At 52.7% G+C, this 109,340-nt stretch overlaps 21 non-coding genes across 21 annotated transcripts; 13 read left to right on the top strand and 8 right to left on the bottom strand.

The window, feature by feature from the left end:
• Positions 1-9,785: 9,785 nt before the first annotated feature.
• On the bottom strand, positions 9,786-9,867 carry TRNAS-AGA (transfer RNA serine (anticodon AGA)). Its single transcript has one exon. It is a non-coding gene; the product is annotated as a tRNA-Ser (tRNA).
• A 12,906-nt stretch (positions 9,868-22,773) lies between these two features.
• On the bottom strand, positions 22,774-22,847 carry TRNAN-AUU (transfer RNA asparagine (anticodon AUU)). The gene has a single exon. It is a non-coding gene; the product is annotated as a tRNA-Asn (tRNA).
• Positions 22,848-24,220: 1,373 nt separating this feature from the next.
• On the top strand, positions 24,221-24,410 carry LOC135889689 (U2 spliceosomal RNA). The gene has a single exon (XR_010562026.1). It is a non-coding gene; the product is annotated as a U2 spliceosomal RNA (small nuclear RNA).
• A 651-nt stretch (positions 24,411-25,061) lies between these two features.
• TRNAM-CAU (transfer RNA methionine (anticodon CAU)) lies at positions 25,062-25,133 on the top strand. The gene has a single exon. It is a non-coding gene; the product is annotated as a tRNA-Met (tRNA).
• Positions 25,134-25,907: 774 nt separating this feature from the next.
• Positions 25,908-25,981, bottom strand: TRNAN-GUU (transfer RNA asparagine (anticodon GUU)). Its single transcript has one exon. It is a non-coding gene; the product is annotated as a tRNA-Asn (tRNA).
• Positions 25,982-27,320: 1,339 nt separating this feature from the next.
• LOC135889688 (U2 spliceosomal RNA) lies at positions 27,321-27,510 on the top strand. The gene has a single exon (XR_010562025.1). It is a non-coding gene; the product is annotated as a U2 spliceosomal RNA (small nuclear RNA).
• Positions 27,511-28,157: 647 nt separating this feature from the next.
• Positions 28,158-28,229, top strand: TRNAM-CAU (transfer RNA methionine (anticodon CAU)). Its single transcript has one exon. It is a non-coding gene; the product is annotated as a tRNA-Met (tRNA).
• Positions 28,230-29,003: 774 nt separating this feature from the next.
• On the bottom strand, positions 29,004-29,077 carry TRNAN-GUU (transfer RNA asparagine (anticodon GUU)). The gene has a single exon. It is a non-coding gene; the product is annotated as a tRNA-Asn (tRNA).
• Positions 29,078-33,437: 4,360 nt separating this feature from the next.
• LOC135889687 (U2 spliceosomal RNA) lies at positions 33,438-33,627 on the top strand. The gene has a single exon (XR_010562024.1). It is a non-coding gene; the product is annotated as a U2 spliceosomal RNA (small nuclear RNA).
• A 655-nt stretch (positions 33,628-34,282) lies between these two features.
• Positions 34,283-34,354, top strand: TRNAM-CAU (transfer RNA methionine (anticodon CAU)). The gene has a single exon. It is a non-coding gene; the product is annotated as a tRNA-Met (tRNA).
• Positions 34,355-35,128: 774 nt separating this feature from the next.
• TRNAN-GUU (transfer RNA asparagine (anticodon GUU)) lies at positions 35,129-35,202 on the bottom strand. Its single transcript has one exon. It is a non-coding gene; the product is annotated as a tRNA-Asn (tRNA).
• A 1,354-nt stretch (positions 35,203-36,556) lies between these two features.
• LOC135889685 (U2 spliceosomal RNA) lies at positions 36,557-36,746 on the top strand. Its single transcript, XR_010562022.1, has one exon. It is a non-coding gene; the product is annotated as a U2 spliceosomal RNA (small nuclear RNA).
• Positions 36,747-37,393: 647 nt separating this feature from the next.
• Positions 37,394-37,465, top strand: TRNAM-CAU (transfer RNA methionine (anticodon CAU)). The gene has a single exon. It is a non-coding gene; the product is annotated as a tRNA-Met (tRNA).
• Positions 37,466-38,239: 774 nt separating this feature from the next.
• On the bottom strand, positions 38,240-38,313 carry TRNAN-GUU (transfer RNA asparagine (anticodon GUU)). The gene has a single exon. It is a non-coding gene; the product is annotated as a tRNA-Asn (tRNA).
• Positions 38,314-40,575: 2,262 nt separating this feature from the next.
• TRNAF-GAA (transfer RNA phenylalanine (anticodon GAA)) lies at positions 40,576-40,648 on the top strand. The gene has a single exon. It is a non-coding gene; the product is annotated as a tRNA-Phe (tRNA).
• A 3,045-nt stretch (positions 40,649-43,693) lies between these two features.
• On the top strand, positions 43,694-43,789 carry TRNAI-UAU (transfer RNA isoleucine (anticodon UAU)). Its single transcript has 2 exons — positions 43,694-43,731; positions 43,752-43,789. It is a non-coding gene; the product is annotated as a tRNA-Ile (tRNA).
• A 6,311-nt stretch (positions 43,790-50,100) lies between these two features.
• Positions 50,101-50,173, bottom strand: TRNAF-GAA (transfer RNA phenylalanine (anticodon GAA)). The gene has a single exon. It is a non-coding gene; the product is annotated as a tRNA-Phe (tRNA).
• Positions 50,174-51,946: 1,773 nt separating this feature from the next.
• On the bottom strand, positions 51,947-52,028 carry TRNAS-UGA (transfer RNA serine (anticodon UGA)). Its single transcript has one exon. It is a non-coding gene; the product is annotated as a tRNA-Ser (tRNA).
• Positions 52,029-55,668: 3,640 nt separating this feature from the next.
• Positions 55,669-55,741, top strand: TRNAF-GAA (transfer RNA phenylalanine (anticodon GAA)). Its single transcript has one exon. It is a non-coding gene; the product is annotated as a tRNA-Phe (tRNA).
• A 4,569-nt stretch (positions 55,742-60,310) lies between these two features.
• TRNAQ-CUG (transfer RNA glutamine (anticodon CUG)) lies at positions 60,311-60,382 on the top strand. Its single transcript has one exon. It is a non-coding gene; the product is annotated as a tRNA-Gln (tRNA).
• An 8,220-nt stretch (positions 60,383-68,602) lies between these two features.
• TRNAI-UAU (transfer RNA isoleucine (anticodon UAU)) lies at positions 68,603-68,696 on the top strand. The gene is made up of 2 exons: positions 68,603-68,640; positions 68,661-68,696. It is a non-coding gene; the product is annotated as a tRNA-Ile (tRNA).
• The last annotated feature ends 40,644 nt before the right edge of the window (positions 68,697-109,340 follow it).

The following is a 109,340-nucleotide window of genomic DNA, read 5'->3' as shown; positions in this document are numbered from 1 at the left end:
TATCCTCTCCAGTTACCAACCCCCTTCCCCCCCTTCCAACACACCTTTAAAAATAAAATAAATGAAATTTTGTTCATTAACACCGTTTTCTTTATTAAGGATTTCGCGGTAAAGGGTTGAAACTGGGATGCAGACTGTGGTGGGGAGCGGGTGTAGTGACGGAAAGGACGCTTCTAAACTCGAGGAATGACAGGCTCCTGCTCCTAGAGCGGTCCGCAGTGGTGGACTGGTTGTTTCAACGGAGCCTGCCACCCCTCCTTTTCGGGACTTTGTGTGTGGGGGCTATGTGACTTTGTGGCGGGGGAGGGCGGTTACAGATCCCCTGCTGCGTGGCTCTGTCATCCAGGCTAAGGACTGCTGCATAAGATCTGTAAGCGCCCTCCCCCGCCACAAACTCACATAGCCCCCCCACACAGAACATGAAAACCACCTCTCAGACTGACCAGGGTGCCTAGTGACTGCAATGTGTGTGTGACCTTCTGCTGAACCTGCCCCCGTGTCTGTACCCTGGTAAAGGTGACTGTCCTCTCCAATTACCAACCCCCTTCCCCCCCTTCAAACACACTCTCCTCTAAAAGAACATGACAGAAACAGTAATTAACAGAAACATATTTTTTATTAAGAACTACACAGTTAGGGGATGAAACTGGGATGGGGGCTTGGGTGAGGTGCATTTGGAGGGAAGGAAAGGATGTATCAAATCTTTGGGAATGAGAGCCTTCTGCAATTTGAGCAGTCTGCAGGGGTGGAGTGACTGTTTTCACAGCCCCTGCCGCCCCTCCTTCTTGGGACTTTGGGTGAGGGGGGGGTACTTTGTGGCGGGGGAGGGCGGTTAGAGATAGAATGCAGCAGGGCTCTGTCCTCCTGCCTCCGGTCCTGCAGAACATCTACAAGGCGCCGGAGCGTGTCCGTTTGCTCCCTCATTAGTCCAAGCAGCGTTTGAGTCGCCTGCTGGTCTTCCTGCCGCCACCTGTCCTCCCGTTTGCTGTGTGATCGCTGGTATTGCAACATGTTCTCCCTCCACTGGGTCTGCTGTGCCGCCTCGGCTCGGGAACAGACCATAAGTTCTGAGAACATCTCGTCCCATTTCCTTTTCTTTCACCGCCTGATCTGCGCCAGCCTCTGGGAGGGGGATGCCGGGGTAGCTTGGGAGACACTCGCAGCTGTGGGATGGGAAAAAGGGAATGAATTCCTCAAAAAGATACATTTTTGCAAACAATGAATATAGTCTTTCTCTGTGAACAAGACCATGCACAGTACCTATCACATGTGCACTCAGTACAAGGTCGAATTTTCTGTCTTCACATTGAGTGCCTGGGGTCTTGCTGTACAGATCACACAAGTGGGGCGGGACAACGGAATTCTGCTAGCAGGCGGCGATGGTAAGCCGTAGACTTTTGGCTGCTTAAAGCTTAATTTACAGCAGTGCCGTCCTTTCACGTTCCAAGCAATGCTCCTAGCGTTGGCCAGTTCCTGCTGCCGGCGATCCGGCCAGCATGAACTCTGCCCCTGTCCCACCCCTGTCGCGGCTGTCCCCGGGAAAGATCCCTGCATGCTGCCGGCGAATCGTTCAGCAGGAATGGTTCGCCTCCCCGCCCCCACCGCGTGGCTGTCCCCGGGAAAGATCCCTGCACGCTGCCGGAGAACTGCTCAGCATGAACGGTTTGCCTCCCCGCCCCCACCGCGTGGCTGTAAACCGCCGGTTACAGTTATTTAAAGGAACAGGCAATCAGTCCCCATACTAAAATTCCCTTAATTCAAAGCAGGTCACCATGAGTGATATCACTCTGATGAGGATTACGGAGACAGAGAAAGACCGCATGCTTCGTGAATGCCAGCAAACACCAGGGCCGTATGCCGCCATGCTTTGCCAGGCAATGATACCGGATTACCTGCTGCTAGCCTGGCGCGGAAAAGTTTCCTACCATGGAGGAGGCAATAAGGCCGCTCTCCCCAGGAACCTGATGCAAAGGCTTTCACATTACCTCCAGGAGAGCTTCATGGAGATGTCCCAGGAGGATTTCTACTCTATCCCCAGACATGTTAACAGACTTTTCCAGTAGCTGCACTGGCAAGGACTAAAAAGTTAAGCGCCTAGGGCAAACTAATCATTAAAAACCCATTGCTAACATACCATGCCTATTCTATTCAAAATAAATGTTTAAAACACTTACCTACTGATCCTTCCCCTGATTCACGGTCCGGGTTACCACCTTGGGAGGGTTGGTAGGGGATCTCCGTGAGGGTGATGAAGAGATCCTGGCTGTCGGGGAAATCAGCTTTGAAAGCACTGTCGACTGCCTCGTCCTCCTCATCTCCTTCCTCATCTTCCCCGTCCGTGAACAGCTCCGAGGAAGCGGCCGTCGACAATACCCCATCGTCAGAGTCCACGGACAGTGGTGGGGTAGTGGTGGCGGCCACACCTAGAATGGAATGCAGTGCCTCGTAGAAACAGCACGTCTGGGGCTGGGATCTGGAGCATCCGTTTGACTCTTCGGTCTTCTGGTACGCTTGTCTCAGCTCCTTGATTTTCACGTGGCACTGCGTTGCATCCCGGCTGTATCCTCTCTCCGTCATGGCTTTTGAGAACTTGTCGTAGATCTTCACATTCCGTCTTTTCGATCGCAGCTCCGAAAACACGGACTCATCTCCCCACACAGATCAGATCCAAGACTTCCCGATCAGTCCATGCTGGAGCCCTCTTTCTATTCTGCGATTCCATGGTCACCTCTGCTGGAGAGCTCTGCATCGTTGCCAGTGCTGCTGAGCTCGCCACGATGTCCAAACAGGAAATGAGATTCAAACTGGCCAGACAGGAAAAGGAATTCAAATTTTCCCGGGGATTTTCCTATGTGACTGGTCAGAGCATCCGAGCTTGGACTGTTGTCCAGAGCGTCAACAGAGTGGTGCACTGTGGGATAGCTCCCGGAGCTATTAGCATCGAATTCCGTCCACACTAACCCTAATTCGACATGGCCATGTCGAATTTAGCGCTACTCCCCTCGTCGGGGAGGAGTACAGAAATCGATTTAAAGAGACCTCTATGTCGAAATAAATAGCTTCGTTGTGTGGACGGGTGCAGGGTTAATTCGAATTAACGCTGCTAAATTCGACATAACCTCCTAGTGTAGACCAGGCCTGATATATTGTGTGGTTGGTGAAGAATTCTACGCCAGAGAAGCATAAAATTACTCCAAGAAAGGTCAAAGATTGGACAAGAACTCAGGTAGAAATTGCAGGTACTAGTGGTTGATTTTCACTCCAGAGATGGAAGCTATGGTGACCTGTGGCCCAGGTAAACTATTTTTAGAACACTGCTCCCTAGTTAAGTGGCATTGGTCACACTCCTAAAGGATGCCATGATTAAATTGGGAACAACTGTCTTTTACCATTTGGATCCAAAGTTTCATGAAGCAGAGAGAGAAACAGCTGATTCCTTCAGAGCCATTCCATGAATATGGGTCCCAATCTGGCTGACTTGCTGGACAAGAAGTACTTCCATGCTGGGCAAATGATGGTAGCCAATGAGGGAATGTATCAGATTCCAAGTTCAGACTGCAGGATACATGAATGTTGAGTCCAGAGTCTGTGGTTTGGTCTCTTAGCTTTGCTATTAAGTCTTATGCATTTGTATCACTTCTCCACCTGCTGCTACTTTGAAAGATTAGAAAGTGTGAAAATAGAGCACAGGTGCTTTTTCTCATGATGCAACCTTCCCACATAGTGTGAGACCCCTTCCACCCACACTTCTGGGAGAAGAGCCAGGGCGAAATGAACTCACAGAAATGGAAGGCTCCTAGGTTACTGTAGAATGTGACTTCACACAAAGTTGACTGGATGGAAATGGGAATTAAGAGAAAACTGCCCTATCGGTTTATATTTTGTAATCTTTGAATAAGTTGTTACCACCAACAATGAAATTAAACATGAAGTTAATTAGTGTAAAGTAAGAGGCTGATTATGTGATAACTTTCAGTGTTACAATATAATTCAGGTTTTCTTCTAGTTCTCTCCCCGCCCCCTCCTACTATATCGGCAATGGTGGATAATCCTGAAAAGTAAAACCTCACTCCAAAGGAATTCGAGTGGGGGAACATGTGAGAGAAATAGCATTTATGAAAATGGAGACCCAGTGTAGACTGTAATTATTTCTATTTCAAAAGGAATTTATTTTGATTAACTTTAAAATAAATTTTCTGTTAAGAGGAAAATTGCTTGAAACAAGATGGGTAACCTTTTACTCAGTTAGAGGGTAACAGCCACAGAGTTCCCCAATCCGCTTGTTTGCTAAAAAAGACACATCAAGCAGGAGAGGTCAGAATTCAAAATGGTGATGGATGCATGATGATTGATTTTTGCAACCAGTTATTTTTATGGGTGCTGAGGCCCCTTTTCCTTTTGAGGCGGCCAGCTGTTTAATCCTCAGACCTGGCCATGGAAACCTCCCCATAACTGGCCTTATGTTTCTTTCATGTTTGATACCTTTGGGGTTTGCACTCTACATGTGGTTTACGACAGCAGATACTTTGAGAAAACTGCTGGGTTAAGCAGGGCTATTCCAAACTGATGTTGGCCCAAACTCTGCCTCACTTCATCTAGAGTGGGATATGTCTGTGTTGTGGAAAATTGACCACATGGTTGATTTTGGATCAGACAGCCTGAGGCTCCTTTATTGATCAATCAAACATGCATGCATGGGGGAGTCAGCTAAGGCAGCCGAACACCCACCCGACAGATAAAATACGAGAACTTATATAGGATAAAACCACAATTAGTAATACATACTTTCTTATCAACATTATTGCCATATTTGGAATACAATATCCTTAAAAGGGAATATAGCATAGCAAGCTTTCCTGTTATTCTTAGTTCGCCCTGTGCGGTTTCTTGCTCTGTCACCTGACATCTATTACTCATAGTCTGTTACAAAGGTTAATTCTACTTCTATAATTTCTACAGTTAGTTCTGCTTTTATGATTTCTGTCTACCCTTCTCCTTTTTACCTCTCCCTTTCCCTCCAGGTCACACATACAGTTCACTTGACCCTACATACAGTTCACTTGACCAAAGTTTAGGCCTTAGTCCATTTTCCCTCCACATCTGTATCGAAGGATTAGTTCACACCTGATTTGCCCAGAGACTTCGCGGGAGGTGTGGTAAGGTGGGGTAAGCTGGAATCTACAACAATAAAGTCAAAGGTAAGGGTAGAAGTCCTTCAGCTTTCAGATCAACAAGCCTGTTCTGTTCATTCCCTCTGACGCCTCTGGCACTGGTCACTCTCAGCAGCATACTGGGCTAGATGGATCATTGGATTGACCTAGTATGACCAGTCTTGTGTTCTTATGTAAGTCATCTAAGAGAGACTCACTGCCAGGATCCCAGGACTGATCCCCTCTGGGGAATGAAGCACAACGGCGACAGGCTATGCAGCCTTCACTAGTCTCCTGTACCTGAAAAGCCTGCTAGCCCAAAGTGCTGGGCCATCTATGCCATTACCTGGTTCCTCAACTGCAGCTACAGTTCCTACTCCATGTGACTCCAAAGCCGAAGAGCTGCAGAGATCCAACCCCTTGTAATCTTTGACATTTATTTTCCTTTTTCTATTTTTGTCTATTTTTTTATGGACATGGAGTCTTGCAGCCTTTCTATTCGATTGGGGTGTAACAGTGTGGCTCAGTGGGTGTGTGTGTGTGTGAACACCTTTGAAATCTACACAGGGAAGATGCTAAGAATAGTTCCCCAAATCTTAATAGCCTTAAAACTCTGCCCTATGAAATGACTTCAGGCACGCTTCTTTCCCTATGAAAGCATTGCAAGGAATTGAGCTGTCAGATGTACATTGTTCAGCGAGAGCTGTTTGAACTTCTTTTACTGCTGTCTCTCTAAGGTCTGTATCTGTTTTGGGGCGAGAAAGTGAGAAATATTAGCGACGCAATAGTGAAATCTAAGGAGAAAACTAATTCGCTTTGAGGCTGTGGGCTAAATGTAAGCACTAATTTGGTTTCAGTATTGAAATATTCAGCTGGCTAAATCTGGGATGCACTGCCTGGGTAAAAATCTCTGATTGGAGTTTTGGCATCATTAAATATGCACCTGCCTCCTTGGGTTGCTGTTTTAGGATTTATAAGGGTTGATTTTTCTGCTGTATTCATCTGATGGTTTGACTAAATTGACGACTTGATTCCAACGCAATATCCTTGTTAACTCATCGATTTACTGATTTGCCCTGAACTTTCTCACGGTATTGTTTAACCCTTCGTTAGCTGAGTAGTATTTATAGTCATTTAGCCATAGTGATGTGTGTTCTTGGTTTTATTTGTTCATGTTAATAAAACATGTAACTGGGATATTGAGTCATTTCTTTCAATAAGCAACAGGGGCTGGAACTGTGGAGAATGTGAGCGGAGATCAGCCACTCCCCATCTGAGCCTTATCAGATTCCTCTAAATTAACACTGTTTCCCCCAAAGGGGAGCAATGGAGGGGGATCTATCTTAGCTCCAGCTGTGTCTGGGGGGGGGAGAGAAGAGCTCAGACCATCACAAGGGAAAATAAGCTCCCCTACCCAGGCTTTCAGGAATTCAGGAGGGGGATCAGTGTGTCTGAGTGAGGAGAGATCAGTGAGGTGGGGCTGATCTGAGTAGGGGTCAGGGGTCTTGCTCTGCAGTCACTGTCATGGCCATGCCCAATCCTTACCCCAGTCTGGTTTGGCCAGGGGTTGAGCCTCGCCAGGCCAAGACGGGGGTTGGAGCTCTGGTTGGAAGGGCTGTAAAAGGTAGTGAACAGCTTGTAGATTTCAGCCGGCAGGGTGTTGGCAGAGTAAATGTGTGTGTGTTAACGGGATGTTGCTGAAAGAGGACAGGATGAAGGTGGTGCTGGCAACTGTAACTGCATCTCCTGCTTTTCAGAAGTCTGAGGTTTGCAGCTGTAGAGGTTCTGCAAGGGACTGATATTGCACCAGACAATCTTAACTCTGCATTAAGGAAGTGTTTTGCCCGTTAATACTGCTCCCTGAGTACTAACTGGGCTGTGAGGCTGACTCCCGAGCTAAATGCTTAGAAAGAAAACAATGAAAATATCCACTGTCCATGACTCATTTAAAACAACTCATGTCCCTCCTGTCTGCACTGGCAATGGTGAGAGGAAACCAAACCAAGTGATTCTTTCCCTCGGGAGAAGTTTAACCACTTCCATTCTCTATATCTTCACTATAAGGGAAAGGAACAAGAAAAGCAAATTGAGTTCATAGGGAGAAAGTGGCAGATTTCTTTTCTTTCCAAGGTCCTGAGAGCAAACCCTGTTCTCCACATGGCCCTTTTCTTTATATTTAACTCCTGCCCATTTGGCTGGATTCCTGCTAGTAACAACCCCTCGCTCTACTCCCTTCAGCATCTCAATGTGGTTACGATTAGATGAGTAATGTCCGTCCTTTCCCCTTCAACCTGCCTCAGATCGAGATAAGAAAGTTCTCCCTCACCAGGTGCCCTAGCCATGTGTCTGTGTGTCCATCACCATCTGTCCTTCCACTGGCAATCTTCTCAGATCACTGCACAGAAAGAGAGCTGAGTGCCTGTAACCATGCCTCACTGGGCCACAGCTGAGAGAGCCAAATTCAGGACAAACTGCTGAGAAATGGGGCAGATACACCCCAAGACTGGTGCCTAATCCCCCATAGGACATACCAAAGCAGCAACAAAAGGAAACTTCTGCTTCACCGCACCGGCTAACAAGAAGTCATAAAAGCAGTTTCCTTGGTCATTCTGTCCTTGTATCACCACCAAGAACACCAGACTTAGAGATGAGTGGTTCTTTAAAACCAATCTCTTCAAATAAGAGGTTCTTCTGATCCCACAGGACCAGGCACCCACCCAGGTCAATATATAACTTAGATATTTCCCAAAAATCACATTGATGCCAATCCTTTAGTATCTAAATTCTAAAGGGTTATTTATAAAAAGAAAGAAAGAAAGGTGAGAATTAAAATTGGTGAAAGGAATCAAATACAATAATTGCAAAGTTCTTGGTTCAGGCTTATAGCAGTGATGCAATAAGCTGCTGGCTTGATAAGTCTGGCTGCTTCCAAATCACTGGAAGGTCCTCAGTCCCTTGGTTAGAGGCTCCCATTGGTATAAGTCCATAGTCCAGAGGTTTGAGCAGGAAAGAGGCTGGAGCAGGATAGAGGCACAGTGGAGATATTTCCGGGGCCTCTTATAGCTTCTGCCATGTGGAGGGAAACCCATGATTCAAAGTCCTCAGCACAACCAGTGGAAAATCACAGGTGAAAGATGGAAGCTTGGAGTCACATGGGCAAGTCCCAGTCCATTCCTGATTTTGCTCACTCATTGCAGGATTCATACTTTGCAGGACACTTCAAATGGAACGTTCACAGAAAAGTCCGTTCAGTGTAGATGGGCATCTCCCATGGTCCGTTGTGAGTTAAGTCACCTTTTGATGGGCCACTCACTGGCTAACTAACTTGTGGGTGTTACCTCAGGAGCAAACATATTTGAAATACAGGTATGGAGCCACTGCTCATAACTTCAAATACAAAAATGATACATGCATACAAATAGCATAATCATATTCAGCAAATTATAATCTTTTCATAGACATTTTACATGCCACATTTTGTACAAGATTTGTTGCAGATATATAACAGTGGTTGCAATAATGATCTATATGGTCATATTTTAATCAGATAATGTCACCTGATTTTTGATCTCCCTGTGAAAATACACCTGACATATGTGGCTTTCTTCAGGGTGTCATGATGTTAAGGTTGGGGAATTCAATCTCTGTACTTGTGGGGGGGGGTTGCTTCTTTACAGCTAACTCAGAGCTTCCAGCCTCGGGCTGCCCCTGCCTCACTGCCAGGCACACCGGGCTGTTAGCTGTACCCACTGTCCTTGCCAGGGGCCCTGCTGAACCCTGGGGGGCTGCACTACAGGGCTGGGGTGACTCTGCAGGGGGAGACGCTGCTGTGGAGCAATGTAGAGCAGGTGCAGGAAGGAGCCAGGGTCACTAGTCACATTCTGAACTGCCCAATGTTCCACATTTGGGAATGGCCGAGAACAATTTTAAGGGGAAGGGGAATGCAGAGCAGTGACACTGGAGGTGCCCAGACCTCCAATGGGGCCAGCGTGGAAATTAATAATCGGAAGATCATTTGCGAAATTAGTCGTCACTGACAAGATTTGTCTCTGTTCTTATTTCACGTTATGGTGTTATTTAGAGGAATCCGGACATAGTTTTTCTATATTAATTAAACACTTAATTTTATTTAACCAAGCCTAAAACTTAGTGTCGTTTATTTTTTCTCTGTCCTAGCAAGAATGAATTGAATTTTGTGACATTCTGGAAAGTGCAGAGAGATTAAATGTGGGGAATTCAGTCTCTGTGTTTGTGAGCTGATGTTTTCCTCGCACCGGTCAGTGCCTGCATTGAAATACCAAGAGGGATCTAAGGGCAGGTGTACGCTGGTCACTTAACTGGCAGAGCGACGTCTCTCAGGGTGTGAAAAATCCACCCCCTCAAACCAGTATAGTTAAGGTGACCTAAGACCTGCTTAGATAGTGCTAAATAAAAGAAAGAATTGTTCTGTCAATGCAGCTATTACAGGGATGGGAAAACCCCTCCAGTCACTGTAGTGACTGTCTACTCCAAAGTGCTATAGCAGTATCACAGTAGCGGTTTAAGTGTAGAGAGAGTTAAACTAGATCTCGCTCCAGTTCGCACTGTGGATGCTCAGGCACTAAGACTACAGTAATAATAACAGTCCAGTGCTTCCATAGTTGGCAGGATTTGAACCTGCGCAGGGCGACCCCAATGGATTTCTAGTCCATCGCCTTAACCACTTGGCCACAACTACTTGATATATTGCTGTTTTACTACATGATCATTCTGTTCTCACTGAATTGTCACTTCAGATTGTTTGCTCAGACCAGCTTCCCCAGCACACTCACGGCTGCACATCAGTGTAAGTGTGTCCTTGGCTGAACAGCGAGAATTCCTGCCCATTTCCCTTCCGGTTGGAGCAGGATGAGAGTGTGTTTGTGTTAACGACATTGCTGTAGATTGTTCTTCATTCCCCACTCTGACAATTCAGACAGTCCCTTTCCCATTCAACTCTCCAGCCCATCATCCCAATAGCAGGGGGCAGGATTTCTCTGGGGCACTGAAATATTTCAGGGGGTCGGTGCATGAACTCAGCCTTGAATTCCACCCTTGATGTTTCATGGACTAACAACAGCAGCATGAAGAAAGAGCCGAGCCAATATCTCCCTGTCAGGGATGCAGGTACCACGTCCCCTCTGTCTGACCATCGCCATTGCAGGAGAGAAGGATTCACTGGAATTGAACGCTCTGGCTCAGACCAGAGACACAGGGAGGTTTTGCTGTTCATGGATCTGTGCAAAGGAAATTGTGTCTCTGTGTGAAATTGAGGCGGGAAATGAAATGTCTACATGGTGGCCCAATGCCCTAAGGAATGTGGGTGAAGGACTCGGGCTGAGAAATGATTTAACAGGGATTTGTATCAATTTATTGGCCTGATTAAAAACTATGACTAAAATGCAGGCATTGTTGTTAGTACTTGTACCTGTGTAGGAACACCCCAGTGGGTGTCAAGTCCATTGCCTTCACCAAGGGTAGTCGATTATTTTATCAAGGTACAAATTTCTTGGCCAAGGTATAGTCCAGGTCTAGACTCCAGAGAAAACAATACACTGCTGATAAGAAGTATATACAAAGATTTTGCAATCACTATGAGCATAACTATGATGTGTCGTGTTTCACTCTATATCTGGCGCCACCTCCTTTCCCTTTGGCCTTGTAGTTGACCAAGGGTAAAACTAAACATCTCCTCAGATACCAGGGAGTGTTTGTGTTCATTCCTGCGAGCTACACAGGGGTTTGATTTTGCTGTTTTCAATCCTCCGGCTCTGCCGGGATAAGGAACAATTCAGGCTGCCACTGAACTGAAGGAGGGAGATCATTTTTTGACAGGGAGAGGGATGCCTCCTCTTAAAGGTGTTTGTCTGGCTGGCAGCCCTGGTTCCCAGGTCTCTCTTGAGGGAAGAAAGTTTCTATGCAAAATACCAAAACTTTTAAGGGAGAGGAGGGAAAGGCGATGGGCACAGGATGGGGCCAGCATGAACCTCAACATGGTTCTTTTATGTGGGATGACTCTGAACATTGACTGATCTCTGCTCCCTTGTGTTTGAAGAGATGTTTAGTTTTGCACTCGGGAAACTACAAGGCTGAAGCAATTTAATGGATGGTGACACTAGGATTCAAGGGTTATTTAGTGTTGTAAAAAATGTTAAAAACACTTAGCTTCAACTTGAACTGCCTGTTATTAATGGCTGGTTTCCCCAGGTCAGAAATGCCCTGGGTTCCCTCATGCCTCGGTGGGAACTAAAGGGAATCGTCCCGTGCTGCCCTTAGCTCCAGGCTGATTTTTCTGGGGAAGGGGGTGGAATTTATTGGTTTGCTGTTGAGAAGGGAGCCGGGCCAGTTCTGGGGGAACGAGACCTCCCAGCATCTTCCCAGCCCAACCCAGGCTGCTGCCCTGCCCCAGCCTCTGTCCCCTGGGGGCCCTGCAGGTTTGACTCTAGAGCATGGAGGGGGCAGCAGCTGAGGCCAGAGGACAGACTGGGCTGGGCAGATGCTAGGAGCAGACACCAGAGGCCTATACTGGCTCCCTCCTCAGCACCGAACAATCAGTCCCCTCCCCCACCCCGACGACAGCAGCCTGGGGCTAAGGGCAGCACCCACTGGGGGTTTCTTGTTTGCTCCCGCTGGGGTGAGCAGGGACCTGGGGGTGTTTCTAGCAGAGCCATTGGAACTGAACTGGGGAACCAGCTTTTAATAACAGGAAGCTCAAGTTCAGACAAATTTTCTTTATAATATAAAAGAATTCACAAGTAACCGGGCAGCAATTATTGGAACTCTTTTCTCCTGGTCTTCCCTGCCGTAGAAAGAAACGGCGTTTGGCTTTTCATGATACAGGAGTCTGGGTCCTTCACTGTCCAGAATCAATGTGCACAGAAGCAGCCTCTTGTGTTTCATTTCTATGCTTCTGGTGCCATCATGTGGCCATTTCCTTCCCCTACTTCCTGTCCAAAGCACAGAGCCCAATTCCTCCAGGGAGAGGAGGACATCTTCCTTCTTTCCTTCCTGACCAGCCCCCTTCCTTGGAGAGCCCTTTGCTGTGGTCTGGATGGGGAACAGTCATTTTGAGGATTAATTTAACCCCGTATTTGGAGTTGGTTCATAGATTTTACATCCAGACTAGATCACTATCTACATCCGCTCTGACCCGATTCATAACAGAGTCCAGAGAATTCCCCCAGTGACTCCTACATCCCCCCAACATCTTCTGGTTGAACGAGGACGGGCCATTCAGAAAGTCAGCGTGTTTGGATGTAAAGGGGTGAAATGATGGGGAAATTGACCCTTCTTCCGAGTTTAAATTCTGTAACTTCTACATTGGACAATAATACTCAGCTCTTCACTGGTCATGAATGAAAACCAGGTCTGCCGTATGAGAGACAATAATTCTACCGGAGAACCACAAATGTTCAAACTATAAAAATGTGGCCTCTGCATTATAGGCCACACTCACTGCTGGGGAGCTACACAGGGACAGGGCTGACGCTCAGAGGAGCTCTGCGTTTCTGGTCGAAATGGAATTATTTGGGCATTAATTCTATGGGGATGAAGGGGTTCTAGTTACCGGTGCCCTGTCCCTTTCAGGGATTGGAGCAATGCTGGAGAGGCTGACGGGCACGGAGCTGGGGAGCTGTGTGTGCGCCAAGGAGAGTTGTTGTGCTCTGGTGACACAGAGCGGGGGTGGGGATTTTGTGAGCTGTGGTGTTCGTATAGAGATAAAGTTTACTAACCCCCAGGTTAAAAACTGTTCCTGCTCTGGGCTGTACATGACACCCTTTGTTGAAAGAAATAGCTCAGTGGTTGACTGTTTCCCTGTAGGGTAATGGGCTCCTAGTTCAAATCCAAGTGATTCCCTTTAAAAACTTTTTTGAATGAAAATCGATTTCCAGACCCATCTCCAGTGTGTTCAGGAGTTTGCTGAATGGGAGGGCTTGGAATGAATTTAAATGTTCAGCATATTCCTATGCAAATGTATAAAAACCGAGCAGAGCTGTCCAGCAGCTGAAATCAGTTCCAGTCCTCGGCGTCTCTGAAGGCCTGGTCTACACTACGAGTTTAGGTCGACTTTAGCAGCTTTAAATCGAATTAAGCCTGGACACGTTCACACGACGAAGCCCTTTCTTTCGACTTAAAGGGCCCTTTAAACCGGTTTCTTTACTCCACCTCCCATGAGGGGATTAGCGATAAAATCGGCCTTAGCGGGTCGGAATTGGGGTAGTGTGGATGAAATTCGATGTTATTGGCCTCCGGGAGCTATCCCACAGTCTTCATTGTGACCGCTGTGGACAGCACTCTCAACTCAGATGCACTGACCAGGTAGACAGGAAAAGCCCCGTGAACGTTTGAATTTCATTTCCTGTTTGCCCAGCGTGGAGAGCACAGGTGACCACGCAGAGCTCATCAGCACAGATAACCGTGATGGAGTCCCAGGATAGCAAAAGAGCTCCATCATCGACCGAACGGGAGGTACGGGATCTGCTTGCCATATGGGGAGATGAATCAGTGCTAGCTGAACTCCGTAGCAGTAAACGAAATGGCAAAATATTAGAAAAGGTCTCCAAGGCCATGAAGGACAGAGGCCATAACAGGGACGCACAGCAGTGCCGCGTGAAAATTAAGGAGCTAAGGCAAGCCTACTACAAAGCCAGAGAGGCAAACGGAAGGTCCGGGGCAGAGCCGCAAACATGCTGCTTCTACGCGGAGCTGCATGCCATGCTAGGGGGTGCAGCCACCACTACCCCAACCGTGTGCTATGACTCCTTCACTGGAGAAACACGCAGGGAAGCGGGTTCGGGGTATGAGGAAGATGGGGATGAAGATAATTAGATAGCTCACAGCAGAAAGGAAGTGGAGAAACCGGTTTCCCCAACAGCCAGGATATGTTTATCACCCTGGACCTGGAACCAGTAACCCCCGAACTCACCCAAGGTGTGCTCCCAGACCCTGAGGCACACAGGGGACCTCTGGTGAGTGTACCTTTGTAAATATTACACATGGTTTAAAAGCAAGCGTGTTTAATGATTAATTTGCCCTGGCAATCGCGGCCAGTACAGCTACTGGAAAAGTCTGTTAACGTGTATGGGGATGGAGCGGAAATCCTCCAGGGACATCTCCAGAAAGCTCTCCTTCATGTACTCCCAAAGCCTTTGCAAAAGGTTTCTGGGGAGGGCTGCCTTATCCCATCCGCCATGGTAGGACACTTTACCACGCCAGGCCAGTAGCACGTAGTCTGGAATCATTGCATAACAAAGCATGGCAGCATATGGTCCCGGTGTTTGCTGGCATGCAGACAACATCCATTCCTTATCGCTCTTTGTTATGCTCAGGAGAGTGATATCATTCACGGTCACCTGGTTGAAATGGGGCGATTTTATTAAGGGGACATTTAGAGGTGCCCGTTCCTGCTCGGCTGAACAGAAATCTTCCCCGCTGTTAGCCATTCGGTGGGGGGGAGGGGTGAAGTGATCATCCCTGAGAATTGGGTGTGGGGGGGGAGGGAGGTCAGTTGGGTTTGTGCTGCATGTTAACCCAGAAACCGCAGCCCCTCCTTTTACATTGCAAACCCATTTTAAATGGCCAACCCAATGGGTGCTTGGTGTGGGAAATGAGGGTGTTACTGTTTGAAACCATTCCCACATGTTAAGAAGGTTAAAAAAGCCAAAAGACTGTGGCTTACCATGGCTGCCTCAAGCCGAAATCTGTTGCCTGGCACTGCGTGAGTGATCTCTCACACCAAACCAGCAGGCCCTCAATATAAGAGGAAAAATGCGACCTTGTAACGAAAGCACATGTGCTGTGTAATGTGAACAGCAAAATTTAACGTGAAAGAGTGTACCCATTGTTCTCTAAAATGTGTCTTTTTTAACCACCTCTCCCTTCTCCTCCACCAGCTGCAAATCTTTCTCCTTCACAGAGGCTAATGAAGAGTAGGAGGAGAAAACGGCTGACTCGGGATGATATGTTCACGGAGCTCCAGATGTCCTCCCACGCTGAGAGAGCACAGCAGAATGCGTGGAGGCAGTCAATGTCAGACTACAGAAAAGGACAATATGAACGAGAGGAGAGGTGGTGGGCTGAATCGCGGGATGAACAGAGCAAGTGGCAGGCTGAAGATGATAGGTGGCGTCAGCTTGGAGACAGAAGGCAAGAGTCGATGCTCCGGCTGCTGGAGCATCAAACTGATATGCTCCAGCGTATGGTTGAGGTGCAGGACAGACAGCAGGAGCAGAGACCGCCGCTACAGCCCCTGTGTAACCAACAGCCCTCCTCCCCAAGTTCCATAGCCTCCTCACCCAGACGCCCAAGAACACAGTGGGGGGGCCTCCGGCCACCCAGTCACTCCACCCCAGATGATTGCCCGAGCATCAGAAGGCTGGCCTTCAATAAGAGTTAAAGTTTTAAACTGCAGTGTGTCCTTTTCCTTCCCTCCTCCCCCACCCATCCCGGGCTACCTTGGCAATTATCCCCCTAGTTGTGTGATGAATTAATAAAGAATGCATGAATGTGAAGTAACAATGACTTTATTGCCTCTGGAAGCAGTGCTCGAGGGGGGGGAGGAGAGGGGAGGGTGGTTGGTTTACAGGGAAGTAGAGTGAACCGGGGGGGGGGGGGCAGAGGGTTCATCAAGGAGAAACATCAGAAGTTTCACACCGTAGCCTGGCCAGTCACAAAACTCGTTTTCAAAGCTTCTCTGATGCGCACCACGCCCTGCTATGCTCTTCTAACCGCCCTGGTGTCTGGCTGCGCGTAATCAGCGGCCAGGCGATTTGCCTCAACCTCCCACCCCGGCATAAATGTCTCCCCCTTACTCTCACAGATATTGTGGAGCGCACAGCAAGCAGCAATAACAATGGGGATATTCTTTTCGCTGAGCTCTGAGCGAGTCAGTAAGCTGCGCCAGCGCGCTTTTTAACGTCCAAATGCACATTCCACCACCATTCGGCACTTGTTCAGCCTGTAGTTGAACAGGTCCTGACTACTGTCCAGGCTGCCTGTGTACGGCTTCATGAGCCATGGCATTAAGGGGTAGGCTGGGTCCCCAAGGATCACGATAGGCATTTCAACATCCCCAAAGGTCATTTTCTGGTCCGGGAAGAAAGTCCCTTCCTCCAGCTTTCGAAACAGACCAGCGTGCCTGAAGACGCGAGCATCATGTAGCTTTCCCGGCCATCCCACGTTGATGTTGGTGAAATGTCCCTTGTGATCCACCAGGGCTTGCAGCAGCATTGAAAAGTACCCCTTGCGGTTTATGTACTCGGTGGCTTGGTGCTCCGGTGCCAAGATAGGGATATGGGTTCCGTCTATGGCCCCACCACAGTTTGGGAATCCCATTGCAGCAAAGCCATCCACTATGGCCTGCACGTTTCCCAGAGTCACTACCCTTGATATCACCAGGTCATTCATTGCCCTGGCAACTTGGATCACAGCAGCCCCCACAGTAGATTTGCCCACTCCAAATTGATTCCCGACTGACCGGTAGCTGTCTGGCGTTGCAAGCTTCCACAGGGCTATCGCCACTCGCTTCTCAACTGTGAGGGCTGCTCTCATCCTGGTATTCTGGCGCTTCAGGGCAGGGGAAAGCAAGTCACAAAGTTCCATGAAAGTGCCCTTACGCATGCGAAAGTTTCGAAGCCACTGGGAATCGTCTCACACCTGCAGCACGATGCGGTCCCACCAGTCTGTGCTTGTTTCCTGGGCCCAGAATCGGCGTTCCACGGCATGAACCTGCCCCAGTAACACCATGATTTGCACATTGCTGGGCCCTGTGCCTTGTGAGAGGTCTATGTCCATGTCAATTTCCTCATCACTCTCATCGCCGCGCTGCAATTGCCTCCTCGGCTGGTCCTGGTTTTGCTTTGGCATGTCCTGGCTCTGCATATACTCCAGGACAATGCGTGTGGTGTTCATAGTGCTCATAATTGCCGCAGTGATATGAGCGGGCTCCATGATCCCAGTGCTATGGCGTCTGGTCTGAAAAAAGGCGCGAAACTAGTATCTGACGGACGGAGGGAGGGAAGGGAGGGGCGAGTGACGACATGGCGTACAGGTACAGGGAATTAAAATCAACAAAGGTGGCTGTGCATCAGGGAGAAACACAAACAACTGTCACACACAATGGCCCCCCCAAAGATTGAACTCAAAACCCTGGGTTTAGCAGGGCGTTGATTTCCCGGAGGGAGGGGGAAGCAAATGAATACAGAACAAATCTATTTTTTACATCTTAAGCTGGCAGACGACGGTGCAGCATGACTGATAGCCCTCGGCATCTTCTGGGTGCTTAGCAGAAAATACTGGACGCTTGGCAGAAAATAGCATACTACAACTGATAGCCATCATCGTCAAGACAGTTCGATAGAACTGAGCATGTCTGCTCAGGTGCCCATGATTGACAGCCACTGCAGTACGATGACAACGGATACTAGTTGTAATATACCATCTTCTACCAAAAGGCAAGGGGCTGCTGCTGTGTGCAATGCAGCCCCACGTCTGCCAGCACCCAGATTGCCGATGAAGGCTACCAGTCATACTGCACCGTCTACTGCCAAAAGGCAATTAGCTGCTGCTGTGTAGCAATGCAGTACCACGTCTGCCGGCACCCAGAGGACATATGGTGACGGTGAGCTGAGCTGAGCAGGCTTCATGCTTGGCGTGGTATGTTGTCTGCACAGGTAACCCAGGTAAAAAGGCACGAACCGATTGTCTGCCATTGTTCTGACGGAGGGGAGGTGCCTGACGACATGTACCCAGAACCCCCCGCGACACTGTTTTGCATCATTCAGGCATTGGGATCTCAACCCAGAATTCCAATGGGCGGCGGAGACTGCGGGAACTGTGGGATAGCTACCCACAGTGCAACGCTCTGGAAGTCGACGCTAGCCTCGGTACTGTGGACGCGGTCTGCCGACTTAATGCACTTAGAGCATTTTATGTGGGGACACACACAATCGGCTGTATACAACCGATTTCTATAAAACCGGCTTCTATAAATTCAACCTAATTTCGTAGTGTAGACATACCCTAAGAGGGACACTCTGTATTTGAGGTGTGTGGGACACCTCTGTGGTGATGATAAGTGAAAAAATGTTGGATTCAATGAAAGATGAGACCATAGGAGGGGAAGGTGAATGGCAGCGCCACACAGGGGCATAACAGTCAGACACGGGGCTTCACTGTCACTACCCCTGTGTTTTCCATCATTTCTATCCTAAGAAACACACCCTCCCGCTCCCCCACACACTGTCATACAGAACCTTTTCCCCTTGAGCCAGGGCCGGCTCCAGGCACCAGCCCAGCAAGCAGGTGCTTGGGGTGGCCAACGGAGTGGAGCGGCACGTCCAGCTCTTCGGCGGCAATTCGGTGGTGAGTCCTTCACTCCCTCTCTGAGGGAAGGACCTGCTGCTGAATTGCTGCCAATGAATGAAGCGGCGCGGTGGAGCTGCTGCCGAAGTGCCACAGGTCGCGATCACGGCTTTTTTTTTTTCTTTTCTGCTTGGGGCGGCAAAAACCCTGGAGCCGGCCCTGCCTTGAGCCCAACCAACGCTACCCCTACCCCTACCCCCACACACTGCACTGGACACAGCCTCTCGGTGACTCACCCAGATGGGGGCTTGTCTCTGCATCTCCCCAGCAGGGGAGCAGAGAGCTGAAAGGGCCACAGGAGACCAATGGAGCTTGGCAGGAATAGAAAAGATTTCCCTTCTCTAGAGTCTCATTAATCTCACCCATGAGACGTTCCAGCACCGGATGGGCTCAAAGCACCAACCTTCCCCTTAGCAGCTGAAGGAGGGACCCAGCTCTATCACATGGAAGGAGGCTCCCCACCTCTGCTGCTGCCATCCTGCAGCCTTTAATATGGATTTGTTTTAGCTAATGCAACCCCCTCACCCCCTAATCCAGGCATGAAACAAGGAGACAAGCCACTAAGTGTGGGCCCCAGTGGTGCAATGGGTTAGTGCATGGTGCATATAGAGCAGTGTTGTGTAGAGTAATGCTGAGATTGTAAGTTCAAACCTTTCCTGGAACACTAGTTTTCTTTAAGCAAATGGTTTCTGCCAATCATTTTGTCCTGCAGAAAATACAATTCCAGCTCAGAAGACACCGAGGTCCCCTTGCTTTACAGAGAGCAGGGAAGAATCCACAGATCGACCAGGCTCTGCTCTCCACCAGCGCCTGTGTCAGGAGGGGTCATGCAGAGCCCAGAGCACGGCCCATCCTGTGATTCTTCACCCCCCGACTCCCCCTCAATCTTTGCTCCCAAAACCACCTTTGTGCCACCCTCTTCGCTGTGAGACTCAAACCCTGCCTGGCTTTCTGTATGTTGGTGTGTTTTTTGTCTGTCGTGTTGATGTGCATGTGGGTCCTGTGTGATTTTTGTGGATGTCTTGCATAGTTTTGTGTGCGTCTGTATGATTTTTGCATGAATATCGTTTTTTGCTTAAAAACAACAAGGAGTCCAGTGGCACTCCTTAGTATTCTTTTGGTATGTGGTTTTTGTGCTTTTGCTGTATTTTTTGGTGTGGATTTGTTCTTTCTATGTTTTGTGTGGCTTTCCCTTATGTGTATATGGCTCTGTGTGGGTTTGTTTGTGTGTGTGTGTGTGTGTGTGTGTCTGCTTTTTGTTTATGTCTGTGTGGGCCTGTGCAGTGTGTGAATTTCTCTTTCTCTCTGTGTTTGTCTCTCTGTTTGTATCTTCATGTGTAAATTCACTGGAACTTTTCAAAATCTCCACAGCTTTGCCAATTTTCACCAGGAATTTTTCTCCATCAGCAAATTCTCACTTGTTCCCTACTAGTTGGTGACCATTGCCGGAGGGGACTGTCAGTCTCAGGGTCCTGATGTCCCATTGGCCCTTCCCCCTTCTATTGGGACTGGGAACTAGCCAACCAAAAACCCCACTAAGTTTTAGTAAAGGGCCAACAATCCCTTACACGAGCCAGCCCCGTGAGGGTCATTGATGTCCAGAAAAAATAGCCCAAAGTGGTCCCATGGTGGAATGGTCAGCACTCAGGACTCTGAATTCTGCAATCTGAGTTCAAATCTCAGTGGGACCTTGTCTAAGGGTATGTCTACACTATGAAATTAGGTTGAATTTATAGAAACCGGTTTTATAGAAATCGGTTTTATACAGTTGATTGTGTGTGTCCCCACATAAAATGCTCTAAGTGCATTAAGTCGGCGGACCGCGTCCACAGTACCAAGGCTAGCGTCGACTTCCAGAGCATTGCACTGTGGGTAGCTATGCCGCAGTCTCCGCCGCCCTTTGGAATTCTGGGTTGAGATCCCAATGCCCGAATGATGCAAAACAGTGTCGCGGGGGGTTCTGGGTACATGTCGTCAGGCCCCTCCCCCTCCATCAGAGCAACGGCAGACAATAGATTTGCGCCTTTTTACCTGGGTTACCTGTGCAGACAACATACCACGCCAAGCATGGAGCCTGCTCAGCTCAGCTCAGCTCACCGTCACCATATGTCCTCTGGGTGCCGGCAGACGTGGTACTACATTGCTACACAGCAGCAGCCCCTTGCCTTTTGGTAGAAGATGGTATATTGTGACTAGTATCTGTAGTCGTCGTACTGCCTTCCCAATGACGATGATGGCTATCAGTCCTAGTATGCTATTTTCTGCCAAGCACCCAGAAGATGCCGAGGGCTATCAGTCATGCTGCACCATTGTCTGCCAGCTTAAAATATAAAAAATAGATTTGTTCTGTATTCATTTGCTTCCCCCCCCCCACCCCGTGAAATCAACGGCCTGCTAAACCCAGGGTTTTGAGTTCAATCTTTGGGGGGGCCATTCTGTGCGACAGTTGTTTGTGTTTCTCCCTGATGCACAGCCACCTTTGTTGATTTTAATTCCCTGTACCTGTATGCCATGTCATCACTCGCCTGCCCCTCCCTCCCTCTCTCCCTCCCTCTGTCCATCAGATACTAGTTTCACGCCTTTTTTCAGCCCAGACGCCATAGCACTGGGATCATGGAGCCCGCTCAGATCACCACGGCAATTATGAGCACTATGAACACCACGCGCATTGTCCTGGAGTATATGCAGAGCCAGGACATGCCAAAACAAAACCAGGACCAGCCGAGGAGGCGATTGCAGCGCGGCGACGAGAGTGATGAGGAAATTGACATGGACATAGACCTCTCACAAGGCACAGGCCCCAGCAATGTGCAAATCATGGTGTTACTGGGGCAGGTTCATGCCATGGAATGCCGATTCTGGGCCCGGGAAACAAGAACAGACTGGTGGGACCGCATCGTGTTGCAGGTGTGGGACAATTCCCAGTGGCTGCGAAACTTTTGCATGCATAAGGGCACTTTCATGGAACTTTGTGACTTGCTTTCCCCTGCCCTGAAGCGCCAGAATACCAGGATGAGAGCAGCCCTCACAGTTGAGAAGCGAGTGGCGATAGCCCTGTGAAAGCTTGCAACGCCAGACAGCTACCGGTCAGTCGGGAATCAATTTGGAGTGGGCAAATCTACTGTGGGGGCTGCTGTGATCCAAGTTGCCAGGGCAATCTAAGACCTGGTGATATCAAGGGTAGTGACTCTGGGAAACATGCAGGCCATAGTGGATGGCTTTGCTGCAATGGAATTCCCAAACTGCGGTGGGGCCATAGATGGAACCCATATCTCTATCTTGTCAACGGAGCACCAAGCCACCGAGTACAGAAACCGCAAGGGGTACTTTTCAATGCTGCTGCAAGCCCTGGTGGATCACAGATCCTGGAGCAGCCCCCTCCCCTTTCCCCTTTTCCCAGCCCCCTCTCTTGGCCTGGACCCTGGGAGCGCAAGAGGGTTTGGGGTGGGTTTTTTTTTCCCAATCATTTGCCTCTTGCACTGGGCCTAGGGAAGCGGCGGTCGGTGCGTGCAGGGGGGGGCCAGCTGCCTGGCCCCCCAGTGAATGCAATAAACAATAATCGTCCTTCCAGGGGGCAAGAGAGGCGTTTCCCTCGGAGCATGGGCAGACTGAGGCCGGGAGGCGGCGGCGGGGTCGGTGTTGCAAGAAGACCCCTTGGCAGCAGATGGGATTGGTGCCTTATTTGAGGGTCTCCTGTGCAGTCCCGCTCCCCAGTTGTGCTGGTGTCGGGGGGAGGCGGGGGGAGGAAATTGCATTGATTATTTTTCCTGCTACTTCGCTTTCCCGGATTCCCACACACCAAGGCGGTTTTTAAATCTGGAGGATTATGCATGGAAAATCGCCCCCTCCCTCTAAGGAACCAACCCGTGCGGGCAGCCAGCTCCCCCGGAGCCTGCCTGCAATTGTGCCTTAACTTGTGTGTGTGTGTGGGGAGGGGAGCTGAGCTGTTTTTCCTGTGTTTGATTCTCCACCCCCCCAACCCCCTTTGGAGGGGAATCAGTGATCATCTGGGATTTCCACCTCCAGCCGTTCACGGCTGAAGGTTTGCGCTCAGCCTTGAGGATTAAGCCCGAACCTCCGGCATGGCTGCTGGGAGATGGGTTTCTGAATGCCATCCAGCGTGCTCTTCGGGCCAGCAGCTGAAAGCACCGAGGCCAAGAGGGACAGTTTTGAGGCAGCAAAAGGGGGCCTTTGAGGCTCCCAGCAAGTCTCGAGGAGCGAGCAAGTAATACGGGCTTACCGCCGTCCCTGGGTGGGCTCAAACCACCATCCTTTCGGTTAATAGCCGAACGCGCTGACCTATTGCGCCACAGAGACACGGCTGGGTTGAGCGCAAAAGTCGGGAATCAGCTCAGGGTAGGGTATACCATCAGTGTGCAGTGGTTAGACAAGAAACAGCAAGGAAGTGGACTGGTATGGAGTGAAACTGTGTCTTATGTGTGCCTGATGACTGTACGTTTGAGATAGTTCTGTGGGAAGGAGCAGAAAAGAACATTGGGGCTGCGGTATAGCGCTTGCGTATGCTTTCTCTGACCTGTTTTGCTGTAAGAGTTAACAGGGAGAGGTTGTTAGTCGCAGGTCAGTGGGTGGGTATATGCAAATTAGGAGTGTACAGGGAAACCAGTGAGAGGAAGGAGGCTGAAAGACTTCTCTGTCTTTTGAACAGAATGGTGTGTTAACGGTTCTTGCTTTGAATTCCTCCGTTGAAGTCATTTCGGGGAAGTGACCCTCACTTAGAGTTACCTAGTTCTCAAAGTCACGTGAATGGTGTTTGGTGCGTGTCTGGGAGCTCGTCGTGGTGAGGTAGAAAGCGGTTGGGGACAGAGGGGCTGCGTAGCGTCCAAGGTCATTAGTCTTGTTTCTTTGTTCTCTGTGAGCTAAGATCCAGTGCAGCAGCAGCAGCAGCAGCAGCAGCAGCAGCAGCAGCAGCAGCGCACTTCACCGGTCCCCCGGCAGGACCAAGAGGTGTGAGCCAGAATGACATCGTTCTTTGACTACGAGAAAGGGACCAAGAGACTTTCTCCGTTGGATCACGTGAAGTGGAACCATAAACTCCCTGAACACTAAATATCACCCAACGTGGGTCAATCCATTCTCATGGTCATATCCACTTCTTATACGCCACACCCGAACACAGCCATTTTATGAACTTCATCTTCTCATATCTCAAGGTCTCTACTTTGACCCATCAACCTTTTCCCCCCAATGGGGGATATTGCAGATGATGTATTCCTTATGCCACCGGATTTTAAACCAAACTTTGCATCCTCGTTAATCTGTACGTTATTCCCTGATAACCAGAGACTTCTATGCTTAAACTCTGTACCGTTGACTTTTTTTTTTAACATCATCTTAATAGAGACATTTGTACGGAACGCATTACGGGACACCGTCAATACCACATTGAGTAATCGAGACCGCTGAGCAGGGAAATAACCCACTTCCTTCTCTGACACATACTCATTCGCTACACCGATACTGACTTGGACTCCTTATACATTCCATGGGTGGCGTACCCGAGCCCACTTATCCCCTGACACTTTAAAAACTCTTGCACCCCAATCTGGCTCTATGCTGGTTATGGGTGATATGTATGTATCTCTTCACCCTTGCAACCGATACCTGAAATGCCTCATAAATCAAGCCTGACCCCCAGAAGCACAGCACCTTCCCTCTTAACTCGTGTATATTTAATTTTAAACATTAACTTTAATAAAAATTGTAATACCTGTTCTTATCAGTTTCATATCTGATATGTCCTTTATTTGAGGACTGCATGTTAAATTGATTTTTGAAACAGGAGGCTGGAATAGGAGCTTGCTCTGTCCACCTCACGCATTGACCTGGTATTGCAGTGTCTCTGGGAACGGGGCATCTGCTTTTGGGGAGAGTCTCCTGGTTAGAAAAACAGGAAGAGTTTCACTGTGAAGATGCTGGTTTGATAAGGCGTTTTTTGTTTGTTTGTTTGTTTGTTTGTTTGTTTTTAAGACTAGCCTGGACTCATTGGCATTTTGATTTTTTTGTGACAAAAAATTGCTAAAACTTCTTGGGGGTGTTTTCTGAGTCTATAGCTGTGGGTTTCTTTGTCTTGCTGGAGGATTGTTTTAAAAGCCGGGTGTGACGGGTCGGGTCGCAGAAACCCCTTTGGGGCTGCCACCTGATGTGCCTAGACTACCTCCGAGTCCGTTTTCCCTGCCAGCTTGGGATTTTGGTACCTTGCCTGTTTGAGCCAGACGCGCTTTGCCTGCTGCAAACACGGATCCAAGTCTGAACCACGTCCCCCACAAGCTGCAGGCTTAACTGAAAACTGTTTAAGAAGTGCTCCCGTCTCCGGCACTCGGATACCCAGCTCCCAGTGGGGTCCAAACCCCAAATCAATCCGTTTTACCCTGTAGAAAGCTTATCCAGGGTAAACTGTCAAATCCTGTTACCGGGGCCGCTGCCCAGCAGCCTGTGCATCTGCCTGCCAGCCCTAGAGCTCGTAAAGCGCTAATCCAGATAGGGGCGGCTGGGAGCTCCCGGTGCAGAGCCAGCAGAGTGGCGCAGCGGAAGCGTGCTGGGCCCATAACCCAGAGGTCGATGGATCGAAACCATCCTCTGCTACGCCCGCGCTGGTTTCTTTTGGCTCTGGGCCTTCAAGCCAGGCGGCGACCAGCAGAGCGCCAAGAAGAGCCTAGGCCATGAGGCAAGAGGTGGCTGAGGCGGCAGCCTGCCAGGGAGCTCCCCGGCACCTCTGGCTGCCTGGGCTGAAGGCAAGAGGCAGGCCTGGGCGTACTGAGGGCCTCCTGTCCCAGAATGAGGCAGCAGTGCTTCCTTTCTGCCCCCTCCCTCCGCCCCACCGGCAGGCGGCTGCTGCGGGAGAACACGAGGGAGGCTCTCAGGACGCTAGGCAGCTCTGTGTGGCTGTCAGGGGAAAGAGCCGAGGCTCCCGACTCGACCTGCCGTTGACTCGTGTGGCTCTGCGCTCCGTCAGCCGGGGCGGGCCAGGCTGCGGACGTGACTCAGGCTTGGGCAGCATGGCCACGCTTTCCTGACGAGGCATGAGGCAGGCCAAGAGCTCTGCGCAGCCTACAGGGAAGTGGGAGGGAGGCAGTCTTCGAGCCGGCGTGTCTCGTCCGTTTCTCCCTTGCCGCTTGGGGGGAGGCGGGAAGGGAGCGAAACGTTCCCGGCTGAAGGTTTTGCGCTCGGCCTTGAGGATTAAGCCCGAACCTCCGGCATGGCTGCTGGGAGATGGGTTTCTGAATGCCATCCAGCGCGCTCTTCGGGCCAGCAGCTGAAAGCACCGAGGCCAAGAGGGACGGTTTTGAGGCGGCAAAAGGGGGCCTTTGAGGCTCCCAGCAAGTCTCGAGGAGCGAGCAAGTAGCACGGGCTTACCGCCGTCCCTGGGTGGGCTCGAACCACCATCCTTTCGGTTAACAGCCGAACGCGCTGACCCATTGCGCCACAGAGACACGGCTGAGTGGAGCACAAAAGTCGTGAATCAGCTCAGGGTAGGGTATACCATAGGTGTGCAGTGGTTAGACAAGAAACAGCAAGGAACTGGACTGGTATGGAGTGAAACTGTGTCTTATGTGTGCCTGATGACTGTACGTTTGAGATAGTTCTGTGGGAAGGAGCAGAAAAGAGCATTGGGGCTGCGGTATAGCGCTTGCGTATGCTTTCTCTGACCTATTTTGCTGTAAGAGTTAACAGGGAGAGGTTGTTAGTCGCAGGTCAGTGGGTGGGTATATGCAAATTAGGAGTGTACAGGGAAACCAGTGAGAGGAAGGAGGCTGAAAGACTTCTCTGTCTTTTGAACAGAATGGTGTGTTAACGGTTCTTGCTTTGAATTCCTCCGTTGAAGTCATTTCGGGGAAGTGACCCTCACTTAGAGTTACCTAGTTCTCAAAGTCACGTGAATGGTGTTTGGTGCGTGTCTGGGAGCTCGTCGTGGTGAGGTAGAAAGCGGTTGCGGGCAGAGGGGCTGCGTAGCGTCCAAGGTCATTAGTCTTGTTTCTTTGTTTTCTGTGAGTTAAGATCCAGTGCAGCAGCAGCGCACTTCACCGGCCACCCGCAGGATTAAGAGGCGTGAGCCAGAATGACATCGTTCTTTGACTACGAGAAAGGGACTAAGAGACTTTCTCCGTTGGATCATGTGAAGTGGAACAGTAAACTACCTGCACACTAAATATCACCCAATGTGGGTCAATCCATTCTCATGGTCATATCCACTCCTTATACGCCACACCTGAACATAGCCATTTTATGAACTTCATCTGCTCATATCTCAAGGTCTCTACTTTGACCCATCAACCTTTTCCCCCCAATGGGGGATATTGCAGATGATGTATTCCTTATGTCACCGGATTTTAAACCAAACTTTGCATCCTCGTTAATCTGTACGTTATTCCCTTATAACCAGAGACTTCTATGCTTAAACTCTGTACCGTTGACTTTTTTTTTTAACATCATCTTAATAGAGACATTTGTACGGAACGCATTACGGGACACCGTCAATACCACATTGAGTAATCGAGACCGCTGAGCAGGGAAATAACCCACTTCCTTCTCTGACACGTACTCATTCGCTACATGGATACTGACTTGGACTCCTTATACATTCCATGGGTGGCGTACCCGAGCCCACTTATCCCCTGACACTTTAAAAACTCTTGCACCCCAATCTGGCTCTATGCTGGTTATGGGTGATATGTATGTATCTCTTCACCCTTGCAACCGATACCTGAAATGCCTCATAAATCAAGCCTGACCCCCAGAAGCACAGCACCTTCCCTCTTAACTCGTGTATATTTAATTTTAAACATTAACTTTAATAAAAATTGTAATACCTGTTCTTATCAGTTTCATATCTGATATGTCCTTTATTTGAGGACTGCATGTTAAATTGATTTTTGAAACAGGAGGCTGGAATAGGAGCTTGCTCTGTCCACCTCACGCATTGACCTGGTATTGCAGTGTCTCTGGGAACGGGGCATCTGCTTTTGGGGAGAGTCTCCTGGTTAGAAAAACAGGAAGAGTTTCACTGTGAAGATGCTGATTTGATAAGGCGTTTTTTGTTTGTTTGTTTGTTTGTTTGTTTTTAAGACTAGCCTGGACTCATTGGCATTTTGATTTCTTTGTGACAAAATATTGCTAAAACTTCTTGGGGGTGTTTTCTGAGTCTATGGCTGTGGGTTTCTTTGTCTTGCTGGAGGATTGTTTTAAAAGCCGGGTGTGACGGGTCGGGTCGCAGAAACCCCTTTGGGGCTGCCACCTGATGTGCCTAGACTACCTCCGAGTCCATTTTCCCTGCCAGCTTGGGATTTCGGTACCTTGCCTGTTTGAGCCAGACGCGCTTTGCCTGCTGCAAACACGGATCCAAGTCTGAACCACGTCCCCCACAAGCTGCAGGCTTAACTGAAAACTGTTTAAGAAGTGCTCCCGTCTCCGGCACTCGGATACCCAGCTCCCAGTGGGGTCCAAACCCCAAATCAATCCGTTTTACCCTGTAGAAAGCTTATCCAGGGTAAACTGTCAAATCCTGTTACCGGGCCAGCTGCCCAGCAGCCTGCGCATCTGCCTGCCAGCCCTAGAGCTCGTAAAGCGCTAATCCAGATAGGGGCGGCTGGGAGCTCCAGTTGCAGAGCCAGCAGAGTGGTGCAGCGGAAGCGTGCTGGGCCCATAACCCAGAGGTCGATGGATCGAAACCATCCTCTGCTACGCCCGCGCTGGTTTCTTTTGGCTCTGGGCCTTCAAGCCAGGCGGCGACCAGCAGAGCGCCAAGAAGAGCCTAGGCCATGAGACAAGAGGTGGCTGAGGCGGCAGCCTGCCAGGGAGCTCCCCGGCACCTCTGGCTGCCTGGGCTGAAGGCAAGAGGCAGGCCTGGGCGTACTGAGGGCCTCCTGTCCCAGAATGAGGCAGCAGTGCTTCCTTTCTGCCCCCTCCCTCCGCCCCACCGGCAGGCGGCTGCTGCGGGAGAACACGAGGGAGGCTCTCAGGACGCTAGGCAGCTCTGTGTGGCTGTCAGGGGAAAGAGCCGAGGCTCCCGACTCGACCTGCCGTTGACTCGCGTGGCTCTGCGCTCCGTCAGCCGGGGCGGGCCAGGCTGCGGACGTGACTCAGGCTTGGGCAGCATGGCCACGCTTTCCTGACGAGGCATGAGGCAGGCCAAGAGCTCTGCGCAGCCTACAGGGAAGTGGGAGGGAGGCAGTCTTCGAGCCGGCGTGTCTCGTCCGTTTCTCCCTTGCCGCTTGGGGGGAGGCGGGAAGGGAGCGAAACGTTCCTGGCTGAAGGTTTTGCGCTCGGCCTTGAGGATTAAGCCCGAACCTCCGGCATGGCTGCTGGGAGATGGGTTTCTGAATGCCATCCAGCGCGCTCTTCGGGCCAGCAGCTGAAAGCACCGAGGCCAAGAGGGACGGTTTTGAGGCGGCAAAAGGGGGCCTTTGAGGCTCCCAGCAAGTCTCGAGGAGCGAGCAAGTAGCACGGGCTTACCGCCGTCCCTGGGTGGGCTCGAACCACCATCCTTTCGGTTAACAGCCGAACGCGCTGACCCATTGCGCCACAGAGACACAGCTGGGTTGAGCGCAAAAGTCGTGAATCAGCTCAGGGTAGGGTATACCATAGGTGTGCAGTGGTTAGACAAGAAACAGCAAGGAACTGGACTGGTATGGAGTGAAACTGTGTCTTATGTGTGCCTGATGACTGTACGTTTGAGATAGTTCTGTGGGAAGGAGCAGAAAAGAGCATTGGGGCTGCGGTATAGCGCTTGCGTATGCTTTCTCTGACCTATTTTGCTGTAAGAGTTAACAGGGAGAGGTTGTTAGTCGCAGGTCAGTGGGTGGGTATATGCAAATTAGGAGTGTACAGGGAAACCAGTGAGAGGAAGGAGGCTGAAAGACTTCTCTGTCTTTTGAACAGAATGGTGTGTTAACGGTTCTTGCTTTGAATTCCTCCGTTGAAGTCATTTCGGGGAAGTGACCCTCACTTAGAGTTACCTAGTTCTCAAAGTCACGTGAATGGTGTTTGGTGCGTGTCTGGGAGCTCGTCGTGGTGAGGTAGAAAGCGGTTGGGGACAGAGGGGCTGCGGAGCGTCCAAGGTCATTAGTCTTGTTTCTTTGTTCTTTGTGAGCTAAGATCCAGCAGCAGCAGTAGAGAATATTTAAAAATAAACGGTACAAAAGATTTGAAGAGTCAGTTGTTGATCATTGGGGGAACATACAGAGTATGGGGGGGATGTTGTTACGTTAGGGTTGGCAGCACACATAATACATACAGACTGTGATGTCTCCAATGGGGGGGTAAGCGGTGGGCGAGATCAAGACACAGTTGGTAAGCGGTGAGGGTCAATCATCCGCATAGGGGGTACAAATAGTCATGGGTACGAGTAGGTGGGTTGGGTAATGGTGATGGGGCGACCCTCACGTGGTGGGATTCGGTTAGGTTGGGTAGGTTCGGGGTTCAGCGAAAGAGGCCCAGCGGGGGGGAGGGGTTAATAGGTCCCTTCCCCCTTGTGGGTGGGTGAGGTCTCCCCGGCTCACTCTTGGCATTGGCGGTGGCCGGTGAGGTTGGGTGGGTTCAGGGCTCAAGGGATAAGGCCCATCGGGGGGGGTATATAGGCCCCTTTCCCCTTGCGGGTGGGCGAGGTCCCACCGGCTCACTCTCGTTATCGGCGGTGGCCGGTGGGGTTGGGCTGGTTCAGGGCTCGGGGGAGGGGGGGATATGGGTCCCTTCCCCCTTGCGGGTGGGCGAGGTCTCCCCGGCTCACTCTTGGCATTGGCGGTGGCCGGTGAGGTTGGGTGGGTTCAGGGCTCAAGGGATAAGGCCCATCGGGGGGGGGGTATATAGGCCCCTTTCCCCTTGCGGGTGGGCGAGGTCCCACCGGCTCACTCTCGTTATCGGCGGTGGCCGGTGGGGTTGGGCTGGTTCAGGGTTCGGGGGGGATATGGGTCCCTTCTCCCTTGCGGGTGGGCGAGGTCTCCCCGGCTCACTCACTGAGTTGTCGGTGGCCGGTGAGGTTGGGTGGGTTCGGGGCTCCGGGGGTAAGGTCCCGTAGGAGGGGGTTTAAGGGTCCCTTCCCCCTTGCGGGTGGGTGAAGTCTCCCTGGCTCGTTCTCGGTATTGGAACTGGCCGGTGGGGTTGGGGCTCAGGGGGTAAGGACCCTTCCCCCATGTAGGTGGGTGGGGTCTCCCCGGCTCGCTCTCGGAATTGGCGGTGGCCGGTGAGGTTGGGTGGGTTCGGGGCTCAGGCCCAGTGGGTGGAGGGGGGGGAGGGTTAGTGAGTCCCTTCTCCCTTGCAGGTGGGCGAGGTCTGGTCGGCTCACTCCTGGTATTGGCGGTGGCCGGTGATGTGTTCCGTGTAGATGTCCCGGGACCAACGGATAGTGTCTGAGACCATTAGGCGTCTCATGAGCCGTGCGTAGCGACGGCCCACTCCACAGGTCTTCAGCACTCGCTCATTGCACGGGTCCCAGGCACCCAGGGCCCCGACAAGCAGAGCGTCTGTGTGTACCTCGTAGCCCTTTGACCGCAGGGCGTCAGCCAGGGGGGCGTATTTTTCAAGCTTGCGGGCTCGGGCTACACGGAAGGCCGGGGTCCTGTTCTCGAACGGAATCGTTACGTCGACCAGGATGATCTTTTTACCGACCTCGTCCGTGACGACGATGTCTGGGCGCAGCGGGCTGTCGGTGCCGGGGACGGTGCGGTTAACGGTGACTTCCCCCAGGCGCGGGTCGATGGCCTTCACCAGGCGGTCCTGGACGGCGTTGTGTCGCAGTTGCCAGGCTCTGGCGTGGGGCTTGCAACTGCATAGGACGTGGGGCAGGGTTTCGGTGACATACCCGCACTTCCTGCAGCGCTTGTCCCGGTTCCCGTGGCGGATGGCACCGTTGAGGGGGACGCAATTCAGCCGGGCGCGGTGTATGAACCGCCAGTCGGCGAACCGGGTGAAGCTGCCCGTGGGGAGGAAGTGGTTGCTGGAGTCCCACTTGCTGGTTACTTCGAAGGCCTTACCCTGATCCGGTTTTTTCTTCAGGGTGTCCACGTAGAGCGCGTGGACGGCGGCCTTCAGGGATCTCTCCAGCACGCCTCTGGCTCCGGGGGCGACGATGGTGTTGTCCTCCGTTCCGATCCGCGGTATCAGGACTCCCAGCTCCTGACGTTCCTCGTTCCATTCCCAGCGGCAGCCCAGTCGCTTCCCCAGGCGGCGCGTGGCATTGCGGGCGCGGGACCATAGTGAAGCGAAGTCGCCCCTGTCCCGGGCGAAGTCGCCGTCCAGGGAGCCGCTTAGGAAGGTGGCCACATCTCGGTCGGAGGGAGGTCTGCCGATTCGTTTCTCGGTGGCGGCGTGCAGGGCGGTCGTTGCAACGTTCTTCACCTTGGTGTCCGGGCACGTCAGAAGGCGGAAGGCGTGCGTGATGACCGCGATGTCACATAGGTCTCCCATACGGGGGACGCCGGCACCACCGTGCCTGTGCTTAATGTAGATGAGCTCGTTGCTGGCTCTCCGGGGCAGGGACAGCCATTCCTTGACCAGCCGCCGGATAGTGCTGTCCGCCTTGTTGAGGGGCACCTTTGCCACGGCGGATCCTCTCAAGACGAAGGCGATGCGGGGGATCAGGAAGGTGTTGAGGGCGTTGATCTTCTGCCACGGCGCCAGCAGGGATGTGTCGATCTTAGTGGCGTCCTGCAGGATCTCCCGGATGGTGTCCTCGGGGGTCTGCCGGACGCGGAAGCCTGTTGGCGTGCCGAGGTGCTGGTACGCCTGCCCCTCCGCCAGGGGAACGACGGACTCGCCCTGGATGAGGAACTCATCAGTACCGGTTCCCTCTTGCTCCCGTCAACATGGAGGGACGCGCACTTCTTGGCATTGAAGCGGAGTCCCGTCCAGTCCGCGGCTCTCCCGATGGTGTCGAGCATGCCCTGGAGCCTCTCGGGGTCATCCGCGATCAGGACCAGGTCACCCGCGTACGCCAAGACGCTCACCCTCTCGCCGTGCAGGTCGAAGCCGTCGGTGCCGTCGGAGATCGCCCGCAGGAGCGGCTCCATGGCGAGGTTAAAGACGATCGGGCTGAGGGGGCAGCCCTGCTTCACGCCGCTGTGGATCGGTATCGGTATGAAGTGTGCTGCTGCTGCTGCTGCTGCTGCTGCTGCTGCTGCTGCTGCTGGATCTTAGCTCACAAAGAACACGCACTTCATCTGCCTCCCCGCAGGACCAAGAGGTGTGAGCCAGAATGACATCGTTCTTTGACTACGAGAAAGGGACCAAGAGACTTTCTCTGTTGGGTCATGTGAAGTGGAACCATAAACTCCCTGAACACTAAATATCACCCAATGTGGGTCAATCCATTCTCATGGTCATATCCACTCCTTATACGCCACACCCGAACATAGCCATTTTATGAACTTCATCTCCTCATATCTCAAGGTCTCTACTTTGACCCATCAACCTTTTCCCCCCAATGGGGGATATTGCAGATGATGTATTCCTTATGCCACCGGATTTAAAACCAAACTTTGCATCCTCGTTAATCTGTACGTTATTCCCTGATAACCAGAGACTTCTATGCTTAAACTCTGTACCGTTGACTTTTTTTTTTAACATCATCTTAATAGAGACATTTGTACGGAACGCATTACGGGACACCGTCAATACCACATTGAGTAATCGAGACCGCTGAGCAGGGAAATAACCCACTTCCTTCTCTGACACGTACTCATTCGCTACACCGATACTGACTTGGACTCCTTATACATTCCATGGGTGGCGTACCCGAGCCCACTCTTTAAAAACTCTTGCACCCCAATCTGGCTCTATGCTGGTTATGGGTGATATGTATGTATCTCTTCACCCTTGCAACCGATACCTGAAATGCCTCATAAATCAAGCCTGACCCCCAGAAGCACAGCACCTTCCCTCTTAACTCGTGTATATTTAATTTTAAACATTAACTTTAATAAAAATTGTAATACCTGTTCTTATCAGTTTCATATCTGATATGTCCTTTATTTGAGGACTGCATGTTAAATTGATTTTTGAAACAGGAGGCTGGAATAGGAGCTTGCTCTGTCCACCTCACGCATTGACCTGGTATTGCAGTGTCTCTGGGAACGGGGCATCTGCTTTTGGGGAGAGTCTCCTGGTTAGAAAAACAGGAAGAGTTTCACTGTGAAGATGCTGGTTTTATAAGGCGTTTTTTGTTTGTTTGTTTGTTTGTTTGTTTGTTTGTTTTTAAGACTAGCCTGGACTCATTGGCATTTTGATTTCTTTGTGACAAAAAATTGCTAAAACTTCTTGGGGGTGTTTTCTGAGTCTATAGCTGTGGGTTTCTTTGTCTTGCTGGAGGATTGTTTTAAAAGCCGGGTGTGACGGGTCGGGTCGCAGAAACCCCTTTGGGGCTGCCACCTGATGTGCCTAGACTACCTCCGAGTCCGTTTTCCCTGCCAGCTTGGGATTTCGGTACCTTGCCTGTTTGAGCCAGACGCGCTTTGCCTGCTGCAAACACGGATCCAAGTCTGAACCACGTCCCCCACAAGCTGCAGGCTTAACTGAAAACTGTTTAAGAAGTGCTCCCGTCTCCGGCACTCGGATACCCAGCTCCCAGTGGGGTCCAAACCCCAAATCAATCCGTTTTACCCTGTAGAAAGCTTATCCAGGGTAAACTGTCAAATCCTGTTACCGGGGCCGCTGCCCAGCAGCCTGCGCATCTGCCTGCCAGCCCTAGAGCTCGTAAAGCGCTAATCCAGATAGGGGCGGCTGGGAGCTCCCGGTGCAGAGCCAGCAGAGTGGCGCAGCGGAAGCGTGCTGGGCCCATAACCCAGAGGTCGATGGATCGAAACCATCCTCTGCTACGCCCGCGCTGGTTTCTTTTGGCTCTGGGCCTTCAAGCCAGGCGGCGACCAGCAGAGCGCCAAGAAGAGCCTAGGCCATGAGGCAAGAGGTGGCTGAGGCGGCAGCCTGCCAGGGAGCTCCCCGGCACCTCTGGCTGCCTGGGCTGAAGGCAAGAGGCAGGCCTGGGCGTACTGAGGGCCTCCTGTCCCAGAATGAGGCAGCAGTGCTTCCTTTCTGCCCCCTCCCTCCGCCCCACCGGCAGGCGGCTGCTGCGGGAGAACACGAGGGAGGCTCTCAGGACGCTAGGCAGCTCTGTGTGGCTGTCAGGGGAAAGAGCCGAGGCTCCCGACTCGACCTGCCGTTGACTCATGTGGCTCTGCGCTCCGTCAGCCGGGGCGGGCCAGGCTGCGGACGTGACTCAGGCTTGGGCAGCATGGCCACGCTTTCCTGACGAGGCATGAGGCAGGCCAAGAGCTCTGCGCAGCCTACAGGGAAGTGGGAGGGAGGCAGTCTTCGAGCCGGCGTGTCTCGTCCGTTTCTCCCTTGCCACTTGGGGGGAGACGGGAAGGGAGCGAAACGTTCCCGGCTGAAGGTTTTGCGCTCGGCCTTGAGGATTAAGCCCGAACCTCCGGCATGGCTGCTGGGAGATGGGTTTCTGAATGCCATCCAGCACGCTCTTCGGGCCAGCAGCTGAAAGCACCGAGGCCAAGAGGGACGGTTTTGAGGCGGCAAAAGGGGGCCTTTGAGGCTCCCAGCAAGTCTCGAGGAGCGAGCAAGTAGCACGGGCTTACCGCCGTCCCTGGGTGGGCTCGAACCACCATCCTTTCGGTTAACAGCCGAACGCGCTGACCCATTGCGCCACAGAGACACGGCTGAGTGGAGCCCAAAAGTCGTGAATCAGCTCAGGGTAGGGTATACCATAGGTGTGCAGTGGTTAGACAAGAAACAGCAAGGAACTGGACTGGTATGGAGTGAAACTGTGTCTTATGTGTGCCTGATGACTGTACGTTTGAGATAGTTCTGTGGGAAGGAGCAGAAAAGAGCATTGGGGCTGCGGTATAGCGCTTGCGTATGCTTTCTCTGACCTATTTTGCTGTAAGAGTTAACAGGGAGAGGTTGTTAGTCGCAGGTCAGTGGGTGGGTATATGCAAATTAGGAGTGTACAGGGAAACCAGTGAGAGGAAGGAGGCTGAAAGACTTCTCTGTCTTTTGAACAGAATGGTGTGTTAACGGTTCTTGCTTTGAATTCCTCCGTTGAAGTCATTTCGGGGAAGTGACCCTCACTTAGAGTTACCTAGTTCTCAAAGTCACGTGAATGGTGTTTGGTGCGTGTCTGGGAGCTCGTCGTGGTGAGGTAGAAAGCGGTTGGGGACAGAGGGGCTGCGTAGCGTCCAAGGTCATTAGTTTTGTTTCTTTGTTCTCTGTGAGGTAAGATTGCAGCAGCAGCAGGAGCAGCAGCAGCAGCGCACTTCACCGGTCCCCCCGCAGGACCAAGAGGTGTGAGCCAGAATGACATCGTTCTTTGACTACGAGAAAGGGACCAAGAGACTTTCTCCGTTGGATCATGTGAAGTGGAACCGTAAACTCCCTGAACACTAAATATCACCCAATGTGGGTCAATCCATTCTCATGGTCATATCCACTCCTTATACGCCACACCTGAACATAGCCATTTTATGAACTTTATCTCCTCATATCTCAAGGTCTCTACTTTAACCCATCAACCTTTTCCCCCCAATGGGGGATATTGCAGATGATGTATTCCTTATGCCACCGGATTTAAAACCAAACTTTGCATCCTCGTTAATCTGTACGTTATTCCCTTATAACCAGAGACTTCTATGCTTAAACTCTGTACCGTTGACTTTTTTTTTTAACATCATCTTAATAGAGACATTTGTACGGAACGCATTACGGGACACCGTCAATACCACATTGAGTAATCGAGACCGCTGAGCAGGGAAATAACCCACTTCCTTCTCTGACACGTACTCATTCGCTACACCGATACTGACTTGGACTCCTTATACATTCCATGGGTGGCGTACCCGAGCCCACTTATCCCCTGACACTTTAAAAACTCTTGCACCCCAATCTGGCTCTATGCTGGTTATGGGTGATATGTATGTATCTCTTCACCCTTGCAACCGATACCTGAAATGCCTCATAAATCAAGCCTGACCCCCAGAAGCACAGCACCTTCCCTCTTAACTCGTGTATATTTAATTTTAAACATTAACTTTAATAAAAATTGTAATACCTGTTCTTATCAGTTTCATATCTGATATGTCCTTTATTTGAGGACTGCATGTTAAATTGATTTTTGAAACAGGAGGCTGGAATAGGAGCTTGCTCTGTCCACCTCACGCATTGACCTGGTATTGCAGTGTCTCTGGGAACGGGGCATCTGCTTTTGGGGAGAGTCTCCTGGTTAGAAAAACAGGAAGAGTTTCACTGTGAAGATGCTGGTTTGATAAGGCGTTTTTTGTTTGTTTGTTTGTTTGTTTGTTTTTAAGACTAGCCTGGACTCATTGGCATTTTGATTTCTTTGTGACAAAATATTGCTAAAACTTCTTGGGGGTGTTTTCTGAGTCTATAGCTGTGGGTTTCTTTGTCTTGCTGGAGGATTGTTTTAAAAGCCGGGTGTGACGGGTCGGGTCGCAGAAACCCCTTTGGGGCTGCCACCTGATGTGCCTAGACTACCTCCGAGTCCGTTTTCCCTGCCAGCTTGGGATTTCGGTACCTTGCCTGTTTGAGCCACACGCGCTTTGCCTGCTGCAAACACGGATCCAAGTCTGAACCACGTCCCCCACAAGCTGCAGGCTTAACTGAAAACTGTTTAAGAAGTGCTCCCATCTCCGGCACTCAGATACCCAGCTCCCAATGGGGTCCAAACCCCAAATCAATCCGTTTTACCCTGTAGAAAGCTTATCCAGGGTAAACTGTCAAATCCTGTTACCGGGGCCGCTGCCCAGCAGCCTGCGCATCTGCCTGCCAGCCCTAGAGCTCGTAAAGCGCTAATCCAGATAGGGGCGGCTGGGAGCTCCCGGTGCAGAGCCAGCAGAGTGGCGCAGCGGAAGCGTGCTGGGCCCATAACCCAGAGGTCGATGGATCGAAACCATTCTCTGCTACGCCCGCGCTGGTTTCTTTTGGCTCTGGGCCTTCAAGCCAGGCGGCGACCAGCAGAGCGCCAAGAAGAGCCTAGGCCATGAGACAAGAGGTGGCTGAGGCGGCAGCCTGCCAGGGAGCTCCCCGGCACCTCTGGCTGCCTGGGCTGAAGGCAAGAGGCAGGCCTGGGCGTACTGAGGGCCTCCTGTCCCAGAATGAGGCAGCAGTGCTTCCTTTCTGCCCCCTCCCTCCGCCCCACCGGCAGGCGGCTGCTGCGGGAGAACACGAGGGAGGCTCTCAGGACGCTAGGCAGCTCTGTGTGGCTGTCAGGGGAAAGAGCCGAGGCTCCCGACTCGACCTGCCATTGACTCGCGTGGCTCTGCGCTCCGTCAGCCGGGGCGGGCCAGGCTGCGGACCGGACTCAGGCTTGGGCAGCATGGCCACGCTTTCCTGACGAGGCATGAGGCAGGCCAAGAGCTCTGCGCAGCCTACAGGGAAGTGGGAGGGAGGCAGTCTTCGAGCCGGCGTGTCTCGTCCGTTTCTCCCTTGCCGCTTGGGGGGAGGCGGGAAGGGAGCGAAACGTTCCCGGCTGAAGGTTTTGCGCTCGGCCTTGAGGATTAAGCCCGAACCTCCGGCATGGCTGCTGGGAGATGGGTTTCTGAATGCCATCCAGCGCGCTCTTCGGGCCAGCAGCTGAAAGCACCGAGGCCAAGAGGGATGGTTTTGAGGCGGCAAAAGGGGGCCTTTGAGGCTCCCAGCAAGTCTCGAGGAGCGAGCAAGTAGCACGGGCTTACCGCCGTCCCTGGGTGGGCTCGAACCACCATCCTTTCGGTTAACAGCCGAACGCGCTGACCCATTGCGCCACAGAGACACGGCTGAGTTGAGCGCAAAAGTCGTGAATCAGCTCAGGGTAGGGTATACCATAGGTGTGCAGTGGTTAGACAAGAAACAGCAAGGAACTGGAGTGGTATGGAGTGAAACTGTGTCTTATGTGTGCCTGATGACTGTACGTTTGAGATAGTTCTGTGGGAAGGAGCAGAAAAGAGCATTGGGGCTGCGGTATAGCGCTTGCGTATGCTTTCTCTGACCTATTTTGCTGTAAGAGTTAACAGGGAGAGGTTGTTAGTCGCAGGTCAGTGGGTGGGTATATGCAAATTAGGAGTGTACAGGGCAACCAGTGAGAGGAAGGAGGCTGAAAGACTTCTCTGTCTTTTGAACAGAATGGTGTGTTAACGGTTCTTGCTTTGAATTCCTCCGTTGAAGTCATTTCGGGGAAGTGACCCTCACTTAGAGTTACCTAGTTCTCAAAGTCACGTGAATGGTGTTTGGTGCGTGTCTGGGAGCTCGTCATGGTGAGGTAGAAAGCGGTTGGGGACAGAGGGGCTGCGTAGCGTCCAAGGTCATCAGCCTTGTTTCTTTGTTCTTCATGAGCTAAGATCAAGTGTAGTGGTGACAGAGCACTTCATTGACCACTTGAAGGACCAAGAGATGTAAGCCAGAATGACATCGTTTTTTGACTATGAGAAAAGGACCAAGAGACTTTCTCTGTTGGATCATGTGAAGTGGAACCATAAACTCTCTGAACACTAAATATCACCCAACGTGGGTCAATCCATTCTCATCGTTATATCCACTTCTTATACTCCACACCCGAAAGTAGCCACTTTATGAACTTGTTCTTATATCTCAAGAAAAAAGTCTCAGGGGTCTATATACTAATTCAAGTAAACCTTTTTACTTTCTCATTGAGAAGCAGAGGTATGTATAATAATTTTCTCTGGTTTCCATCAGGAGCCACTGTAATGTACAAGGGAAGCAGAGCTGTCCCTAGGGTATGGCGAGTTGGGGCGGCTGCCCTAGATCCTATGTTTTGTGCTTTCCCGTGGCAGTTTACTCAGTTGCTAGACTCTAGGGATGGCTCTGTGTGTGTGTAATGTGGGGGGCGCTAGGCAGGCCCGGGAGGGTGGGATTATGGTGGGGAGGGCCAGGCTGGCCCAGGGGGATAGCGGGGGTCTTGGCGCCGACAACGGGGGTCGGAGCCACACTCACCAGCGGAAAGCGGTATCAGCGACCCCAGCCTGCCAGCTTCTGGCATCACTCGGGAGAGGGGGCGGAAGGCGGAAAGAGGCAAACCAGAGGTGGGAAGTGGCAGGGTGGGGTGGGGACAGGACCTGGGGCTCAAAGGGGGGATTTGTCCCGGGCCCAGCACCCCTCTATGGACGGCCCTGAAGGAAAGCACTGACTATTACAGTGACAATAAAACTGACCAGCATTGCGGGGGAGACTGAAGGAGATCAGCACTCATCAGGTCTCTTCTCTCCATCAAGGTGAGCCAGACACTGCTCTCTCCTGGCTCTCATTCTAGCAGCTGGATGCCAAGGAGCGATTTCCCCAGAGGAAGTGCATTGAGGGCCCCAGTGTTGCTGGGGTGGCTAGCGCTGCTGCTGGCTGTGGGGGCTGTTAGGGGGGTTGATGTCTGCACAGACTCTCAGCTGCCAAGCCGGAGGGTCATGTGGGACCTTACCAGACTGGCTTGGTGAAGACGGGGGGTTGACAGAGCAATACAGACGCTCTCCAGAGCACGGAGCAGCATCCGCCCATGCAGCCAGGCAATGAGCATTTCCCACAGCCTGGAGTCTAGGGGGAGGCGGCAGCTGCTGTTCCAGGTCCTCGGGGACAGGCCCTGTTAGCCAACAGACACTTCGCACTCATCCACAGCTAAGGGCGTCGGGTACCTTCGGTGGGAGTGTGGAGCGGCCGTTCGTTTTTCTGTTTGCACTCCTCTGCGGAATGAAAATTGGGGAGGGGACGGAGAAGCCCCACTTCCCTCCCTAAATGACATCCAGTGGGGGAAGCCAGGACAACAGGCTCGGGCAGGAAGTGGTGGCCAGACTCTTGCCGCCAGGGTCCAGCTCAACTTCCTCCCTGTGCCACTGGCCCCCAGTCTCCTTCCACCACCAGGTAACCCAGGAGCTAAGGCAGGAACGGGGTGAGGAAGCAAGTCAAGCTGAGCAAGGCAGGCAAAAGCGAGTCTTGTCTTCATGGGCTGATCACAATGATGTCCTTTTTGTGTGCCACAGCTGCCAAAACATCCTGGACAGAGAAGTAGGAGGCAAAGAGGTGCCACATAACTGCTGAAGTAGCTCAGTTGGGAGAGCGTTAGACTGAAGTTTTAAAGGTACCCAGTTCAATCTTGGGCTTTGGCAGGCATTTTCATCCCTCTTTGTGTACAGGTGGCTTGTTTTCTGGGACCGCAGCAGCACCTTTTCCTCAGGCAAGTCCTTGATTTTGAGCTCCCCAGCAGGAGAGCAGAACGTGGGATTCTGCCCCTAGTTGGCCCACCTGACCTTTAACAATGAGGGACCGGAGCTGTCTTTCCCACATGACTTATTGGTCAACTCAATATGGCGGTAAGAGAGTGAGGCAGGGTGGCCCTCGGAGATGGTGCCAGAGGGCGCAGGGACTGGGGACGAAAGCTCCTCTGCACAGCTGAGCGAGGGCAGTACTAGGGAAGGGGCATCTGTGAAAGTGGCCACGTGGAACGTGGCAGGGATTCGGGGGCCCAGGAGGAGGCGCTTGCCCATTAATGACTTTAGGGTAGCTCAATGGGCAGAGGTGATTGGAGGAAGGGCCCGTCTTTCTGGTCCTCCAGGCCAGAGAAGAATGATGGAGCTGGAGTCTTGTTCTTCACATTCACGGTGTGAGTACAGAAGGTGGTGGAGCTCCAACCACGGAAGGCATTGCTCGTGGACTGTGTGGCTCCATGGCACTGGGTATAGCTATATTAGTTTGTATGGTCCCCAGTTAAGGTGTGAAAGGAAATATCAATGGAAGGAACCGGCTCCCTTCCTCTGGACCGCACGGTGTTTGGTGTTGGGGGGGATTTTAATTGTGTCAGCCGGCCTGAGGACCACTGTTCCCATTTTCCTGACCATCAGAGGAAACGTTTTTACAATGAGCACTCTCTGGCGCAGGTCTGTAGCGAGTTCGGCTTAAAGGATATGTTTCTCCATAGTGGAACCAGTGGAGGACGGGCAGTAGCCTCCTATTCTTCTGACCTGACCTCACACTAGCCACAGATGGGTTACACCTTTCTGTGGGGACAGGCCAGGAGTCACATTTTCCGGATTTACATGAAAGAGAGCACGTTGACAGCCCAGTGCAGGGTGGTGCCAATGGACGCAGCTCTCACCGTGTGCTCAATGTGGGCAATTCCCTGACCCATGGCACAGGATATTGGAAGATGAACATCCAGCGCTTGCAAGATAAAGGGGCAGGGAGTCGAGGCCTGGCGGTATTGGCAGAATGGGAAAGCATCAGAGGTTTCTATGGCAACCAGGGGGATTGGTGGGAGTCAGTGAGGGAGGAGTTGGCGGCTTTGTTCCAGCGGTCCGGCAAACACGGCAACATTAAAGAAACCAACGGTACCAAGTCCTGCAGTGTCGCCTGTGGGATTTCCACAAGAGCATCCAGGCAGGGGAGCCAGTCAGCATGTGACTGTACGACCGGTCAAGTGACAGCTGGCTCAGTTCTGGTAGATGAGACTGCAGCTGGCCGATATGAACAGGACCACTGAGTGAAGGGAGGGGCGGCCTCCCCTCACATTTTTGCGGCTTGCAGGGAATGGAGACAAGGCAGGGGGATGCGGGGACTCACGGCAGGACCCGTGGATCTGGTAGAGCAGGACTATAGTCAATGGACGAGGAGAGAGAGTCCTGCGAGAGGAAGCCCCTGGTGGGAAGCACTAAATGCAGAGTGGAAGCCAATCAGCCGAGAGTCACGGAGTCTAGACAAAGAAATGCTAGCAGGTCCCATGGTGTAATGGTCAGCACTCAGGACTTTGAATCCTGGAATCTGAGTTTAAACCGCAGTAGGATCTCCTGGTGATATGTTGATTTGCTGAGATGCCTTGGAGATCAGTGTGCTCAGTTTCCCTGTCTGAGTGTAGAAAAAACAAACTTTAATAAAAAGGAGGAAAATAACTTTGTATTAACTTGGGAAAACACCACAATCAGGATTCACAACACTATGAGCAAAACACCCGCCCCACAATGCGCTGAGCACCCACCCCTTTTGCCTTGGGCTCTTAAATCCAGACACCAATAGCTCTTTGGCTGTGCCCCTCCCTTCACAGCACCTCACCCACAGCTGCTGTCCTGGGTCAATGAAAACCCAAAGTTCCAGCTCCGCAGCTGGATTTTCATTGACCCAGGACAGCAGCTGTGGAGTTCACTGCTCACCTCCTGGGGGGAAAGCCCCTTTCGCCCTCCGCTGTCTGGCCACATTGCTGGTCACTTGCCGTTCCACTCTGTCACCGCTCTGCGGGCCACCCTCTCTCCTCCGGGATGTCTTGTGGTCCCACCAGGAGCCGCGCAGACTCCCTAAAGTAGCGGCCACCAGAGCCATTACAGTAACCCCAGCCTTTCCACTCACGGCCACGCCCCTGCACCACCCCTTCTCCCCAAGGCCCCGCTCCTACGCTGCCTCATCCCCCCAAGACCAGGGCCGGCTTTAAGCCGATTCACTCGATTCCCCGGAATCGGGCCCCGTGCCGAAGAGGGCCCTGTGCCCGCGCCTAAAGGGGCCCCGCTCCGGGGGTTTTCGGCGGCATTTCGGCGGCGGGGGGTGGGGTCCTTCAGTGCTGCGGAAAACCCGGAGCGGATCCCGCTGCCGAAGTGCTGCCGAAGCCCCGGACTGCCTCCGAGTATTCCAATTGGGCCCCGCGGGTCATAAAGCTGGCGCTGCCCAAGACCCTGCCTCCTGCTAACTGCTCTCCACCCCCTCCCTACCCTCACTTGCCCTTATGGTCATTACAAAGTGGTAAGGCAGAGCCCTCCCACTTTAAAAGTCATGGGGTGTTGTTCCCTCCTGCTCAAGCACCCCTGGGTCCCGGCACTTCACACAGCTCTCACTGATTTCAGCTGTTAGTGAGGGAGCCTCACTGCTAGCGCAGACTGGGCAGTTTCTTGCATGAGAGACACTGTCCCAAAGCAGGACTAATGCTTAGAGCTGGTTATCAGTGATTTCCGATCTGTTGGTCTGCAGCAAGACTCTACATTGAGTCTTAATCAGCTCTGTTATTACACAGAAACGAACAAAAGGGTGAAATGGTGCCTGGAAGCCTTAAGAAAAATCCACCCCACCAAGAATCAACACTTGTCGCTACCTGCTCACAACTCCACTGACAATGTTTTGGGGTCACTCCTTGCCTTTATCAACCTAGTGGCCTGGGACAATAGGTATTAACAGGTGCTCCAGTGGCGCAATTGGTTAGTGCACAGTATTTATAGGGCAGTGCTACGAGGAGCTATGCTGAGGTTGTGTGAGTTCAAGCCTCACCTGGAGCAATGGTTTTCATTAACCAAATGGCTTCACCCACTCGTTTGGCCCTGTGGAATGTAGAATTCCAGCCCAGGGGATGCTAAGGAGGGGAGGAGTCAAAAATGCCCCCTTCAATTATTAACCAGAGAGCAGGTCAGAATCTACAATACTTTCTCCCCCACCAGCCCCTGTGCCAGGATCCCTCAAGCAGAGCCTGGAGTCCTGCCCATCCTTTGACCCCTGAGCTGGGGGAGGGAGAGCAGCAAGGCAGCCATTGTTAGAGGGCTTTCCCTTCCCCCGCCCACTTCCCTGATTCTTGTCTCGCAGACAGCAAGCAGCAAAAGACCAGAAGTCGGAAGCGCAGACAATGTGATGTTTACTGGGGTTAGTTTCCAAGCAAGCAGATTTCAAAACCCTTCACACCAGTCGGGCTTATCTCTGTACGCTGATAGAGTCTGTTCCCCAGGGTTCCCTTCCCAGCTCTGACACCGCAGAGCCTTGCCTGTGTCCCTCATCCGTGTTCCCGTCTCCCCCCTTAACAAACATGATTCCAATTTCCCCTTCCACTTCCTGTTTGACCCCAGTTTATACAGTAATATTCTCAGCTATACCTTAACCAATCATTTTCCTGAAATTTAACTAACCAATTCTAACATATTGCAACATAATTCTCTAACCAATTATATCCCACTCCCCTAATTAACTTACACTTAGCAAAATTAATTCTGCAGCAGAGAGAAACAATTAGTAAACCAGACAGACTGACAATAGAAAAGTGGAGGCCATAAAGATAAAACCTACAGAAATGAGGGTTTTACAACCACAGCCATTGAGAAGGGATTTCTTGCCAGACCGGATGCTCTCTTAAGATCTGTTTCTTTATCTGGTGGCGATGGGCACTACCAGGACAGGATCGTCTTCCTGACAGCCCAATAGCACCTTATTTCAGTGTGACTGGTTTGGGATGTGAGGATGTTGCCGTTTGCTTCCCAGCTTCTGGCTGCCCCTGCTGCTTAGCCAAAGGCCTTAGCCTAAGAACAAGGCCTCAGACTCTCCTAGGGAGACAAGACCCAGACACAGGCAGACTGTGATTTTGATTCTTGGTTTTATATCCCTGTAAGTGATAAAAATTCACCTACGTTCTTAAAGTCTAGGCCTTTACAGGCAGCCTGAATATCTCTATTCTAACAGCCCTCAGTCCCTGGGGCAGGATGATCCATGTAGCTCACTGAGTGGGTGGTGGGCTGAGCTTCCCCCTGGCTGGAGCTTTTCAGGGATGAGATTTTAAAGAATTGTAACAGGAAGAAAATCTCTCCTGTTCCGGTTTGTCACCTTTTGCCCTTCTTGTGCCCCCTCTAGGGTGACCAGATGAGAGAGAGAAAATATCGGGATACATGGGGGGGAATGGTCCGCCGGCGGAGCCAAAAAAAATAAAATAAAGCCAAGTGCTGCCGGCAGAGCAAAATATCGGGACAAATTGCATCCCAACCATAGATCCGTCAGGATGTGGCACAAACACCTGAATATTGGGACGGTCCCGATTTTATCGGGACATCTGGTCACCCTAGCCCCCTTAGCCTCTGTTCTCCCTGATAGGGGAGATGCAGAGCCAAGCCCCAGTCTTCCTGAGTCATAGAGTCTGTATCCACCTCGGAAATATTGCCACTGGAGAGTATGGCTCCCACCTCTTCCGTAGAGGGACTGCAACAGCATCTACCCAGTTGGGTCTGGGGGCGTCAGAGATCCAGGCTATAGGGTGCAGGTGATATAGGGCCTATAAGTCCCCTGCCTGAGGGGAGGCCAATGCATGAGGTGGGACATAAGCACCACAGGTTTTAACCCTGTCCGCTTCCTTCCCCATGTCTCTCATTTAGATTATATTGAAGTACACCTGTGGCTGGGGATATGGATTTGTGGGCACAGCATTGTGCGGTGGGCTTCCAAGACAGCCTGTAATTCAGCCAGGGGTTTGCAGCTGGGCCTTGGGCTGGAGGTGATTTTCTCTCCACACAGCAGATGGGGGATGCGCTGGGACCAGCTCCTGCCTCTTTTTTGTGAGCTGGTTCACGTGAGGACACACCAGACATCACTGCTATCTACCTAGGGGAGAACCGCCTGGGAATGTGCTCCAGGCCAGGCTGATTTGGAAGTTAAACAGGATACTGGACAACACAGCAATGTGGGGCTAGGTCCCTGAGAAATCATCCCCATCCTCCCAAGCACATTTCAATTGCCTCCACCTCCCTTAGCCAGGCAATGTCCCTGAAGTGTGTGCTGTCTTCATAGGTCCTTTCTCTGTCTTTCTCATGTTTTGTTGGTCTCATTAACTCTCCTGTGTCTCTGCTTTCTAAGCACAGACTGACTCTGCATTTCTGGCTGCTCAGAGGAGGGGAGAACCATGCCTATGCGTGGCCAGCAGACAGCCACAAAGACTCCTGGTGGCCAGCCTGCTCCCTGCCATGCCAAACCCCCACTGAAGGCCACCCACAGACCAGCATGCAGGGCGGCTGCTGATGCTCTGTGGCCAACAATAGAAGCTGGTAGGAAAGCCGGGCCAACCCCACTGGTGGGGCCTCTGACTTTTCCCACTCAAGGTGCTCACTTTGGCAGTGGGGCAGGAGATTTTACCCCAAGAGGCTTTTCCCCAGCTGGCGAGAAGCAGAGAAACACCCAGGCTCCCAAGGCGCTATTTAGGAAGCCCCCTCAAGCACAGGGACAGGCGCACATTTGGAAGAGGGAAACTGCTCTACACACTAGCCTGGGCAGCCGCCCATTTTCTTTGGCAAGTCAGGAATTGCAAAGGCTAGACTGGAAGCACCTGGGGCTCATGCCAAACAGACTCCAGATACCAAATAATGGTGCTAATATGCTCCCCCTGCACCCTTCCCCCATTACCCCAGGAGCCGAAAATCTTCCTAATCCGCAGGGTAGTTCTCCTCCCAGGCTCGTGCGAGGGCGGGAAGTGCTACCAGCCCCATTTCCCGGACAGGAGAACTGAGAGCCAGAGAGGCTGAGTGATGTGCCCCAGGGCACCTGGGAAGTCTGTGGCAGAGCAGGAGGCTGGGACCGGAGGCTTTTCCTTAAGCATGTTTCTGTCTCCCGCCTCCGGGTCTGGCCTGCTCCTGGGTCGCTGGGTGGGGCAGGGGTGGGGCCTCAGGGCAAGGGGCAGTGTGAGGGGGGCCTCAGGTGAAGGGGTGGTGCCAGGGCGGGGCCTCGGATGAAGGGGCAATGCAGGGGCGGGGTCTTGGGGAAGGGACAGTGTGAGGGGGGGCCTCGGGTATAGGGGCGATGCAGGGGCGAGGACTCGGGGGAAGGGGCAGAGTGAGGGTGGGGTATTTGGGAAAAGGGGCAATGCGAGGGCGATGCCTTGGAGGAAGGGGTGGGGCGGGGCAGGGCAGGACTTTAGGAAAAGGGGCAGGGATTAGGGGGAACAGGCGATGTGAGGCCGGGATCTCGGGGGAGAGGCAGCGTGAAGGCAGGACCTCAGAGGAAGGGCCGGTGCCTCAGGGAAAGGGGTGGTGCAGGGGCAGGGCTTTGGGGGAATGGGCGGGGTGAGAGTGGGGGCTCAGGGAATGATTGAGGATTCAGTTCAGTGTCAGATTTGTCTTTGGGTGACAATGTTATTGAAAAAATAACAGGAGTACTTGTGGCACCTTAGAGACTAACAAATTTATTGTTATTGAAGTGAGGTAGGGAGGAAGGAGCTGTGTGTCTGAAGACAAACAAGAGTTAGAGGAGCTGACAAGTATCCGGTTGTAAAGCTCATCAAACACACACACACACACACACACACACACACACACACACACACACACAGAAAGAAACCAGCACAGATGTAGACATTTTTTTAAAGCACCAGCAAATAAGGGATCCTGGGAATATGCAAAAATAAATAAATAAATAAATAAATAAAGTCATCAGATAGAAACAGATGTGATAATAAACTGCACAGTACAAAACCTACCCTTCACTTCAGCCATAACGCACTAAAACCACAACACTTTCACCCACCAACACCACGCTGCCCTCTCACTCCCACCGCTTCCTAATCCACACGAGCTGCCCCCAGCCAGGCCCCACACCCCATTCACACATCTGTGGTCACTACGTAGCTCAGTGGCAATCACTGCCCTGAAGTGACTCTGGTGCCGGCACTCACAGCACGAACTCCCCACCCCGAATTCTGTTCACACACAGAGAATTCTCCCTGCCCGGCTCCTTCGGTTCATCTCGCTGCTCTCCATGCTGCCGCCAGACACTGCTCATCTTCATAGCCCCGCCCACGGCCACGTGACACCTTCTGTCCTTCTGGTCTCCAGTGAGTGAGTTGCCTGCGGTGAGTGAACACATCAGCAAACGTCACAGCCCCAGCACACGTCACCGCACATCACAGCCCCAGCGCACGCGGCTCCGCGCTACCGGCCATTGTTAGAACCTTCCATGAGATTCCATCTCCCAGCTCCCACCGGGGCCAGCAGCAGCCAGGCGGGGAGTGTCTGTGAGACCCAGCCCCATAGACCCATAGGGGCAGGTGGATATTGGGGGCAGGGGGGGGATGAGGGGAGGAGAGACCCAGCCCCATAGACCGGTAGGGGCAGGGGGATATTGGGGGCAGGAGGGGAGAAGGGGGTTGACAGAGATGCAGTCCAGGGTGCAGGGGAAATCGGGTGGTTTGGAGGGAACTGGGGAAGAGGAGAGACACGTGAGGGGGGCACACGTTGGGACAGGGAAACTGACTCACTCAAAGTACAGGTGGGGCGGGGTGGGGTGGAGGCAGATCGTGCTGGTCCTAGGGTAATTTTGGGTGGTTCTGATTCCCGACTGGGAGGGGGACGGAGCTGCCAGTGGGCTCACCTCTGGGCTGAGGAGACCTGTGGTGGGGTGGGTGCAGGGGCTGTGTGTGTGTGTGTCAGGCTGGGGGAGCTGCCTGGGCAGAGGTGCTGGAACTGGGGGTGCTGGGGGTGTTTCCATCACACCCAGGGGTTACGGTTGGTTCAGTGGCTCAGCACCCCTCCCCCCCACTATACAGATTGTTCTGGCACCACTGGCCGAGGGTCACCTTTGAGTGCACTTTGCCGCCCCGCTCAGGCCTGCCTGGCTCTCCTAGAGCAGGCGAGTGCCCAGCTCTCCTGTGGCAGGGCTGGCGAAAGCTCGGTACAGATACTGACAGCGCCGGGGAGCCTGGACGAATATTAGTTGGACAGAAGAGCCTGGGGCAGTTTTATCAGAGAGCAGAAATGAATCCCGAGCACAGCCCTGGAGCTGCAGTGCTCGGGGTGTGGGCCTGGGTCTCCTGAACCGTCTCCCTGCCCCCCTCGTGGCATAACAAGTTCCCTGCAGAGAACAGAGGTGCAGGAACGAGGGGTGCGGCGGGTGCTGCAGCACCCCCATGTCTCACTGTGAAAAACTCCAGGTGCGGTGGGAACAAAGCCGCATTATTGTGTGATTCTGGAGAACCCCGGACCTGTGCTGCCCCTGTGTAGTGTGAGCAGGAATTGCACATTTTCACACTGCTTGTGAACACACCTGGGTACAGTTCGCAGGCTTTCAGCTCCCCCGCTATAAAAAGTGAGAGAGCCCCATGGCCTAGAAGTGCCTGCTCAGCCTGCTGCAGACACTGCCCGGCCTCTGGCCTGCTCAGGGCCGGCTCCAGGCACCAGGCAACCAAGCACATGCTTGGGGCGGCACCTGGTAAGGGGCGGCCAAACTTGGGGTGGCGGGGGGCAGCGCGACGCAGCGCAGCATTCCGTGGGGGGGCACTCCGGCGGCGCAGCATCATGGGGGGGCGCTCGGCGGGGGGGGCGGGCTCCAGCGGCACGGCGCTTGGCGGGGGGGGCGGCACGGGGCGCGGCGCTCGGGGGGGGTTTCCGGCGGCGCAGCGCTCGGCGGGGGGGGGCTCGGGGGACGGTGCTTTTTTTTGCTGCTTGGGGCAGTAAAAAAGTTAGAGCCGGCCCTGGGCCTGCTGCCCTTTCTGTGCCACAAACCCCAGGCACTGAAGAGATGGATCAGAGCGTCGAATTCAGGACTTGCCTACAGGGGGACACTCAGCCAAATGAATTTTGATTAGCAAAAGTGGGTTAGTTAGTTAGTGACTTGAAAGTGGGTTAGTTAAATGGCATTTAACCCCTCAGTAACCCCATTACAGAACTGACCTAGGGAAGCACAGGAAAGACAGCTCCCATCCCTCGTTGTTATGAGTCAGGTGGGCCAACTAGGGGCAGAAGCCCAAGCTATCTTTTCCTGCTGCAGAGCCCAAGATCAGGGATTCACCTTGGGTGCAGGCACCACTGTGCTCCTAGCAAATAAGCCACCACTGCACAAAGAGAGATGAAAGGGCTGCCAAAGCCTGGGATCGAACCAGGGACCTTTAGATTTTCAGTCTAATGCTCTCCCAACTGAGCTACTTTGGCAGCTCTACAATACTGTTGTGGTCTGCTGCTTCTCTGTCCGGGATGTTTTTGCAGCCGTGGCACACAAAAAGGACGTCATTGTGAGCGGCCCATGAAGACAAGACTCACTTTTGCCTGCCTTGCTCAGCTTGACTTGCTTCCTCACCCCGTTCCTGCCTTAGCTCCCGGGTTGACCTGGTGGTGGAAGGGGACTGGGGGCCAGTGGCGCGGGGAGGAAGTTGAGCTGGACCCTGAGCTAGACTAGACCCTGGCAGTAAGAGTCTGCAGTCCCCCCCACAATGCTGGTCAGTTTTTTTGTCACTGTAATAGTCAGTGCTTCCCTTCAGGGCCGTTCCTAGAGGGGTTCGGGGCCCAGGACAAATCCCCCCCTTTCCGCCCACACACCACACCTTCTCCCAAGCCCCCATCCCTGTCCCATTTCTCCCTGCCCTGCACCTTCCTACTGAACAGCTGGTCACTGGCAGGCGGGAGGCGCTGAAGGGGAAGAGGAGGAGCTTGTCCGCAAGGCCTGTAGCAGGTAGGGTTACCATATCTATTAAATAAAAAAAGAGGACCCTCCACGGGCCCTGGCCCCGCCCATTTACCCACCCCAGCCCCGCCCCAACTCTGCCCCTTCCCCACCCTAACTCCGCCCCCTCCTCCCTCCCACTCCCAGCCACGGGGAAAGGGCTGCCCGAGCGCTACCGGGTTCACGGTTTGCCGGGCAGCCCCCAGACCCTGCGCCCCCGGCCGACGCTTGCCCAGCGCAGCTGGAGCCCGGGAGGGGAAGCGCCCAGACGGGGGCGCAGGGTCTGGAGGCTGCCCAGCAAACCATGAAGCCGGTAGCGCTTGGGCTTCGGGCAGCCCCCTTGCCTCTGGACCCTGCGCCCCAGCCGGGCACTTCCCCTCCCGGGCTCCGGCGGCGCAGGGTCCGGAGGCATGGGGGCTGCCCAAAGCCGGTAGTGCTCGGGCAGCCCGGCTCTGTTTAAGAGCCGGGCTGCCCGAGCGCTACTGGCTTTGGGCAGCCCCCGTGCCTCCGGACCCTGCGCCGCCGGAGCCCGGGCGGGGAAGTGCCCGCCCGGCGGCTGGGGTCCGGAGGCAAGGGGGCTGCCTGAAGCCCATAGCGCTCGAGCAGTTTGGCTCTTAAACAGAGCCGAAGAGTCAGGGGAGGAGCAGAGCCGCCATTTTCCCGGACATGTTCAGCTCTTTGGCAATTCCCCCCGGACGGGGGTTTGAGTGCCGAAAAGCCGGACATGTCCGGGAAAAAGAGGACGTATGGTAACCCTAGTAGCGGGGGCAGAAGCTTTTTCTGTTGGTGCTGCTGCCCCGTAGCACCCATGGAGTCACTCACTCGGCTCCTTTCACACTCTAGAGAGATTTCAGAGTAGCAGCCGTGTTAGTCTGTATCCGCAAAAAGAACAGGAGTACTTGTGGCACCTTAGAGACTAACAAATTTATTAGAGCATAAGCTTTGTGCATTCGAAGAAGTGGGTTGTAGCCCACGAAAGCTTATGCTCTAATAAATTTGTTAGTCTCTAAGGTGCCACAAGTACTCTAGAGAGAGGAGCAGCAGCCAGGGCTATTGCTGATCTATGGGTCGCTAGATGAGTGGCAGAGGCTTCAGGTGCTGAGAGTTTGCCTGACACCTCAGGGACACAGTGTGAGGTGGTGTCCCAGGGATCTCTATGAAAGGAGCAGAACAGGATTTACTTGGGGTGGGGAGAGAATTGAGAGTGTCTCAGGAGGTTGTACAGAGGTATTGCCCGAGTTAGAGACTGGCTAAAATGCAGGCCTTGCTGTGAGCAGGATTCAAACCTGCACAGGTAAACCCTATGGGATTTCAACTCCAACACCTTAACCACTCGGCCATCACAGCTGGGAGCACAATATTGCCCCAGTGCCAGAGAAACTGGTAAATAATCACAATGCCCAGGCTTGAACCCATCTGAAATCCAAAATTCACACAGTGAACCTGGCTCCCAAAGCACAGGGGGGATTTGGAGTTTGTTCTCTTTGCTTAGCCATGTGCAGTCGCACAGAGAGCGCTTTGAAAAGTCTCCCCTCCCACAGAGCGGGAATGGGAAATGATTCTGAACTGGAAGCTTGATGTGAATGAGGATGTCTGGACCCCAGGGCCAGGGACTGGCCTTTGCTAGAGAAACCAGTGACACACTGAACCAGGCTAAGGAAAATGTTTCTTGGAGTCAATAACTGGAATAGCAGCAGGATTGTGCAGCAAAATGTCTCACGAGAGGAGTTAGCGCATTGGTGGTCCGGTAGCAGAAGTCACAGATACAGCGGGGGAGGTCTAGCTTTGGTTTCTGGCCAACAGAGGGATGAGTTTTATTGTCTCCAAATTTCAGTAGAAAAATTCAGACCCAAACTGTGTGGGGTGGGGGTTTCTTTGGTTTTCATTTGTTTTGTTTTGTTTTTCTCATTTGAAATGTCCTTGATAATTTGTCTGGGAAAAGTGTTTGTACAAGGCCAAGGAAGAGTTAGACCAGTTACAAATCTCCATAGGAGTGAGGTGGTCTCTCAGCACCGGGAGAGGGGTGGAGATTTTCATAGAGGGGAGTTGAGGAGATAAATGAGGCTTTTGCTGCAGCAGAGGGAGAGGTTTGGCAGTTTCATTTTTACCAAGTGAACCCCACCCCACACACACACACTTCTCCCCTGCTGCTGCTGCTGCTCCAGCTCAAACCCCACTGTCACCCCCAACATGTGACCTACAGCTTCCCGCTGACAAAGCCCTTATATATCAGAAACAAAATCCTTGAGTCTGCCCCTTCTCCCAGCTGAGCCCTCCCCCCACAGAGCCCAGGACAAGCCCGACCTAGCCATGCTGGGGGCTTGGGCTTAATCCTCAAGGCCAAGCACAAAACCTTCAGCCGGGCACGTTTCGCTCCCTTCCCACCTCCGCCCAAGCGGCAAGGGAGAAACGGACGAGACACGCCGGCTCGAAGACGCCTCCCTCCCACTTCTCTGTAGGCTGCACAAAGCTCTTGGCCTGCCTCATGCCTCATCAGGGAAGCGCAGCCATGCTGCCCAAGCCTGAGTCACGTCCGCAGCCTGGCCCGCCCTGGCTGACGGAGCGCAGAGCTACACGAGTCAATGGCAGGTTGAGTCGGGAGCCTCGGCTCTTTCCCCTGACAGCCACACAGAGCTGCCTAGCATCCTTAGTGCCTCCCTGGCATTCTCCCATAGCAGCCGCCTGCCGCTGTGGGGGGGAGAAAGGAAGCACTGCTGTCTCATTCTGGGACAGGAGGCCCTCACCACGCCCAGGCCTGCCTCTTGCCTTCAGACCGCTCTTGGCGCTCTGTTGGTCGCCACCTCACTTGAAAGCCCAGAGCAAAAAAGGAAAAGGAGCATACCTAGCAGAGGATGGTTTCAATCCATTGACTTCTGGGCCCAGCACGCTGCTGCTGTGCTACTCTGCTATCGCTTTGTCTCCTGCATCCAGCACCCAGTCTCCAGCATCCACACTAGCGCTTTGCGAGCTCTCACGCTGGCAGGCAGATGTGCAGGCTGCACAACCTCAGTAACTGCAGAGGTGTATCTCTGTGATGCAATGGGTTAGCGCATTTGGCTATTAACCAAAAGTACGGTAGTTGAAGCCCACCCAGGGACAGTGGGGATCCTGTGCTACTTCCTTGTTTCTGAGGACTTGCTCGGAGCCTCAAAGGCACCCTTTTGTCGCCTCAAAACCGCCCCTCTTAGCCTCAGTGGTTTCAGTTGGTGGCCTGAAGCGTGTGCTGGATGCAACTCAGAAACCCATCTCCTAGCAGCCATGCCGGGGACTCAGGCTTAATCCTCGTGGCCAAGTGCAAAACCTTTAGCCGGGCACGTTTTGCTCCCTTCCCGCCTCCGCCCAAGCAGCAAGGGAGAAACGGATGAGACATGCCGGCTCAAAGACTGCTGTAGTAAGATGAGGCCCTGAAACATAAATCATGAGGCCCTGAAGCATAAACCCTTATCAGAGGCCCGGTATGAGGCCTAAGGCCTGAACTAAAGCAATGGTCAAGACTTTGTTAACATAAAGCAAAGTTAAGCTGTGAGCCAGAGGCAGGCCCTGCTCACAGAAGCTGGCAAGGAAAGGGCTGATGTTGCAAGAATACACATACCTGAAAGGTACCAGAACACTCCGATACGTGCCCATTCCACACAGATAACAAGGAACAGGCTGACCCATCCCAAAGATGGCAAAAGGGTAATATGATGGATGGGGTTGTTTTGATCAAACCAACATGTACAAGGTGAGAGGTGGCAACTTACTACGTAGAGGGGTGGTACCTCAATACGTCAGGAGCAGGGCTGTCCCTAGCTATTCTGGGGCCCTAGGCAGCAACCCCATAGGGGGGGTTTGTGGGCGCCCAGGCCTCTGCATGGGGGTGGACTGGCCCCAGGCCTCCGTGGGAGAGGGGGCTGGCTTGGGGGTTAGGGGGGAACCACCCCCCAGCAGCGTGGCTGGGGCCAGGTCACTGCACTTCCTGCAGCTCAAAATGACGTCCTTTTTGTGTGCCATGGCTGTGTTACCCCAAGCGGAGTAAGGTAACGCTTCAGAGAGAAAATACTAGAAAAAATTGTAGGGGGAAAGATAGAAAAGGAAAGCCCCTTTTCTCAGAAGAGCAGACTCGGCTCCCTTCCATGTCCGTCACCGGTGGATTTAGCTTACCCTGTGTGATATAATAAAAATAAAGAGAGACAAGGTAATATGGTGCAAACAAGGGTAAGTATATTAAGGGCAAAGGTGGGGAAAATGGGGGGGGAGAAACACAAACTTAACCATTCAGTGATTCAGTGACTGACCTTAGGAGCTTGAAGCTCAGACCCACAAAACCTCCCTTGGCATTTAGAAAACAATAAAAGAAACCCCAGTACAGAAACCTTTCCTATGACTGAGGTGCAGTGGACACAGCGTGCAGGTGCGAAGCCCGGGACCTTCTACTCTCCGGCTGATTTAGAGCCTTCGAGGAGGACCACTGGGAGTCCCGACGACTGCTGGACTTCGTCGCAGGTGGGGAGACCCTCTGGGAAGAGGGACCCTCCACAGGTCAAATGGATTCAGTTCGCTGTGACGGGGATCGTGATGACAGGCCTCTCCTTCCTCAACCTCGCTGCGGGATAGATGGTGCTCTTCTCTCTAGCTCTGGAGCGTTAGGAAGACCCGACCGTGCACGCGCTGCCGCTGGAATGGACAGCCCCACGCAGGCACTGAGCAGGCTCTTATAAGGCCTTTGGGGCAGGAAAAACTGGTTCTGTCCGGTTTGAGCCAGAGCACTCCAATGTCTAAGATGTAAACAAGTTTGCTTACAAGGATGGAGTCCAAAGGTCATAGTTCATATACTCCATATTAAATTCTATTAAAGCTAGTGATTCACTTATCATTACTTTAGAAATACATTATTAAAACAACTAATTGAACATATTAAACAACACCAACATTTCTTACTTCTTTATACCGAACAGCTGACAAAAACCTGCCAGAGAAGCAACAGGCCAAAGAGTACTAGGCAGCTGCTGAAGTAGCTCAGTTGGGAGAGCGTTAGACTGAAAATCTAAAGGTCCCTGGTTCAATCCTGGGCTTCAGTAGCCTTTTCATCCCTCTTTGTGCAGGGGTGGCTTGTTTCCTGGGAGCGCAGCGGCACCTTTACCTAACACAAGTCCCTGAACTTGAGCTCCCCAGTAGGACAACAGAACGTGGGCTTCTGCCCCTAGTTGGTCCACCTGACCTTTAACAATGAGGGATAGGAGCTGTCTCTTCCACAGGACTTATTGGTCAAGCCAATATGGCAGTAAGAGAGTGAGGCAGGGCAGCCCTCGGAGATGGTGCCAGAGGGGGCAGGGACTGGGGACGAAAGCTCCTCTGCACAGCTGAGCGAGGGCAGTACTGGGGAAGGGGCATCTGTGAAAGTGTCCATGTGCAGTGGGGCAGGGATTCGGGGGCCCTGGAGGAGGGGGTTGATGTTCAGTGCCTTGGAGCAGCTGGACTTAGACATGGTGGGGGTCAGGAAATGCACATTCATGACTTTAGGGCAGATTGATGGGCAAAGGGTGATTGGAGGAAGGACCCGTCTTTCTGGTCCTCCAGGCCAGGGAAGAACGATGGGGTTGGAGTCTTGTTGTTCACATTCGCGGTTCGAGTACAGAAGGTGGTGGAGCTCTGACTAGGGAAGCTAATTACTGGTGGACTTTGTGCTCCGTGTGATACCAGTCAGCTCTGTGTTCTTGGGGAACCAGGGTGGAGTATCCAGCCTGTCTGACTCATGAAAGACACCCCCGCCCCCGAGCCTCTGCTTAAACCAAAACCTATCAGAGAAAAGACTTGCAGAGAGCAATGAAGGGCGCTGGGAGACACACCTCGACCCCTCCTGACAAGGGTGACAAGATTAAGAAATCTCCATTAGCATACAAAATGGAGAGCAGAGACAACTCACCTAGCCTCATCTGCATGAGAGATGGGGCAGGGAGACATCTCAATTTGCATACAGATTGGAGAACAGAGAACCACACTGAACTCTGGGACCAGAAAAGCAGGGAAGCACTGCATCATGGGAATCTCTGCTCCAGATGCTAATGAACCTACGCCTGCCCACACCCAGCTCAGCAGTTATCAGACCAATTCTAGTAAGGAATCCTTGATTGATATCCAAACTACTGAAGCAGTCTAGTTGGATTGTGAGCTCCCTGGAAGAAAACACCACCCATAGCTAGGAGTGATCAGCTCCTATTATCTAGCCTAAAGAAAACCCTTGAGTGATCAGTTTACCCATAAACAAATTTAGTGTTCTCCCTTGGACCATTGTATTTTCTCTACAAAAATCCCTACTCATCCTCCAGTCAGTTTTCTGCTGCTTAGATCCAGACTATGCATCAGTTCCACTAGAACTCCATCTTCTCCTGACTGATCGTGCTGGGGGCTCTGCCTGTCTCCTACCCTCAGGATCCTGAGCTACCACCATCACCTGGGAATCCCGACCAGTTCAAACTTCAGGGAGCGGTGAGATCCCCTTCTCTCTCTCTCTCTCTCTCTCTCTCTCTGTTTGTTTTCCTTTCTACCTTAGGTATTAACTTTTAATAATGTATGTTATGTTGTGTAGTTATCACTATTATTCAATAAATAACTTTTATGGTTAAAATCTGGTTGCTTCTCTCTCTCATTGAACTTTACTCTTTTGTGTTTTTAGCTTCCCCCAGTCACTCTGCAGCAACGCTTCTTTTACCTAAGCTAACGATCCCTGCAGCGCCCAAAATACTGTGGGGTTTGCTCATCAAGCAGGTTACTGCCAGTACAATTGTGATGTGAGAGTGGGGATAGGGATGTGTTGAATCTGGGTAACAGCTTGAAAGTGCTGCTTGACCCAGTCCATGGAGCCCAGGGGCATATAAGGGGGGGCAGCTTGAAAGTGCCGCTTCATACAGCCCAGTGAGTCCAAAGACATATAAGGAGTCAGCTTGACAGTGCTGATTGACTCGGTCCGCTCAGACTTGCTCTGTTAATGTGTGTGTGGGTGTGGGTGTGTTCATCCAGTTCTGGGGTTAGAGAAACCCAGCCCTAGAGAACCAAGGTCCTGCAGGAGAGCTCCATTGGGAGGGGACTTGCAGACGGGAGAAGTACAGCTCCATATAAAAACACAAGTGACACAAGCAGTACATTGATAGAATTACAGAACCCCCCCCCCAAAGAGTAACCCGAATAAATGAGCATATACCAAAGTAACAGGCAAATCTGGTAACACGTGGCACTGGTTACCGCTATATAAGTGTTTATGGTCCCCAGTTAAGATGTGAAAGGAAAGATCAATGGAAGGAACTGGCTCCCTTCCTTTGGACCTCATGATGTTTGGTGTTGGGGGGGATTTTAATTGTGTCAGCCGGCCTGAGGACCACTGGTCCCGTTTTCCCGACCGTCAGAGGAAACATTTTTACAATGAGCACTACCTGGCGCAGGTCTGTAGCAAGGTCGGCTTAGAGGACGTGTTTCTCCGTAGTGGAAGCAGTGGAGGGAGGGCTGTAGCCTCTTATTCCTCTGACCCGAGCTCACACCAGCCGCAGATGGGGTACACCTTTCTGCGAGGACAGGCCAGGAGTCGCATTGACCGGATTTACGTGAAGGAGAGCACGTCGACAGCCCAGTGCAGGGTAGTGCTAATGGACTGTTCGGATCACACAGCTCTCACCGTGTGCACAATGTGGGCAATTCCCTGACCCACGGCAGAGGATATTGGAAGATGAACATCCAGAGCTTGCAAGATAAAGGAGCGGGACGGCGAGGCCTGGCGGTGTTGGCAGAACAGGAAAGTATCAGAGGGTTCTATGGCAACTAGGGGGTTGGTGGGAGTTGGTGAGGGAGGAGTTGGCAGCTTTGTTCTGGCAGCCGGGCAAACACCACAACATTAAAGGAACCAACAGTGCCAAGTCCTGCAGTGTTGCCTGTGGGATTTCCACAAGAGCATCCAGGCAGGGGAGCCAGTCAGCGTGTGACTGTATGACCGGATCAAGCGACAGCTGGCTGAGATCCGGGAGATGAGTCTGCAGCTGGCTGATATGAATGGGACCACTGAGTGAAGGGAGGGGTGGCCTCCCCTGACATTTTTGAGGCCTGCAGGGAACGGAGACAAAGCAGGGGGGTGTGCGGACTCAGGGCAGGGCCCGCGGATCTGGTAGAGCAGGACTATAGTCACTGGAGGAGGAGAGAGAGTCCTGCAAGAGGAAGCCGCTGGTGGGAAGCAATAAGTGCAGCGTGCAAGCCAGCCAGCCGAGAGTCACAGGGGTCCAGAAAACAAAAGTCTAGTAGGTGCCAAGGTGTAATGGTCAGCACGCAGGACTTTGAATCCTGCACTCTGAGTTTAAATCTCAGTGGGACCTCCTGGAGCTATGTTGGTTTGCTGCAAAGCCTTGGATGCACCAGATTGAGTGTTTTTTCCCTCCTGCTGGGTGACTGATGCCCACTGGAGATAGGTCTTTGGTCCAGCTGGTTCAATGGATTGGCCGCTACAGGTTGGGATCCTAGAACTTAACAGTCTGGCTAGAGATTCCTGCGGTTTGACCTGATGGTTGTTTTTCTCACTGCTTCACCTCATGTCCACAACTTTGGTCCCTGTACCTGCAGCTGCCACCCTCTTCCTCTTGCCCACATGGCATTTAAAGGAAGCAGTGCCAGAGCCAGGCTTAATAGTCAGAGCTAGTCAGGAGGGAGGAAGAGTCCCAGGCTGGAGCCCAGCACACCTTTCCTCCTCTGGGCACCTAGAGCAGAGCCGGCAGATGCAGACAGCTCCAAGGGAAGGCTTAAAAGCCACAGAACAACTGAGGTCAGGACAAGAGGAGGGGAGGACCATGCTTATGTGTGGCCAATAGACAGCCACAAAGACACCCGGCCAGCCTGCTCTCTGCTCCCTGGCATGCCGAACCCCCACTGAAGGCCACCCACAGACCAGCATTCATTCTGCAGCCAGCATCACAAGGTGCTAGGAAAGCAGGGCCAGCCCCCCGGTGGGGCCTCTGACCGTTCCCACTCATGGGGCTCCTTTTGGCAGTGGGGTAGGAACCCCCCACACACAGTGCGCTGGGCAGTGGCCTTTTGCCTTGGGATCTTAAATCCAGACACCAAAAGCTCTTTGGCTGTGCCCCTCCCTTCACTGCATCTCACTCACAGCTGCTGTCCTGGGTCAGCCTGCTCCCTGCCATGCCAAACACCCACTGAAGGCCACCCGCAGACCAACATGTGGGGCAGCTGCTGATGCTCTGTGGCCATTATTGAAAATGGTAGGAAAGCAGGGCCAGCCCCCCCTGGTGGGGCCTCTGACCGTTCCCACTCAAGGTGCTGACTTTGCCAGTGGGGCAGGAGAGGCTTTTCCCCAGCTGGTGAGAAGCAGAGAAACACCCAGGCTCCAAAGGGGCTATTTAGCAAGTCCCCTCAAGCACAGGGACAAGCGCACATTTGGAAGAGGGAAACTGCTCTACCGCTGGCCTGGGCAGCCGCCCATTTTCTTTGGCAAGTCAGGAATGCCAAAGGCTAGACTGGAAGTACCTGGGGCTCATGCCCCAGCATTTGCGACGCCCAAACCACAACTCCTTCCCGGGGCTCTAGCTGAAGCCAGAGCATTGGCCTGAGCAGCCAAGAAGAGGTTTCACCAATGTCCAGAGAAGGCAGTACAAGCTGGTCCCATGGTGTAATGGTCAGCACTCAGGACTCTGAATCGTGCAATCTGAGTTCAAATCTCAGTGGGACCTTGTGTTGGCTTGTGGTAAATCCCTGGAGTTGAAAGTGCTCAACTTTCCTGTTTCCAAGTGTGCAAGAGGGAATCCTTCCTCTCCCGCTGGGTGACTCACACCCACTGGAGCCAGGCATTTGGTTGGGATGGCTGCAATGGGTTAGTGTTCTAGACCTGGCTGCTGATGCCTGTGGTTTGACCTGATGGCTGGGATTCTTGCTGCTTCATATCATGCCCACAAGTTTGGTCGTTGTGCTTTTTACCACACTTTTCCTCTTGCCCACATGGCGCTTGAAGAAGGAGTGCCAGGGCCAGGCTTCGTAGTCAGAGCTAGGCAGGAGGGAGAAAGAGTCCCAGGCCGGAGCCCAGCACACTCAGGGAGGGAATCTGGCCCAAGACTCAAAAACTGATTACAAATTCTTTTAACACTAAAGTGGGACAATACAGTGATTGGAACCTGTTGGTCTGTGGTTAACAGGAGGAGACTGATCCAGGTGTCTGGCAGGGGATTGAACTGAATAGCAGGAGCTGGTTCATGGGAACCCAACGTGCTGCTGCACCAGCCTGAGAAACTCATACTGAACCTGATCATCAGCAATGTCAGTCTAATGATTGTCTCAGAGAATAACCTGCACTAACGTCTATTTCACAGACAGCTCAGTAAGTGTGCGGTGAGCAGGGGGCTGGGACCCAGCAAATCCTGAGCCAACCAAACCGTCTAGCAGGTTCCTTGGAGTTTCTATTTCAAATTCCCAAGAAGTTCACAGCTAACGTGCTGGGATGAGGGCCCAGGACACAGCTGTACATGACCAAACAGTGGAGAATTCTCTAGTGACTCCTGGTGATCAGACTGACATTGCAGGAGATGGGCCATTGGTGCCAGGTGAGGGATAAATGACTGCACAGTTATTTGTGGGATAGAGTCAAATAGTGATGCCGAGCACATGTTCAGCTCAATGTATTTGTGTTGGGTTTATGAGCAAATGTGCATCATCCATTAGAAATGTTTTATTTTCCATTGGAAATTTGAGTTTGCTTCACATGACACTGACCCAGGGGAGTATACAGTGCAGGGGATATCACCATGGAGCTACTTTTTCCTGTCTCTCACTGCTCCAATTTTCCTCCCTGAGCCCTGAGTAGAGGCCAGGTCAGTCTCTGCCAGAAGATCCTATTATTAACCTATTTACGTTGTGCAGGAAAAGAAATTTGTAAAATCCTGTGGGATCCAGGCAAAGAATTGAGAATATCTCAGGAAGGGACCAAAGCTGTGGGTTTCACTCCCAGAGCCAGAGCTAAACTTCCCCAACGTTCAGAGTGCTGGGTGGGGTCATTATTCCAAATTGGGCCACAAAAGTGGTGGGCTTAGGGGCACACGTTGATTTTTGTTCAAGTCTTTTATTTTACACTTTTAACCACTGGGCCTGCTTTTTTTAGCAGGTACATTTCTAAAAGGGAAAGTTAAAGAAGTGATAACCAGTCTTTAGTTTGTTCCTTATAGATGTAGCCTGCAATGTGAAGAAGTACCTTTTTCATCCCATGATGTGTTTTGCTTTTGGGTTTTACTTCTGTAAGAGAACCGAATCCGACAGTATAAGGTATAGAAATAATACAGAACTAAATGTGCAACAGCGCCCATCCTCCTATGTCTTTAAATAGAAGCTTCTCCTTACTGGTCTACACTGGGGGGGGGGGGAGGAATCGATCTAAGATACTCAACTTCAGCTACGTGAATAGCGTAGCTGAAGTCAAAGTATCTTAGATCGACTTACCTGGGGTCCACACGGCGTGGGATTGACATTCGCGGCGCCCCCGTCGACTCCGCTACCGCCGCTCGCTCCGGTGGAGTTCTGGAGTCGACGGGGAGCGCGTTCGGGGATCGATATATCGCGTCTTAACGAGACGCGATATATCGATCCCCGATAAATCGATCGCTAACTGCTGATACAGTGGGTAGTGAAGACGTAGGGAGTGAGACCAACGGACGTCTGACACGTTAGTCCGAAACTATTGGCTAAGAGTATCAGGCAGACTGTATGAAAGGGGATGAGTCATTTAAATGGGGCTGTGGATTAAAGATGGAAGCACCTAGCAGGCTCTGGCCAACACCAGCCGTCAAGCTGCTCATGAAGAGGCGTTATAAAGGCGACGTTGTGGGACCTGTAAAAAATGGGACATTTCCCAGACTCATGGATAAAGTACTTGTGCCCCACACAGCGTCTGCCACCACACACTTAGGCCATGTCCACACTTACAAGCTTACAGCGGCACAGCTGTACCGATACAGCCGAGGTGCTGTAAACGCGCTCGTGTAGCCGGGTTACGCCGAGGGGAGAGAGCTCTGCCATTGACAGAATAAAACCAGCTCGAAGGGTGGTGGTAGCCATGTCGGCAGGAGACATGAGTCACAAAAGCACGTATGCCGGCAAAACATATGTCACTCGGGGCGGGGTGTATGTGTGTGTGTGTGTTTTCACAGCCCTGAGAAACAAAAGTTTTGCCAACATAGGTGCTAGTGTAGACATGGCCTCAGAGGATGCAATGGTCTAGTCCACCACCTGGGCGGAGCACCCCCCCATTTACAGGGTTTGCTAGCAAGCCCTTCTCTCAAGCTCAGAGTTTTACAATCCTTAGAGCACCTTCCACTTATAAAGTGTCTCTGACAGAGGCTGTTCCCTTTAACACTGTGACACAGTCTGATCCCTGGCTTAGACCTTCTTATTGAGAAACAGTCCATAATGTCATGCCTCCTCTGTGTTATTGCTAGTGTAGAAGAGAGAGTGTGATTCAGTGTATTTCCCATCTCTCCTGAGCCCAGGTCGCTCTGAATCACTCACACTGCTAAATGGAGTGAGCTGGTGGGATGGGAGAGGTGAGATTTCCCTCTGTGGTGCGTGGGGCAAGGGGCTGGATGACCAGTGGGACGTGAGCGATGCCAGCGTGGTGAGCAGCTCCAGTGCAGAGTCACTGAGAAGAGCCCAGGGTGCAGGAAATGAGACTCGTCTGACTCGCTGTGACAACTCCACGGCTGAGACAGGCCAGGCAGGAATTGCTGAGGACGTCGGTGTCGTTTGTTCAGGTGATTCATTTCCAAATCTCACAAACATTCTCTGTTCAGTAGGAAAATACACATTAAAAGCCGGGCTCTATCCCTGCAGGGAGCAGGCGGATCAGACTGGTGAATGGGGCAGGTCGCTGCGCCGGGAGAGTGGAGATTCAGTGGCAGCTGGGAGACAGTCTGTGACAATTTCGGGGACCTGCCAGACTCCAACATCATTTGCAAACTACTGGGATGTGGACATGCCAGCAATGCAACTGTCTCTGCTCGTCATGGGCAAGGAAATGGGCAGATCTGGCTGGACGACGTGAACTGTTCTGGGAATAAATCCGATCTCTGGGAGTGTCCTTCCAGGGGCTGGGGCCAGCACAAATGCAGAGACAAAGAGGACGCGGGAGTTCTCTGCTGACGTCGGTTCTGGGAATGCTCTTGTGAGCCGGGTTACCAGGGGATTTAACAGAGGGGGCAGATGTTTAAGGAGATTGCTGAGAATGATCCTCTACCTGACTGTCTCTGCCTCCCTTTCCCTTGTGTAACTACCTACCAGCGTCACCATTAGAAAGTCCTCAGTCCCACCCAGAGATATTGGAGATAGTGCAAGATTTCCCTGGTGTACGAATGCTGCATCGCAGGTGTCTGAAGGAGACTGTATCCCGGACACCAGTGACAGAAAAGGATTTAGGGTCCTAGTGAAGAAATAACTGAACATCAGCTCCCAGTGCCGGGTGTGGCAAAACGGGCTAATGCGAACCTTGGCTGTACAAATGGGAGCAGTGAGTAGGAGCAGGGACTACATTGTACTGTTGTGTATGGCACTGGTGAGACACAGACTGGAATCCTGTGTCCAGTTCTGATGGCCACAGAAATTGGAAAGGGAGCAGAGCTGAGCCACAAAAGTGATCTGATGGCTAGAATAAAAGCCTTCCGGTGAGAGATTTCAGCATGGATCTAATAACCCCTCCATTCGATTTTGTACCCGGATTTGGGGAAAAGCCAGATGGTGAAGTCGTATCATATGATGCTGCTCTTTACATTCCACTAGTATCTCTGGAGGGTGTTAAACAGCAGCAACTAAAGTTCGAGATTTTAAAATCAACAGGTCCAGATCACTTGAATCCAAGTTTTGAAAAGAGCAGGCAGAGAAGCTCACTGGGCTGTAAATGTTGATTTCTCAATAAGCCTTGGAACACTGAGGAAGTTCCGGAAGACTGAAAGAAAACTAACGTTGTGCCAGTATTTGAAAAGGGTAAATAGAAGGTTCAAGGTAACTATAGGCCGGTCAGTCTCACATCAATCCCTGGCGAGATAGTGGAGCAGCTAAGGAACTCCATTAATAAAAAATTAAAGGAGGGTAATATAATTAATGCCAGTCACCACTGAGAATAAAATTAGAATAATCAAAAATTATTTATGGAAAATAGATCCTGTCCAGTGTGGCTGATAAAGGTATTAGTGCTGATGTAAGACTTAGATTTTTGTAAGATGTTTGATGTGGTATGGCACAAAATTTGGTGAAAAAACTAGAGCGATACAAAATGAACATGGCACACATTAAATGGATTCAAAGCTGGCTAAGTGATGAGTTTCCAAATAGAATTGTAAACAGGGGATCGGCACCAAGCGGTGTGTTTCTAGAGGTGTTTATCAAAATATAAACTAACGTACAGACCAGGAGTATTCCTAATGGCACAGGTGTGCCTGCTTCTCCTTGCACTTTTTTTCCAGCTGGGGACATATGTTAGAAAGACTCAACCTGATCTCATCTTCAATTATCAGCCTTTCAGCCAGCACAGGGAGCAGGCAGGGAGTACCTAGGGGCTGTGTGCGTGGAGGGTGGTTAGAGGCTACTCCAGAGATATACCGAAGAAGCCTCGTGCTGCCCACAGTCCTTGCACCCAGGGCGCCCTGTGGGACGATGAGCCTCTGGGACACCAAACGGATCCATGTCCAGGGATTTGACAGGCTACTTCCATGAACACAAATCAGCAAACCCTGCAATGGCCCCAGCTCCACAGGACGCGGCGGGCGAGCACTGGCAGGGGAAGGCAGGGCACACAGGGTTGGCTTGGGGTGCTCTTTAGTTTCCCAGCATGACCAGCGGGGAGATGGCAGGCAGCTGGCAAAGCGGAGCCCAGAGGCAGCTGTTAGGATATGGATATTCAGGCCTGTTTGTAAAGGCCTAGACTTTAAGAATGTAGGTAGATGTTTATCATTTAGCTAGTTATCGAGGTATAAAAGAAAGAATCACAATCACTGTTTGCCTGTGTAAGGGCCTTCTCTTACTGTGACAATCTGAGGTCAATCAGGAAGTGGGGGGGAAATTGGAACCATGTTTTTCTAATGGGGGGGAAACGGGAACAGGGACACAGGCAAGGCTCTGTGGTGTCAGAGCTGGGAAGGGGGACACTGAGGAAGGAAATGGGAATCATTGCTTGCTGGAAGTTCCACCCAATAAACATCAAATTGTTTGAACCTTCGGACTTCGGGTATTGTTGCTCTCTGTTCACGCGAGAAGGCCCAGGGAATGGGAGGGTGAAGGGATAAGCCCTCGAACACTAACTAACATGTAACACACATTTGAACCTCTTCTTTTCACACCATTGCTCATTCTCAGGGTCTGCTTTGTCTCCAGACAGATCCATTCCCTTTCAGGACGGCTTTCCTCTTTCTGTCTGTTTCACTCATTGAGGTGTCGGAGTAAACACTCCCCTTCACTCTATTCTCAGACAAACACGAGTATTAACTGTTTGCTACGATGGTTCTAGAAAACATTTGTCGAGTGGAAGATGCCATTTCTGGGGGATTGTTCCCAAGATGCAGTACTTTGTGTTCCAACATATCCCAGCTTCCTTGGTGAAAATAAGACTAAGGTTTCCTTGCAATATACACATTCCTCACATTAACTTGGAAGCCAAATACTCCCTTTATGCACCTTACAGAAATGTCTGTATCCCCTGGCAGCGAGGCAACTGGGCAGGTCGCTGGCAGAGTTGAGCACCACCTATTTGGCAGCCATCTTTAAGGAAGAACCCCACCCTAGAGTCAGCCCTCCCTCCATCAGCACCTCCACGTCTGTGGCTCTGAGTGGCACTAGGGTGATTAGGAGGCGGATCCGGGGCTGGAAGGGGGTAAGGTCAGCCTGTAAGGAGTAACCAAGTGGGGCAGACCCAGGGGGAGGCTGTGGGCTGTTGGTCGGTCGTTGGGATCCGAGCTCTAGATCAAAGCTGCACAGCGACCTGACACCCAGGGTTATAGGGCCGACATAGTGACCCCCTTACTGGCCTTGGTGAACCCCAAACCCTTGTTACTAAGGGCATTGAGGAATCTCTGTCCCTTAATATCTTCTGGGAGCTCCCCAGCAGGCTGCGGGCGTCAGCTGCCTCCTGCCTCACAGGTTAGACTCTTGGAGCTGTGCCAGCCGCCCCCTCGCTTGAGGGCCCAGTGTAAGAAGAAGGAGGCCCGGTGCTGGCAGAAGAGGGTTTTGATTAATCGACCTCTGTGTTATGGGCCCAGCACGCTGCCCCTGTGTCACTCTGCTGGTTCTTCACCGACAGCATCCACCCCCCAGCCTCCAGCATCCACACTAGCGCCTTGGCAGGCAGGTGCGCAGGCTGCTAGGCAGCAGCCTTGGTAACAGCAGACTTGTATCTGTGTATATCTGTGGTGCAATGGGGCAGCGAATTTGGCTGCTCACTGAAAGAATGGTGGTTTGAGCCCCTGCAGGGACAAGGATAACCCTGTGTTACTGCTTTGCTCCTCAAGACTTGCTGGGAGCCTGAAAAGCCCTGTTTTCCACCTCAAAAGTGTCCTTCTTGGCCTCAGTGGTTTCAGCTGGTGGCCCAAAGAGTGAGCTGGATGCAACTCAGAAACCCATCTCCCACCAGCCATGCCGGAGGCTCAGGCTTAATCCTCAAGGCCGAGTGTGAAACCTTGAGCCAGGCACGTTTCGCTCCCTTCCCGCCGCCACTGAAGGGTTAAGGGAGAAACAGATGAGACACCCCGGCTCAAAGATTCCTCGCTCCCACTTCCCTGTAGGCCGTGCAAAGCTCCTGGCCTGCCTCATGCCTCGTGAGGGAAGCGCGGCCATGCTGCCCAAGCCTGAGTCACGTCCGCAGCCTGGCCCGCCCCGGCTGACGGAGCGCAGAGCCACGCGAGTCAATGGCAGGTTGAGTTGGGGCCACGTAACCAACCCGGCTGGGGTGGCTGGGAGGGACGCTGTGGGTGCGATGGGGCTGGGGCACTAGCCTGCGGGGGGGGGGGGGGCTCTGGGCTCCAGCAGGGTTTGTGGAAGGGGCAGGGCCTTGGATGAAAGGGGCGGGGCAGGGGTTAGTCTCCCCCAGCTGGTGGTTCGCGCCCCTTCACTGCACCTCACTCACAGCTGCTGTCCTGGGTCAATGAAAACCCAGAGTTCACCTCTCACCTCCTGGGGAGAAAGCTCCTTTCTCCCTCCACTGTCCGGCCACATTGCCGGTCACCTGCCGTTCCACCCTGTCACCGCTCTGCTGGCCACCCTCTCTCCTCCGGGATGTCTTGTGGTCCCACCAGGAGTGGCGCAGGCTCCTTAAAAGTAGCGACCACCAGAGCCCGAACAGTGGCCCCATCCCTTCCACTCAAAGCCACGCCCCTGCACCACCCCTTCTCCCCAAGGCCCCGCTCCTACGCTGCCTCTTCCCCCCAAGACCCCGCCTCCCGCTCACTGCTCTCCGCCCCCCTCCCACCCTCACTCGCCCTTACGGTCATTACAAAGTGGTAAGGCAGAGCCCTCCCATTTTTAAAAGTCATGGGGTGTTGTTCCCCCCTGTTCAAGCACCCCTGGGTCCCTGCACTTCACACAGCTCTCACTGATTTCAGCTGTTAGTGAGGGAGCCTCACTGCTAGCACAGACTGGGCAGTTTCTTGCATGAGAGACACTGTCCCAAAGCAGGACTAATACTTAGAGCTGGTTATCAGTGATTTCCAATCTGTTGGTCTGCAGGAAGACTCTACATTGAGTCTTAATCAGCTCTCTTATTCCACAGAGATGAACAAAAGGGTGAAATGGTGCCTGGAAGCCTTAAGAAGAATCCACCCCACCAAGTACCAACATTTGTCGCTACCTGCTCTCAATTCCACTAAGAATGTTTTGGGGTCACTCCTTGCTTTTATCAACCTAGGGGCCTGGGAAAAAAATAGTTAACAGCTGCTCCAGTGGTGCAATTGGTTAGCGCACAGTACTTATAAGGCAGTGCTGAGAGGAGCTATGCTGAGGTTGTGAGTTCAAGCCTCACCTGGAGCACTGGTTTTCATTAACCAAATGGCATCACCCACTTGTTTTGCAGTGTAGAATATAGAATTCCAGCCCAGGGGACACTGAGACAGGGGAGGAGTCAAAAATGCCCCCTTCACTTATTACCTCTTCTCCAGAGAGCAGGTGAGAATCTACAATCCTTTCTCCTCCCAGGATCCCTCAAGCAGAGCCTAGAGTCCTGCCCATCCTTTGATCCCTGAGCCTGGGGTGGGAGAGGAGCAAGGCAGCCATTGTTAGAGGCTTTCCCTTGCCCCGCCACTTCCCTGATTCTTGTCACGCAGACAGCAAGCAGCAAAAGACCACAAGTCTGAAGTGCAGACAATGTGATGTTTACCGGGGTTAGTTTCCAAGCAAGCAGATTTCAAAACCCTTCACAGCAGTCGGGCTTATCGCTATACGCCGATAGAGTCTTTTCCCCAGGGTTCCCTTCCCAGTTCTGATGCCGCAGGGCCTTGCCTGTGTCCCTATTCCCTCTTCCCATTCCCCCATTTAACAAACATGATTCCAATTTCCCCTTCCACTTCCTGTTTGACCCCAGTTTATACAGTAATATTCTCAGCTATACCTTAACCAATCATTTTCCTGAAATTTAACTAACCAATTCTAACATATTGCAACATAATTCTCTAACCAATTATATCCCACTACCCTAATTAACTTACACCTAGCAAAATTAATTCTACAGCAGACAGAAACAACTAGAGAACCAGACAGATTGATAATAGAAAAGTGGGGGCCATAAGATAAAACCTACAGAAATGAGGGTTTCACAACCATTGAGATGCTCTCTTAAGATCTGTTTCTTTATCTGGTGGTGATGGGCACTATTGGGACAGGATCGTCTTCCTAACAGCCCAATAGCACCTTATTTCAGTGTGACTGGTTTGGGATGTGAGGATGTTACTGTTCACTTCCCAGCTTATGGCTGCCCCTGCTGCTTAGCCAAAGGCGTTAGCCTAAGAACAAGGCCTCAGACTCTCCTAGTGAGACAAGGCCCAGACACAGGCAGACTGTGATTTTGATTCTTTGTTTTATACCCCTGTCACTAGCTAAGTGATAAAAATACACCTAAGATCTTCAAGTCTAGGCCTGTACAGGCAGCCTGAATATCTCTATTCTAAGAGCCCTCAGTCCCTGGGGCAGGATTATCCATGTAGCTCACTGAGTGGGTGGTGGGCTGAGCTTCCCCCCGGCTGGAGCTTTTCAGGGATGAGATTTTGATGAATTGCAACAAGAAGAAAATCTCTCCTGTTCCTGTTTGTCACCTTTTCCCCTTCTTGTGCCCCCCTCAGCCTCTGTTCTCCCTGATAGGGGAGATCCAGAGCCAAGCCCCAGTCTTCCTGAGTCATAGAGTCTGTATCCACCTCAGAAATATTGCCACTGGAGAGTATGGCTCCCACCTCTTCCGTAGAGGGACTGCAACAGCGTCTACCCAGTTGGGTCTGGGAGCACCAGAGATCCAGGCTATAGGGTGCAGGTGATATAGGGCCTATAAGTCCCCTGCCTGAGGGGAGGCCAATGCATGTGGTGGGCCATAAGCGCCACAGGTTTTAACCCTGTCTGCTTCCTTCCCCATGGCTCTTATTTAGATTATATTGAAGTACCCCTATGGCTGGGGATATGGATTTGTGGGCACAGCATTGTGCGGTGGGCTTCCAAGACAGCCTGTAATTCAGCAAGTGGTTTGCAACTGGGCCTTGGGCTGGAGGTGATTTTCTCTCTGCACAGCAGATGGGGGATGCGCTGGGACCAGCTCCTGGCTCTTTTTTTGTGAGCTGGTTCCCCATGAGGACACACCAGTCATCACTGCTATCTACCCAGGGTAGAATCACCTGGGAATGTGCTCCTGGCCCAGCTGATTTGGAAGTTAAACAGGATAGTGGACAACACAGCAATGTGGGGCTAGGTCCCTGAGAAAACAAAGGCGGGGGGGTAAGAGCAGAGACAAGAACTAGAGATGGGAGAGGAGAAAGGGTCTCGAGGGAGGGAACCAAGGAGTGCAGTGGATAAGTCTGCCATGTGAATACTAGTGGTCACAGGTGCTCTAGAGAAAAGTCAGAGCCAGCTGGTCCTGTGGTGTAATGATCAGCCCTCAGTACTCTGAATCTCGCAATCCCAGTTCAGAGCTTGATTGGATCTTCTGGAGCTGTGTCAGATTGCTACGAAACCCTGGAGGTCCTGCTGCTCAGCATCCCAATTGCACAAGAGTTTCTCTTTTCCCTCCTGCTTGGCTACTCATGCCCGCTCAAGGGAGATCTCTGTTCCAGATGGCCCCATGCTATTGAACTTGAGAGTCAGGCTAGAGATGCCTTCCAGCCTTTGGGTTGACTTATAGCTGCATTCCTGGCTGCCTCAGCTGATGACTACAGGCTCTTCTGCACATAGGCGCCGACTTCCCCTCTTTCCCTTGGGTGCCCCCGGCCCCGCCCCCACTCCACCCCTTCCATGAGGCCCCGCCCCTGTCCCACCCCCATTCCCACCCCTTCCCCAAAGTCCCCACCCAACTCTGCCCCCTTCCTGCCCCTATTCCAACTCTTTCCCCAAATCCCCGCCCCAGCCCCACCTCTCCCCTGCCTCCTCCCCTGAGCACGCCATGTTCCCACTCCTCAGCCTCCCTCCCGGAGCGGCCAAACAGCTGTTTGGCAGTGGCCGGGTGGGAAGCACTGGGAGATAGGTGGAGGAGCCGGTATGCAGCGCGCTCAAGGGAGAGGGAGGGGGTGGGATGGGGGTGAGGGGAGCTTGACTGCCAGTGGGTGCAGAGCACCCACTAATTTTTCCCCATGGGTGCTCCAGCCCCGGAGCACCCACAGAGTCGGCGCCTATGCTTCTGCACCCCGGCCCCTAACCCAGAGCAGGTGGAGGGTTTGGAGCTCCCCATAGTGGCTTGGGCTCCCTAGGTGGCTTTTACCATGGCCTGGCTTCAGCTTCTGTCCTGGCTGGGGGCAGGGCCTCCAGGGGAAGAGGAGAGGTGAGGCCTTGGAGACGGGCAGGGCCTCGTGGTTCCCCCACTTCTACCGGGGTTCCGGGGCTTTTGCTCAGGAGCAGAGGCTGCATCATTGTTTAAATCTAAACCAGCCCCAGATGAGGAGGGAGACATTCCCCAGGGATCTCAGTCCTAACCTGCCTCCTGTCCTGCTGCCAATGCAGCTCAGGCCAAGCCTGCAGCCCCCAGCTGTTGCTGCTGCAGGGTGTGAAGCCCTTTCACTCGTATTGCCGAGTGTCCCTAGCTCTGCGGCCTTTCTCTCTCCTCGTGCTGAGGGACCTTCCACTCCATTCCCAGCCCACGTCCTAATGATCCAGGGGGTCTCCTCCCAGAAGAGGATCATTCGGGGCTGGATCCCTCTTTGCCTTTTCTCTGTGTCTAGCACAGTTCGAGGTGCCCATGGGGGGGTGTATGACCCCATGTAGAGCTGCCATTCAGCTTCCCTCACTTGGTCTCAGCTTTCACTGAATCTGATCTTTTTTCAATCCCTCATCACCATCTTCCCAAGCACATTTCAATTGCCTCCACGTCCCTTAACCAGGCCGTGTCCCTGTAGTGTGTGCTGTCTTCATAGGTCCTCTCTCCTTCTTTCTCGCCCTCTCGTCTTGAGTCTCCTGTGTCTCTGCTCTCTAAGCACAGACTAACTCTGCATTTCTGGCTGTTCAGAGGAGGGAAGGACCATGTCTATGTGTGGCCAGCAGACAGCCACAAAGACACCTGGCCAGCCTGCTCCCTGTCATGCCAAACACCCACTGATGGCCACCCACAGACCAGCATGCAGGGCCAACATCAGAAAACGGTAGGAAAGCAGGGCCAGCACCCTTGGTGGGGCCTCCGACTGTTCCCACTCAAGGTGCTCACTTTGGCAGTGGGGCAGGAGATTTTACCCCAAGAGGCTTTTCCCCAGCTGGCGAGAAGCAGAGAAACACGCAGGCTCCCAAGGCGCTATTTAGCAAGTCCCCTCAAGCACAGGGACAGGTGCACATTTGGAAGAGGGAAACTGCTCCACACACTAGCCCGGGCAGCCACCCATTTTCTTTGGTAAGTCAGGAATGGCAAAGGCTAGACTGGAAGCACGTGGGGCTCATGCCCCATCCTTTGTGATGCCCAAACCCCAACTACTTCCTGGGGCTGTAGGTGAAGCCAGAACATTGGCCTGAGTGGTCAAGAAGAGGTTCCAGTGCTGAAGGGAGCAGGACTTTCAGCACAATGGTAAAATGACACAAGCACAAAGGGACTCGAGCCCTCAAGCTCCTGATCCGAAATCAGATGCCTTATCCGTTAGGCCACGTGGTCCCACAGGACAAGCCTCTCCAAGTACTTCTTTAGAGAAGACGGACACTGTGTTTCTCAGACTCAGGTCACCCAATGAGGGGGGCCAAGACTCTCTATGCACAAGAGACATGTGAGACTTAATTCTATGGATCCAGGTGCAGGAGGGTTAGGCATGGGGGATTGGGGTGCAGCGGATGGACCAGCTGTCTAGGTGTGGAGATTTAGTCGCACTGAGGCACAGGAGGGAGGAGGAGGAGGAATCCTGCTGATAGGCAGTGGCTGTGGAGAAACAGAGGTGGCGATTCCCCCATCCTAAATGGCCTGACTGGCCTGACCCTTCTCCCCTCTGCGGAGCGTGGCGGGGGGGCAGCTCACCCCTGTGGGGCAGGTGGTCACAGGTGCAGGGCACTGGGTTCCGATGCACCTGGAGGGCAGCTCCGGTGGGGCAGGGCAGGGCCTGCGGTTTCCATTCTGCATTGCCTGGTGCTGGGCCCTTGCACAATCCCAAGCCACGCTGCACAGTGCGCCCCGAGAACGGGTGGGGGGCCAAGCAGATGATCCAGCACGAGGGGGGAGAGGATATGTGGTTGGATGGAGGGAAGGCCTTGGACTGCAGTGGAGGAGTGCAGAGCAGGGGTGACACCCCAAAAACCTGCAGCAAAGGGATGGACAGGTGGAGGGGGTGGATAGAAGAGGCAGTGAGCCTAAAAGGGGAGTGGGGTCTAGTGGTCAGAGTGGGTGGGGGCTGGGCACCAGGACCCCTGGGTTCTATCCCTGGCTCTGGGAGTGGAGGGGGTCTAGAGGTGAGAGCAGGGGGGCTGGGAGCCAGGACTCCTGGGTTCCATAGTGGTGGCTGTTTTTTTCCTGTGTCTCCCTCCCTAGAGATCCCAGCCCAGCCCCCTAGCGGAATCTGAGTGGGGGTGGGGGGTTGCCCTTCCGCTTCAGACTCGTGATTTGAACCCCTCCCCCCACGGGCTGTGACATCACGGAATCTCCCTCCCAAGTCACAAAGTAGGAGCCCCTCCCCGCATGCGGAGGAAGCTAGTGGGTTTCTTGGGGGTCTCTGGCAGAGGTGACAGCACCCACCAGACACCCCTTCATGGCTGCAAGGAGACCCCCCTGCACCCTCCTGGACAGCCCCCTGCTACGAGGGGCCTGGGGCACCCAGCCAGGGTCAGGAGGTGAGAAGGGGCCACAGTGGTAGGAAGGGGGCAGAGCTGGGGGCTGGTGCCAGATCGGGGGCTGGCTACACGGGAAAAAACCACACTGCTCTGTTACATATTTCCCAAGGTTATGGCTGAATACTGGGTTTGGAAAGACTTCAGGGAAATATTTTGTTTCCAAACAGACTCCAGATACCAAACGAGGGTGCTAATATGCTCCCCCTGCACCCCTCCCCCATTACCCCAGTATCTGAACATCTTCCTAATCCACAGGGTAGTTCTCCTCCCAGGCTCGTGCGAGGGTGGGAAGCGCCACCAGCCCCATTTCCCGGACGGGAGAACTGAGCGCCAGAGAGGCTGAGTGATGTGCCCAAGGGCACCTGGGAAGTCTGTGGCAGAGCAGGGGGCTGGGACCGGAGGGCTTTTTCTTAAGCGTCTTTCTGTGTCCCGGATCTGCCCTGCTCCTGGGTCGCTGAGTGGTGTGGGGCGGAGCCTCGGGGGAAGGGGCAGTGTGAGGGCAGGGACTTCGAGAAAGGGGCGGTGCGAGGGCAGGGATTAGAGGGAAGGAGCAGTGCGGGGGCTGGGATTACGGGAAAGGGGCGGTGCGAGGGCGGGGATTGGGGGTAGGGGTGGTGCAGGGGCAGGGTATCGGAGAGAAAGGGAAGCTCAAGGGTGGGGTCTGGGGGGAGGGGCAGTGCAGGGCCAGGGTCTCGGGAGGCTGGGAATGCGGGGAAAGGGGCAATGCGAGGGCGGTGCCTTGGAGGAAGGGGCGGGACTTTGGGGAAAGGGGCAGGGATTAGGGGGAACAGGTAGTGCAAGTGCGGGACCTCTGGGGAAAGGTTGAGGCTGGGGCGGGGCCTCAGGGAAAGGAGAGGTGCAGGGGTGGGTATTAGAGGGAAGGGACAGTGCAGAGGTGGGGCATCGGGGAAAGGGGCGGGGACATGGGGAAAGGGGCGGGGCCTAGCGGGAAGGGGCGGTGTGAGTTCAATGAGGAAAGGCCTCTGGGGAAGGGGCGACGTGGGGATGGAGATTGGGCAAAAGGGTGGTGGAGGGGCAGGGCCTCGGGAGAAGGAACAGTCCAAGGGTGGGGAAAGTCCTGGCGCTGGCAGTACCGGGTTTACCATGGCGCTGGGCCCAGAGTCAGGAAAGCTGCCCCCACCCCTGCTCCAACCCACCCTGCCTCTTCCCGCCCCTGCTCACTGGGTACCGCCTCGCACCTCTTGGGCTGGTGGCCATGGCCTCCACCTGTGGGGGTTCAAGCTCCACTCCGGCTACAGCAGCCATCAGGTGACCCAAGGGAGCCTGGCTAGGGCTGGTGGGTGCAGTGGCAGTTTAGGGGGAGGAGAAGCCCCGACCCCAGCAGGAGATGCAGCAGTAAAGTCCCCAGCTGCCCTAGTGGCAGAAGCTGCAGGGCTGAAGTCCTGACCCCCTTCTTTGTGGAGCTGGCCTGAGCCCCTCTCTCTCCCGTGCCCCCTGTGTGGAGCTGTCTCATTCTCAGGCTGCGGAGAAATTCAGCCCCAATCTACCAACCTCGGTATGTTCATTTCCCCATCATCACACAGCCATGAATGGATTTCACCTAGGAGGCAGGGTCAGTATTAGCCCCAGGTGGGATCTAAGGCACACAGAGGTGAAGTGACTTTCCCAAGGCTAAGCAGGGAGTCTGTGGCAGAGCAAAGAACCAAACCCAGCACACCTGGCTCCAGGCCTGTGCCTTAACCACTAGGCAACCCTTCCTACCCCAAGAAGGGGGAGACTCCTCTGCGCTTTGAGTGCATGGGTGGGCCAGGCAGTAGACTGAGCCACCAGGAGGGGGGATGGGAAAAGGGACGTGGGTGGGAAGCAAGAAGGGGAAACATCAGGAAGGGGAGCAAGGACTTGGAGAAGAAACAAGAGAGGGGGCAAGGGGCAGGGAGAGGGGAAAGACCCCACTGCTTGTCCCTCCCAGCTGCCACCTTCCCACAGCCATCACTGGCCCCCAGCTCCCAAAGAGGCCCCAAGCGGGTGTGAAGCAGAGTGAACGTCATGTCTACACTGGGCTGTTAGTGAAGACAGCTTGGAGCTGAGTGCAATGATTTTGATACACTGTAACTCTCAGCCAGCCAGTGAAACGGAAGGTTTATTAGATGACAGGAACATGGTCTACAACAGAGCTTGTAGGTACAGAGACCAGGACCCCTCAGTCAGGTCCATCTTGGGGGTAGGGAGCCCAGACCCCGGTTCTGGGCATCCCTCCTTTTCCCCAGCGAGCTCCAAACTGAAACCCCCTCCAGCCCCTCCTGTGACCTTTGTCTCTTTACCGGGCCAGGAGGTCACCTGATCTCTTTGTTCTCCAACACCTTCACTTGGCACCTTGGCAGGGGAGGGGCCCAGGCCATCAGTTGCCTGGAGACAGACCCCTGTCCCCCCCTGCCCTCTAGGGCTCTGCAACAATCACACCCCCTTATCCCACCACCGAGATCCTTAAGAAATGCATAGGGGAAACTGAGGCACCCACACAGTAGTCAGAGAAAACATTATGAACATTCCCACTTCGTCACATGTAGTTTATTACTATTTTAATGAAGACATTAAGATCCCAATGATAGACACACATTCAATAAGTAGAATATGAAAAGTGCATAAATATGCTGAAAATTGCCAGTTGGGGGGAGCTGGGTCCCCCCCCCCCACATACACACCGTGCCCTTAAGGCAGGAGGGAGCAGAAAGGAGTGAGTGGGAGGCCCTCACAGGAGGGGATTTAGGGGGAGGGGGCACAACGGGGGCAGGAAGAGGTGGGGTGGGGGCAGGGTTGCGGCCTTGGGGGAGAGGGCAGAGTCGGGATGGGGCACCCACTGGCAAAACCAAAAGGCAGAACCTATGCTAGGCCTGAAGTAGGATTACCAATTTTCTGCACAAAACCGAACACCCTAGCCCCGCCCTTTCCTGTGGCCCCACCCCTTCCCCGAGGCCCCCCCCCCGGTTCACTACATTCCCCTTTCTCCGTGGCTCGCTCTCCCCCGCCCTCACTCAGTGTCACTGGGCTGGGGCAGGGGGATGGGATGCGGAAGGGGGTGAAAGCCAGGAATGAGGGGTTCAGTGTGTGGGAGGGGGCTCTGGGCTGGGCAGGGGGGTGGGGTGGGGTGCAGGAGGGGGTGAGGGCTCTGGCTGTGTGTGTGTGATTTTAAGGCCAGTCAAGACAATTAAATAATCCAGTCTAATCCCCATACACGTGACAGGCCACAAAGTCACCCCTGCGCTGAGCCCAACTACCAGGATTAGACCAAAATATTCCAGCCCTTAGGAGAATATCCCGTGTGTGCCACAGGCGGAGCACAGGAGAGGCAGAGGGGCACCAGCACCTGAGGCCCCTGCACTGGCAGGGAATTGATTTGGTGAGATGTACCCAGCTGATCCAGGCAAGTGACTCGTGCCCCATGCCGCAGAGGACAGCAAAAACTCCAACCTCCCTGCCAGTCTGACCTGGGGGAAATTCCTTCCTGACCCCAGAAATGGAGATCAGTGAGACCCTGAGCATGTGAGCAAGGCACCAGCCAAGCACCGGAGAGAAAGCCCAGCATGTTTTCTATCTCACCTGAGAGCACTTGCTTCAGCACCTCCTGCCCCCTCCTGCCACCTCCATGTGGGGTGGAGAATCCATCATTGCCCTGGGTCCTTTGTTCCAATGTTTATTTGCCCGATTTCAAATGTGTCCCTTATTTCTCATGTTGACTTCCTCTTTACCTCATCTCTCCATTCCTAATGTATCCTGTCCCTTGTTAGCTGGTTCACAGTAAATAGGTCCCTGGGTGTTCTCCCTCTTATCTTATCTTATTCTGTCTTTTTAGCCTACTGACCTCTTGACTTATCTTATTTAGCACAAATGTCCTGTTTCCAGCCTCATGAGTCATTTGCTGCTCTAATCCTGTCTCCCAAAGAATGAGGCCTCACGTTGGGGCAGGTCTCAGCGATAGTGGCACTGGTGGGTTACTGCAGTTCTTCCTTTAGCTCAGCCAGTTGCAGTTCAGAGGGTTAGGCCTACAGGCCATGGGTTCAAGCCCCAGAGAGAACCTGACATGGTTGTTAAAATGCCTTCCCCGCTGGCGAACGAGGGCTCGTTGCTAACCTGGTATCTCCTGCAGCTGGCTCTATCATGTTAATCCCATGTGCTGGGAGGGTGAATCCTGGAGCTGGAGCCCTCAGAGCCTGGCTGGAATCTCTCTGCACTGAGGCTGCCCTGTATGTCCCAGCTGCTAATTGCGGAGGGCTCCTTCAGTGACCCCAGTGTGAGCCCTGCTCCAGAGTGGACTCAATCAGCTTGGAAAGGAGACGACTAAGGGGGGATATGATAGAGGTGTATAAGATCATGACTGGTGTGGAGAAAGTGAATAAGGACGTGTTATTTACTCCTTCTCATAACACAAGAACTAGGGGTCACCCAATGAAATTAATAAGCAGCAGATTTAAAACAAACAAAAGGAAGTATTTCCTCCCACACACACAGTTAACCTCTGGAACCCGTTGCCAGGGGATATGGTGAAGCCAAGACTGTAACAGGGTTCAAAAAAGAACGGGATAAGTTCCTGGAGGATAGGTCCATCAATGGCTATTAGCCAGGGTGGGCAGGGATGGTGTCCCTAGCCTCTGTTTGCCAGAAGCTGGGAATGGGCGACAGGCGATGGATCACTTGATGATTCCCTGTTCTGTTCATTCCCTCTGGGGCACCTGGGGCACCTGGCATTGGCCACTGTCAGCAGACAGGACACTGGGCTAGATGGACCTTTGGTCTGACCCAGTATGGCCGTTCTTATGTTCTTAAATATCAGTGGGAGGAAAATGAAGCTAATGTTGGAAACATGACTGAAAACCCCAGGACAAGATTCTCAGCTGAGTTACCCAGCATAGCCCCATTGATTCCAATGGCACCATGGCCGATTGACACCAGCTGGGATCTGACCCCAAAACCTCTTCTGCAGAAGGAAACCAGTATCCCTGTAAATGGTAACTGGCTCTGGCTGGTAAGACCAAGGTGGGGAGAGTTTTCTTGTGTGGGATGGACACTGTGGCTATCCCAAGTGGATCTGATCTCAGACAAATGGTAGGCGATGTCCCTCCTCAAACTTCATGGCTTAACCTCAAACTGCACAGTTTAACCTCTTGTGCTGTGTTGCTGGACAGCTGTTACCTGGCTGTTCCACCCCAGAGGTGGCTGCATCGCTGCACTGGAAGAGCAATTCCTGTGTTTGGAGCCTGTCAAGCAATTGAAGGTGAAAAACTCCAGAGACATGGGAAGTGTTTTTCCTTTCAGCATCCTACAGTGAGCCTCATCTGACCCTTGACCCCACGTTTTGGCTGGGCCTCACCCTCTTGACCTTCAGCTCAGGGGGCGGGTACCCCCGGGCAAGCATGGCGTGGAGGGATGGGAAGGGAACCAACCTGACAGAGCTCAGCAGTACCACAGAGTCCGTGGACGCCCAGGGCCTTTACACCCTGCGCAGCGAGCTGGCTGTGCCCCTGGGGCAGAGCACCAACCTCACCGTGCTCCTGGTGACAGCGCCCGGGCGGGAGACCCCCGGGCAGCACACCACAGTGGCAGCAGGAGCCGGTGAGTGGGGGAAGGAGAATGGGAATTGTCCAGCTGGCGCAGGGCTCTGCCCCACAGCAGAGTATTTAGTGAGACCCCTGTGGGGCTAGGGCCAGAGCCTCACAGGTATTTATAGAACCCCCGAGACACGGGGCTGGGAGGGACCCCAGACAGCAGCCAGTCCAGCCCCCCACACTGAGGTGGGGCCAAGTAACCGTAGAGCAGCACTGACAGGGGTTTGTCCAGTCTGGGCTTAGAAACCTCCAGTGGCCGGGATCCCACGACCTCCCTTGGACACTGAGTCCAGACTGAACTCCCCTGGGAGCTAGCAAGTGGGTCCTGATCTCTCCCCTCACTCTCCCTGGCTGCAGGTTAAGCCCATTGCTGCTTCTCCTGCCTCCTGCGGAGATGGGGAACAATTTGTCACCGGGGACAGGAAGGATACCAAGGGGGTGCAGGGGATTGTGGGGGGTGGGGTGGGAGATGGACTGGGGAGTATAAAATACTAAGGGTGGGATGGAGAGCAATAGGATGGCAGCTCCCCCACCCCAGGCTTAACAGAAGAACATGACTCCCCCACCACCCCCGAGCTGTCCCCACTCACCCTGGTATTACTGTGTCCTATTGATTCTCATCATTCCACCAAGTTTCTGTGATGTCTATTATATCAATATCTTCCTTTAATACCAGGCACTCAAATTCACCCGGCTTAGTGTTTAGACGTCTAGCATTTGTATTTAAGCACTTATAAAATTTGTCCCTTATTAGCTGTTATTCCGTGATGTAATTGAATGAGACTCTTTTTCATTTCACTGTTTCTCATCAGATCCTACCTGTACATTATCATCTTCCATCCTCTCCTCCTTACTAGGACATAGAGAATCCCTGGTAATAGTTCCTCTCCTAACGGATGGCTCTGTCCGAACCCTGTGCTCCTCAGCACCTGTCGTCTTCCCCCCAGCTCTGAGGCTGTGTCTACACTGCGCACCTTCCCACGGCGCGGCTGTGCCACTCTAACCTGCTGTTGTAAGGTGCGCTATGTGGCCGCTCTTTATCGCTGGGAGAGAGCTCCCCTGGCAACAAAACCAAACCACCTCCAACGAGGGGCAGTAGCTTCGTCACCGGGAGCGCGGCTCCAGCCAATGAAGCGCTGTCCACACCGGCGCTTTTCATGGCTCAAATTTTGGCATTCGGGGGGTGTTTTTTCTCACCCCTAAGTGACAACATTTTTAGTGACAAAAGTGCCAGTGTAGACAAAGCCTAAGTTTAAAAACTCTGCAACCTATTTAATTTGACATGCCAGCAATCTGGTTCTGGTTTGGGTTGAGTGGAGTCCTTCCTTCCTGTATAGAACCCCAAACCAATCAAGATTCGCTCTTTTGCAAACGGATCTGCTCTGGGAAATAGTTTGGGGGCAGGTCTCTGGCCTGTGTGACAGGGGAAGTCAGACTGGATGAGCCCAATGGTCCCTTCTGGCCTTGGAATCTATTATAACAACATCCGGAGCAGAGACACATTCACGTGTGAAATGCAGCAGGGGGGGAGGGGGGCGGAAGCTGGGTCCTAGCAGATCTCGGTTTGGACAAAGCAGCTCCGCCCCCAGACCAGGCATCCTTTGTGACATCACACCCCGGCTCACTGTCTGGGGGAGAGCCTCTGGCGCAGGGAATCGCTCCAGGAGTAGGTATGAGAATTAACCCCTTGGCTAGTCAAGCTGGGATCTCCCCCTCCGCTCCCCCAATCCAGCAGCTCTGAGGAGGGGTTGCAAAGTTTATTCCCCTTCCCTGAGACTGGGAGAGAAGGAAGGAAACAGGGAGATGGCAGAGGAGGGGGGAGGATACTCTGGTGCTGGAAAAGTCAAGGGGGGAAGGTAGCCCCCCCACCCCCCTTCCCCCGTGGCAGCTCCTTCCCTGCTACGCTCTGCCCTTTCTCAGATGTCTGCTAATTCAAAACATCCTACCCCGATATTGATCTGCCAGAGGAAATGTTCCTGTTTCTCTCTGATGACTCCTCCAACTTTTCATTCACTGCCTGGATTTACTGGGCCAGATCCCAGCTGGTGTCAATGGGCTGTAGCCCCATTGACTGACTAACTAGAGACATAAAGAGTAACAAAAAACCATTCTACAAATACATTGGAAGCAAGAGGAAGACCAAGGACAGGGTAGGCGTGTTACTCCATCAGGGGAGTGGGGGGAGAAACAATAACAGAAAAGGTGCAAATGGCAGAGGTGCTTAATGACTTCTTTGTTTCGGTTTTCACCAAGAAGGTTGGTGGTGATTGGGCGTCTAACATAGTGAATGCCAGTGAAAATGAGGTAGGATCAGAGGCTAAAATAGGGAAAGAACAAGTTAAAAATGACTTAGACAAGTTAAATGTCTTCAAGTCACCAGGGCCTAATGAAATTTGTCCTAGAATACTCAAGGAGCGGACTGAGGAGATATCTGAGCCATTAGCAATTATCTCTGAGAAGTCATGGAAGACGGGAGACATTCCAGAAGACCGGAAAACAGCAAATATCGTGCCAATCTATAAAAAGGGAAATAAGGACAACCCAGGGAATTACAGACCACTCAGCTTAACTTCTGTACCTGCAAAGATAATGGAGCATGGATTTGTCAAGAACAAATCATGTCAAACCAATCTGATAGCTTTCTTTGACAGGGTAACAAACCATGTGGGTAGGGGGAAGCAGTAGACATGGTATATCTTGATTTTAGTAAAGCTTTTGATACTGTCTCACATGACTTTCTCATAAACAAACTGGGAAATGCAACCTAGATGGAGCTATTAGAAGGTGGGTTCATAACTGGCTGGAAAACCGTTCCCAGAGAGCAGTTATCAGTGGTTCACAGTCATGCTGGAAGGGCATAACGAGTGGGGTCCCTCAAGGGATCAGTTCTGGGTCCAGTTCTGTTCAATATCTTCATCAATGATTTAGATAATGGTATAGAGAGTACACTTATAAACTTTGCAGATGATACCCAGCTGGGAGGGGTTGCAAGTGCTTTGGAGGATAGGAAATTCAAAATGATCTGGACAAACTGGAGAAATGGTCTGAAGTAAATAGGATGAAATTCAATAAGGACACATGCAAAGTACTCTACTTAGGAAGGAACAATCAGTTGCACACATACAAAATGGGAAATGACTGCCTAGGAAGGAGTACTGTGAAAGGGATCTGGGGGTCATAGTGGATCACAAGCTAAATATGAGTCAACAGTAGGGTGACCAGACATCTCAATAAAATCAGGACTTTCCTGATATTTAGTTGTTTGTCCCGCATCCTGACCGATGTTTTGTCGGGACGCCATTTGTGCTGATATTTTGCACTCAGGGTTTTTTTTTTTTTTTTGCTTTGCCGGCGGGGGCCCCCCCCCACCCCATGTGTCCCGATATTTAGTGACTGTCATCTGGTCACCCTAAGTAGGGAGGAGAAGCAGTTTGGGAGCCAGGAGAGTAGAAATAAATAGTTAATGACAAATACTGCGGGCTTTGTCTTGTGTGGTGAAGGGTTGAAAAGGGGTCTCTTTACTATCATGCTAAACTTTAAAATAGCTGTGTATGATGAAAGGGCAGGTCTATAAAGGTAAGAGGTCACTCTAGGGGCTTCAAGTCCCAGATTCTGGTGCTATTGCCTGCTTCTACCAGCTGATCTCAACCCAGCAACTCCCTCAGGTGGTAGCAGTAGTGAGCTCTTGTCCTCCTTTTGTGGACTAGCCACCAGAAAAAGGACACGATACATGTGGCCAAGGAAATAGAGAGACAGTGTTGCCTGTTAATATGGCTCTTGGGGGGGAGCACGGCAGGTTACTCTGGACTAGGTAGGAGCCACATGTCTCCAAACCTGCCCATCCCGAGGCTCCAGAGACCTCTCTCCAGATCCCAGAGCTTCCTCAGAGTCCTAAAGAGCCAGATGGAATCTGGTCTCTCTCCCCGCACCGCAGCAGTCCAGAAAAAGTTCTGTGTAGACATGTTCTGTGTCCTCTCCTGCCACACTCCCCTGTTGGCGACTAATGCAGTCCCAGAGTCCAGGCTCGGTGTCATGCATTCCTCTGGGCTGGGACAAACGGGAGGACGTGAGCTGCAATGGATCCTCCTGTGCATGGGCTGAGTGGGCAACCTCTCTCCTGCCATCTCTGCTTTCCAGCCCACATGCACTAAGGAGGAGGTGATGGACTTACCCCAAAGGTGGGAGTGGGAAGAAGCAGAGCGAAGAGGCGATCAGAGCGCCATCCCATAGCATTCCTCCTAGAGTCTCTCCAACCACCACCTGGCTCCTTCCTGCCGTAGGCCGCAGCCCCTAGGCTCCACAGGGAATTTCTGAATTAACCCTCTAGAAAGCTGCCTCTGGCTTCCTACAAGCTCTCACACGGCCCTGTCACGAGAGGTAAGGAATAAGGTCCTGCCTCCCCCAACTGCTCGGGGGAATCCTCTCCGAGAATCAGTGCAGGGCTTTATGCAGCTCTACAACCAGATCCCTTTGCGTGGTGCTGTCAAGAAGCTGCACACCCCTTGGCAGCTCTTTTTAGAGCAACATTAACTCCCACAGGGATTTCTGCTCTAAATGCTCCAGGCCTGAGGGAAGGATTCTGTGGAAAACAGGCCTTTCCCTTGCTCCAATTCAGGCTCGGCTGTTCTGATGCTGCAGAGGCTTGAGGGTTCCTGGGGAGCATGCTGCAAAGCCAGAAATTCCATGCTGCCTCAGCCCTGGGCACATGTTCCCTTTCTCCCCCAGCACCTTGCAATGGAGGGAAGAAAGGGACACGTGAGATGGAGTCTCTCCCTGGCTCCCAGATAACCCATCCTGCAGTAACACCAGTGTGGCCTCGGGGAATGCTGTGCTGCGGTGTATGTGCCCAGCAGGATATCACTCGTGAAGGGAAGCAACACTGCTCTTGGCAGCGGAATCTGCGCAATAGGAAAGAGGAGTTGGAAATTCTCCCTGGGGAGTGGAAATGGAGACCCCGGTGGGACGATGCGTATGACCGGAATGTTAGTGTCACTGGTTACAACCCATTGAGGTAGGGGAGAGAGGGTAAAAAAAAGCGGTGGGCAGGTGGCACTTCACATTAGACCGGTGGTTCTCAAACTGTGGGTCAGGATCCCAAAGTGGGTTGCACCCCTATTTTCATGGGGTCACCAGGGCTGGCTTAGGTATGCTGGGGCCTGGGGCCAAAGCTGAAGCCCGAGCCCACTGCCTGAGGCCAAAGCCAAAGCCTGAGGGCCTCAGCCCTGGGCAGTCAGGCTCAGGTTGCAGGCCCCTTGTCTGGGGCTGAAGCCCTTGGGCTTTGATTTTGGCCTCCCCACACAGGGTGATGGGGCTCGGGCTTTGGCTCCCTCCCGCACCCGGAGTGGTGGGGCTCGGGAGGGCTCAGGCTTCAGTCCCCCCTCCTGGGGTCGTGTAGTAATTTTTTTTGTCAGAAGGGGGTCAGAGTGCAGTGAAGTTTGAGAACCCCTGCATCAGACACATCATTACCTGTTTTACGTTCTTGGTTATTGAGAACCCCAGGACCTCGAATGGATAGGGATCAATCTGCTAACTAACACAGCCCAGCAGATGAACCGGTGGGGGGCTGGCACAGTTCACTGAATCTAAACCAGACAGCAGGAAACGTTTCTCCTTTTGCACCTGTCTGTGACTTGTGGGAAGAAATTAGGTTAGCACGGGGGACTTCCTATTGGGAGACAGATGGGGGGAGGTCTCATGTAGCCAGAAATAAATCGTCCTTGGAGATTTTGAAAAATTATAGATACTTTTCTAATACAAAGTTTTGTACCCAACTAGGGGTGACTATTGTGGGCCTCCTTGTGGTGGATAAAGATGAACTGATCACTGGACTGGATGTTTGTGATTGCTCTGGGGCCAGTGATCATGACTTGACTATTCAGTAAGGAGGTTTTGGAACAAATTGATAAATTAAACAGGAATAAGTCACCAGAACCAGATGGTATTCACCCAAGAGTTCTGAAGAAACTCAAATGTGAAATTGCAGAACTACTAACTAACTGTGGTATGTAACCTGTCCTTTAAATCAGCTTCCATACCAGATGCCTGGAGGAGAGCTAATATGACACCAATGCATAAAAAAGGCTCCAGAGACGCTCCCGGCAATTACAGGCCACTAAGGCTAACTTCAGTGCCAGGCAAATTGGGTGAAATTATAGTAAAGAGCACAATTATTAGACACATTTATAAACATAATTTGTTGGGGAAGAGTGAACATGGTTTTTGTAAAGGGAAATCATGCCTCACAAATCTACTAGAATTCTTCGAGGGAGTCAACAAGCATGTGGATAAAGGTGATCCCGTGGATATAGTGTACTTAGATTTTCAGAAAATCGTTGACAAGGTCCCTCCCCAAAGGCTCTGAAGCAAAATGGGATAAGATGGAAGGTCCTCTCTGGGATAGGTAACTGGTTCAAAGGCAAGAAAGAAAGGGTCTGATTAAGTGGTCAGTTTTCAGAATGGAGAGAGGTAAATAGTGGTGTCCCCCTGGGGTCTGTACTGGGACCAGTACTGTTCAACATACTCCTAAGTGATCTGGAAAAAAGGGGTAAACAGTGAGGTGGCAACATTTGCAGCTGATACAAACCAACTCAAGTTAGTTAAGTCCAAAAGAGAGTGCAAAGTGTGACAAAGGGATCTCACCAAACTGAGTGACTGGGCAACAAAAAGGCAGATGAAATTCAATGTTGATAAATGCAAGTAATGCACATTGAAAAACATGATCCCAACTCTACATCTAAAATGATGGGGTCTAAATTAGCTCTTACAACTTAAGAAAGAGATCTTGGAGTCATTGTGGATAGTTCTCTGAAAACGTCCACTCAATGTGCATCGGCAGTCAAAAAAGTGAACAAAATGTTGGGAAGTCATTAGGAAAGGGATCGATAGCAAGACAGAAATGTAATATTGCCTCTCTATAAATCCATGGTACGCCCACATCTTGAATACTGGAGCTGGTCCCCCCATCTCAAAAAGATATATTGGAATTGGAAAAGGTACAGAAAAGAGCAACCGAAATGATTAGGGATATGGAACAGCTTCCATATGAGGTGAGATTAATAAGTCTGAGGGGAGTTTTCAGCTTGGAAAAGAGATGACTAAGGGGGGATAGGATAGAGGTCTATAAAATAATGACAGGTATGGGGAAAGTAAATAAGGAAGTGTTATTTACTCCTTCTCATAACACAAGAACTAGCGGTCACCAAATGAAATGAATAGGCAGCAGTATTAAAACAAACAAAAAGAAGTATTTCTTCACACAACACACAGTCAACCTGGGGAAACTCTTTGCCAGAGGATGTTGTGAGGGCCAAGACTAGAACAGGGTCCAACAAAGAACTAGATACGTTCATGGAGGACAGGTCCATCATTGGCTATTAGCCAGGGATACAAAACCATGCTCTTGAAGTGTCCCTAGCCTCTGTTTGCTGGAAGCTGGGAATGGGCGACAGGGGATGGATCGCTTGATGATTACCTGTTCTGTTCATTCCCTCTGGGGCACCTGGCATTGGCCACTGTGGGAGGATAGGATTCTGGGCTGGCTGGACCATTGGTCTGATCCGGTATGGCTGTTCTTATGACGAATAGAGGGGAGTCTCAACCAGCAATATTTATATTTGGTGCACTGAAAGGGCTAACTTTCCAAAGCTGACCAAAATGATTAGTGAAAGTGTTTTGGAGAAAAACACTAAACAGAACAATGTGAATGAAAATTGGGAGCTAGTGTTTAAGGAGCTTGTTAGATGGGGCACAAGCCACATTGCATAATTAGCTGAGCTTGCCATGGCCTTCCACTCAACTCGCTGACATTTCTCCGTCTGCAAATGTGGGAACCGTTTTAAAATCAAGATCCAATCGATTACAACATGTCAGGGAAGATTCTAGGCATCAATGATCTGATCATTGGGTTGATGGCGGTAAACAAGAGATTCCCATAAGGCTCCCTCCCTCCCTCTTCCCAAGAGCCACCCTCATCCTCTCTCCCCTTTCTGCTCCCGCATCCTCTGCAAACTTTCAAAGACGGAGGCCTCGTGATGGCCTTCGCTCGTGGGGATGTTGCCCAGTGGTCAGGGTTTCGGCCCTTTGGGGGGGAAGGGCGCAGCAGGGCCCAGGGCCTCCCACTGAGCTCTGACCCAGGCCACTCTGGGGGCAATACAAGGGGGTGACACTTCCTACCACCCCGCTATTGTCCAAAGTCACAGTTTATCACAGGAAGCTCTGAAGGGTGCTTGGCACCTCTTCGCGGCTGGGCCGTGGCATGGCAGCTCTCTCCTTCTTGGGGTGGCAGCTGCCTCTGTAACACTGACAGATCCTGGTCATCGACTCGTCCGTGGGCGGGATCAAACCGGGGACCTCTGGAGATTAGTGCATGGACCTCTACAGCATGAACTAAAAGCCACCTGGCTGTTAGCTAAGGCTGTAGAGAAGACTCATTTTATCTCTCCCTCTAAGTGGTCTTGGTGCCACGAGCTGGGACTCACCACCACACCCACAAGGAGTGTGGGTTACATACTTCCCCTAGCTGAGGAAGCGCGTCCTGAGCTTCAGAGACTTCCCAGTTGTAATCCCGGACGACCCCTGTAACGATGCAGCCTCTGGCGGGACCCTACCGAGAGTATCAATTCAGGACAAACTGCTTGGAGCAGGGCAGTCACAGCCCAGGGCTGGCTGTCCTTTACTATTAAAGCACGCCACACCAGCCATACAGAGAGGACTTTGGTTTTACCCCACTGGCTAATCGGACGTCATACAAGCAATTCCTTCAGATAGTCCAGTTCCCTTGTATCACCACCAGCACCACTCCTTATGGGGATGAACGGTTATGAAAACCAATACCCCAGTAAAAGAAAAAAGGTTCTCTCAAAGGACCAAGCCCCAGACCCAGGTCAATAGACAAGTCAGATCTTACCCACAAATCACACTCTTGCAAATCCTTTAGCATCTAAAATCTAAGGTTTATTCATAAAAAGAAAGAAATAGAGAGGAGAGTTAGAATTGGTTAAATGGAATCAATTACATACAGAAATGGCAAAGTTCTTGGTTCAGGCTTGTAGCAGTGATGGAATAAACTGCAGGTTCAAATCAAGTCTCTGGATTTGGATGGGTCATTCAATGAATTGTCAGAGCTTCAGTTTGTAGCAAAGTTCCTCCCAAACGGAGGGGTTTCAAGGGCCTTTTCTATCCTCTGCCGTGTGGAAGGACCCCTTTGTTCTTACTGTGGAAAAGCACAGCAGCAAGGTGGGGTTTGGAGTCACATGGGCAAGTCACATGTCCATGCATGACTCAGCTCTTTGCAGGTAGAGCAGCCATTGCTCACATGCTACCTTGAACGTTCCCAGGAAGGCTTCTCATACGTGGATTGGAGTCTCTCAAGGTCCATTGTGAGTTAAGTGATTCTTGATTGGGCACTTAATCTGAAAATTCCTTTCTCAAGAAAATAACAGGAGTACTTGTGGCACCTTAGAGACTAACAAATTTATTAGAGCATAAGCTTTCGTTGTAGCCCACGAAAGCTTATGCTCTAATAAATTTGTTAGTCTCTAAGGTGCCACAAGTACTCCTGTTATTTTTGCGGATACAGACTAACACGGCTGCTACTCTGAAATTTCTCAAGAAACTGACCAAATGCTTCACGAATGCTACTTAGAATCAAACACATTGAGATACAAGTGCATTGCCAATACTCATAACTTCAAATACAAAAGTGATACACACATACAGACAGCATCATCATAACCAGCAAACTACAACCTTTCCATAGGCACCTCACATGACCTCCTGCATACAAGATTTGGTGCAACTATAGGACCTTGGTTGCAGCAATGATCTATACGGTCACAGTTCATGTCAATAACATCACAACCCCCCACTTACAACACTGAGAGACCCCGGTCATCAGCGGGCAGGATCAAACCTGGGAGCTTAGTGCATGAGCCCCTACAGCATGAGCTATAAGCCAACTGGCTATTAGCTAAGGCTATAGAGCTGAGTCATTTAATTCTCTCTCTATGTGGTCTCAGCACCACTTGCTGGGACAGAACACCACACCCTGGTGCAACAGGAGCAGGTCCTCCCTTCCCTCAGGGAGACGGACCTTCAGGCAGTTGCTGAGGGAGAGATCCTGCTTCCTTCTGTGCATCTCTCCTAGGTACCAGCAGGGCTGGACGGCCTTTTCTCACTGTGCTCTGGGGAGCAGGTCCTGGGTACTAAGAGGCTGAAGAAACTCTCAAGGACGAATTTTTGATCAGTGAATTGGGAGAAAACAGAATCACTGCTGAGAAGATTGGTGGGTGACAAAATACTGCCGAGTGCTAATGACTGATGAGGAGAGCGGGGCGGCGAGTTATATTCTCTGGTGGTGCCCAGGCTCCAGCAATATTCAGAGCCCAGGAGCCCGGCTCCACCAATATTTGGGGCCGGGTCTCCCCCCCGGCCCCACCTGCCACCCCCACGTGCCTTCCCCGAGTGTCCCCGGCCTCCCCTTGCTGCCCCCACGCACCTCCCCGGGGCCCCGGAGCAGAGTGTCCCTGCTTCTCCTGTGCAGCGCCATGCTATCTTCCTGCATCAACTGCCGCCTCAGGACCCTAGTGCCCCCATTTCTCCCCTGCCAGGGAAGACTGACCCTCAGCCTGCCCTTCCCCCTCAGACCCTTCCCTTTTTTGGCGGGACCCTCCACCAGCACAGCCCTCCCCTCCCCCCGCCCGCAGTCACCACTCCTGCCCCACGCTAAAATCTAAAGGTTTATTAACAAAGGGAAAAAGATATAGACGAGAACTAGAATTGGCTTCTGTGTACAGACAGCGGCTCTCGTCTTCCACAATGTGGACTCTGCTCTAACCACTAGACCCCACTCCCCTCCCAGAACCAGGGATAGAACCCAGGAGTCCTGACTCCTAGCCCCCCGCTCTAACCACTAGACCCCACTCCCCTCCCAAGGCCAGGGATTGAACCCAGGAGTCCTGACTTCCAGGCCCCTAATGCCTGCTCCAGCTAGGGGTGCGGGGAGCTCTGATTCCTGCAGCCCCTAGCACAGGGAGCTCTGTCCCCTTCCTGTTTGCTGCCTCCCCCTTGCAATTTTGATGCCAGTAACAAATTCTGATGCTAGTTCAATTCACACCCCCTGGCACTGGAGGACCCCACTGAGCTGAGGCTGGGGGGCCGCAGGGGTGGGCTGGCTCAGCAGAGTGGAACAGCCCCTGGGGCCCTAATAGGGACCAGAACCGGGTTACATTGCAGCTCCCGTGGGCCTGGCAATTGCCAGCCACTACGTAGGCATGAGCCCCTACATACGTGGCAGAAATAGAACACCCTGGCAATGACTGACAATGGCCCCCACCCATCACAGCGCGGCAGGCGGGACTGGTGGCCTAGGAAACGTTTTCATTGATAAAAGCTCCCCTCTTCCCCCCCTCCCCACAGGAGGGAAGCCAGCTGTTCATCCCGCAGCCAGATGTTTCAGGGTGTTTTCCACTGCGCGGGGAGGGGGGAGCACAGGCAGAATGAGCGTGTGCGCGTCTGAGGTGCACGCAATCAGGCCCGCTGACGCTAACACACGCACACAGCCAAACACGAGTCCTGACGGTATCAGAGCTGGTGTTTCACCCGCGCCCCAGATTCCCGCGTGTGTGTTTTTCACCAAGATCAGGGCCCCCGTCATGCTGGGCAAAACTCCCCCGCCCTCCCCGAGTGAAATCAGTGCCTCCCTGTGTGCCCGGTACTGTATGGACCCGACTTGCCCTTCCCTGACTGAGACTGGGACCCCCGTCATGCCAGACACTGCATGGACCCCCCCAGCCAAACCCAGATCCCCCACTGCTCCAGGTGCTGCACAAATCCCCCCTCCCCAACCAAGATTAGGGCCTGCCATTGTTCCAGGCGCTGGGCAGACACACAGTGAGAGACAGTCCCTGCCCCGCAGAGCTGACAGTCTAAACAGACAAAGGAGAGTTCTCCCCATTTTACAGATGGGGAAACTGAGGCCCAGATGCAGCATCTGAGGCGGAGCGGGGAACAAACCAAGATCTCCTGGGTCCCAATCTAGTGCCTCACTACATGGCCCAGTCCCCGTTGGTTCTGTTGACAGGCCAGGATCATTCCCCTTCCACCTCTCTCTGCCAGTGATAAAGCGTTCGTCACCTCTGCCCCATCCCTGCGTTCGATCTGGCTATTTGCAGAAGACTGAGTAAACTAAACCCTGGTTCTTTCCCTCCACACACACACCCCCACCTCCATCAGGAACATTTCCCCCCTCTACTAAAAAGGACAGCAATTCACTCCAGACCCTTCAAAAACATTTTAAAAAGAAGTTTCAAGGGCCTCCAAATGAAATGAAAAGTAGTTGCAAGTGCTCCCCTGTCCTCCGACTGAAAAGTAGTGATATGAAATTATTCTACTTAACTGCCAGGGGGCAAATTTGTCACGTACACATGGGAGAAAGAAGAGGGACAAAATGCAGGGTCAGCTATAGGTAGTCAGGAAGTTCCTTCAAAAGGAAATGTAGCCAAACTCCAAACCTGGAGACAATGGACCTTTCTGTGCCTGCGTCCTGTAGATAGCTAACCGCTTAGTTTGCAAAATAAGCAAGGAGGAGGGGGCAAACAGATGAACAATAAGGGGTCACAAGAGGGGCAGATACATGTAGCTTGCTAATTATGTATGGTAATGATGGCGAATATTGGCCAATCATAGAGCGATAGATTATCATAAGCAACTGCATATAATGCTTTGGTGTAAGTGTTTTCTTTGTTCTTGCTGACTTATGAGCTCGAACCCAATTGCAATTGAAATAAACGGATCGCCCCTCCCGGGGCTCCTTGCTTGATTAGCTGTGTCCGCCTCTCCTTATTCCTCAGCTGAAACGGACAGAAATTTCTATGACAGTAGTTTCAAGTGCCCCCCTCCAATAACTTCGCCAAATGTTTGCCGTTTTATAACCACATTTCCCTATATATTTTTTTAATGTTTCTCTCCCCCCCCGCCTCAACTCCCCAGTCTCGGTATCCTTACCGTCGCTCCTAGAAGCACTAAAGAGGATCAACAGCCCACAGCACCAGACGCTGTACAAACCAGGGCCAAGATGACAAACCTTCTGAGAGCTGAGCAAGAGCTCTGAGCTCCAGCAAAACCACATTCTAGCCACTTGGCTGGTGGGTCCGGCTCTCTGAGGGTCGCCAGATTTGGGAAGAGGAATTCCCCCAGCTCAGACTGGCAGGGGCCCTGAGGCAGACTTGACCTCCCTCTGCAGCGTGGATCACCCGGGCACTTCTCAGCTAATCCATTCCCTGGCATCGTGAGGGCCTCAGGCATTGGCGCCCCCTCAGTTTTGCCTGTTCTCTGCCTGATCCCACTCAACACAGAGGTAACTGGGTGAAACTGACCAGCCTGCGCTCTCCAGGTCAGACCAGATGATCTCAGGGTCTCTCTGGATCTACCAAACAAACTGGGGGAGCTGGCAACACAGAGCACAAAGGGGACAGGCTGGAAACAGAGATGCCAGGTCATCAGCAGGGCTGAGGCAGCAGGAAAGGACTAAGCAGAGAGTGCACAACCACAGGGCTCTCCCATGGAGTGGGAAAGCACATAGGGCCTAGGAGGCTGGGGTATGCCCCGTGGGATAGGCATATAGGGCTGCAGCATGGCATAGTGGTGTGGGCACAGCACAGGGGGCAGCAGAGTGGAACACAGCGCATGGGATTGGGGCAGCAGAGCTATTGCATGGGGGGTTGGGGCAGTTGTGGGGCTATTGCACAGGGAGGGCAGGAGCAAGGATGTCACTGCACAGGGAGCCTGAGGAAAGGGGGCTATAGCACAGGGGTGTTGCAGTAGGGAGCAGGGGAGGTTCATGCAATGGGGCTGGGGCTGCAATGGGAAGCAGGGGGGTTGCAACGCGGGGAGAGTGGGTCATGCAATGGGGCCAGGCTGTTGCAGTGGGGAGCAGGGGTTGCAGTGGGGCAAGGGAGAGTCATGCAAAGTTGCCGGGGGTTGTAGTGGGGGGAGGGGAGTCATGCAATGGGGACAATGTGTTGCAGGGGGGAGCTGGGATTGCAGTGGGGCCAGGGGCTGCAATGGGAAACGGGGGTTGCAATGGGGCAAGGGGGAGTCATGCAATGGGGCCAGCAGTTGCAGTGGAGGGAGGGAAGTCATGCAGTGGGGCCGGGGGTGCAGTGGGGGGGAGGGAGGGTCATGCAATGGGGCTGGGGGTGCAGTGGGGGGAGGGAGGGTCATGCAATGGGGCTGGGGTGTTGCAGTGGGGAAAAGGGCTTGCAGTGGGGAGGGGGATTCATGCCATGTGGCGGGGATTTGCAATGGGAAGCAGGGGGGTTGCAGTGGAGCGAGGGGGAGTCATGCCATGGGGCGGGGGTTTGCAATGGGGGGGAGGGGGAGTCATGCCATGTGGCGGAGATTTGCAATGGGGAGCAGGGGGGTTGCAGTGGAGCGAGGGTGAGTCATGCCATGGGGCGGGGGGGTGCAATGGGGAGCAGGGGGTTGCAGTGGAACGAGGGGGAGGCATGCCATGGGGCCGGAGGTTGCAATGGGGGGGAGGGGGAGTCATGCCGGGGGGGCGGGGGTTGCAATGGGGCAAGGGGGAGTCATGCCGCGGGGCCGGGGGTTGCAGTGGGGCGAGGGGGCGGTCGTGCCGTGGGGCCAGTCCCCCCGCGCACCTGGGGGTGAAGACCTTGGAGCAGCTGACGGAGGGCTCAGGTCGCACGTGGCCCGGTAGCCGGGGTCCCGCTCCCACGAGCTCTCCACGTGCAGCGCGGACACGGAGAGCGCCAGCCCCAGCGCGCAGAGCCCGAGCCGCAGCGCCCGCTCCCAGCCCGGCGCCGCCATCGCCCGCTGCAACCGAGCGTCGGGCACGGGCTCGCCCCCACTGGCCCGCGCGCCAGCCAATCAGCAAACGGTACGAGCCCATTGGCTGCTCCTTCAGGAGGTGAGATGGGGAAAGCAAAGGGTTCTGGGACTTGTAGTTTTGTGTACCCAGTGGAGGAGAAGGGGGAGCTATGGGGCTTGCGGGAGCGGGGTGGGGTCTAGTGGTTGGAGGAGGGGAAGTGCCTGCGAGCCAAATGCAAGGTCCTACACCTAGCAACAAGGCATGCCCGCCACACCTACAGAATGGGGGACGTGTATCCAGGAAAGCAGTGACTCTGGAAAGGATTTAGGGGCCAGAGTGGAGAAGCCACTCAAGATGAACTCCCAGTGTGATGCTGTGGTGAACAGGGCTAAAGCCATCCTTAGACGTAGGGGCAGAGCCGGGAGTAGGATAGGGAGGTGTAACGATGCTGGTTCTGGCAGGACCCAACTGAGAGTGCCAATTCAGGACACATTGCTTCAAGCAGGGCAGTTACAGCCCAAGGCTGGGGGTTTTCCACCTCTAAGGCAAATCAAACCGGCCAAACAGAGAATACATCAGTTTTACCCCACTGGCTAACCACCAGTCACACAAACAAGTCCCTTGGACACTGCAGTTTCCCAGTATCACTGCCAGTGCCACTCGTTATGGGGATGAATGGTTATGAAAACCAATACCCCAGTAAAAGAAAAAAGGTTCTCTCAAAGGACCAAGCCCCAGACCCAGGTCAATATACAAATCAGAACTTACCCACAAATCACGCAGCTGCCAATCCTTTAGAATCTAAAATCTAAAGGTTTATTCATGAAGGGAAAAAGATAGAGATGAGAGCTAGAATTGGTTAAATGAAATCAATTACATACAGTAATGGCAAAGTTCTTGGTTCAGGCTTGTAGCAGTGATGGAATAAAATGCAGGTTCAACTCAAGTCTCTGGAGTACATCCACAGCTGGGATGGGTCATTCAGTCCTTTGTATAGAGCTTCAGTTTGTAGCAAAGTCCCTCCAGATGTATGAAGCAGGATTGAAGACAAGATGGAGACGAGGCATCAGCCTTTTATAGTCTCTTGCCATGTGGTCTTTGCTTTCTTTGTCCCAAGGACACTCTATCCAGCATGTGGCATAGAAAAACCTTAGAGTTCTGTCCAGAGGCAGGTCTCTGCATACCTTGCTGAGTCACAAGGTGTATCTACCTTTTCTCAATGGGTGGATTGTATAGCTCATGGTCCTTAATGGGTCATCAAGCAGGCTAGGCAGAGCTAACACCAACTTGTCTGGAGTGTTCCCCGGAAGCACAGCACAAGTTTGAAATACAGAAAGTATAGAGCCAATATTCATAACGTCAACTACAAAACTGATACACATATACAGATAGCATAATTATAATCAGCCAATCATAACCTCTCCATAGACCCCTTACATGACAAGCTTTATACAATATTGGCTGCAAATATAACACAGTGGTCACAGTGGTGATCTATACAGTTACAGATTATGTCAATAACGTCACAGGAGGTGACACGGCATCAGTGAGACTGATATTGGAATACTGCATCCAGTTTTGGTGTCCTCGTTTGAAAAAGATGTTGTGAAATTGGAGCTGGGGCAGCAAAGAGCCATCAAATGTTCTGAGGGCTGCAGAAAAATGCCTTCTAGTGAGCGATTGAAAGAGCTCAACCTGTTTAGCTTATCAAAAGAAGATTGAAAGGTGACTTCATGGAAGTGTTGAAGTACCGTAATGGAGAGAAAAGATTGGGTATTAAAGGGCTCTTTAATCGAGCAGAGAAAGGCAGAACAAGACCCAATGGCTGGAAGGTGAAAAGAGACAAATTCATATTACAAATAAGGCACAAATATTCAACAGCGAGGCTGATTCATCACAGGAACAAGCTACCAAGGAAAGTGGTGGGTTCTTCATCTCCTGATGTCATTTAATGGAGACTAGATGCCTTTCTGGAATGGGTTTGCCCCAAAAGTAGCTATTGTGTCATACAGAAGGCCTGTGACATGCAGGGGGTCAGATTAGATGCTCTAATGGTCTCTTCTGGCCATAAAGTCTACTAATTTCTGAAAAACTGAGTGTAGCATTGGGAGCAGCGTGTGAGGTTTTACTGTCTAGCCGGCTTGCTTCCTAGAACGAACGCTCCTTGAGTGGGGTGATCCACAGGGATTAGCTCAAACCTCCAAAGTGCCTGGCCAGTGGCAGGACATCAGCACAGCAAGGGAGGGGTGTGGCAGTGGCATCACAAAGGCCTTTTGCAGGACCTCAGACTATTGGTCAAAGGTGGTGGGGAGGTGGTGACCTCACAGAGAGATGCTGACATCAGCCAGGCAGGACAGGGATGAGGGGCCAGGGAAACCTCAGAGAGTCCTGTGGCTTTGCTTCAGCAAGTCTCCTTCTCGAGGTCTCTCTTTGAGGACTGAGAGAATATTCGGGTTCACGTACATGAGCGCCAGGAGGAACCTCTTTGAGTTTTCTCCTTCCCTTTGATTGATTTTACTAGAAAACAGACGTCCCTGTTTAGAAGGTAAGAGCCTCCTCGAGGTTTGAAACCTGTTCAGTATGATCCATCTGGTGACAGTTGAATTCTAGGCATGGAAAACATGAGCTTAAGGAGTCAGAATTTTATTCCGCACCTGGGATTTTGTCCCTTAGAATCACTGGGACATTAGGGTTTGTCCTTTTTGTTTCACCTTTTCCTCCATCCCTCCCTCCTTTCTCTTCTTCTCTTGCTTCCTTTCTCCTGTTCCCCTCCCAACACCAGGAGGGGTGTGTTTGTGTGTTGCGGGGGAGTGCTCTGCAGCTCCCGCTGTGGGAGATCCACCCAAAAATGTGGGGCTGAAATAGTGCTTCGGCAATGATCCCCACCAGTGATCTGGGCCATCCTTTGGGCTCTCTGGTGAGAACCCTCAGCCTCCTGTCCTCAGTCTCTACCCTGATTGGCTGAGCAGGGGGTTATTGACAGGGAGGAGATTCAGGTCCTTGTTCTCTTTTAAGACCAAGTAAGTAAGTCATAACCAGTCACATGTTTGATGAATTTTGCTGCTTCTCTGCATTAATTGTCTCTGAGCAGTTCATGATTCTCTCTAGCTTTCCAGTTCTCCTAAAATACTTGCTGAATAACTACTGTGCACTGTTGTTGGTCTGGAGCTCATTTGAGAGCACTTTATTCAGGTCATTCAGTGTATGAAATTCAAGATCCGATGGTTAGTTTGAAAATCAGGGCTCTTGGGTCCTATTCCCAACTCTGCCACTGACTGGCTGTGTGACCTAAGACAAGTCAATTCTCCTCTCTCAGCCTTAGCTTCTCCCTCTTTCAAGAAGGGATAATAATGATCCGCTCCTACCTACCTCACGGTGGTTGGAGGATGGGGATCCATTGGAGAGTGTCACTAGGAGGAGTGCATAATATGAGGTGTCCTATCACGTTTACTCAGATCAGATTGTGACATAATAGAATAGCTGAAATCGTCTATTTTATTTGTATTTTTTTATTTTGAAATTGTTAAGAGCAGCAACTACTTAGCTCAGACTGAGGCATCTTATCTAATTTTCGAGATCTAAGTGTCTCCTCTTTGCATGCGATGAGACAATTTAACACACTGTGACAAACAGGAGATGCTTTTCTTTTGCAACAAAATATTTTTGCAAAGAACTTTCATCCCACTTGTTCTGATTTCAAGAAACAAACTGAATGGGATTTTCTGACAGAAACGGTTTCAATGAAATTTCCCCACCATCTCGATTCCTGGGCTCTATCCCTGCCCGGGGTGAAAGTAACTTAAAGGACTTACCGTTACGCCAGAGTCCTGTGCGGGGGTGTGGCCTCAACCAGAAGAGGCGGGGCCTTTCAAGATTTAAAGGCTCTGGCTGGGAGCTCCAGGGCCTTTAAATCACCCCGGAGCTACCAGCTGCAGAGGCGACTGGGAGCCCTGGGGCTCAGGGGTGAATTAAAGGGCCCAGGGCTCTGGCCGCCGCGGAGCTCCGGGCCCATTTAATCACTGCGGGAGCCCGGCTGCCGGAGCTCTGGCGTGGATTTAAAGGGCCTGGGGCTCCCCGCAGCGGCTGGAGCCCTGGGCCCTTTAAATCACCGTCGCAGAAGCCGGTCCAGTCCTGCATGGCGTACTGGCTCTTGCTGGTACGCTGTACCGGACCGGACCGGCTTACTTTCCCCTCTGTCCGTGCCTCTGCGGGGTTTGTTGTTCATTAGAACGGGAGTCAGGACTGGTGGCTTCTCTTTCTGGCTCTGCCACCGCCTTGCTGTGTAGGCCCTTGGGTAGGTCACTTCCCTTCTCTGTAGCTCAGGCTCCTCCCCATCTGTCCAATGGGAACAGGGACAATTCTCAAACTCTGGGCCGTCATGAGCCTGAGTGAGATAAGGGGCGTGAAAGCCCTCTGTGAAGGAGAAAGGGGAATTTCTCAGTGTTTAGCACCAAGGAATTCTAAAGTTTGCTAAAATATCTAGTCTGTGGAAACAAAAAATGGTCGGGGCCAAATTCTTTAACCACTGCCTTTTTTAAAGCCCACTCAGGGTTGTGAGTCCCTGTCTTTTAGGTACCTGGGGTTCTTTGCCAGCAGGAGAAAAGAGGTTCCTGCCTCCATTTTTGAGGCCTTAACAAACCCGGTGTTGTGCCCCAGTTCTCGTGTGAGAGCCCTGAAAAAGAACATCTTCCCATCCATTAACAAGACAGGACCTATTTTTAAAAGGGGAACAAAGAGAACCCTGGGACTTACAGAATAGCCAGCCGCACTTCCATAGCTGGAAAGATACTGGAATACATCATTAAACAATCCATTTGTCAGCACCTACAGGATAATTTGGTTCTTAGGACTAGTGAGCATGGATTTGTCCAGAACAAATCATTCCAAACCAATCCAATTTCCTTCTTTGGCAGGGTTCCGGGCCTACTGGAGGTGGGTAAACAGTAGATGTGATCTCTCTTGGTGTCACTAAGACTTTTGACACAGTCCCATAGGACATTCTGACAAGCAAACTAGGGAAATGTGGTCTAGATGCAATTAGTGTCATGTGGGTGCAGAGCTGGTTGAAAGCCCAGACTCCAAGAGCCCTTCTCCATGTTTGGCTGTCCAACGGAGAGGGTGTGCCTAGTGGGTCTGGCAGGGATCAGTCCGGGGGCCGGTACTATTCAATATTTTCATTAAGGATTTGGAAAATGGAGTGGAGAGCATGCTTCTAAAATTTTCAGATGACACCAAGCACTTTGGAGCACCGGATTGGAATTCAAAACGCCCTAAACAAATTGGAGAATTGGTCTTCTTGAGCCAAACTCCATGGCTGGGCCCCTCTCTATAGACTGGGCTGAAGTGAAACCCCAGAGCCAAACACTCCTCCTCCTGGGCAGTGCGCTCCCACCTTGAATGGGCAGATGCTGCTTAGCACTGTCAGAGCAGCTTTTGCTGGGGGCTTCTCCCAGCACTTTCCAATAGTGGGAAAGTATGAAATCCCCATTTGACTGCTGGGGACAGAGCCAGAGAGGGGGGAGCAACTTGCCCAAAGTCCCACAGGGAAAGGAAAACAACCAGCAGTGGAACCAACAGGAAACCCAGCAATGGAACTCAGGAGTCCTGACTCCCAATCCCCTGGTCCAGTCACTCCAGCGGAGCACACTCCCTCTCAAAGGCAGGGGGAGCGGACGTGAGGGCCTGCTTGTAATTGCCAGCTGTGGGAGGGAGTGTGCAGCAGTGGTTAGCGAAGGGGCCTGGAAAGAAGGCCTGCTGGGTCCCATCCATTCTTCTGACACTTGGTGTGACCCTGAGCCAGTAGCTTCCCCTCCCCAGGCCTGGTTCTCATCAGTGGGGTTGGGGTCACAGTCCCGACAGCTCAGGGGGGTCGGGAGGCTCCAGGAAGGTGTGTAAAGTGCTGGGATGTCAGGATCCCGGAGGCGCTGTCACCCCCGCACTAGGGCGGTGTCCTGCACCCCCTGCTGCTGGCCGAGTTTCTCCGTCCCTTGGCAATAAGACAGACTCTTGTTTTCACAGCCAGCCGATTGCCCCATGTCATCACCCTGCCTGCTTGCTGGGCAGGGTAACTCCTGAGGTCACCACCACCCTCTCCAGCCTGCCTTGGGCTTGGGGAGTGAGGAGAAGGGCAAGGGATGACCCTGAACATCCTCCATCCATCGCTCCATCACCAGAACAAGTGTTCCTCAGTGGCGTCCCCTGTCTGTCTGGGGAGAGGCAGAAAGAGGGGGGAGAGAATCTCTCCCAAAGGAGATTGGATTTGCAAACCGCCCCCAGGAGCCCCTTGCTCTCAGACGGGGAGGGGCTTCTCCAGAGCCGTCTCCAGTGTGTTTGGCAAGGTCCCAGCAAGGGGGCTCCCAGCCCTTCCCTTGTGGGAGACTGTTCCCCAGGCTGAGAGTCTCTGAGCTGGGCCAAACCCGGTGAGCTGCCGAGCATGGAAATCAATGGGAACCGAGGGGGCCCTGGCCTTGCTCTGCCTAGGGACTTTGAAGTGGGGAATGGTTTCCCAGGAGAAGTCCGGACTCCTGGGTTCTGTTCCTTCTCTAGCCTGGGTGGGGGCTGAGGGGAGAGGTGTGAGTGTGGCCTGGGGTGGCAGGAGGGAGCTGCTTGTCCAAAGTGACCGATGGTCTTTGTGACTGACCCGAGTGATCGAAAAGGACGAGACTCCCCGGTTCTTGCAGCCCCAGGGATGATGAGGGGGAACATTGGGAGGGAGAAGATCATGCAATGAACTCCTGCCGGTGTGTGTAGCTTGCCCTCCCTGCACCCCTGTGGGGGGGAGGAGGAGCTGCTCTGGCTGGGGCAGGGATGGGGAGGGACCAAACAGGCTGGTTAGTGAGAGGCTGCCTTGACCCCAGACTCACGCCTGCTCCCCGCAGGGTTCCAGGATGGCCAGGCTCCTGAGGATGTTCAGGAAGAAGGCTCTGCAGGTGGCCCCAGAACCTGAGGGAAGCAGCTGCCATCTTCCCCAGGAGCGGAGCGGCCCCTCTGTCCCCGCTGGCGGGGAAGGAGCTCCCAGCCGAGCGAGGAGGTGGAAGTGCCCAGCCTTCTGGTGGAGAAAACCCGCTCCCGGCGCAGGCGCCCAGGTGGGAGAGGCACCAGCCAGGCCAAAATGGAGCTGGGCCAGGATGCGGCTGGGCAGGCAGGACCCAGCACAGGAGCGGAACCAGACAGGGTGGCTCTGGGGCTTGTTGTGTGGGCAGCAGCGGCCCCAGGAGCCCAGCCCCGATTTCCAACAGGGGACATCGCCCTGCCCGGTCAGTGAGGACCCAGGACAGGAGGTGGAGGATCCCTCTGCCAGCCCCAGCAGCTCAGCCCGCTCCCCCATCGGACAGCAGCAGCGCCTGCAACTCGGACAGGAGCTTGGCTGATGGACGCTTCTGCTTTGTTCAAGGTGAGGAGCCAGGCTGGGCTCAGGGAGGGGTGAGGAGGGGGCTGTGAACACCCTGGGCCCAGGCCCTCGAGCAGTGCTATGGGGGTGGGTTTCCAGCCAAGGTGTCTGGCCTGAGCCAAGTGAACCCCACTGACACTAGATGCTGCCACTTTCATAGAATCATAGAATCAGAATATCAGGGTTGGAAGGGACCTCAGGAGGTCATCTAGTCCAACCCCCTGCTCAAAGCAGGACCAATTCCCAATTAAATCATCCCAGCCAGGGCTTTGTCAAGCCGGGCCTTAAAAACCTCCAAGGAAGGAGACTCCACCACCTCCCTAGGTAACGCATTCCAGTGCTTCACCACCCTCCTAGTGAAATAGTGTTTCCTAATGTTGCTGGCACAGAGGTGCCCGAGGCAAAGCAACAGGGGTTCGTTGCCCGGCGTGCTTCGCGCCAATAAACACACCGGGGTGGAGAAACAATCAAAGGTTTATTTGAGATCTCAAAGTGGTGCAAGGAGACAGGCAAATCTCAAATCGAGCACACAGAACAAAGCAGCTTCTCTCTTCTTATACTTTACAATTAAGCCCCCCCCTCTCTCCCCCTGCACCACCCCCCCTACTCCCCCTCCCCTTTCTACCGAAGACATGTTCATACATTTAAGCCGTTAAGTCATTCTAGGGCTATAAATCTAGCTTGTTAGTAACATTCCTCTAAACAATCATCTGGGTTCTGTTTACTCTAGTTTACTATGTTTGCATGTTTCCTCCAGCTAGAAACATGCAAACCTCATTATTATTGCTTAGGACCTGGTTATAAGCAAGGTCGTAATAGGTAACTGACTATTTACACATTCCAATTCCTGTCCTTGGCTTTTGAGGCCGCTTAGAGTTAAACATGGAAGAACAGAGTTTAAACATGGAAGAACTCTGGTTCATATATAGGCCTAATGACGCCATCACTAATATCCAACCTAGACCTCCCCCACTGCAACTTGAGACCATTGCTCCTTGTTCTGTCATCTGCCACCACTGAGAACAGCCGAGCTCCATCCTCTTTGGAACCCCCCCTCAGGTAGTTGAAAGCAGCTATCAAATCCCCCCTCATTCTTCTCTTCTGGAGACTAAACAATCCCAGTTCCCTCAGCCTCTCCTCATAAGTCATGTGCTCCAGACCCCTAATCATTTTTGTTGCCCTCCGCTGGACTCTTTCCAATTTTTCCACATCCTTCTTGTAGTGTGGGGCCCAAAACTGGACACAGTACTCCAGATGAGGCCTCACCAATGTCGAATAAAGGGTAACGATCACATTCCTCGATCTGCTGGCAATGCCCCTACTTATACAGCCCAAAATGCCGTTAGCCTTCTTGGCAACAAGAGCACACTGTTGACTCATATCCAGCTTCTCGTCCACTGTGACCCCTAGGTCCTTTTCTGCAGAACTGCTACCTAGCCATTCGGTCCCTAGTCTGTAGCAGTGCATGGGATTCTTCCGTCCTAAGTGCAGGACTCTGCACTTGTCCTTGTTGAACCTCATCAGGGTTTTTTTGGCCCAATCCTCTAATTTGTCTAGGTCCCTCTGTATCCGATCCCTACCCTCTAGTGTATCTACCACGCCTCCCAGTTTAGTGTCATCTGCAAACTTGCTGAGAGTGCAGTCCACACCATCCTCCAGATCATTAATAAAGATATTAAACAAAACCGGCCCCAGGACCGACCCTTGGGGCACTCTGCTTGAAACCGGCTGCCAACTAGACATGAAGCCATTGATCACTACCCGTTGAGCCCGACGATCTAGCCAGCTTTCTATCCACCTTACAGTCCATTCATCCAGCCCATACTTCTTTAACTTGGCGGCAAGAATACTGTGGGAGACCGTATCAAAAGCTTTGCTAAAGTCAAGGAATAACACATCCACTGCTTTCCCCTCATCCACAGAGCCAGTTATCTCATCATAGAAGGCAATTAGGTTAGTCAGGCACGACTTCCCCTTGGTGAATCCATGCTGACTGTTCCTGGTCACTTTCCTCTCCTCTAAGTGTTTCATAATTGATTCCTTGAGGACCTGCTCCATGATTTTTCCAGGGACTGAGGTGAGGCTGACTGGCCTGTAGTTCCCCAGATCCTCCTTCTTCCCTTTTTTAAAGATGGGCACTACATTAGCCTTTTTCCAGTCATCCGGGACCTCCCCCGATCGCCATGAGTTTTCAAAAATAATGGCTAATGGCTCTGCAATCTCATCCGCCAACTCCTTTAGCACCCTCGGATGCAGCGCATCTGGCCCCATGGACTTGTGCACGTCCAGTTTTTCTAAATAGTCCCGAACCACTTCTTTCTCCACAGAGGGCTGGTCACCTTCTCCCCATACTGTGCTGCCCAGTGCAGCAGTCTGGGAGCTGACCTTGTTCGTGAAGACAGAGGCAAAAAAAGCATTGAGTACATTAGCTTTTTCCACATCCTCTGTCACTAGGTTGCCTCCCTCATTCAGTAAGGGGCCCACACTTTGCTTGACCTTCTTCTTGTTGCTAACATACCTGAAGAAACCCTTCTTGTTACTCTTAACATCTCTTGCTAGCTGCAACTCCAAGTGTGATTTGGCCTTCCTGATTTCACTCCTGCATGCCTGAGCAATATTTTTATACTCCTCCCTAGTCATTTGTCCAATCTTCCACTTCTTGTAATCTTCTTTTTTGCGTTTAAGATCAGCAAGGATTTCACTGTTTAGCCAAGCTGGTCGCCTGCCATATTTACTATTCTTTCTACACATCGGGATGGTTTGTTCCTGCAACGGCAATAAGGATTCTTTAAAATACAGCCGGCTCTCCTGGACCCCTTTGCCTGTCATGTTATTCTCCCAGGGGATCCTGCCCATCTGTTCCCTGAGGGAGTCAAAGTCTGCTTTTCTGAAGTCCAGGGTCCGTATTCTGCTGCTCTCCTTTCTTCCTTGTGTCAGGATCCTGAACTCGACCATCTCATGGTCACTGCCTCCCAGGTTCCCATCCACTTTTGCTTCCCCTACTCATTTTCCCCTGTTTGTGAGCAGCAGGTCAAGAAAAGCTCTGCCCCTAGTCCTTGGTGCTCCATTGGGCGGCGGGGGGAGGGGGGAGGCACCTCCCAGGGAGTCCAGGACAGTGGGGGGGTCTCTTTGCTATGGGCTCCTGAAGGAGTTGGGGGCTGACGACATCACTGAGAGGGGGGAGTGTGGGGCCCGATCTGCCCTATGTCCCGGAGGTGGGAAGGGGGCACATTGTCCCACCCTGCCCCTGTCCTTCCCCCGAGTGGCAGCAGGAGTCACCCTGTCCCCTTCTCTCCCTGGTGCAGGGTCCGCCAGAGATTCCGAGGAGGAGGAGGAGGAATGGGTAGACGTGGTAACAGAGGAGGCTGCTTTCGAAAACATCCGAGAGCAGCTCCATGGCCGAGAAAAGGTACAAATGTTCCCCAGCTGTGCTGGAACCGAGATTGTCCTGCTCCTTCCCGGCATCCCGACCCCCTGCAGAGGGTCTTGGCCCTAATGGGGACCTTTCTCCTCCATGATCTGGGACCCCCAAGATGGGGGTGTTTGTCACACACCGGCAGGGGTCTCCTCCCCCCCAAGGCACAGTCCCAGTTCCTGACCCTGCTTGTGTCGGAGTGGTGGGTGATTTGGACAATAGGCGGGTCCCCCCTATCCCCCATTCAGGCCTAAGTCCTGCAGCTGGTGTGGCTGGGGCAGGGAGGTCCCTGGCTAACTGGCTCTCTCTCCCCTAACCCCACTCCTGGTGGGCACAGGACGAGGCCCAGCAGCTTGTGTTCCTGCACGCCATCCACCCCGCGTGTCTCGCTGCCCAGCAGACAGGGCAGGACACACTGGAGCCGCACTGCTGCAAGGCGGCTGTGGCGGAGAGGATTGTGGTGAGCGAGACATGGCGCCCGGCAGCTGGAGGGTGGACAGAGACATGGGAGGGGCAGGGGACTCCCCAGGCCGATGGTTGGGGAATGGCTGGTGCTGGTGGGGCAGCTGAGGGCAGGGATTGCTGGGGCTGAAGATTGGGGAGAAGAGACGGGAGAACTAGTGGGCAGGAATCGGAGGAGCGGGAGGCAGCTGGGGGGATCCTGCTGGCTGTGTGTAATCTCCTCGGGAAGTGTCAGTGAGGCCCGAATCTCACACGCTCCTTTGTCTCCTTTGAGTCTCACAGGAGCTCATTGAGGAGCTTCCTCCTGACTCTCCACCTGGCGCCATCCTGGCCAACCCCCTCATTGCTGTGGCCAACCTCAGGTACCGAGACCCTCTTGCCCGGTTCCCCTAACCCCGGTGCTGCTCAGGCCCATGGCTGGGAGTCACTGCCCCTCCCACTCCCAGGTCACCTCCCAAGCCAGGGGGGCTCCTCTGGCAGAGGTGGGGGGAAGGTTCACTCCCTCTCCTGGCTGCTCTGTTCTTTTCACTCCAGTCACATTGCAATGGCTTTGGGGAGAGGCTGACTCCCAGGATCAGATACAGGAGGGGCAGCAGGATCCAGGGAACAGGCGCCATTCCTGCCCTGCCACTGTCTGTCTGGGAAACCTTGGCCTTATCATTCCCTGGCTCGGTGCCTCAGTTTCCATTCTCGCCAGCCTCTGCCTATTTCCCTGCAGTTTCATGTCGGTGTTGGTGCTAGTCCCACCCCCGCACTGCACAGTCTAATACCGGCTCCTCTCTCTTGCCAGCACCATGACACCTGCCCTGGAGCCGGAGCTGGAGACCCACCTCCTCCGAGCCACCCTGCACGCCGTCTTCACCCTGGGCACGCAGACGGACACCAACCAAGTCCAGGTAGATCAGCTAAATCATGGATTGAGGAGCCAGCTGTCATCCTGCCTGAATCCTTGCTAATTGCCTGCAGTGGGATGAGAATGAGAGAGGCCAGGATACGTGTTTGGGGGTCTCACCAGTGCTTCCCAGAGACCCCTCTTCCCATCCTGTGGCAGGTGTAGCCCCAGTTTCCCTAAGTCTGACCCATGGCTCTCCCTTGCTTGGCAGGATCTGCATAGGGTCATGCCAGACCTCCTGGACGCCATGCTGGGGAACCTGCTGGCAAAGTCCCCAGACACCAGCACGTTCCACTACATCTTGGAGGTGAGCCCAATGAGAGGGGTGGGGGCAATTTTACCTTAACTCTTAGATCCATTTTCCAGTCTGTCCTCCTAGCTGGGTCCCCAGTGGCCGTCCTTGGTCAGGGCAGTCAGTGCAATGCAGTGTCAGCCCCTTCCTCCTTGAAGGACAGAGGAAGGAGCTGGGACTTCAAGCCAGAGCTCTGTCTGGTTCTGTTGAGTACTAACCATGGGGCCCCTGGCTGCCTTGGGGAGTGAGAGTCTGAACCCCTCCTGGGAGATCCAGAAGATGGTCCTCAGAGGAGAGTCACAGGCTCCTTCCTAGAGAAACAGGAGGGCCCCAGAGAATCAGCCCTGGTCTCTGACGGGCCCCAAGATTCCTGGGGGGATTGTGCTCACACTCAGTCCCTTCACCCAACCAAGGACTTGAGAGTCAGGGAGGAGGGAGGGGTCTGTCTCCTTCCTGGGGAGCTGTTCAGGAATCAGGAGTTCAGGGAGGATGGGACAAGCCCCGACACCGAGCATTGTCCCAATCTAGAGAGACAATGACAAGTTGTGACCTGAAGGATACAAGCATCATCCTGGGGGCAACAATCCCCTTCTAAAGCTCTGCGATCAATGAATCTGATATTCCCCCACCCCACCACATACAATGTCTCAGCCCCCTGGGGATGGGGAGGGGCTCATTAGCACAACACATGCACCCGCCCATCAATCCTGCACTGCCTCCTTTCCCCACAGCACATTAACTACTGGACCGTGTCCAGGGTGTCACAAGAGAGAGCCAGGGTCATTAGGAGCAGCGCGGCCCTGCTCACGTCCGTCATCTCCCTCCCTGACTTTGACATAAGTGGCCTCTGAGCCCAGCTTCCTGACTCCAGGCGTAGGCGGGCTGGCTCCAACGGGCTGGAGGAGCTGCTGCTGCAGGGGCTGTGGGCTAGGAGTGTTCCTCTTGGGGAGGCAGAGTCAAAGCAGAGAATGAGCCTGGCTTGAGTCAAGTTCTTCTTGTCCTGGTTAAGTGGCGACTCTCGCTTTTAAGGGGAGCATGTTCCAGGTTCATGCCTTCCTGTCATCCTGGAGCAGCTGGGGAAGCAAATTCTCATGGAGGGCCCTGCCCGCATCCCTGTTCTCCGGGCTCCCTTGCGGGCAGAGATAACTAAGGATTCAGCTCTAGCTCCTATCCTCTAGCATCTCCTGCAGAGGGGCTGAGGGGAAGGAGAGTCCTGGCCCAGGCGGGGACTGGGAGCTGACAGGAAAATGCTGATGGAGTCCCCTCTCCCTCTCCCTTCCATTAGAACTCAGCCGAATTCCCCAAGATGGGTCACCACGTGGCACAGCTGGCTCTGTCCATCAGTGACCCAGACAAGGACATCAGCCGGCAGGCCAGGGGGGGGGTTACCGGCTCTACCAGCTCCTGCTGCACCAGAGGGGTAAGGAACCCAGCTGGGAAATGGCACCCACTAGATGAATGAGACTGGGACCCCAGCCAATTTCTCTCAGAGTGACCCCGTCTGGAGGATAAGTCTCTCTCTCTCTCTCTTTCTCTGTTCTCCACCACCCCCGCAATTCTCTTGGGCCGGGCACACAGCGAGGACCCTGCCCACTGTGCAGCCACCAATGGGATTGGAAGGACACAAGCCCTGCAACCCGAATGACAAAGGTGTGTGTCTCTCTCTCTTTCCCAGACCTGACCATCCACGAAGCCGAAGACCTGTGGGTGTGTGACTGGCACCAGGACAGCAGGCTCCTGGAGTACAAGAACACAGCCAGGGTCGGGGAGGTAAGGACACTCTGCCAGGGCATGGCACAGCTCTGCAGGGCAGGTGGCTGCCTCCTGGAGCCACGCGACGGAGTGGCCGTTCTAGGCCAGGATTTGGAGCCTGGTCCTGGGCAATCTGCTGAAGCCTCACATCCGGTTGGTTTCAGGTCTTTGGCAAATTCTTCTCCGAGGGGCAGAGAAGTTTCTTCCTGCGGACGGCCGTGCTGGCCATGCACGACCCCCTGCTGCGTGTCAGCCAGGCTGGGCTGCTCCTCACTTACTCCCTCCTGGGGCAAGCCCAGCAGCTGATGGGGAACAAGGTGAGCAGCTGCATTAGACTCAGGAGATTGGGGCGGGGCCCAGGCCTCATTCCCATCCTCTGGCCATTCGCCGGCCTGGCAACAAGGCGACTGGTGGGGAATGAGAGTGAGAGCAGCTGCTCCTGGGAAGGGAGATGAATTCACCTCCATGAGCAGGAGGGAGCCAGCTTGTTCCCGGAGCAGCTCCAGCCCAGCTCGTTACCAAGGCTAATGAATGACAAGCATTGCCTCAGCATGGACTTATGTTCTTGGGAAGGGCAGCAAAGTCCTCTAAGTGCCCTCTGC

This window comes from Emys orbicularis, chromosome 15 (assembly GCF_028017835.1).
Source record: "Emys orbicularis isolate rEmyOrb1 chromosome 15, rEmyOrb1.hap1, whole genome shotgun sequence".
In the NCBI taxonomy this organism is placed as follows: Eukaryota; Metazoa; Chordata; order Testudines; family Emydidae; genus Emys; species Emys orbicularis.
Note: the sequence above shows the minus strand (reverse complement) of the source record. Positions and strands in the feature narration are given on the sequence as shown.